At 39.8% G+C, this 144,179-nt stretch overlaps 3 protein-coding genes across 5 annotated transcripts; 2 read left to right on the top strand and 1 right to left on the bottom strand.

Annotated features, from left to right (window-relative positions):
• Nucleotides 1-6,194: 6,194 nt before the first annotated feature.
• On the top strand, nucleotides 6,195-75,227 carry LOC131248648 (uncharacterized). Of its 3 annotated transcripts, XM_058249022.1 has the most exons (19): nucleotides 6,197-7,809; nucleotides 13,844-14,155; nucleotides 14,269-14,520; nucleotides 14,645-14,765; nucleotides 14,833-14,990; nucleotides 15,188-15,818; nucleotides 31,083-31,147; nucleotides 31,240-31,341; nucleotides 31,493-31,635; nucleotides 32,843-32,898; nucleotides 35,658-36,331; nucleotides 36,966-37,156; nucleotides 37,319-37,625; nucleotides 50,885-51,172; nucleotides 51,465-51,574; nucleotides 58,005-58,338; nucleotides 73,542-73,955; nucleotides 74,379-74,622; nucleotides 74,916-75,227. In XM_058249022.1, exons 1-19 carry the CDS (start codon nucleotides 6,262-6,264, stop codon nucleotides 74,936-74,938), a joined length of 5,973 nt encoding a protein of 1,990 aa, XP_058105005.1. In that variant the 5' UTR covers nucleotides 6,197-6,261; the 3' UTR covers nucleotides 74,939-75,227. The 3 variants fall into 3 exon arrangements, with proteins under 3 accessions (XP_058105006.1, XP_058105007.1, XP_058105005.1); XM_058249023.1 differs by lacking the exons at nucleotides 58,005-58,338; nucleotides 74,379-74,622; nucleotides 74,916-75,227 and having other exon boundaries at nucleotides 6,195-7,809; nucleotides 73,542-73,697; XM_058249024.1 differs by lacking the exons at nucleotides 58,005-58,338; nucleotides 73,542-73,955; nucleotides 74,379-74,622; nucleotides 74,916-75,227 and having other exon boundaries at nucleotides 6,195-7,809; nucleotides 51,443-51,576.
• An 18,287-nt stretch (nucleotides 75,228-93,514) lies between these two features.
• On the top strand, nucleotides 93,515-101,099 carry LOC131248649 (pyruvate dehydrogenase E1 component subunit alpha-3, chloroplastic-like). The gene is made up of 3 exons (XM_058249025.1): nucleotides 93,515-93,821; nucleotides 93,922-94,702; nucleotides 100,575-101,099. Exons 1-3 carry the CDS (start codon nucleotides 93,585-93,587, stop codon nucleotides 100,850-100,852), a joined length of 1,296 nt encoding a protein of 431 aa, XP_058105008.1. The 5' UTR covers nucleotides 93,515-93,584; the 3' UTR covers nucleotides 100,853-101,099.
• Nucleotides 101,100-108,113: 7,014 nt separating this feature from the next.
• Nucleotides 108,114-118,817, bottom strand: LOC131248650 (uncharacterized). The gene is made up of 6 exons (XM_058249026.1): nucleotides 117,902-118,817; nucleotides 117,628-117,787; nucleotides 117,321-117,497; nucleotides 117,144-117,227; nucleotides 109,491-109,572; nucleotides 108,114-108,833 (listed from the first exon to the last, which is right to left on the bottom strand). The coding sequence occupies exons 1-6, from the start codon at nucleotides 118,258-118,260 to the stop codon at nucleotides 108,394-108,396; spliced, it is 1,302 nt and encodes a 433-aa protein (XP_058105009.1). The 5' UTR covers nucleotides 118,261-118,817; the 3' UTR covers nucleotides 108,114-108,393.
• Nucleotides 118,818-144,179: the final 25,362 nt, after the last annotated feature.

Here is a 144,179-nt window from a genome sequence, read left to right on the forward strand (position 1 = left end):
GAGAGAGAGAGGAGTCTATTGAGGAGGAGCCCTACCAAGACGTGGTTGAGCTCAATAGCTTCTTAGTATTTTCCTTTCAGCAATTCTTTTATGACATTTTGATACTTTGGGTTTGTAATGAGTCCTGAGCTGAGTGGACTCGTATTTCCAAGTGTTTCGCATGAACTATGGTACTTGATGTTTTATCGTGGTTAGTTTTCTCTCCCTTACCTTTAATGCCCACTGATACGAATTATATGCATGTTATATTTGCCTAAGTTAATGCTCGGGTTTTCGTTGGTAGAGTTCTATACTTGAGTTACAAAAATTGGGGGTATTACAATACCAATAAGAACAGAATATGGAAAACTCTATAATTCAGAAATATACCTATAAGTACATACTAACAAGCGAATGTAGGGTGCATATAACATTAAAACATGAAGCATGCATATTATAGTAATTAAAAAAGATATACCATTTGAAATAACAAGGACCAATGATAGTCTAGTAATAAACATGTGATACTTAAAATTAAGCAACTTTAAAGCTAAAGTATCAAAATGAAAATGAGGCTATAATCCTCAAATTTAACTAAAAAGCACAAAAAGAGGCTAAAAATTCCCTGATTTTCCTATATGCTCACGAAAAGAGACCCAATTCCTCAAATGTAGCAAATAAGCCCATATAGATCTTTAGGAATCACCTATCCCTCTTCACCACCCACATGAGTATGAATTTTCTAAGACCTGGATCAATTTCGGAAGAGCTGTTTCTTTTCCTACATTCTACTCTCATAGGTTTGTCTATAATCAGAGATCTATATTCGGTAGGGAATTTTCTTCTTTGTTTCCTATCCTTATGGTTATTGTTCTAACTAAAGGATTTTCTTAGTATATTCAATTAATAAAACAACCTATTTCATCATCTCCCTCAAAAAGTTGTTCATTTTTTGAGGGGATGTGAATTTTTTTTTTCGATAATTGTCTAAGAGAACTCTTCTTAGAGTACGCCATTTTCTCAGTCCAAATAAATTTACCTATACGGTTCGAGATTGAGATGAATTGCTAATTTTCATTGATTTGGATTTCAAACCTCATGCTATTTTTATTGATGCTCTAATAAGTGACCAAGTTGATGAGAGGCTGGTTGAATCTTCTACAACTCATGGGAATGTTGTAATATTAGGGGATTCACCTAGATGAGTAATCTAGAGAGTTTAGACAAAGATTTGACTATAAGCATAGTATCTAATCCTAGAAATGTGAGAATTCATTTAATACTTCAAATATGAGCATGGAATGCTCATTAGAGTGAATAATCACAAGAAGATTGACATGAAACTTATTAAAATATGGTCTAGGATGCGTGATTTGAGTGGCGAAACACCTAAGCTCTATATGCACCAAAAACCCATCAAAATGCCCAATAGCTGAATACCATATATAAAGGAATCAAGTCCTAATGGTCATAAAATGGGCATAAACAACTACCCTCAATCGATCAACCGAGTGTTGTCGATCGATCAAGCTAGGTTGAAAACATGTGCAGTTAATTGGCTACTCTATTAACTGAGCTTTATCACATTGATTGGTTAGTGAATGTTCGACATGTTTTAGTACACATTCGTGCTGGATATGATGTGGGCCTCACCATGTACGTGTCTATTCCACATCAGCCATTCACTTCTCTAGCTCATTTTGTGGTGTGAGGTATAAAACAATGTAGATCTAATAATCAAGTAGACCTCACTACATGAATCTTTGGGCTAGATTGTTAAGTGTACCACACGATTAAAAAATCTATAAGTCCCAGACGTCTCTGATAACTTCATGAATAGAAAACAAGCATATCATCTTGATCCGCTAGTTCTTAACACTCATTCACTTTCAAAATTAGGCAAATATGATGATCAATATCATAAGCTTTTGTGGCCCACCTATGATATTTCAAGAACCATGTGTGTGTGTGTGTGTGTGTGTGTTCATAACCTTAAAAAACAATGGAAAAATGGATGGACGGTGTGGATAAGACACGTACATCCTGTGGTGTGCCCATATATCAGATACATACATCATGTGATGTGGCAGATTAGTGAATATTTAAAATCTTTCATGTGCGATATGGATCATTACCCTTTTTCCAATGGAGCATAGTATAGGAATTACATTTCCCCACTCCAAATATGTTACTTGGAGATGCCGTTTGGGCTACTAGAATGTTAACCCTGCAGATTGTGTTGGGAGCTATCAAACATGGTAGCTATCAACTTCATGCCTGCATAATTCAATCAAACAATTAGCTGCATGTGTTAACGAGGGCTTGTATTCAGTTAACGTGTGCGATTATGATAGTGTGAGCATGCCAGAGTCATACTCAACTCAAGTTTGATTGAGTAATGGTGACCCTACCTTGAGATAGATTGATTAAGACTGAACTCATGTGATCGACTACCCTCTCAACCACCGATGGTTACAACAATCATGCAATTTTAGAAGGATAAGGGTTAGTCATTCTGAATGGATTCTTTTTGCCTTACGTTAAGGACTTTTCTATTACTAATGATAGTAGACTTCACATTTCTCAACAGAACAAAGATAGAAAGTTTTAAAATTAAAGACAAAATGTCAATTTTATTAATCTGGATTTGAAGGTTAGTATAATCAATAGATAAATAATTAAGTGGAGAAATAAATAAAAGATAAATACCTGTAATTGCCTGTGTGGACAAACAATCAAGGAAATTTGGTTAATAGGATGTGACTAGGGTGGGATCTTCCAAGTAAAGACTCAGTTGATCAAGATCCAACAACGATGGATCACAGATATTTAAACTACTTCTAAGCGTATTGCATCGATGACATTAGCGATTTAGGACATGTTTGGTTAAAAAGATTTATAGATAATTGCTGTGAAATTCACATTTTTTTTTCATGTTAATAATATACTTTTTTTTTTTACATTGGGAAATAGGTGTGTATGAGGTGTTTACACCCATTTTGGTGCATTCGCACGGACTAATATGATGCCATCACGTGTCAACACTATATGCTTAACAATGGACACAATCCTACCCTCACGCCGATGATATCTTTTTTCCATATCCTTTGGTGGCACGTCACCTACCAAAAGTAGAATGACACATACTCGTACGCACATTTGCAGATAAGACGCAACAACAAATGACACATAGCTTTAACACATGTGGCACGTGTGATCAAGGCAGTATGCTCAACAAGACTATAAAAACCCATTGAGATAGGAATCTTATCACAAATTCAGATATACTTAGCAAGACCATCTCACACGGTCCTTCCAAAATGGGAGATCTGCTAAAGATGATTGATGCTCTCGCAGTGATTGCGAAGGTTCGAAAAGATAGATTCTCATCATAGTGGATGGGAACCAAAGATACCGTGATGGATCCAGGTTCAATGAGACTGATCTTGTAAAATCCATAGATCTCTACAACCACGCTGGCAAGAGATCTGTAGACAGTTTTTAATCTGCGAAGATCTCTTTGGGCATGCTGGGATGATCAAAGAATAACTGAGGGTCATAGCTGCCAAGGATTTTGGACCACAAGGAAATAGAGGGAGGGTTTTGCCACCTCCCAAAGCTATAAAAGGAGCATATGATGAAGAGCTCTAGGCCACGCCACACAAAATCAACCTACACAATGCAATTCTGTTTTATCTTAGTTTCTAATTTCTCCACTTTTGTCTAGCCATGTTGTATAACGTCCAAAATTTATGTTAGCTTAAAAGTTCCGTTTGAATGAGAGTAAAGAAAATGCATTTGACATCCAAATATTCTATTCGGATGAGAGTAAATGGGAGGAATTAAATTGCATTTGATTTTTATTTTTATTTTTCACTATGTTCACAAGTACATATGTGATATTCTAAATATGCTTTAATATGCCAAATTAACATATATTTGTGATATTTAATAGAATGATTGCAATAAATCCATTGTGATATACTTTTACCAAAAGTAAGGAAATTTAGAGCCTTAGGTGGGCCACAAATGTAAGGTTCACACAAAAGGAACTTGCCAACATTTTTAATTGTCCATTTAGATGGCCAACTATTGGATGGGTTGGATCATTCTATTGGCGTGATTTCAACGACGTAGCTAATAATTGGATTATTTCGAAGTATCATTACTGTGCCATGTATATGGCAGACATGTGCGGTAGCATTACCTTTGTTTACTTGTGCAACTCTCCAAGTGAGCTAAAAAAGTCATCCCCCCCAATTTACTTCAAAATCCTCTCTAACAAGCCATTTACTCACAATTCATTTACTTTACTTCAATTTCCCATTTACCTCCACCACATTGATGATTTTTCATATATCCCCATTTTTTCAGCCCATTTTAAGACGGTCCAAAAAATTAAGCAGATCGAAATCTTACGTGGACCACACTACAAAAACAGTGGTGATAAAACACCTATCATTGAAACCTTCCCGGGCACTATAATGTTTATTTACCACCCAACCCATTAGTAAGGTTAATCAGATCTGGATGCAGGTAAAATAAGATTATATTGATCCGTAATTCTTGTGGCTCACGAAAAGTTTTTAATATTTATTCACCACTATTTCCTGTGGGGTGGTCCCCGCATATTTTTATTGCTTAAATTTAGGGATTACGTCCTAAAACGATCCGAAAAAATCGATGGACAGCGTTGATATATAACACATTCATCAATAAGGCACCATACGGTTAGGGTAACACCTAATCCCAAGCACCCGTAGCTAGGGGTGTACACGGACCGAGCTAGATCAGTTAGCTCGCTCGACTCGACTCGAAAAAGCTCGATTCAACTTGGTTCGAAGCTGAGTTCTAGCCGAGTCGAGCTGATTTTTTGAGCTCGAAAATGAGTTCAAGTTGAGTTTGAGCAGGCCCCAGCTCGACTCGACTTGGATCGAATCCAGCTCGAATCAAACTCGGATCGAACCAGTTTGGTGACTTGGTTACTTTGCCATTGATGTTGTTCACCAACTATTTGATAAAATGACTCAACGAAATGTGGTTGTCAACCATTGCCTCTGTTTTTATCTACACGGAACAAGAAGCTTCTAAAACCCGGGTTGTCACTGCTTTTCCACAATGTAAAGGTTTGGTTCGCGCCAATCTTCATGCTCGAGAGGACTGTATGAGTTGGATAGTCGAAGCTCTGCCAAACATCTCTACTCCCATCTCTCAAGATGAGATTTCCAGATTTTGTGAGCTCTGCAACAGGAAGACTACTCATTGAAATGGTCGTTTGCCAGAGGGTCATCCTGCTTCCATTTAAAATTGCAAGGTTTCCATCGTTGTTGAGAGTGAAATTTCCAAGGAGTTTGTGAGCCTTTTATTTTTTTTATTTTTTTTTATTTTTTATGTTACTTAGAAGGTGTTTGATAAAACAGTTGTAAAACTATTTCCTCTGTTTTACAAACATTGGAATTTTTAAGTTGGTTCATGTGTTTGTGGAAATGCCTCAATGGCCAACTCAGCTCGATCTTGGCTCGAACTCAGCCCGAGCTGCCCCAAGCTGCTGACCGAACGGAGCTGAGCGTAGCTGGCCAGTCAGGCAAGTTTGAACTGAGGCCAGCTCGACATGGTTCGACCGGATGTACACCCCTGCCCGTCGTGACTCCTACCCCTCTAAGGGACGTGGATGAGCAACTGCCAGGTTGAGTAGCAAGGCTCCTACTGAAGTGACATCATCAAGTTATGTGGGCCCACTATGATGTATGGTTTGTATCCACACCGTCCATCCATTTGGAAAGACCATATTAGGGTATGATCCAAAGAATGAGTCCGATCCCAATCTCTAATCGACCGACCACAGAAAACAGTACAGTGGGGAGAGTGATGCCCACCCTTAAAAAGTTTTAAGGACCACAAAAGTTTTCGACGAAGCTTATGTTCGCGTCTTCCCTTCTTCCATGTATGTGTTAACGCATAAACAGGTTGGATCTCAAATAAACATCGTAGCGGACCGTCGGAAAGCTTCAACAGTGGCCATCACTCACACCACTGTTTTCTATGGTGGGGTCCACTCTAGAATTGGATCAGCCTCATTCTTTGGATCATGCCCTAAAATGATCTCTCCAAGTGTATGGACGGTGTGGATACAACACATACATCATAGTGGGGCCCACAGAACTTGGTGACGTCACTACAGTAGCGAGTCTCGCTACTCAACGTATCAGTAGCTAATCCGCGTCCCTCTCTACCCGCGCGGAACATGCAGACTGTAGTCTGTGAAAAGAAGACCCCCAAAAAATGACAAAGAAGCTCTCAAAATCTCCGATGGAGTTCGATCTCGATTCCTTCCTCCAATTCCACACCACCACAACCGACTCCGACTCCGACGACGCACCTAACTCCATCCATCGCCGTACGGTCGACGAAATTCTCAACGACTCCTCCTCATCCTCCTCTTCCTCTCCATCCAGCAGTCCCGTCCGTCAGCACCTCCCCGTCCTCTCTCCAAACCCTCTCCCCCAAGAAAAGATCCAAATTCCCGAAACGCCCCTTCCCATCCCTCCAATCCCAGCCGTTGATCAAACCCTCAAACCGCCCCACCCCGACGAAGCACCATCTGAGCCGAAGATCACCTCCTCCTTCAGCCGCAGGAAATCAGGCGAATTCTCCAGCACTTCTTTCTCCTTAGGACGGAACAATTCCCTTCCTCTGCCCCTGCTGTTCGGAGGCATTAAGCCGAACCCTAAGCCCGGGGCAGCACTTGCTGCAGCGGCCGCAGCTTCCCGTTCCGTTCCCACCCCTCATGCCACCGCTATCAAGTTCAGAAGAGCAAAGATAGCCCTGCTTCGTCAGGGATCTGCTGATTCGGTCGGCGACTCGGAGACAGGATTGGATGACAGTGGAGGTTTTGAGCGGTTGGAATTAGCTCCTTCTGATGATGTTCTGGCCGCAGATGGATCTGAAAGCACTCGGTTAGATGGGAAATCAGGAGAGGAAGATGATCATGCCGAAAATTCTGTCTCTTCAAAAACCGAATCGAATTTGGCAGAGGCAGTGGAGATTTTGCACAGTGACGATGAACTTCAAGCTGTTCAAGAGGCAGAGATCGAACAAAGAGAAGATCTTCGAGCAGATGAAGATTCATTGGATTCCAATCCTTCCCCTGAGAATGAGATTCATACGGTTTCAAATTCGACTGAAGTTGTTGGTGAAATGCGTGTCCCTACTTCGCCTCGAAGCAACAATGCTGCTGGTGTGGATGAGAATTCTACATTTTTTTATTCTACTGAGGTCATCGAAGAGCATGTCCTGTCTTCCCCTCAAGATGAGAAAGCTTCGCAGACTGAAGAAGATTCTACATTTCCAAGATCTGAAAAACATGCTATTGATACAAACACGTCATCTGATCACAAAGATGAAGAAGATACCAATTTGAGAAGCGACGTGACTGAGCTTGTTGAGGACATTTCAGTTCAATTGGAGAGTAAGAGAGCGAGTAAAAAGAGTAGCAAGAAATTGAGATCGTCTATGAAGCCGTTGGAATTGGCCGAAGAGCTCGAGAAGAAACATGCCTCTTTCGGTTTGCACTGGGAGGAAGGTGCTGCAGCCCAGCCGATGAGGCTTGAGGGCATTCGAAGGGGTCCGCCTGCAGTTGGGTATTTACAGATTGATCCCTACAATGCAATCACTCGCATGATTTCATCTCAAGCGTTCAAGCGCGATCATGGGTCCCCACAAGTCCTGGCGGTTCATATGAACTTCATTGCTGTGGGAATGTCGAAAGGAGTTGTTCTTATTGTGCCTAGTAAATATTCCGCTCATTATGCTGACAATATGGATGCAAAGGTTCCTTCTCGTATCTTGCCTTTATCTTGTTTAGTGTGTATTTCCACTTCAATGAATGATTCCTCCATTTCTTTGCTTAAGACTTGTATTTAAACTCTGAATATTAGGGCCTGTTTGATTTTCCAAATCCTTCGTAAATGCATTCCAAATGGGTAATAATTATTTCCTTTGGTACTGCATTATTGCTGGGGTTGATTTGATGCCTACTTTTTTCAAAGCTAAATTTGAGGATGCTGCCAAATATATGTGGGGCCCACCATGTTGTATGTGTCTTATCCACAGTCTATACGTTATTCCAACTGAATTTAGGGCATAAGCCAAAAAATGAAGCAGATCCCAAGTTCAAGTGGACCACACCACATCAAAAAGGGAATCAAACACCCACTGTTAAAAACATTTTGGGGCTACGGTTTACTTTGGTGTGGACCACTTGAATGTTGGATCTGCCCCATTTTTCGGTTCATGCCTCAAAATGTTTTGGTAAAACAGATGGATGACACCGATATGCCATATACATCACGGTGGGGCCCACAAATTTAAACCTGTACTTTTAGACTGTTTTTTGAATCAGAAATACCTGCCAATTTTCAAACAGAGTGAAAATGTAATAATCGATTATTTACGGGGCATTTAGGTTGAATTTGGAAAATCAAATAGGCCATTAGTGTTCAACAGATTTGTGGTATGAGTTCTTTATCTTGGGTGGTGATTTCCTAGCCTTGGCATCACTTGGATGCACCATTAATTGAATTATTGCGGAGTGTTATGAAGTCCTTGAGGAAACTATCATGTGGAACATCATCCTTTGCCAGGATCTCAAGTATGAGGAAGTTGTGAGCTTTGAAGAACTTATGGGAATCACAAGAATGAGGTGGATTAAAAATTTCGAAGTGGAACATGAATGGTGCTTTTTCGGTTGAGTCTTCTTCTCTGAGTTCTCTGTCTTGTGTTAAGGGGATCTTCATTTATGTGGAAGTTCGGGGGACTCCCATCCCTCCAAGAGTGGAGGTGACTACTTACATGACCATGGAAAATAAAATTTTGGCTCTATATAATTTATGTGAATGAAATCAAGATTTCCCAAGCATTTGTTTCTTATGTTCGGCGGAGGACAGTGGACCAAATTTTTATGCATTGCAGGTTGGCTGGGAAGTTTGGAATAATTTCTTGCTGAAAAATGCATGAGCGCACTAGTGCGTTTTACTAATAAGCTTTCAAGCTAGCAAACAATGGCCTCAAAGCTGTTGCACTCTAGTGTGCTCATATGTTTTGAAGTTGAAAAACAACTATATATTAGGTGCTACTGCATTTATATATAGAATAATTTGAAAGATTTGTTTGAAGGTGATTATAAAAATCTTACTAGATTCTTGTGGAATTTTGAAATGCAAATTTTTTGGAAAAAAAAAAAAAAAGATTTGTAGAATGATCTTTAGGGATAGGTTGGGTTCTTAATGGATCTTTGGGGAAGGAAATAAAAATTGGTCTTTGGAGCCGTTTGCTTGTATAGCAATATTTGCTCTTCGGTTTGGACCATGGAAACTGTCTTTTGTATTATAGGAGATTAGAGCCATTAATGCTCGGTTGAGAATCTTTCCCTAATGCTTTGGTGGTTGTGAGGGAGGTGAACGAGGCTGCTAATTCTCTTGTGAAAGAGGGAGCAATGAGAGGGCCTTTTGGGATTGACATATCATTTTATCTTTTCTTTATTTTGTACTCTGTTTCTCTTTAATAAAATTTGATTATCTAAATAAATAAAAGAGTTCCGCCAAGATGAAGTGTCCAATTTGTAGCTCATCATTATCTAAGCCTTATTGCAATTAATTGGGGCATATTGTTTGGATTCATGATGAAAGTTATGGCATAAGTTTGACACCGGCTGCCAACCAGATGCAAGCCTCCTCCTTTATCTAGGTTGGAGACCGGCACTGAGAGCACAAAACTCCCACAGGCATAATGTTTATTGCATAGGTTGATTACTATCAAGTGTTATCTAATAATCTATTACATAGGTTGGTTACAATCAATGAGCAATCAACAAGTTACCAATTTGTAGTTGCCTATGTGCAATTCATAACAGTGTTTTAAATTGCAGAAGTGTGTTGCGTTACTTGCGTGGTGTTCGACCCTCTGTAGCGTGTGGCGTAAGCTACATGATACTTCTATTTTTAAAATTAAAAATATAAAAAATATGATAAATAGTAAGGGAAAAAATTAAAATGCCGAAAAGATTATTCATTTTTTCAAGATAAGCATGTTCAAACAAGTTTTTAATCATCATTTATCATAAACCAATTCACATACATAAACCAAATCAAATTATTATTGCATCAGTAACTTTGTAAGCAAACTATAATTAATCATGTCTAGTTGAAACCACAACTACGACAAGAAATTATAATTCCACAGGTTGAGAGTATTAAGTACAAAATACAAAATATAATTTCCTTTAAAATAATAAAATATAATTACCATTTATTTAGAATAAGGTGTAGAGTACGCTACATATGCTACGCATGCTACGACGCTACTTACGCTACTCTTTGCTATATACGCTACGCATACATGATGACCCTTGTAGTGTATGCTACAGGGGATTTATACTATTTGCTAACTGATGAGAACATTCGAATACCAACCAGAGTATACCAGAGGAGGAGAGCTCCTGTTTTTTATTTTTATTTTATTTTTTATTTTTTTATGGCTAGGTGATGCATACATGGGGCCCCGTGGGCCCAATTCAAGTGCCTAACTCATAGAAGACTCCACATGCATAATTATGTAGCTTTTAAAGCCCCACACTAGGAAGATGCATGTGGGCTATTTAGTTGGACCATTCCGACTGTCATTGGACATCTTGATCGTGTGCCACGAATAATGTTGTCAACTGCGATCACATATGCGCATATACGATTGCATATTCGCATATTATGGAAGAAATGACACATGCAACAATGGCAAGTGTGCCATGGCATACTTTTATATACAACTAATATGTGACTGCATACTGCATATGCGATCGTGTACTACATACGCGATCGCATAATGGCCCAATGGTTAGAAATATGACCATTAATTAAGACTTTACTTTACACACACACACATGTATATGTATGTATGTATGTATGTATTTATGTATGTATGTATGTATATTGCAATTTCAGCCACTTTTGCGTACAAATAGGCACTCAAATCCCTCACATTTTTCACTATTGATCTCCACTCTAAAGCTTACAGTCTCTCACTCTCTCTTTTACTCCTCTATCTCTCATAATCTAATCTCTCTACAAGACTATATTAACTTGTAAGTTGTCTCAACTTATCAAGTTATCCATTTATCAATAAAATTTCAATATTTGAAGTTTTTAATAATTATTTCTCTTAATGTAGCTTGTTGATTGTTTTGTTAAAATTTATGTAAATAATATAAGTAATTAAATATATAACGTCATAAAACATTCAAAATACAATGAAATAAGTAAAATAAGTTATCCAATCACTTAGGCAAGTTTTCCCTAATTTTTGGAATTTTTCTTTTTCTTTTTATTGTTTTTTATTAAAAAAAAATATATGCGATTATGCGATCGCATATGCGAGCAACATATGTTGATCCCATGTGATCACATTTGCGATTTGACAACATTGCAATCACATACGCGATTTGACAACATTGTGATCACATATGCGATTTGACAACATTGGCCATGAAATAATTTAGTTTATTTTGTTGTTTATATGTTTGTTATTTTTTGGTTTAGCTTATATTTTTGCTGAGTTTAGGGATTTAAGAACCAATTTTATTTTATTGAGCATCTTTATGTGAAACTTTTTATCCGAGTGTCTTTTTGTAAAATGTTTTTTTAGACTATATAAGGGTTGGACGTCTCCACCCTAGGGCATGATTGAGTATATGAAATAAAGTTTTCTTTCTCTTTGCTTTGTGAAGAAGCAAAATCTCGTGTTGGAGTAATTTGGTGTGATGTCATAAAGTGAATCCAAGTTATCCTTCTCTTTCATTCTCTTCCATCAAAATGTATTTCTTTTTTTTCCTCTCTCTTTCTTTCCAGTTCTCTGTTCTTCTTTCTCCATCAACAACCATCTCCATCCTTGTTCTTCCTTCTAATCCGTACACCCGCAACCTGACCTGTCCCAAACTCTCACCCAACCACTCCCCCTAACCATACACCCAACGTGCGACCATACTTGGCCGTACCCAGTGTTTTAAATATCGACGATATCGGCCGATATATCCCACGATATATCTTGTATCCCACTTGTGCGATATGAAACTCACAAGTAGTGCGATGTATCTCACATGTTCGATCTGGTGAGCATTTTCGATCCTTTTATATATATATATATATATATATATATATATATATATATATAAATATAAAATCATGTTAAATCAATGTCAAATTGTTGCAAATCCATGGTTTTTCATGTTTTGCGTGAAAAATCATGGATTGGGAGCTTCAATTTCGAGATTTGGAGGAGATGAGTCGAGTTGCGGAAAATTTATAAAAAAAAAATTTTAAAAAAAGAATCAAAATTTCCCACTTTCTTGCAAATCGGTTGCAATCCTTGTGTCCAAACGTAAAATCAAACGTGTTTATAATCTAGTGATTCTTCTTTTGCTTGTGAATGTATTGTTTGTGTTTCCACATGTCTTCTTATATTTATAAACTATATGAATAGACTTTGAATATACTTGCATCAATTCAGTTAGACAATGCATGGATTAGGACTCCATGCAAAGAAAACCTATTATGTGCACTTATTTTTTGTAATGTTTTGATTTATAAATGTGTGTTGATGTCTCTTTTAACAATTATTGAAGTTTCATTGAAAAATTTGACCAATTTCCCCATGTTTCCAACAATAGCGATACATTACGCGATACAACCGATATATCCCATGCGATAACTGATATGTATCTGTTTCCCAAGGGTACGATACGTAACACGATACCGATATTTCGAACACTGGCCATACCCACCTCACCCTAAGCCCTAAATCCCTAAACCCTCAAACCCTAATTCCCAAATCCAAATTCCCTAAATTCCCGGACGTTATTTTCCCCCAAATCTGAAAATCTGAACTTCTTTCCCAATTTCTTAAACCTTGAAATCAATACTCAAGCCTACCAATCCTAACAAAATCAAGTACTTCTCTTGCATGTTGATTAGTGCCTATGCTTAGACGGAAGTTCTACCTTCCATAGATCCTATTTTATTGATATTTTATTGGATCTACATTGCGGGACTGTCGGATAGCTTGAACTTGAACATATTACTTAACTGACTTTTTAAAAATAAAAATAAAAATTGTGATGGATCAGCTTTACTTTGTGTTTTTATTGCTTTAATTAATATGGTATTTGATTTCTTTATATCATTCTAGGTTAGATAATCCGTCCTGCATGACTAACGCTACATAGCGTCGTAGCTACACTATGCTACGGGCGCTATTCAAAACACTGATTCATAGCAAAAAAGTAGCCCTTGGACTCTGTAGTTCCATTCTTTTCAAGTCCAACTTGAAAGTTATATAGTTGTAATCTGGAGTGTATAAACTCAATATGAACGGTAGGGTAATTTCAGTTTGGTCGTTTCCACCATTTTTTTAAATCTAACCGATGCAATCTCAACTCAACAGTGTATCCACGTGCAGCCATATGTTTCAAGTCTAACTTAAATGACTGCAATCACAAGTTGGGACTAGTAATTCACTCTAGATTAGTGTGGAACTAACCAAACTTCGGACTCTGTACATTTTTACTTCCCTGAAACTGAACTACTGAAATCTAAGTCAATGGCATGTTGTTTTTGTTGTTGATGTGTTTATTCCGGAACTTGAGATGCCCAACCCTGACTTTGAAGCTTCATTTTGGCTGCACAATGACCTTATTCTATTTGGAAAATAACAATGTCTGAGTTTGATATTTGTGTTAATGTCGGTTCTGTCACTGAATTGCAAATTTGTAGCTTCACGTGTTTATTCCATGCTAAAAAAATGCTTTGGTATATTTCAGATGTCAGTGCTTGGGTCCCAGGGTGAAAAATCTCATTCGGCAGTGACTTCCATGTGCTTCAATCAGCAGGGGGACCTGCTTTTAGTAGGATATGGTGATGGTCATCTGACGGTTTGGGATGTTCATAGAGCTGCAGCTGTTAAAACAATTACTGGGGAACATTCTGCACCGGTAGTACATACATTATTTTTAGGGCAAGATTCCCAAGTTACACGTCAGTTTAAAGCAGTGACTGGTGATTCTAAAGGGCTCGTTTTATTACATGCTTTTTCAGTGGTGCCCTTGCTCAATCGTGTTTCCATCAAAACACAGGTTTGATTATTGTCATCTTGAGTGATTATTGTAACCTTATTTTTTCTTACTTGGCAATTTTCAGTTGCATCTGTCTGTATCATATGAAGAGTTTCTGTTTATGGTTTCTGCAGTGTCTTCTTGATGGTCAAAGAACTGGAATTGTATTATCGGCATCTGCTCTTCTGTTTGATGACTCCCATGGGGGTGGTTTTACATCTGCCCAAGGCAATCCTACAGCCTCCCCCAGTGGTCTTGGGAGCATGGTGGGGGGTGTTGTTGGAGGTGTAGTTGGGGGAGAGGCAGGATGGAAGCTCTTCAGTGAAGGTGCTTCATTGGTTGAAGAAGGTGTGGTCATATTTGTCACCCAGCAAACTGCTCTGGTGGTACGGAGCCTTCAGATGATTATGCAAAATCCAAGTACCGTTTTGTCTTGTTAATTGATGCTTGCCCTCATTAGAAGTCTCCATGGTTGCAATATGTAGAACCACACTTTTTTTTTTTCTTCAGGTAAGGCTTGCTCCCAGTTTGGAAGTCTATGCGCAGCTTTCTAAGCCAGATGGGATCCGGGAGGGTTCCATGCCTTACACTGCATGGAAATTTGTGACACACTCACGAGGTTCCTCTACTGGTAAGATTAACGCATATGACTGCATTTCAAGTAATGCATTTCTGAGGTTGTGATGATCTTGTTGCAGAAAATATGCCTACAGAGGCATCAGAGAGAGCTTCATTGCTTGCGATCGCATGGGACAGAAAAGTTCAAGTAGCAAAGTTGGTTAAATCAGAGCTGAAAGTATATAAAGAATGGTCCCTAGATAGTGCAGCAATAGGCGTGGCATGGTTGGATGATCGGGTAGTTAAATGCATTCATTTCTTTCCATTCCAATATGTTGCAGCTTGTAAATTTGCTTCTCTACTGTTTGCTTTTATGTCTTCTTGTGTGTCTGGATGAGTTCTTTCTTCTGAGCTAAGAAATAAAACAAGAAAAAGAGAAAGATGATGAAGATATTATACATGATATTTTCTTTTTTCTTTTTATATTTTTTCCAGATGTTGGTGGTTCTCACAGTGCGAGGACAACTCTTTTTGTTTGCAAAGGAAGGAACTGAGCTTCACCGGACAAGTTTTGTCATAGATAGTTCTGGAGGAGATGATATCATCACGTACCATACTCACTTCACTAATAGCTTTGGGAATCCCGAAAAGGCTTATCACAATTCTGTAGCTGTAAGGGGAGCCACTATATATATACTAGGGCCTATGCATCTTGTAGTTTCTCGTCTTCTCCCATGGAAGGAACGGATTCAGGTTTTGCAGAAGGCAGGTGACTGGATGGGTGCTCTCGACATGGCAATGAGGCTCTATGATGGTCATGCTCATGGTGTTATCGATCTACCGAGAACTGTTGATGCTATACGCGAGGCCATAATGCCATATTTGGTGGAGTTGCTTTTATCGTATGTAGATGAAGTATTTTCTTATATTTCAGTGGCATTCTGCAACCAAGTTGGAAAAGTTGAACAAGCAGATGAGCCGAAAGTCAGCAGTTCTGTGCAAGTCCAGATTCAAGAGCAATATGCCCGCGTTGGTGGTGTTGCAGTAGAATTTTGTGTCCATATTAAAAGGACTGACATCCTGTTTGATGAAATTTTCTCCAAATTTGTTGCTGTTCAACAAGGAGGTATTTTTACTTTCTACATTGTGCTCATGTATTGCATTCATAGCACTATTTATAAATTTGATTGGATTTCTAAGTTTTTGGTGGAAACTTTAGAAGCTCATGGAATAATTTTTAACTTTGATTTATGTTGATTTCATTTGAAAATGTTTTGATGTGGATACTCTTGGAGTTTGCACTGCTGATTTTTCTTTAAGAGGAGACCAATTTGAAGCAAAGCCTGCACCGATCATGGGTAGAATATGACATTCAATTTGATATTTGGGTGGTTTCTGTGTTTATCGTTCTTAGGAAAACCTGTTGTAGCACCTGATATAAAAAAAAGAAGGAAAAAAAAAAAGTAAAAGAAAAGAGAAAAAGAAAACTGTTGTAGTGCCAACTTTGTTTGCACAACATGCTTGCGTCTCATTTGCTCCACCAGATCTTGAAAAGTTTGCATTATTAATGGACATTGTGTCACGAACCAGTGAATTGGTGTTGCCAAAATGTTTGTATTTTTGTTGATTAATCATTTTGGTGTTATCTTTCTTGTGCATGATCTTTTTGTTTTTTTGTTTGACAGAGAACAACAAATTCGCCAAATCAACACAAAAACAACTAAAAAGGAAAAATACAATCCCACCCATTTATATAAGAAGCCCACTCAGCAACTAAATCCATAGCCCTACCCTACACTTAATCCACACTATTGCTTACACTACCAAAAAATCGCCCATTTCTTTCAGCCCATAAAGCCCAAAAAACTACAAGCAAACTTAACCTTCACAGAGCCTTGTCCCGCTTCCAAAGACCCACCCCATTCCAAGCCAAAAGGAGATCACCCGTAGAATTTGGCATTGCCCAAAGAACATGAAAATGTCTTAGGAAAGCTGACCAAATCTGAGATGCAAACTGGCAATGAATGAAAAGATGATTCACCTACTCAACATCCGCCATGCACATGAGACATGTTTGGATTTATCATTGCACGCTTTTGGAGGTTGTCCACTGTCAACCCCTTCTCTCATCTATGATCTAACTAACCAAATGCCGTAACCTTCGAAGGAGCTCTGTACCTCCAAACATATTGAGTTTGCGCTTCACCACTTGATCCACGAGGATCAAACATATCATAAAAAGAGTGGACCGAGAACCCACCAGACTCATACCCCTCCAAACCAATTTATCTCATTCCTCGATCGCTTGGTGAGAAAGACGAACAAAATTTAAAAATGCCACCAACTCCACCTCGACATTGGAGAGATCTATAGTATGGAGGAGACCAAACCACATTGCCGTCAGGGAAATAATAGCATTGAGAAACCAAAATATGAATATTAGGGTTTGCAGACAACCGAGCTAGCTTTGGTGTAGATTGGTATAGAGATTGAAAAAGAGGAGAAAGAAACAAAAAAGAAAAGAGGAGAGAAGAAAAGATGAAGGAAGAAAGGAATGGGTTTTGGGTTTCACGTCCCCACTCCCTTTTCTCTTTCATTGAAGTAATAAAAAGCAAATATGACAAAAATACTCTCGTACAATAAACTTTATGTCCAACATATTCGGAGACTAAAAACACTAAGAAACTTGTGGACTATAGCCCATACCTGACCGTTAACACTCCCCCTCAAGCTGGAGCATTGATATGCTACATGTCCAACTTGAAAACAAGTTTGTCGAACTGAGATTTTCGAAGAGCTGTGGTGAATAAATCAATGATTTGATCATGATGAAATATAAGGTGTGTGGATCTATCCATGAGATATCTTGTCTCAAATGAGATGGCAATCAACTTCTATATGCTTCATTCTTTCATGAAAAACGGCGTTATTGGCAATATGTATCGCATCTTGATTGTCGTGATGTAAAGACATTGGAACCTAGACTTTGAAACCCAATTCTTTGAGAAGAGATTTCAACCACATAAATTCACAAGTCGCACATGCCATTGACCTATATTTACCTTCAACACTCGATGTGGCAACCACGTTTTGTTTCTTACTCTTCCAAGTAACCACATTACCATTGAGGAAGGTGCAACAACCCATAGTTGACATTCTATCATGTCTCAACCCTGCATAATTTGCATCTGAATAACCAGTTACCAAAAGATGACCATGAACTCTCTATAGAATACCCTTCCTAGGAGAACATTTCAAATACTTGAGGATCCTCATAATTGTTGTTGGGTATGATGTTCGTGGACTTTGCATGAACTGACTTATTAGTTACTACACTAATTGAAAAAGGCAATACCAGGCGTGGTGATGGTCAAACAGATGAGTTTGTCAACAAGTCTCTTGTACAATACCAGGGTCTTGTAACAATTCTCCTTCTTCAGATTCTGGTTCGAGATAAGGTTCCATTGGAGTGTCAATTGGTTTGACTCTCAACATCGCTATCTCTTTTAACAGGTCACAGGTATATTTTCTCTGACATAGATTTATTCCAACTTTTGATCTTACCACTTCAATACCTAGAAAATATCGAAGAAGACCAAGATCTTTGATTTGAAACTGAGTTTGAAGATATGCCTTCAACCTTTTAATACCCTCAAAGTCATCACTAGTCACTATAATATCATCGGCATACACAGCCAGAAGAATGTAGCCAAAGGTTGAGTGCTTTGAGAATACCGAGTGATCTACTTTGTTCCTTTTTAATCCAAACGATACAACTGCACTACTGAACTTCTCTAACGAAGCCCTTGGTGAATGCTTCAACCCATATATTGACTTGTTTAATTGCATACTTTAGATGACTCCCCCTGACTAACATACCCTAGAGGTTGCTCCATATAAACTTCTTCATGTAGGTATCCATGTAAGAATGCGTTCTTCACATCCAACTGAAAGAGATGCCAATCATGATTCACAACAAGTGATATAACAACCCGATTTTAATTAAGCTTAGCCACTAGGGAAAATGTATCCACATAATCTACCCCATAAATTTTAGTTTATCCCTTAGCAACCAACCTGGCTTTATAATGATCAATTGAACCATTTGGTAGGAGCTTAACCATGTACACCCATCTACACTTGACTGAAGTCTCACCTGAAGGAAGATCAGTCAACTTCCAAGTATTATCGGAGTACATGGCTTTTATCTCTTCATCCATAGTTCATTTCCAATTTTCATTGGACAATGCCTCCTGAACTGACTTATGAATGGATATAACAAACAAGGTAAGGGCAAACTTACGATAACTTGTGCGCAGATGGGTAAAAGTGATAAAGTTGGAAATAAGATGAGTAATGTAAGAATGTTTACCTTTTCAGACTGCAATAGGAAAGTCATTTGTAGCATCAGGAGACTCAGAAGAACTAAGAACCTTAGTAAGAGCAGTAGCCAACTGTGTGGATTGAAGAATAATAGTCTGTAATGGTTGGTCTTTTCTTCTTTTTCTGTAATAAGTTTGTGTGAAATCCTTTTGAGGTGACGAAGGTATCTCTACATCAAATTCTGAAGTAAATACCTCTGGCAAGGGAGCTTCCATTGATATGGTGTTGACCATGTGATTATCTTTAATGTAGAACAGAACATTTTCAAGGAAGGTTACATCAGCAGTCACAAAATGCTTCTTAAGAGTTGGGGAATAGCCCCGATAACCCTTTTGAGTATGTGAATATCTTAGAAAACTACACTAAGTTGAACGAGGCAAGAGTTTACCTTAACTTGACACAAATATATGAGCAAAGCAAGTACAACCAAACACTTTGGGAGGAATAGGAAAAGTTGATTGATCAGGAAACAACATAGAGAAAGGTGTTTTGCCATTTAAAACTGATGAATACATCCTATTGATCAAATGACATGCAATAAGAACTGCATCACCCCAGAAAATTTGTGAAACATTTATTCTTAGTAACAAGGATAATGCGGGGGCATTTTCACACCTGGCTCGAGTGGGGTGGTCTGTGGGATGCAAGGGCACACTCGGGGTAGGTGGCTCACAAAACCCATGGATTTGGGGGCCGTGTGAGGCAACTGGCTCGTGTGAGGTGGAACCCATGGATTTGGGGCCCACGAGGAGGGTTCGGCCGAGGACCTAACCCATGGATTTGGGGTCTGTGATATGAGATAAATGGATTAATTCACCATGCTCTATCAGTTTGATCTTTTAGAGCAAGTGGTTGATTATCCTGCATCAAATTGGTATTAAAGCGAGAGGTCTCATGTTCGAAACTCACTCGAAACTCACCGCGGGCAATTAATGCGGGGGCATTTTCACATTGAGCTCGAGTGGGGTGGCCTGTGGGATGTATGGGCACACTCGGGATGGGTGGCCTGCATAACCCATGGATTTGGGGCCCGTGTGAGGCGGAACCCATGGATTTGGGGCCCACGAGGAGGGTTCGGCCGAGGACCTAACCTATGGATTTAGGGCCTGGGATATGAGATAAAGGGATTAATTCACCATGCTCTATCAGTTCGAGCTTTTAGAGCAAATGATTAATTGTCTTGCATCAAAGGATCGAGTCACTTCCACCAGATGTCTATTCTTGTGTTCAGCCGCCCCATTTTGTTGGGGTGTATAAGCACAAGAGGTCTGGTGGATAATGCCATGACTTTGTGAAAGGATGAGCTATAGATGTCTTAGAGGGGGGTGAATATGACAATACAAAATATTTCGATATAATGCAGAATAATAAAATAAATATACTCAATTGCTTAGAGTATTGAATTCTTCATATTAAATAGTTCGTAGGACAACTTTCGCCTAAAAGATTTAGGTAGGACAACTTTATTTCATGACGTCTTTGAGATTAAAATATCAAACTTAGCAAGAGACAATCAATCACAAAGAAAATATATAAAGAATAAATCAATCACCACAATGTGCAAGGAGTTATAGTAGTTCGGTGCTTAACTCCACACCTACTCCTCTCAAAATTACTACTCTCGTAATTTTGGCTTTCGTTATTCAAGGTTTTTACAAGTTTACCTTAACAAACTTATATAGTCTGTGTGATTTTCCCGTGCTCACCACAACAAAATCCAATCTGTGATTTTCACAGAGTCACCACAACAAAACGCACTTTGTGATTTTCACGGGCTCACCACAAAACAACCCTTCTGAGCTTTCTGGGCCATGTCAGAAAAACCCAAATAGAAATGAAAGTAAAACAGTACTCATCTTCACTTGGCGGGTCGAAGACGTAACTGTAGCTTTGAATGCAGCGATCTTCTTTCTTGGGATATAGATGAAGCCGTATATGTGTTCAACCCAAAAAGAATGTAGGGATCTAATATTATTTTCAATGAAATGGACAATACCTTAATGCTGTAAATTCGATTCTCTAAATCTCAAGTAGAGTATGGATTACTCTATTAAAATAGTTTAAACAAACTTATGAAAGAGAATAGAATTAGCTAAATCAAATATAAGATTACTGCTCAAATAGCTTAAGGAGGCTTTGACTTTTACTCTTTTCTTGAGAAGATAGATTTGTATTTTTTCATTTTTTGAAAGAGTGAGAGAAAGCCTCTATTTATAGCCAAAGGCATTGGAAATTCGGCCTGCCAAATTCCAACAATTGCGTTCCAACAGATCTTCGAATTTTGCGGGATGAAATCTTTCAAAACTTCGGCTGGCCCAAGCCAAAATTCGGATAGCTGAACCACCAATTTGGCTGGCCGAACCCAAGGTTGGGCTCGCCGAACTTACTCTGGAAAATTTCTGTCTTGCTGTATACTTGCCCGAATAATGTTGGGTTGGTCAAAGGTAGTTAGGCTTGCCGAACTTGAGGTCGAGCTGGCTTAACGCTAGTGTATTTTACTTAGAATAATATGTTATAGTGATATTATGTGAAATACACCTAATCTAGGGTCAATCTAAGGTAATACCACCTGATGGTTGACACATACAAAGTGTTCTGATCTTTGAACGAAGAAAAGCTTTAAAGGCTTGAGATGTTGAGTCTTCCTTGAGATGTTGATCGAGTCTTTATGAGGTCTTCATGAGTTGTCGAAGTGTATCTTCATGAGTGCTTGTGCTCCTTTCAAGACTACGAATTTTAACAATCTTAATTGTGCTTTAGTATAAGCACTTACACTTTGAAAATATGTTTGAAAATCCTTAGAAACAAATTCCAGGCATTATCTGAGCTAAACATGCACAGTTTTGCACTAAATTGATTCTTTATTTCATTATAAAAATTTTGAAACACATGATGGACTTCCGACCTATGCTTTATTAGATATAACAACATCATCCCAGAGTAACCATTAATAAAGAGAACAAAGTATCTAAAACCTAACAAACTTGGGACATGAGCCAGTCCCCGACACTATGAACTAATTTAAATGGAACATCACTTCTTGAATCAATTCTCGACATAAAATGAACTCTATGATGTGATGGGGACATCACGCGCACACGCGCATGCACGCCGCCCCTTATGCACATACGCCAGAAGGAGGGCCCCACCGTCGATCTGGATCGATGACGACGTCCAGGGAGGGCCTCCTAGTTAGAAGACGGAGTTTGGTTCATTGAAGTGGCCCCTGATAGTCAAATAAAGCCCACCATAGGATCTCATGATCGGGGCCCGCTAGTCGGATTAAGTTCATATTTTAGGTTTTGCTTATTTATTTTATTTAAAACATCATGAACACTTTAAATTTTTTTGATTAGTTTTTATTTTGATTTACTTCATCGCCAAGTAATAGGTTGTGCACATGGCGCGAGTTTTAGGGTATAGGGTTTTTCTATAAATAAGCACCCCCTGTAGTTCTTTTGATTCATTGAAGTTTAATAAAAATTCCCGCAAGTTTTTTTCTACTCTCCGAGTTTCTGAGTTGTGGAAAAATTCAAGTGGGTGCGAAGCCCTCCCTTTTCGAAGGGCTAACTACCGTGGTGCGAAGCCACATCTATCCCCATCTGCTCCTACCCTCTTCAATCCATATCTCTCACCTTCTACAACCATCTTTGCTTCAAATTCATCAGTTTTTGCAGCAGATCTTCTTTCTACAGCTAATTTCTAGAATCTGACCTTGCAGGAGGGCTGGAACTTCGGCGGAGCACCACGCCCAGGCCGTTCGTCGGATCGATGTGAGATTTTGGGATTCTGAAGCCCAGGTCTGACTGACCAGACCCAAGAGAGCCCTTTTTGGGTTCGTGGGCCCCACACACGTGCGGCCAGCCATCAGTGCACGTGCGTCAGGCCCCCCTTACTATCCACGCACACGAATTGGTTCCAGGTTCTTCTCCTCTCTTTCATTCCTCTCTCATCTGATTTCCCTAACCCTAACCCTAGATTGTTCTAAATCCCCCAATTTCTACCCCTCCTCTCACCCTAGGGTTCCTCGATATGAAATTGGTGAATTCCTTGGATTAGGGATTGATTGTCATGCATGTGTGGATGATTTCTATTTTCCTTTGAGTATTGTTTGGTTCATAATTTTTATTGATCCAGCCCTAACATGTGTAGGCCTGGACCCACATAGATTCCCCTTAATTGAATGTTTGGACTTTTGTGTGGGATATGGACTTTGTGTAATTGTTTCTAAACTAACGTGATCATAAGCCTGAAATCTTGCACATCATATCTGAATTTCATGTCCTGCATCAAATTTGGTATCAGAGCTTAGGGTTCTTATAGGGGAATACATTATATGTTCAGGATTAATTTGTTTAAGTCCTTCATGCATCCAGTTTCATCACATCTAGCTGTTTAGAAGCCCATGGTCCCTGATATTAGTTGCTGAAATTTCTGGTAGCAGGGAGTTAGCAATTCACATTGCTGTAACTTTCTATTATTCCCGTATTTTGCCAACTATGATGCTGGATTTTAGTAACACTTCATAGTTTCCCTCATATAGAGTCTCATAGCATCATTTAGTCCTATCTAGTTGCATATAGTCGTCATAGAAAGTCCTTAGGTGGAGTTAGCAAGTGTATGCCCACACGTACAAGTCATGGTTTTCGTTTGCACCCTACTCTAAACATGGAGCAACTGCTAGAGTCACCAAACAAACTATCCCAGCAGATCGAGTCTGCGGGTAAGCGCTTTGAACAACATATAGACCAACGCTTTGATCAATTTGATATGCGCATTACCTAACTAAAGGTCTCCGCTGGGACAAACCCCCCCCCATTGGGGTAGATGTTCAATCTCAGGTAGGTGGCCAGAAGGATAGACCAATGAATGGAGTTAGCTAAGGAATCAGTTATAGGCGTGCACCCGTGCACCCACCCCACGAGGGACATCAAGACCATTATTTTGAGGAGTACAACATGTGTAGCCTTGTGGCTGGAGAGAGTGCACCAGAGGCCAGTGTAGAGTTACCCACTGAGGTCATTCCGGTAGTGGATGAGTTTTGTGATGTTTGTCCTAATGATCTACCAGATGAGTCTCCCCCTAGGAGGGATATAAAGCACGCCAGAACATTGGACATCGTAATGCCTACAGACGAGTTTGCATCTAATAGTTCTGTCGATAGGTCCATAGCTCTCAGTCCTTATGAAGTCGTTATTAGTTATAAACCTGAGAAACTTATTGATCCTGTCCCTATGTCACTGTCCCATAGGCCGTTAGAGCCTGCAGAGTCTTTTGTGCATCCCATTCATTGATGACATTAAGAAATTAGGCAAAAGATCACTATTAGTAATGAACATTATAAATTTTCTGTAAATCAGCATAAATGTTTCAAGGAATTCAATGTAAGGGACTGTGATGGTCCGCATCAGGCCCGAGCGGTATCCTGCGGGGGCCGTTCGTAAGTTACATGTGCGTAGCGCTGGACCTTTCAAAATTATAAAATGAAACGGTCTCAATGCGTATGTGGCAAATCTTCCACCCTCCATGGGAATTAGTTCCACATTTAATGTGGAGGATCTAGTTGTATTTCAAGGGGCTACTAATGCATTGTCCAGCCTTTCGCCTAACCATCCTTATTCCCCAGACCTTTCCCTTGATCTATAGCCCCCTCTAGACCCATCTTCCCAGCCTCTACCTCCCATACCTACCCTTCCCGACTCATTTTCCTAGCCTCTACCTCCCATACCTACCCTTTCAGACTCATTTTCCTAGCCTTTACGTTTCATACCTACTCGTCCTGGCCCATTTTCTCAGCCTCTACCTCCCATACCTATCATTTCTGACCCATTTTCCCAGCCTCTACGTTCCATACCTACTCGTTCCGATTCATTTTCCCAGCCTCTACCTCCCATACCTAACCTTCACACACTCAGAGAGGAAATAGAGGATATCTTGGACCATCAAATAGTTTCAACGTCAGACGACGGGTTTTAGAAGTACCTGGTTAAATGGAAGTCACGCCCCAGCTTCAGACAGCACGTGGCTCACTGAGGAGGAGCTTCAGAGACTTGATCCTGACATCCTTGAGTGGTTTAGGAGTTTTATTTCGCCGGTGGCGAAATCTTCACATCTGGGGAGAATTGATGGGGACATCATGTGCACGCACTCCCCCCCTATGCACTTACGCCAGAAGGAGGGCCCCACCATCGATCTGAATCGATGACGACGTCCAGGGAGGGCCTCCTAGTTAGAAGACGGAGTTTGGTTCATTGAAGTGGGCCCGATAGTCAAATAAAGCCCATCATGGGATCTCATGATCGGGGCCCGCTAGTCGGATTAAGTTCATATTTTATGTTTTGCTTATTTATGTTATTTAAAACATCATGAACACTTTAGATTTCTTTGATTGGTTTTTATTTTAATTTACTTCATCGCCAAGTAATAGGTTGCGCACATGGCGCGAGTTTTGGGGTATAGGGTTTTCCTATAAATAGGCACCCCTTGCAATTCTTTTGATTCATTGAAGTTTAATAAAAATTCCTGCAAGTTTTTTTCTACTCTCTGAGTTTCTGAGTTGTGGAAAAATTCAAGTGGGTGCGAACCTTCCCTTTTCAAAGGGCTAACGCCGTGGTGCGAAGCCACATCTATCCCCATCTGCCCTTACTCTCTTTAATCCATATCTCTCACCTTCTACAACCATCCTTACTTCAAATTCATCAATTTTTGCAGTAGATCTTCTCCCTATAGCCAGTTTCCAGAATCTGGCCCTGCAGGAGGGCTGAAACTTCGGCGGAGCACCACGCCCAGGCCGTTTGTCGGATCGACGTGAGATTTTGGGGTTTTGAAGCCCAGGTCTGGCCGACCAGACCCAAGAGAGGCCTTTTTGGGTTCATGGGCCCCACGCATGTGTGGTCAGCCATCAGTGCACGTGCATCAGGCCCCCCCTTGCTGTCCACACACGCGAGTTGGTTCAAGGTTCTTTTCTCCTCTCTTTCACTCCTCTATCATCTGATTTCCCTAACCCTAACCCTAAATTGTTCTAAATCCCCCAATTTCTAGCCCTTCTCTCACCCTAGGGTTCCTTGATTTGAAATTGGTGAATTCCTTGGATTAGGGATTGATTGTCATGCATGTGTAGATGATTTCTATTTCCCTTTGAATATTGTTTGGTTCATAATTTTTATTGATCCAGCCCTAACATGTGTAGGCCTGGACCCACCACATAGATTCCCCTTAATTGAATGTTTGGATTTTTGTGTGGGATATAGAATTTGTGTAATTGTTTCTAAACTAACATGATCTTAAGCCTGAAATCTTGCACATCATATCTGTATTTCATGTCTTGCCTCATGATGTTTACTCAACTTGCATGCTTCACGCTCCAACTTTGACATCTTGGGAAGAGATGGGATGAGATTCTGTAGATTCTGGAGAGATGGATGTCCTAAATGACGATGCCACTGAATTGCCGAATATGAAGGAAGCACTGCTACAACTACTGGTTCTCTCTCCAAGTAATATGATTCCTCTCACGACCTCCATCAATCGTCCTACCCATCTTAAGGTCCTAAAACACACAATAAGTAGGAAAGAAGGACACAGAACAATTGAAGGACCTTGTTAGTTTGCTTATAGATAAAAGGCGAAACAAAAACTTGGGTGCATATAGAACTGATGACATAGAGACTGATGCATTAGGCCGAGCAGTACTAACTCCAACAACATTAGACAATGTACCATTAGCTAAAGTAGCCGATGTATTTGACGAAACACAATCAAAATAAGAAAAGAGACTATGATTACCAAAAATATAGTCCGATGCCCCAAAGTCAATAATCCAAGTGGAGGCAGAAGATGACAAAAGGCATGCTTTACCTGATTGAGCCAAAGTAGTTGTAGAGGTGGAGGTAGCATTGTTGTTGGATGTAGCCATTAGAAGATAGAAAACACACATTCCTCTTGTGGTAATGAAACACTGATTTGCTCACCACTATGATCAGACGAAACAATAGTAATGGATTTACCATCGGAAATAACATCCTCTACCATAAGGGCTCGATCAGCCCTTGGGGGTTTTCCATGAAAACCCCAGCAAAAGTCCACAATATGATTTGCCAGGCCACAATGAGTACACGTATGGTCTTCTCGACCATCATGTCTACCTCTCCCAGGAATCTACCACCTGTTCCACCACGGAAAGCATTACGCCTAATACATCCACCATGGCCTCCACGTGAATTAAAATAATCGGAAGAAGGGGCTAATGTAGTTTTATCATATTCATATGCGTTAATATTAACATTATCAAATTCGCTTGCCAAGGAGACTCTCCGAAGCCTTGCATAAACCTCTGCCACTGAAGGAATAAAGCTCTTCCCAAAATCTGATCCTTTGCCGATTGGTATTCTTTTGGCAGTGCAGATAGAAGTTTCACTACTTTCATATCCTCTACTTCTTCATAAGGGTTGTGTCAAACATAATAGGATGATATGTGGAAAGCTCTTCCCACATTCCAGTCAATTTTGCGAAGTATTTGCCAAGGGGTTTGTCTCCCTTTTGAAAAGAGGATCTCCTCACGTAATTGATGCACACGAGAAATATTTTGTTTTGCTGTGTTTAAGAACACCAAATTAGAGCTCACTTCAGACTTCATGCTATTTCATAACCAAGATCGAATCTGGGCATCCTCACGCATCCATTGTCTATATTTAGGGTCAGATTCCTTTGGTTTAGGATCTGTAAGATATTGATCCTTTTCTCGGGTTAAGAGAAAAACCTCGACAGACTTGGCCCATAAAAGATAATTCTTCCCGTTCAACTTGACAAAGGTTATTGAGGCATTGAAGGAGGGACCGTGCATTTCCTTAGGAGACGAGGAACCACCAACTAAACTTTCGGGCTTCATATAGATTCCACAATAAACTTACTTCAAGACCAGTGAAGAACCCTAATTTTAAATGCCAGGTCCACACAACTATATGTCCAAAAGCACATAACATAAAATTTTTTGGCCCAAAATAACTCTAATTCATGTCAAAACGGTTCCCACATCGCATACGACTTTTCGGTAGGAATATTCAATAAAAACCTGTATGTACACAATGAAACTGACATTAAAAAAAAACAACTTTAAACATCACCTCATGAAAAATCAGCAAGCCTTCAGTATTTGTCCAGGTGTCTGACCTCATTTTTTAGGATGTTTTTCTTATATTTGAAGAAAGATGCAGAAAACATGTTTTCTGTACAGAAAAAAAAGCAATTTGCTTTCCCTTGTCGATCAGTCCCCTGCGTTTTTAAAGGATCCTCAAAGTTAAATCCAACAACTTGGGGATGGATTGGAAAAGATTGTGGGTCTCGAACCACTCCTAATCGGGCTCTGATACCATGTAGGTTGGTATAGATATTGAAAAAGAGAAGAAGGAAAAGAAGAGGAGAGAAAAAAAGGTGAAGGAATAAAGGAATGGGTTTTGGGTTTCACGTCCCCACCCCCTTTCCTCTTTTATTAAATTAATAAAAAGGAAATATGACAAAAATACCCTTGTACAATAAACTTTCTGTCCAGCATGTCCCAAGACTAAAAACACTAAGAAACTTGTGGACCATGGTCCATAACCAAAATCAAGAGGGCCATGGGCCCATACCCAACCGTTACCACTTGCAAACAAAACTTTTAGAGGAGATTCACTTAGCCACATGTCCTCCAGAAACCTATTTTTTCCCCCAAGACTAAAAACACTAAGAAATTTGTGGACCATGGCCCATAACCAAAATCAAGAGGGCCATGGGCCCAAACCCAACCGTTAACACTTGCAAACAAAACTTTTAGAGGAGATTCACTTAGCCACATGTCCTCCCGAAACCTGTTTTTTTCCCCATTCCCAATAGAAAATCCAACCCCCTTAGCAAACTTTTCTATCACAGACATTACCCCTTTCCCAAGATTCGACGTTTTGTAAAGAGAAGAAATTTTGGTATCCCACCTGCCCTCATTACTACCATATTATGAAGCAATAGATTCCTTCCAAAGCGCATCCTCAATAAATCTCTACAACCACTTCCCTAAGAGGCAAATTCATTTGCTCTAGATCCTTAATGCCCATACCTCCTTAATGTAGAGACATTTTCGCACTGGGCTCGAGTGGGGTAGCCTATGGGATGTAGGGGCACACTCGGGGTGGGCGTCCCGTGTGAGGCGGTACCCACATGAAGTGGGGCCCACGCGATGTCCTAACCCATGGGATGTGGGCTTGAACTATAAGATAAAGGGATTAATTCGCCATGCTCTATCAGTTCGAGCTTTTAGAGTAAGTGGTTAATTGTCCTGCATCACCTCCCCTATTGAATGGCTTGCACACCTTAGCCTAAGATAGAAGGTAAAACTTTTTCTTCTCCTCCCCACCCTGCCACAAAAAATCCCGCCTTAACCTCCAACCTATCCAACACCACCTTCGGGATTTAAATAGAGACAAAATAAACTGGAAGATTGGAGAGGGCAGCTTTTATGAGAGTGATTCAGCCACCTAAAGAGAGATGCTGACTTTTCCACTTAGCAAGTTGGCAAGCTTCTGATCAAACCTTTCCACTGCTATGCCTCACAAATGCCTAGCCGGCTTTCTCACACAAAAAGGGTAAACCAAGATAGGTGGAGGAGAATGAGTCTGCCCTGCACCCAAAAATCCCAGCCAATTGATTGCCCTTCTCTTCAACCATGCCCACCCCCAACATGATGCTTTTTGTAACATTAACTTTTAACCCCGATATAGCACATTGGCTCGCAAAAGAGAATCATTTCATCTGCATATTGAAGATGAGAGATTAGCTGACTCAACCTAAAAACATTGAACCCATGGTATAACCCAATTGCTTGCCCACTTTCCAACATTCTGCATAGAGCATCTACTACTACCACAAATAAATGAGGAGAGTGGATCCACTTGCCTCAAACCCCTTGAACTCTTAAAATAACTTTTTGGAGACCCATTGGTCAACACTGAGAATGTAGCTGAACTAATACACTCCTTAATCCATCCCCTCCATTTGCTAGCGCACCCAAATTGATCAAGCATGTAGTCCAAAATCTTCTAATCAATAAGCCTTTTCAATTTCCAACATGCAAGCTAGACCTTTAGCCTCTCCTTGAGTGTTGAATCAATACATTCGTGAGCTAGTGATGCACCATCCAAAATCTGGCGACCTTGGACAAAAGCACCTTGGTTTTTGGAGATGACCCCTGAAAGAACCATCCAGAATCTTGAAGCTAGGACTTTAGCAAGGATCTTGTACAGACTGCCAGTCAAACTAATGGGGCAGAAAACTGTTAAATTCTCAGCACCTGACACCTTAGGGATTATGGCAATAAAGGATGCCCCTAATTCCGTTTTTTTTTTTTTGTGCATGATTATTCTATAAACAATACTATGGATATGAGTTTAATAGTTGTTGTAACATATATTATTAGTTTTTGATTGTTCAGTCATTACATATATGATTATCATGCGTTTTCATTCTTTTCCACTGCATTAATGAGCCATTTTTGGTGCAACAGCCTGCACATGCTCTACCCTCCCAATTTCTTTGTACTGTTTGCTTTAGAAGTCCTCAGTTTGTTCACACGGTATTACAGCTAAACACAGTGCTCCAGAATCTCCAATATTCATGCAAGTGTGATGAATCAAATTTGTTGAGCTGATGTTTCTGATAACAGCTCTTGCCTGTGCTTGTGCATTTATACATTGTGTATCTTTTGTTCTTGTAAACCTGATATCATCTCAACGGTTAGAGACTTGGTCCATAATTCTTTTAGTTTTTTGTGGGCACACTTGGTCCCAAAATTTCCTTGTATGTTTGTTTCAAGTATGTACTTTATTCTCTAATGGCTGCTATTGAGTTTCATAATCATTAATTGGAAGCTTGGAATGCTTCCTGCTGTAAGCCTTTTTTGCCCTTTGTTGGCAAATGCATGAATAGTGAGGATTGCACGATCTTCTTAGATTACTCGTTTCTTTTCATATGATATTACCAGGCACATTCTTGGAGCTTTTGGAGCCATATATTTTAAAGGACATGCTTGGATGTCTACCTCCTGAGGTATTTCCTATCACTCAATGTTCATCACCATCTCAACAGTTTATTTGGGAATGGAATTATTAGCTAATGTGCTAGTTTTCATGAACTTCTAGATTATGCAAGCACTGGTAGAGCATTATAGTAGCAAGGGATGGTTGCAGCGAGTTGAACAGTGTGTTCTTCACATGGACATTTCTTCCTTGGATTTCAATCAGGTCAACTCAGTCGATCAGGATTTACTAGAGCTGATTAATCTTAATTATGCACTAGGAATTGGAAGTTGACTTACATTTCATTACCTGAGCCTGCTCTCTCTCTCTCTCTCTCTCTCACATGTAAAACAGTTCATTGCTCTAATTCATGTAGGTGGTCAGGCTATGCCAAGAGCACGGATTGTACGGCGCCCTGATATATCTTTTTAATAGAGGTTTGGATGATTTCAAAGCACCTTTGGAGGAGCTTTTGATGGTGGTACAGAATAACCAAAGGACGAATGCCACTGCTATTGGGTATGTCGCTCCAACTTCTATTTTATCTCCTTTTACCATTGTATCCTGAACTGCTCACCATTTATTCTTTTTTGGGCTGATTTTTGGTCCATCAGTCCTGCTGTGATAATTTTCTTTTCCTATCCTATACTTGATGCATATCTTCATTAAATTCAAAAGAGTTGATGGGATTGATTGCCCAACAAATTTTCTAGGGTGATGAGAACTCCTGGACTTTTATTGAATGAAGAGCTAGAACATGTGGCATTTATAAGATTGTTGAATTCAAAAAATGTTACTGGATTGCCCAAGAAATTCAGGCAAGGAGAATTATTGCTTTCAGTTGAATGAAGTGCTAGAACATATGTAATTGATAAATATCTAGCCTTCTGATGCTCCATTTCATGGTTACTTGCACTGGTGTATTGGACAAAGTAAAGGAGTGTGCTGCTGATGGCCTCATATTAACCTTATGTATTCATCTGGTTGTTTATTGTTGGGGTAATTGTAAACACTTTCCCTCTGTTTTAATGGCAATTGTAAACACCTCCCCTCCTCTGTCTTCACTTTTTATGGACAAGTCCTGTTTTACATATTCGTTGCAGATTCACCTACAGTCTATTAGCACTGTTATCTTTGAGCAAATAACTGTTTTACCCCTATCTCTTTGGCAACTAGCTGTAGATATCTAGGACCACCGTAATGTGTATGTCATCCACCCCATTCAGCATGATCACTCCACTATTAAAATGGGGCACCTAAAAATCAGGTGATCCAATCATCAGGTGGCTCACCACCGTTTTTGGGTGGTTGTCCATTGCTTTCTATGGTGGGGCCCACATGATGGGAGGATCAGCCTGGCTTTTTGGGCATCCAATACTTATGGTGGAGAGACTCTGCTGGATGGGTTGGATACCATTCATACATGACGGTGGGCCCCACACAGGCAAAAACAAACTCACTGTGTGGGTATTGTTATCATTTGGCAGTTTCCTCTAACCTCTGTAACAGAGGGGAGGCGCTTGCAGTAATCCAAGACAGCAGGGAGGTGTTTACAATTGTCATGAAACAGATGGGAGGTGTTTACAATTCCGATGAAATAGAGATGAGCCGTTTATAATTATCCTTTTTTTCACATATCAGAAATATGTTCTGTTGATGCAGATTGTTTTATGCTTTTCTCTAACTGTACCCTTCTGATTATTTTTTGAGCTGTTTTTTGGAACAGATACAGGATGCTTGTTTATCTGAAGTATTGCTTTCTAGGGCTTGCGTTTCCTCCAGGTACGAAATTTAGGTTATGAATTCAGAACTTCATGCCAGGTTGACATGTAATCTGCAATATGGACATTAACTTTTGAGTAGCCTGCAATATGAAATGTGGGGGAGTTGTTGTTTCCACTGTGCTTGACTTTGTTAGATACTTGAAGTCAGTGTTGAATGTAGGAATCCTTTTTTCTATTGCCTACTTTTGTACCATTCGCAAATTTCATCTTCTTGGCTTCTTGATGCTATATAGAATATATTGACATCATATGCTCCAACTGGATCCTTTTTTACCATTTCTTCTTCTTCTTTTTCTTTTGGTATCAAGTGGTGTACTCTTTATTGTTTTTCTGATAGTTGTGGTTCTTTCCTGGCTTGGATGTGTGTTCTTTCATTCACACATTTGGGTAAGAAAAAAGATATAAAATATTTTGAAACAATTTATATCCATTTTGTTCATATTATGTTTTTGTTGGGTTGCTCTTACATTAGTGGAGCATTCTTTGTTTTTGAACTTGTGCATAACATTTGTTATCATCTGTGCACATGTGATCGAGACAAACCCCAAATGCAGGGCTGCGATGTAGTAATAACTTGGTGAGACCAAGGTCGTACCCACAAGGACTTATGATTGTGCGATTTTTGGAACACTTTAGAATTAGAACTAGAACTGAAACTACTTCTAAAATCTAATTAAAGAGTAATGATGTAGTTGAGAAGCAATTTAATAGAGATAAAGTACTAGAGTGCCAATGATCCACTTATAGTCTTTCTTAATATTTAATACACTTGATTCAATCATATAATTCAGCTGGAATCAAAGTCTTATCCTATCTAGCCGGATAATAGGGCAGTTAAATCATCATTCATATATCAAAATAGATTTGAACTTCAATTGAATTGGTTCCCACATAAAGCATCAAAGTATTAATCGCAGGAAATTTAAAGCATCTATCGTGCCCTTAGTTTATGATAGATCAATGGATTTTACAGATCAATCCATTGCAAAATAGGTATGCAATTACTCTTAACTTTCCTAAGCATCAAATATGCCCGGAGTTAACAAAGGATCAAAGTGAACAAAAAAAAAAATCTTCATTCAAACCAAATATCAAGGAATTGTTCAATATTCAAACTAATAACATGAATCAAAGTAAACTGAGACATTAAAAATAACTACAAGCTTCACCTCTTAGCTCTAGTTAAGAGATTAGTCAACTATATACATGATTGAACTAAAACTCAAAAGAAAAACATAAAAACCGAAGGATTGGAGGACTCTGTAGAAGCTCCACAACTTCTTACTCTGTCTCTTCTACCCTAATTTGTCTTTAGAAAAGCTAGAATCACCCGTTTAAATAGGAAAAATCTGCACCAACTTAAAACTAACTTCAAATTTATGCACTTATGTTACGCATCGGTCACACCGATTGTACGCTTCGGTCGCACCAAATTAGTCTCTTAGTTGCAACTGAATTTCTTCAATATTCATCTGAAGTCTCTGTCTCCTTCAGGTTGCACTGAGCCTCCAACATGGCTTTAGTTGCACCTAAGTGTTAAACTGAATTATCTCCGAAAATCACAATTTCTTGCCGGACTGTTCCGTGCACATTCAGTCGGACCGGTGAGACCAAACAGTCTGTTATTTCTGTTATCAGACTTTGTGATTTTTTAGTCTTTTTTCTCTCTTTTGCACTTGGTTTCTTTAGATCTTTGGCACTTAAAATCTTCATTAATCGTCTGTAAATCTCCAAATCTTTATTTAGTCATTCTTTGAGCATTAAATCTTTTATTTAATTATTCTTTTCATTTTTGCTCTCCAAATCACCTCGCATAGGAAATCATACGTAATTAGATCAATTAAGCTCATCTATGCTTATAAAACCAATGCATAATAAGCGGGAAATATACAATATTTCACACTCAACAACATGCAGCTATATTTTGACCAAATCAACATGTGGAACTAAATCCTTGTATGCAAATAGGAGTCGTTTCACTTTCAACAAATAAATGAGGTGGTGCTGCTCGCTGTATGGTTACATCAAATGACATAAAACAGACATAACTCAGGGCCTTTTGGAATGTCTGCCAAATATGGATGGGAGTCTCTCTGCCTCGAATGTGAATGTGATGATAACGGGTCCGATCCATTATCCTCACGTGCTCATTCTGGGGAAGATTTTGTGGATGGGAGCATTTAGTGTATCCCACCAATTGCAGTTTCCAGGATCCCCACATGCCCTGTCTTGGGGAAATATGCCCGGGCTGGGTCATCTTCCATCTCATTCTGGTTATGGGGTACATCCAACATAGGTGAAACTGTTGAGATTGTATTCTCAGCCATAGGTACTGACAATGATGAGCTTTGACCATTTATTGTTAGAATGCTTCACAAAGAGTTCACCTATGTCATTGATACTAATGAATATATTCAATTTATATTTAGTTATCTTGAAGTTCACGGTCCTTCATGATAAAATCATTTTGTTACCATTCTGTGTTGCCTCAATTTCAAAGTCTATTACACTTTAGGATAACAAGAAAAGCTCGTTGTTGATCCATTAAAAAAGCTTATTAGTGGTTGTCATGTCTGCAGCTATGCAGTATCATAGTCAAATGGTTGGAAAAACTGCTTCTCCTCCAAAGTTATCTGCTTTTCCTTGTAATACTTTCCAGATGGTCTTACTTATGTAACTGATTATTCAAATATTTGGCATGAAATTGAAAATCCTAACTAAAAGCAGATCTGAAGCCTTGAGACATCTACTTTGTAGGACATGGTTCTATTCATCCTTCTCGCTTGCCATTACTTAGAACTGAACTGCTGCAGTTTCTGCTGGAGAATAGTAATGCTCAAGGTTCGCAAGCTGTAACCAGGTTCAAGTCATCTGCTGGAGCCTGCCCGAACATATGTTATCTATTGTGGTTGGATACAGAAGCAACTCTTGATGTTTTGAGATGTGCTTTCCTTGATGTGGAACCTTTAAAATCAGGCCACCCTGCGGATGATTCAGTTGATGCAAATATAAAGGAAAACAATGAACCTGATTTAAGTAATGCAGAAAATCAAAATTTGATGGTGCAAAATACAGTAAACACCCTAATTCATATTCTTGAAATGGAGATCCCTGAAGTTGACAAATTCACTGGCATGGATGATAATGGATCTCAAGAAGCATGGCCTTCAAAAAAAGACATTGGTCATCTGCTTGAGTTCATTGCTTGCTTCGTTGCATGTAAAGGTGCTACTATTTCGAAAACTGTATTGAATCATATTCTGGTGTACTTGACATCAGAAATTGATCTCTCATCAACTGTTTCCAGTCCAAAAACTGAAACTGCTCAGAGAAAAGAGAAACAGGTGCTTGCCCTATTGAAAGTGGTGCCTGAAACAGACTGGGATTCTTCGTATCTGTTAGATCTCTGCGAAAAGGTCCAATTTTATCAAGTAAGTTCTTGCTGGTAAATTCTCTGTTTGCTTCTTCTTTTTTTTCTTTTTTTTTTCTTTTCTTTTTTTAAAATTTTAAATTTAGTTTTTATTTATTTGCATGGTAATTGTTTATTTATCCAGTATCACGAGGGTCACAGGCTTGTAAAACACTCGCCTTGAACCCTTGCAGCATTCAGCCCATCTACACTACCCCGAGTCAGCCTTCCTCCAAGTGAACACCTGCATACAAGCACATAAAAGGATATGCAAAATTAACACTTAATGGCATTTCAAAAGAGAGATTACCACACTTATGATCTCAGAGCTGTATTCTTATCCTGCTTGTGGTACAAAATGTTTGTCCAGTCTTTCTTGTCGTACTATATTAATATCAAGCATCCTAAATTCCTAATCAAATTTCAGTGCATAGAGGGCACTCATGAGAGAGCTGACTTCAAGTGGCATTGGGTTTTTGCATGAATGCCACATGGACTAGAGGCAAAGGATTTGCAAGTCTGTGATTGGTTGCTCAGGAATTGCATCTTTATTCTTTCTTCTTTAGGTTTTGATGCCCTCCTAATTTTTATGTTGTTGTATGAGAAGTGTTCTACTACCATTATAAAAAGTGTATGCTCTATGTGCCAATGTACAGGTTTGTGGCTTCATACATACAATCAGAGGCCAGTATCTTGCTGCTTTGGATAGCTATGTGAAAGATGTGGATGAGCCCGTCCATGCTTTTGTTTTTATCAATAGCATGTTGCTACAGTTGAGAGAGAATGAGTTTTCTGCTTTTCAGTCAGCAGTTATTTCTCGAATTCCTGACCTGGTCGTCTTAAGCAGGTGAAGCTGCAGATATCCTCTTGAAAGCTTGTTTCTTATTTCCTTCAAATTCTGATAGCTGGATCCTAAGAAATATAAATTACATTCGCTCCTCTTATTTCTATTAGAACATGTTATTCTTCATCTAATAGTTTTAATCCTTTCTGGGTTTGCATGCTGCAGAGAGGGTGCGGTCTTTTTGGTCATTGACCATTTCAGTAAGGAAAGTCATCATATTCTATCTGAACTTCATTTTCATCCAAAAAGTCTTTTTCTTTTTCTAAAGGCGGTTATTGAGGTTCACTTGTCTGGGACTCTCAACTTTTCTTCTTTGGAAAGAGCTCGTGTGTTGGATTTTCCTTGTGGAAGGAAGAATAAGGATCAGTCAAATGAACTTGAGGCTTACATGGAAAGGGTCTCCAATTTTCCGAAGCTTCTGCGTCATAATTCTATTCATGTCACTGATGAAATGGCAGAACTTTATCTTGAGGTGAGTGAATCAGTTTGCTGTTGTGCTCGATCTTGAGTATGCCATTAGAAATTGGAAAATTGAGCATTTACCCCTTTTAAACTCAAGTATTTATGCATACATGATCGTCTCCATGCAGTATTAAGTTTGCTATTTGATCATTCTTAATTTTCATAATAGCATCCCATTTAATGTGATTTTGGTCGTTGTTGCTTAGGCTTCATGTGGATGCTATATGGGAATAATTCCTCTCAGGGGACAGCTAGGTCCAGGCGCTACATCAGGATTTTGCTTCTTCTTCTTCTTCTTCTTCTTCTTCTTTTTGTTTTGGTAGGAGGCTTCCCACAGAACAATAAGGTGCCAAGGGGAGAGCCAATATTTCCCATTCTTTTTGTTTGTGGGTATGTCTCCCATAAAGCGGCAAACAAAATGCCAAACATGGTGTCTGTGGACCCGAGCTGCGAGCTACTCCAATGAGGAATTATTCCTTGACTAGCATCCAATCAATGCTAGTTTTTCATGCAGCAATGTTTTCTTCCTTTCCACTATGCTAAAACTTCTAATATGGCTTTCACATGATTGTTCTATTATACATTATGATTAATCTTTACACAATAAAATGACTTTTGCACTTTCTAACTATTGTTGGGAGCATGGCATTTAAAATCGGTTATGTAACGGTTGTAACGGCCATTACGTAATGCTAATGGTCATAACCGTTACATGTTATAGGGCCGAAATGGCTGGTACGGAAAAAAAGAGCCATAACGGCCTATATCGTAACAGCTACGGCGGTGGCCATTACGGCCACCATTATTGGAACAGCTTGGTTGGGAATGTCCAATGGTTGACCTCATTATAACTTACATAAATCCTAGATGATGAACTAAACGTGTTATTTCTGAAATGGAGAGTTATGACAACAAGAGTTAGTGAGTTCGCTGCTTTTAATTGATGATTTTACTAATAGTAAGATACCCAAAGTAGTGTGACAGCATGGTGCATTTTACAATGCAAGCTTCATTTGAAATGGAGACTTATGACCTTGAATCTATTTAATATTCCTATGAAGTGAAAGTTTTCAGCTTTGTACCCAGTGTTCGAGTTGTCATTAGTGCTACAAGTTTCGCTGGCCGGAGATAAAGAAATAATATCGTTATCGCCGATAATATCGCTGATAACTGGAAATCAGGAGAAAACATGGAAAAAAGATGAAAATTTTCAATGAAATTTTAGGATATGCCTAAATACACATATTTACATATTTAAGGATAAAAAATTGTAAATAGAATACATGGCATCAAGGTAGGCCCCACGATTAGGGACCCACATCGTTCGATCAATGGTTAAATACTGGCAAAGTTTTTGTGAGTGTGTGTGACGCAGGACAGCCCTAATTATGATGCATGCTCATGGACACAATTAAACAGCGGAAATAAAAGGAATAACTGATCTAAAATTCTAACAGTAATCATCATACTTGAGAAAATCATAAAGGAAACATGCAATGGAGCGAGCCATCACTACAACCACGGGTTATGGAATTCAATTACTACTTGGGTTGGATCCGGCGAGGGATGAGACCTCCCGATCTTGCATGGTCACACCCAATCGATCAATGAAGATCACTAGTCCGAAGAACCAAGAAGTTTCTCGAATTAGGGATTTGAGAATTTGGGGATTTAGGGTTTAGATCGGTTCTCAAGATTTTGATCGAAGAAGGATTAGCCAAAACTGGAAAATAGAATGAAGAAAATTATTACCTTGAAGAAGTTGGAGGGGCACAAGAAGAAATTAGAAGAAGAAGAAGATCAAGGGGAGAGAAGCACCATGAGAGAGAAGAGAGGAAGGAGGCAACCAAAGGGTTTGCTTTTCATGAATTAATAGTTGAAAATTCGTGTTTAGGGCTTTACCCCACTTAAATAAGCAAATAAAGACATGAAATTACTAAAATACCCCTAGGATAAGTAAATAAAGATATAAGATTACTAAAAGACCCCTAACTAAGTCAAAAAACGTGCAAATAACATAAGTATGGGAAAGTTTGAGCGCTCGGTCTTCTTTCTCCAATCTTCCTTCACATGTGTCTTCCCTAAGTGGGGTCTTCTATATGTCCAATCACATGTGAAAGGTCTTCAGCTCCTCAATATTCGCCTATCCACAAGGACGGCACTTGTGGTTGGCGCTTTCTTCGTTGGTACCCCTTGAATGCACCTATGTCCGCATCAATTCTCCTCGGGTGAGAAAAACTCGACCCCGACGAGTTGAAACTTTTGTAGCACTCAAGTGGATCTGGATCAATACCCTGCAATGAGTAGCCCGACAGCCACGTAGATTCAGACGATGGTTTGTTTTTTCACCTGACAAGATACCTTTGGAAACCCCCATCTCTCGTGGATACTATCTCGTCATCTAAGATTTCCTCAATTGCTTCTTTATGGGTAATGGGTGGAGGAGGGGGTGGTAGGGGTTGGGTAGCAAACTCAGAAAAAGGCCATGAAAGGGACGATGTATCAACAATGGGAGTATGGGCACGGACTAGATCTTCCACATTAAAAGTTGGATTAATGCTCATTTCAGATGGAAGGTCAACCCGATACGCGTTGGACCCAGCCTTTTGTAATATCTTGAATGGTCCAGCACTACGCGCTTGTAATTTCTTTGCTGATCCTTGAGAGAATCGCTCTGGCCTTATTCGCACCATTACATAGTCTCCTTCTTGAAATTCTTGCACTCTACGATGAGAATCAGTTGAAACTTTATAATCATCATTGCTCTTATTTAACCGCTGTCTAATATGTGTATGCAAATCATGAATATGGCGTGCGAATGCATCGGCTGACTCAGAAGACCTTTGGGTAACAGACATAGGTAAGAGATCTATGGGCATTCTAGGTTTATAACTACTTACAATTTCAAAAGGACTCAACCCTGTAGATCTATTAACTGACCCATTATAAGCAAGTTCAGCAGTTGGTAAAATTACATCCCAAGTCTTAACATGTTCACCCACTAGACAACGTAGAAGATTTCCAAGGCTACGGTTTACCACTTCAGTTTGACCATCTGTTTGTGGGTGGTAAGCAGTAGAAAATTGCAAACGAGTTCCCATAATGTGCCACAGTGGCTTCCAAAAATAGCTAGTAAATCGAACATTACGATCAGACACTATGGTTTTAGGTAACCCATGGAGACGCACCACACCATCAAAAAAGATACGAGCAACATGAGACGCATCTGATGTCTTCGAACATGGGAGGAAATGCGCCATTTTAGAAAAACGGTCCACAACGACAAAAACGGAATCGTGCTTTTTTATAGTCTTGGAAAGCCCGAGCACGAAGTCCATACTAATGTCCTGCCACGGAGCATGTGGCACTGGCAATGGCGTGTACAGCCCGGTATTTTGCTTTCTTTGCTTTGCCAGCTGACATGTTCGACACTGCCCTAAAACTTTGGCTACGTCTCGCTTGAGGCTTGGCCAATAGAAACGATCTTCCACGAGGGCAATGGTCTTATCACGACCAAAATGGCCAGCTATCCCTCCTGAATGAAGCTCCCAGATGAGGAATTCACGAAGGGACATACGGGGAATACAAAGTCTGTCTCCCTTTGAAAGAAAGTCATCTTTAAGAACATATTCACCCATAATATGCTGGTCACTAGAGAGCGACGCGTAAGTACCCCCAAAATTAGGACATATGGGGTATTCATCTTTCAGTTGCTCAAATCCGACTACCTCTACACTCAAGGAGTTGAGCAACGCCACTCTCCTACTAAGGGCATCCGCTGGTTTGTTTTCAACCCCGGCCTTGTGTTTCAAAACAAACGAATATTCCTGAAGAAACGCTACCCACTTGGCATGCCTTGGGTTGAGTTTCTTCTGAGAATGCAAATATCTCAAAGCCTCATGGTCAGAAAACAAAACGAATTCTTGCGGTAGGAGGTAGTGTCGCCAATGTCTCAGGGATTGCACTACCGCATAAAATTCTTTGTCGTAAGTGGAGTATTTTTGTTTTGCCTCATTCAGTTTCTCACTGAAATAGGCCACTGGGTGTCCTTCTTGACTCAACACTCCACCTATACCGACACCAGACGCATCGCACGCTACTACAAAGACTTTAGAAAAGTCAGGTAGACGCATGACAGGAGCTTCCACCATCTTGCCCTTAATTTCTTTAAAAGCCTTGACGGCGGCTTTAGACCACACGAACTCCCTTTTTCATGCACTCGGTAATGGGAGCCATGATCGTGCTAAAACCCCTAATGAACCGACGATAAAAAGTTGCTAGGCCGTGAAAACTTCGCACCTCATGAATGTTCCTTGGTTCTGGCCACTCAACTATGGCCCTGACTTTTTCAGGGTCTGCCCGCATCCCTTCAGATGACACTATAAATCCTAAGAACACAACTTGGTTAGACATGAATGCACATTTCTTAAGATTAACGTACAACTTTTCCTTCCTAAGGACACTACAGACCTTCTTTAAATGTTCAAGGTGTGATTCCTTAGTGGTACTATAAATAAGAATATCGTCAAAGTACACCACTAGGAATTTTTCCATGAACGGCCTCAAAGTTTGTGTCATCACCCGCATGAAAGTACTGGGTGCGTTAGTCAAGCCGAATGGCATGACCAACCACTCATATAGCCCATCTTTCGTCTTAAACGCCGTCTTCCACTCATCTCCTGGGCGTATACGAATTTGGTGATATCCACTCTTGAGGTCTATCTTAGAGAATATAGTAGACCTGGCCATCATGTCAAGCATATCATCAAGTCTAGGTATAGGGAACCTATACTTGACAGTAATTTTGTTTATGGCACGGCTGTCCACACACATGCGCCACGTGCCGTCTTTCTTTGGCGTCAACAATGCAGGCACGGCACACGGGCTCATACTCTCTTGGATGAAACCCTTTTGCAGAAGCTCATCAATTTGCTTCTTCAACTCTGCATGCGCTGCAGGGTTCATCCTGTAGTGAGGAAGGTTCGGTAAAGTAGACCCTGGGACAAGATCAATGGCATGCTGTATGTCCCTCATAGGTGGCAACTCATTCGGTAAGTCTTCAGGAAATACATCACTGTATTCCTTCAGGACCGAGGTCACCTCACAGGGCAACTCTGATGGAACCTCAGGTGTAATTTCTCTAGCTACAAGGGCATACACCATAGAATCCTCCTAAGCCTCTTTTTCAAACTCTCTTGCGCTGATTATATGTAAAGACTTAGGTTTGGATTTTCCCATTTCTCTAGGCTCACTTGCCTTCTCATCTTTCTTCTTCCCTAGTGTATTCTCAGGTGGCATGGGATTAAGTTTGATCTTTTTACCATTATACATAAAAGTACACGCATTCGAACGGCCAAAGATCGTGACATCATTATCGAATAGCCACGGTCTACCTAGGATAACATGTCCCACATTCATAGGTAAAACATCATACCACAGGGACTCTTTGTATGACCCAAACTCGATGGGGACTAGACATTGCTGGGTGACAGGTAGGGATGTCTTGTCAACCTAAGAAACTTTATACGGGTCTGGATGAGGTATGGATTTCAGTTTTAAGCGATCTAAGGTGCTAGTGGAAATCACATTCTGACAACTTCCACTGTCCACTATCACCTTACAATTCTTTTCACCACACTTGGCAATAGTGTAGAAGATAGTGCTTCGACGCCAGTCAGCACTACTTCTAGACTGAGCTAACACACGCCTGACTACTGCGAGCGTTGCTTCTCCATCCACTTCTTCATCAGTAAGTCCTCCTTCAGGGTGATACTCTTCAACTTCATAATCACCCTGGTCATCTCCACCCTTGTGGGACTCGCCTATAACTAAGGCTCTCCCACGGCTCTTCGTAGGACACTGATTAGACGTGTGGCCAAGGTTGCCACACTCATAGCACCTCACTTGGCTCATGTTAATAGGACCGGCACCAAGAACCCCTTTGCCCTTGTCCTCCCTAGGCCTAGGCGGAATGTTCGCCTGTGCCCTAGGTTGATTAGCAATATTAGGTCTAGTTCCTTGGGAACTAGATCTAGCATTGGAGTCTCGGGACTCAAAACGACGAAAGACAAGAGCCTTCAGATACTGCTCTAACTCCTGCACGACTTGATATGCTTCATCTAAGTCCGTTAAGGGCCGAGTAATAAGCTCGCGCTGAAGATCCGCACAAAGGCCCGTCTTAAAACGCGAGAGCGTTACTAGAGGGTCTTCTCGGATATCACATCGCATCACATACTCTTCAAATTTAGCGATGTAGTCAGCGGCAGGCATTGACCCTTAGCGTAAGGATTGCCATTGGTCAAGGAGCTTCTGACGGTATGAGAGAGGAAGGTACTTCTCCTTCAACTTCTCTTTCATCTCATACCAATGTGTGATAGGGGCTCTACCAACTCTATCCTACGCTCGGTGTTGGTCCAGAAGAGCTTGGCTTGACCCACAAGCTTCATCTTAGCAAACCGCATTTGACGGTTTTCTGACATGCCATACCACTCAAAGTAGTGGTTCATGTCAGCAACCCAGTCAAGGAATGCCTTGGGATCCAAGCGTCTATCAAAACTCGGTGCCTCAACTCTCACACTTTTCATCGCACGCTCATCTGGATCATAACGGTCTTGATGACCACATGTGGCTCGTGCCTCTCGCACCACACCACGACCGTTACCACGATCTCTATCCTCACTACCACCACGTGTGGCAGCACGTTCTTCAATGATTCCTTCCACTTGGGAGTGCGCATCTTCCCCTACAGCGGGGTTTTCCTTTTGGGACGCCTCTAGTTGCTCCACCTTAGTCATGGTAGTGGTAATTTGGTTCTCAAAGCGGGCAAACTCACGCCTTTGACCTGCTTCTAGGGCGGTTATCTTTTGTATCAATTGAGCAAGTTGCTCAGATAACTGCTCGTTATTCATGGTAGGTTGAAGTCCGAAACCTCTACCTCTTCTCGTGGGCATACAATGAAGACTTGAACCAAACTCTACCTAACTAGACTACTATGAGTTATGACTTTCAAGATGAATGCGATGAATGCAAAACTACTATGAACTGACACAATTAAGTTGAAACAGGAAACAACTCAAATCTGAAAATTTTCCAAATTAGGAACTTTCTAAAATTGGAAAGTTTCTAAAATTGAAAACTTTCTAAACCTGGAACTTTCCTAAGTTAAACCTAAAAATCAAAACCCTAATTTGATAACTCGATCTAGACAAAAACCATGCAAGCCTAGGCTTTGATACCAAATTTGACGCAGGACAGCCCTAATTATGATGCATGCTCATGGACACAATTAAACAGCGGCAATAAAAGGAATAAATGATCTAAAATTCTAACAGTAATCATCATAATTGAGAAAATCATAAAGGAAACATGCAATGGAGCGGGCCATCACTACAACCACGGGTTATGGAATTCAATTACTACTTAGGTTGGATCCGGCGAGGGATGAGACCTCCCGATCTTGCATGGTCACACCCAATCGATCAATGAAGATCACTAGTCCGAAGAACCAAGAAGTTTCTCGGATTAGGGATTTGAGAATTTGGGGATTTAGGGTTTAGATCGGTTCTCAAGATTTTGATCGAAGAAGGATTAGCCAAAACTGGAAAATAGAATGAAGAAAATTATTACCTTGAAGAAGTTGGAGGGGCACAAGAAGAAATTAGAAGAAGAAGATCAAGGGGAGAGAAGCACCATGAGAGAGAAGAGAGGAAGGAGGCAACCAAAGGGTTTGCTTTTCATGAATCAATAGTTGAAAATTCGTGTTTAGGGCTTTACCCCACTTAAATAAGCAAATAAAGACATGAAATTACTAAAATACCCCTAGGATAAGCAAATAAAGATATAAGATTACTAAAAGACCCCTAACTAAGTCAAAAAACATGCAAATAACATAAGTATGGGAAAGTTTGGGCGCTCGGTCTTCTTTCTCCAATCTTCCTTTACATGTGTCTTCCCTAAGTGGGGTCTTCTATATGTCCAATCACATGTGAAAGGTCTTCAGCTCCTCAATATTCGCCTATCCACAAGGACGGCACTTGTGGTTGGCGCTTTCTTCGTTGGTACACCTTGAATGCACCTGTGTCCGCATCAATGTGACACGGACAAAACACGTGCACTGAGAAGTTGCACACGTGGCATACAATGAGTCAAATTAAACCGTCCAATTTATAGTACTAAGTATAGTTATCTGAGTAGACCCAAACTTTATCATATCTTATTATCTCAGTATGAGATTGGTGGATATTTATTGGACGGTTAAAATGAATAAATCTAATGGTTGTATTATTATAAACAAGCAGTCGTGCAATGGGATGGTTTTAACAGCTCATTCCAGTCAATTTCTTTTTTAATAAATATATGTCACGTGTACAATTTTGAGTGCCTGTTCGTGAAGGGTTAATTGCAGGTGGATTATACTAAAACTCCTATTTTAAATTTTTTGGTTTGTAAATAGGTCTTCTTACCCTCACATCCTGTCAGTGGGGCCCACCATGAAGTTTGTGAGAAATCGACTTTGTCTATCTGTTTATCCTGACCATGTTAGGCCTGAGCCTAAAAACAGGCATATTCAAAACTCAAGTGGACCACATGACAAGGAAAAGTGTGCAAGAAAATGCCTACCATTGAAACCTCCCTAGTCCACCATGATGTTTATATCACATCCATACCGTTCATAGTCCCATTCCTGCTAGGATGATTTGAAAAATTAAAAAATAATAATAATAATAATAATAATAATAGCCCCAGCAAAAGGACCAAACTTTTGTGGCCCCAAGAATATTTCAATGGTGGACGTTTAATCCTCACCGTTTCATGTTGTGTGGCCCACTTGAGCTTTGGATCTACCTGATTTTGGGGCTCATGTCCTCACATTCTTTGGAAAAATGGATGGACCTAGTGGATTTCTCACAAACATCACAGTGGGCCCCATCGAACAGATGGACGTAAAGTCTGTCCCCCACAAAAGCGCAACTCGGCTGCCACACGGAACCAACAATTTGGGTGGGACCTTGACTGTATGGCCCTGTATGCATTGTATATTTGTGCCATCCATATGTTTTGCCACCTTATCTCAGGTGATGGCCTAAAAAATGAAGCACAGGTGGCCGTGGACCACTTCACACGAAACGGTGGTTGTTGACCATTAAAAACCTTTTGGGGGCCACAAAATTTTTGGATCAAGCTGATATTTGTTTTTTTTCCCTTTCATCCTGGTTTGTATGAACTTATCAATATGTTGGATGGTCAATAAACATTACGGTGGACCCTAAAGAGTTTTTAATGGTGGTCGCCAATGACCATGGTTTCTTTTAGTGCGGTCCACTTGAGATCTTTATTTGATTCATTTTTAGTACCATGTCTTTAAATAAGCTGTAAAAACAGATGGATGGTGTGGATTTGTAGTGCATACATCGAGGTGGACCCTACTGACTCCCACCCACTTAGTGGTTTCGGTGGTGAAGGGGGGTAGAGTGGATTAGGTGTAGCCCTGGTCTGACCCAAGACAGTGTGACACTTATGGTAGGGCCCACCTTGATAATATTTATTGTATATCCACGCTGTCCATCTATTTTTAAAAAATCAATTTAGGGTATGATCTCAAAATTGAAGCAAATTCAAAACTTAGGTAGACCATAACATAAGAAATAGTGGTGATTGACCATTAAAACCTTCTCATGGGTTACAAAAGTTTTGGACCAACCTGATATTTGTTCTTTTCCCTTCATCTAGGTTTACGTGACCTTATCAACAGGTTGGATGACAAATAAACATTAAAAAAACATTTCTATGGGCCCGAAGAAGTTTTTAATGGTGGAGGTTCAACCACTACTCTTTCTTAGAATATGGTCCACCTTAGATTTTGATTTGCTTCATTTTTGGGCTAGTGTCCTATAATGATCTGGAAAAACTCATGGACGACATGGATATAAAAAAAACATCAAGGTGGGCCCCAGAGTGAGGGCCGCACAATCTTTTGTAAAGCCGAGGTCGCACCGAGTTCGCTCTCTCAAAAGAGAGAGAGAGAGAGAGAGCTTTCGTATCATCTTCCTTGGAAATCCTCAAATGACGATTTCAATCGTTTTTTCTATATATATAAAAAAAAAATCCCGAATATTTCTCTTTTTTTTCAAATCCCAACCCAAATCTCCTTCAACCTCGCCAAAATTGGGTTTCTTTCAAATCCATTCTTTTCAAAGAAAAAAAAAAAGGGGATTTCTTACCTCTAAAAATCTAGTGCCATCGACTGTGATTGGCCCACCAAATCCATCCGAAAGCCTCTCCCATGGGCAGATTTTGAGAAAAAAAAAAGGTAAGAGATTTTTTTTTAATATTTATTTTGATTTTTTGAAATAGTAGCGAGAGTTGTTGCTGGTAACTATTTTTTTCTGATAAAATTGAAAATATTGCTGTTATTTCGTTGACATTAGGAAGAGAAATGAATTTTTGGTGTTTTAGTATCGCCGATCCAGCGACACCAATAATATCAGCGATATTATCGATTTTTTGTCGACAATGGAAACACTGTTTGTACCCAACATTTTGGAGAAACCAATTGCTTTGCATTTTAGGATTCAAGTCCTTTTGGATGAAAAAATCCGAAATGGTCAGTCTTGTTTCCCAAAGAAGCCCTTGTGCTCATTGTCATATTGAACAATATATCCTCCTCTTAAGTTATTTACTATAGGCCTGTTTGGATTTGTGGAGTTCTTTTTTTTTTTTTTTTTTTAAATTTTGAGGAAAATGGTGTTTTTTGGGAAATGCTATTTCTAGAACATGATGGGAAAATGAAAAGCCATTTCCCTTTATTGTTTTTCAAAAAGATTTTTTTTTATCTTTATTTCCAAATCTGTTGTTTGGGGAAAAAGGAATTTTTCATAAAAATGTTACTCAAAGACGGAAGATGACACATGCATGCGTTGAATATAGATTGTGGCACATGCATCACATTGTCACACGTGACACATTTGCATGTGGGATATTGGCACGTGTGCTTGAAGATGGATGAGGGCACACCGCACATGTTGCACATATGGCATGTTGACATATGTGGCGCATGTGGAACGCTTAAAGATGGATGGTGGCACATGTGGCACAATAGCACATGTGGGGTGCTTGAAGATGAGGCTGGCACATGTTGCACGTGGCACATTGGGGCATGTGGCATGTTGACACACCTGATGATGGTTGGTTGTACATGTCACACATGTGGCACATTGGCATGTGTATGGTGTTTTAAGATGGATTGTGGCACATTTGAGGCACTAAATGGACATTGCACGTGTGGGGTACCTTATAACCTCTTTGATTTTTCAGCTCAACCGTAATTACCATGTTAATGGGTAATAATTATTTACCTAGGTAATTACCACTTCTTTCCCAATGCGTGTATGACAACTTACTTTTTTAACACTTAAATCGAGAAATTTACAAAATCAATGTGGGGCTCGTCTTGCTGTATGTGACTTATCCACATTGCTCATTTATTATGCCAGCTGAATTTAGGACATGAGCAAAAAAATGAGGAAGATCCAAAGCTCAAGTGGACCACACCACAAGAAACAACGGGAATCGAACGCCTACCATTAAAAACTTCTTCAGGCCCTTAAAAGTTTTGGATCAAGCTGATATTGTGTTTTCTCCTTATCCATGTCTGTGTGACCCTATGAACGGGTTAGATGATGAAAAAACCTCAATGTGGGCCCATTGAAGGAAACAACTATCAATGGTGGACAAATTAAGGCCATTGTTTCCTTTACTATAGGCCATTTGAGTGTTGGATTTGCCTCATTTATCGGCTCATGCCCCAAAATGTTCTAATAAAATAAATGAATGGTGCGGATATATCATATACATTACGGTGGGGTCCACAGATTTAAATATTTTTGTACCAATTTTCGAGGTGGAATTACTCTCACATTTTCAAACCAAGTGAAAAAGTAATAATTACTTATTTACCATGATTTACATGTATCATGGAAAATCAAATAGACCCTTAAGGTGGTTGGTGGCATGTTGTATCTGTCGCACATTAGCACGTCGCACATGTGAAGCACTTAAAAATGGATAGTTGCCATATGACATATGTAGGGTTTGAAGACAAAGGTGGCACATGTTGCACATGACATATTGGGGTGTGTGGTACATTGAAATGTGGGTCGCTAAAAGATGGGCGGTGGCACGTTGCATGTGGTCCAATGGCACGTGTGGCATTTTAAGATGGATGGTGGTACATGTTGCATATGTGGCACATTGGCACATGTGAAGCAGTTGAAGATGATGGTTGCACATGTGGCACCATGGTATCCAAAAACGGTTATGTAACGGCCATTACCTAGTGTTAATAGTGGGTACCATTGCCTGTTAATGGGCCATAAAGGCCATTATGGAAAAATTGGCCCATAATGGCCATTACGGACCCATAACAGTCTATTACTGCCTATGGGGCCATAACAGTCATTAGAACCCTATAATGGACAGTTATGGACCCGTTACATCGGCAAAAAAAAAAAAAAGAGGTCGTAATGGCCGTTACAGCCTATACCATAATGATAATGACAGTTTACCGTTATTGAATACCTTGTGTGGCACTTAGAAGATGGCGGGGTGGCACATGTGAGTTGTGACTGCCATGTGGGCTACTTTATAAAAAGAGTTCATTCAAAAAAGAGGCATTCTTCAGGAAACGAGAGGGAAATGGAAATGGTGATTCCAAGAAATTTACAAAAACAAACAAAGCAAACACTATTTTCATGGAAATGATGGTTCCTCAATTTATACTTCAATGAATCTAAACACATGACCTAAGAGAAAACCTCCAAATCATAGAAATTGTTTTGACTCACATGTCAGAATAGCAGGCATTGTACTATTCTTGTTTCTATGTGCATGTGCACATGTAAGGGCATGTATGTGCTTCATTGTGTGTGCTGGTGCGGTGCTTGCAATTTTCTTCAGCAATTGGTAGATGATTTTTTCTTTGGAGCAGAAGCTGAATGTCATTAAGGGTTTTTCTGTAAGCAAATGGCCAACCTTGAGTTCATAGGAGGAATGTTGTACATGTATGTCTCATTTGGCTGCATTAAATTTGCTGAAGAAATATCTGTTGCTCTGACTTTTCAAATAAAATGAAATAAATATCTATTGCTCTGCACTTCTGTCTGTCTTTTAGTTAATTTTGTAATCCTGCAAAGATTGCATGTATGATGCTAGCCCTAGGTACATCCACAGTTATGATGTCTCAAATAATGCCATTGCATCTACGTTGTGCAGCTATTGTGTCAGTATGAACGTTGTTCGGTTCTCAAGTTCTTGGAGACGTTTGAAAATTATAGGCTGGAGCACTGTTTACGTCTGTGCCAGGAGTATGGGGTCACAGATGCAGCTGCATTTTTGCTAGAACGAGTTGGTGATGTCGGCAGTGCTCTATTACTTATCATGTCTGATCTTAGTGAAAAACTACACCTGCTTGATACTGCTCTGGAAGCCAAAGTTCCTGAAATAACTTCAGGTAGCTTAACTGAGATGGAGCAGCTTAACGCTATTTTAAGGATGAAGGAGGTTCGTTGAATAAATGTTTTTATAGCGGACAGTATTGGTAGATATCTCCAAGGGCCCGTTGGATAGTGGGAAAAGAAAAGAAAAATGATGCACTTTTCCTTCTTTTCTTTTTTTTTTCCAGACTCAATATTCATGTTTCAAAGGTGCTCACGGAATCCATGGGACATCATTGGATAATCATTGCAGTTTTTTTTTTTATATATTTATTTTAAATAACTTTCCCCACTATCTAAACAGGCCCTAAATGTTGGTTCAATGATTTTTCTTTAGGATTAAGCTCTTCGTCATGCAGGTTGACACTGTACGTGATATATTACATGCTTCTATTGGGTTATGCCAGCGAAATACCCCACGTTTAGATCTGCAGGAGTATGAGTCTCTCTGGTTCCGGTTACTTGATTCGTAAGTAAAATATCCATCCATCACTTGCTCTTTCAAGCATGTTTTATATGCTTTATGAATCATAGCATCATTTAGCAGATCAAATCCATGGTTTTCAGGATATGATATGTTTTCCCATCAAAATCACTTCCCACCGGTTACATGCAATTGGCTATATATGCTAATGATTATTCATAATGTGGAACAATTCTTTCCTTCATTCATTCTTATTATTGGGCTAGTCAATTTCTCATTTTGAGGTTTTACTTTCAACTGCTAAACTTCATGTTGTTTCTAAGAATCTTATTCTCAGATTTTCTTTTTATTTATAAAAATTTCCAAGATATTTCTGATTGTCCATTTGCTATTTTCCTGGAATGTCATGTATGTAATAATCACGAAACAAATGCTGGTTTTCTTAAACCATCAATTGCAATATGATGCTCTCCTCTAGTTCTTTTGCTTTATTCTTTTTCTGCACTCTCCACTCCTAAGCAGTGTTCGAAATATCGGTATCGCACTATGTATCGCACCCTTGGGATACAGATACGTATCGGTTATCGCACGGGATATATCGTTTGTATCGCATAATTTATCGTACTTTTTGGGAAACATTGAGAAAATGGTTGAATTTTTTAATGAAACTTTGGGGATTGTTAAAAAAACCTTTAATACACACTTTTAAATCATAACATCTCAAAAAAATATGCACATAATAAGTTTCCTTTGTATAGGGTCCTAAGCTATGCGATGTTTAACTGAACTAATGCAACTATATTTAAATTGGATGCATGATATTTATAAATATATTATAGTCATGTATGAAAACACAACCAATTCATTGAAAAGCAAAAGAAGAACTGAAGAAGTAAAATTTGAAAAATATACATATCAATGATGGGGACTAGTTGTGATCTAGACCCACATAGAGTTGTGTGGTGGCTCGTAATCATCATCTCCATCTCGACGAGGCTGGGTATAGTACTGTTGCTCCACAAATCGACAATATTGTGCTCAGGTCATAGTAGAGTGGTACCAGTTAAGATACTCCCTGACATAACGCTGGTACTCATCCTCTCTGAACTGAATCAATGTGCCCATCCGTGGGTACTGCGTAATCATCACAGTCTGTAACTGATATGGATCTGGGAAGGGCACATATGAAGCTCCTTGGTATTCATATTGTAGGCCATATCCATGCTACTGCTCATATCCTTGCCCATATGCAGAAGTGAACTCTTTGCCAGGGTTGAAAAATGATGTGCTGTAACTGCTGGAGTTACTCGTCGCATATCCATGCCCATACTTTGGCACAGAACTGCGCATCTGTAATCAGGATCATCATCGCCATCGAGATCCACTACATCCTCCTCACCTACATGCTAAATGCTCCTTTAAGCAGGTTACCCCACCACTCCTCGATACATGGCCACATAAATTATAAATACTCCCGAATCGATTATCGGGAATGGGTTGACCGTACGTCCACCCTATATTAGGTTGTCTCCCTCCTCTTCCTCCTGACATATTTTATCTGTAAAATAATATTTTATCTATCCATTGAGATTAGATATAGCCAAAATCAGATAGATCCACCACTCAGATGGGCTACACCACATGGAACAATGAGATTTGATGCCAACAATAGGTTAGTAATTAGGGGCCACCATGATGTGGACCTTCAATGAAAGCCGTTAATCGGGTGTAACTCATTAAAATAAAGAGAAGGTACAAAATTCATCCTAATAAAAGAAACTCAGGTGGGCCTCACAACATGAATTTATCAATTTGGAAGAAGTTTTACATCGTTCCCATTGGTGTGGCCCACAATAGTTTTTTAATCAGGCTTATATTTTGTACGTACGGATCATCGGATGAACAGTAGATTTTACATTTACAGCATGTTTTACCCTATAGAGCTGTGACTGTTTTATTCCCAGCATGTTTTCACTTCATACAGGTGTGTATATGAACATATCAACAAGTCGGATGGAAAGTAAATGACATGGTGGACCCTAAAGCGACGCACCAAGTTCTGTGGGGCCCACCATGATGTATGTGTTGTATCCACACCATCCATCCATTTAGAGATATCATTTTAGGCCATGAGAAAAAGAATGAGTCAGATCCAAAGCTCAAGTGGACCCCACCACAGAAAACAGTGGAGAGAGTGACGCCCACCATTAAAAATTTGTAAGGGCCACGAAAGTTTTCGATCAAGCTGAAATTTGTTTTTTCCTTTCTTTCATGTCTGTCTAAACTTATTAACAAGTTGGATCTTAGATAAACATCATAGTGGACCTTAGGAAGGTTTCAACGGTGGGCATCCCTCTCCCCACTGTTTTCTGTGGTGTGGTCCACTCCAGATTTGGATCTGACTCATTCTTTGTCTCATGCCTTAAAATGATATAGCCAAATGTATGGACGGTGTAGATACAACACATACATCATGGTGGCCCCACAAAACTTGGTGCGTCACTTCAGTAGCCAGTCTAGCTACGCAACCTGTCAGTATCTTCCGTGCTCGGGGAGACAGATTGGCTACTCCCCCTGACACCAGCCTCATGGCTGGTGGTCAGTGCTCTGTGGGCACCACCATAATGCACTTGTTTCATCCATTCCGTTCATCCATTTCTATGGATCATTTAGGGATTGATACAAAAAATTATAGGGATATAAATCGCAGGTGGACCACACCAAAGGAAAACACTAATGATTGGATATCCACATTTAAAATCCTCCAAAGGCCCATTGTACTGTTTATTTGACATCCGATCTATTGATTGGGTCCTAAAGGCCCAGATGAAGGGAAAAAATAAATATCGGGTTGATCCAAAGCTTTTATGGCTCCTAAAATGTTTTTAATGGTCAACGTTCATTCAACACTGTTTCCTGTAATGTGGTCCACTTGAGTTATGGATATGGTTCAATTTTGGGCTCAACACCTAAAATGATCAGTAAAAACGGATGGACAACGTGGATAAACCATGTGTAATCACGGTGGGCCCAACAGAGTTTACTCAGTAAGATAAGAGCGTAACTCAGTACGTAATCCCATATGAACGCCCGTCACTGACGGGGCACAAGACGTCACCAAGTTATGTGGGTCCCACCATGATGTATTTTTTGTATCTACACCGTCCATACATTTGAAGAGATCATTTTATAGCATGAGCCAAAAAATGGGTCAGATCCAGAGCTCGAGTGGACCCCACCATAGAAAACAATGAAGAGAGCGACGCCCACCATTGCAAACTTATAAAGGGCCACAAGAGTTTTTTTTATCAAGATGATATTTGCCTAAATATTTGTGTCATGCCCTAAGATAATATTTCCAAATGAATGGACGGTGTGGATACGACACATACATTACCGTGGGACCCACAGAACTTGGTGACATCACTTAAGTAAATTAGTAAGTATTAAGTAACTCACCTATACTTATTAAGCTCTGTGAGGTCCACCATGATTTATGTATTTTATCCAATCCGTCCATCCATTTTACCCGATAATTTCAGGGCTTTAGCCCAAAAATAAAGCATATACAATGTTCAAATGGGCCACACCGTAGAAAACAGTTGAATTGAACATCTACCATTGAAAATTTCTTGAGGGCCACAGAAGTCTTGGATGAATGGATCAAGCTTATATTTATATTTTCCCTTCATCTACCATGTCTGTATGATCTTATTAACGGTTTGGATGACCAATAAACATCACTGCAGGGCTGAGAAAGGTTTTAACTAGTGGAAATCAGTATCACCATTGTTTCCTGTGGTATGATATTAAATTTTTCTAAAATTTGGGATCAACCTCTTAAATTAGATGGGAAAACGGATGGACGGCGTGGATGGACCACATACATTAAAGGCGGGCCAAAGTGACTTTACGAAGTACGATAAGAGTGTACTGAGCATCGCACCACGCAAGCTGATCCATGGTTTTTACCCCATCCGCGAAAGCGGATTGCGTACTGAGTAACTCAATATGCTAATTGTACTGAGTAAACTCTGTGGGGCCCACTATCATTCATGCATTTCATCAAATCCGTCCATCTATTTTATCATATAATTTCAGGGCTTTAAACAAAAAATTAATCATATCCAAAGCTCAAGTGGACCACACCACCTGAAACAGTGTAAATTGAAGTCTACCGTTGAAAAGTTCTTGGGGGCCCACAGAAGTTTTAGATCAAGATAATATTTGTTTTTTCCATTCATCCATGTCTTTGTGATATTATGAACAGTTTGGATGACAAATAAACATCATTGGGGGCCTTATAAATATTTCAAAGGTGGAAATCAATACTTCCATTGTTTTTTTTGGTATGGTCTACTTGAGATTTTGATATACTTTATTTTTGGGCTCAACCCCTAAATGATTTGGAAAAATGGATGGACGGCGTGGATGAACTATATGGGTTCACAATGGGCCCCACAGAGTTTACTCAGTACGATAAGAGCGTACTGAGTAACTCAGTACGCAATCCGATTTCCCCATCCGCGCCCCTCTTTCACTTTCCCTCTCCTTTTTTACCCCCCATCCACGCAATCCGATCCGTCTTTCACGCACACAAGGGTTCCGTCCCCTCAAATCTCGTTCCGAAAGGAAGGGTTTGTCGATCCGGCCTGATTCCTCGCCGGTATCTCCGAGAAAGAGGAAAGTTGAAGAAAATGGCAAGAAAATCGTACTTACCTGTCCAATGCCCCACCTCCGATCACCGCTACAGCTAGGTACTCTCCGATTTCTTTCTTTCTTTTTTCTAATTCAATTTTTTTTTGATTCTCCACAACCCGGATCCGATTTTTATGGTCTTTATGGGTGGTTAGATACTGTGGGACTTGTGAGTCCCCTGCAATCCATATGTGACTGTCCGTGCATTTGTCGATGTCCGACAATAATGGAGAGGAAATCGCGCGATATCGACGATATATCGTGCAATATCGACGATATATCGGCCCATATCTGGATTTTGGATTTTTTTGGTATCTTCCGGGGGTTATCACGAGTGTATTGTCTCGTAGGGGTGCGATAACGATAATATCAGCCGATAGTATCGACATTTCAAACACTGCTCCTAAGTACTCTTCATTTGAGAATTGGATATCATGTCTATTATTTTGGTGATTAGTACAACATACTTTGACAGATTTATCATCATTATCATCATAGCCTTCTATCATCTGTTTGGTATCTGCTTCTTATGATTTCTCGGCAAAAGTTTGACGACCAGCCGCCTTGCTGACATTGACCCTCTGCTCAGGCTTGAGCCAGCTGGTGGATTGTCACTAGACAGTTTAATTTCTTTGATACACCTATAAGAAGAAAATTCTAGGTTTTCAGGTTCTTAAAGGGGTTTTTTTTTTTTGGTAAATACATGTAAATATGCAGTCATTTGGAAAAAAAGGAAAAGTTACACATCGAAAGATGGAATTCACTGCAATGAATTCGGACAGCGCATGCCGTCATCAAGCCGTGAGTAAAATATGTGGGTCCCATGTGATGTTTGTGACTTATCCACGCCATCCATCTGTTCCACCGGCTCAATTTAGGGTATGAGCCCAAAAATGAGGCATATCCAAAGTTCAAGTGGACCTCACCACAAGAGTAAGTGGTCCCCATGACGTCGACCATTGAAAGCCGAATCGTTCGTAGGGCCTACAATGATGTTTATTTCACATTCAATCTGTTCATAAGGTCACACACAGATAAATGGAAAACAAAAATATCAGCTTGATCCAAAATTTCTGTGGCCCCCAAAAGTTTTCAACGGTAGAATTTTAATCTCCACTGTTTCCTATGGTGTCGTCCTCCTGAGCTTTGGATCTGCCTCATTTATGGGGGGAAGCCCTAAAATGAGCTGGCGGAATGGATCGATGGCTTGGATAAGACTCATACATTATGGTGGGCCCCACAGTTTTTACATGCCAAAATCACACGAATGTAAACGAAGCTTTGCAAACACGCTACCTGTCACCATCCACATCAGGGGAGCTGCCAGAAATTCATCCGTAAATAATCATGATTTATTTCCGACTAATTACAATAGTAAACAAAAAAACAAACACCCCCTAAACCATTCAAACCTGCGCCAGAATTGCTTGCGAACAAGTTTTGATGCTTCTGTTTATGTGGTTGGAGAATATACATTTTTCACCAAGTACTGTTGTTTCACCTAGAAACCCGAGAAAAAATTGGACAGCGAAAGGAAGAATGGGCATCTTATAGAAACTAGTCCAGCTTTAATGAACAAAAGCATCCTTCCGGTTCCCTCCATCCCTCCCTCAGCACTACGTTTACATATTTTCTGAGAGATCTGTATAATGGCTATATATATATATATATATATATATATATATATATATATATATATATATATATCAATCAGGCAATTACTTCAGGTTTTGCAACTTGTTTATCTGTACGTAATCTTGTAATAATTTTAATACAGGTTTTGTGAGCCTCTTAGGGATCTATATAAAGATAAAAAAATCTCTAAAGGAAGAAATTATGCTGGTGCACTACCTGCAGCAGTTGGTATTCAGGAGGACACAGAAGCATCTATGTATAGATGGAAGATCTCAAAATTTGACAAAGGTGCTCATATTTTACAAAGGGTGTTTTCTCAGTTCATCAAAGAAATTGTGGAAGGAATGGTTGGATATGTATCACTTCCAACAATCATGGCTAAGCTTCTGTCTGATAATGGGAGCCAGGAGTTTGGTGATTTTAAACTCACAATATTGGGAATGCTAGGAACATATGGCTATGAGAGGAGAATCCTGGTATTTCTACTTCATTCAAGCTTCAATACTATTCTTTACTTAGTAGTCCAATCAAGCCATGGAGATATCATTGTTCCTACTGATTTAAAAAGAAAAATGTAAATAAATTTGAGAAATGATCCATTGCTCTCAGAGCACCATTGTTCACTTCAACAGTCCAATCCATTGATCTAGACTGTTCGTTACAACGCACATTTGAAGGACTACCACGCAAACATCACACTGATTTGACTGATATTTACTATTGGATCAATGGCCTTCAATATGGACAGTGAAGTTCATTTGCACAAAAAAAGGTCCAATCAGCAACTTGATCCATCTATTTTTTTAGGGCCCATCATGGATTATTTATGATTCTAAAGAATCACTTTTGTTAGGCAATCGTAACCATGCATTCATGGCTTGGGAAAAGGACGGCTATAAGAAAAAAATGCCAAATCAAGGATGGGTTGGATCATCTTATCAGTGCAATTTTTGCGCGAGTGCAGTTCAAATAAAATGTTTTCTGGACTTGATGGACAGTTCAGGTTGGTCAATTGGACTGTCCAAATGATCCGATGCAACTAGGAGCACCATAGCTTACAGTGCTCTAAGAGCATTTGGAGCATTTCTCATTAAATATATGTACCTTTTGGCTGATAATTACATCAACCTGTTGATATTTCTTTATAAGCAATATGTGACTCGTAACAATTGTTGTAACAGTGATTGAACATCAAACATGCTTGGTCTCTAAACTCAATGTACAATCCTCGCTAAAATTTAGTTTCTTATTAACAGCATGAACTCTGTAATCTGTATTGGCAAACTAAGCTCTAGTATATGGTGCCAAAAATGAAAAGAGAGAAAAACAAAAAAAAAACAGGCTGGAATGATTTTGTTAGCTGAATAAGTGATGGGGACATCTCACGCACATGCCTGCCCCCCCTAAGCCGTACGCACGGAGGAGTACTCCACCATCGATCTGGATCGATGACGACGTCCAAGGAGGACCTTCTGATTAGAAGATAGTTTTGGTTCAAGAGAGTGGGCCCGATAATCAAGTAAAGGCCATTATCGGATCTCATGATCGTGGCCCACTAGTCGGATTATGTTCATACTTTAGGTTTTGCTTATTTATATTATTTAGAACATCATGAATGCTTTAGATTTCTTTGATTGATTTTTATTTTAGTTTACTTCATCGACAAGTAATAGGTTGTGCACATGGCGTGAGTTTTGGGGTATAGGATTTTCGCTATAAATAGGCACCCCTTGTAGTTCTTTTGATTCAATGAAAATGAATAAAAATTGTTGCGTTTTCATGCTCCTTTCTGAGTTATGAAAACCTAATTGGGTGTGAAGCCCTCCCTTCTTTGAAGGACTAACTACTATGGTGCAAAGCCACATCTATCCCGATTCGCCCCCTTCTTTCATCCATATTTCTCTTCTTCTACACGCATTCCATCCGCAAATCCATCAATAGTTGCAACCATTTTTCTCTCTACAACAGATTTTCTGAAGCTGGCCCTGCAAGAGGGCTGAAACTTCGGCTGAGCACTACGCACAAACCGTGCATCGGATCGAGTTGAGATTTGGGGGTTTTGGAGTCCATCCCTGGCCGACCAGGGCCAAGGTGGCCTTTTTCTGAATAGTGGGCCCCACACGTGCGGCCATGATCACACGCACGTGCGTCTGGGCCATTGTTGCTGTCCGCGTGCAGGAACTGTCTTCTGGTCTAGGTTTTCTTCTTATTTTACCATCTCATACTAGTTTTTCATAAACCCTAACCCTAGATTGCATTATCCTTAATTTATTTACCCCTTTTCTCACCCTAGGGTTCCTTGAATTGAAATTAGTGAATCCCTTGGATTAGGGGCTGATTGCTATGCATGTGTGGATAATTACTACTTATCTTTGAGCATCGTTTGGTTTATAATTTTAAAAGATCCAGCCCCAACATGTGTAGGCCTGGACCCGCATAGATTCCCCTTAATTGAATGGTTTGGACTTTCATGTGGGATATGAAATTTGTGTAATTGTTTCTGAACTAACATGATCTTAAGCCTGAAATCTCGCACATCATATTTGAATTTCATGTCCTGCATCAAATTTGGTATCAAAGCTTAGGGTCTTATAGGGGAATGCATTACGTGTTTAGGGTTTAGTTGTTTATGTCCATTACGCACCAATTCTCATCATATATGGCTGTTTAGAGGTCCATAAACCCTGACGCAAGCTGCTAAAATTTTCTGTTATCCCCTTGTTTTAATTATTTTAGAAATTAACTTAGCTTTCTATTTCTAGGTTTAGAAATATTTTTTTTTAGAAACTTTCTTAATCTGTTTTTAGAAACTAATTTCTTTTTCTTTTTCTTTTTTTAGAAACTTACTTTCTATTTTTTAGAAACTTTCCTTTTTTTTTTTTTAGAAACTAGGTTGTTTTTTTTTTTAGAAACTTTCCTTATTTGTTTTTTTAGAAACTTTCCTAATTTGTTTTTAGAAACTTTCCTTTTTCGTTTTTAGAAACTAAGTTGCTTTTTTTAAAAGAAACTTTCCTAATTTGTTTTTTGTTAGAAACTTTCCTAATTTGTTTTTTTTAGAAACTTTCTTTTTTTGTTTTTAGAAACTAGGTTGTTTCTTTAAATAATAATTAAAAAAAAAAATCTTATATTTTGACAACTATATCGCTGAATTTTAGTAAAACTGCATAGTTCCACTCATATATAGTCTTATAGGATCATTTAGTCCCATTTAATTACATATAGTTGTCATAGAAAGTCCTTAAGTGGAGTTAACAGTCGTTTGCCCCCACGTACGGGTCGTGGTTTCGGTTTGCACCCTATGCTAAACATAGAACAACTGCTAGAGTCACTATACAAGCTGTCCCAACAGATCGAGTCTTTGGATAAGCGCTTGGAAATGGACCAATGCTTTGAACAACTTAATGAGCGCATTACCCGACCAAAGACCATCGCCAGGACAAACCCCACCATTGGGCGGATGTCCAATCTCCAGTAGGTGGCCTGGAGGATAGACCAATGAATAGAGTTGGTCAAGGAATCAGTCATGGGGGTGCACCCGTGCACCTATCCCATGAGGGACATCAAGATTATTATTTTAAGGGGTACAACATGTGCGGCCTCGTGGGTAGAGAGAGTGCACCAAAGGCTAGTGTAGAGTTACCCAATGAGGCAATTCCGGTAGAGGATGAGTTTTGTGATGTCTTTCCTAATGATCTATCAAATGAGTCTTCCCCTAGGAGGGATATAGAGCACACCAGAACATGGGACACCGTACTACCTATAGCCGAATTTGCGTTTAATAGTTCTATCGATAGGTCCACAGGTCTAAGTCCTAATGAAGCCGTTACTGGTTATAAACCTAGAAAACCTATTGATCTTGTCCCTGTGTCACTGTCCCATAACCGTCCGAGTCTACAGAGTCTTTTGCGCATCACATTTATTCATGACATCAAGAAATCAGGCAGAAGACCATAACTAGTAAAGAACATTACTCACTTTCTGCAGACCAACATAAACATTTTAAGAAATTCAATGTAAGGGACTGTGATGGTCTGCATCAGGCCCGAGCGATATCCTCCGGAAGCCGTTCGTAAGTTACACGCGCGTAGCGCTGGACCCTTCAAAATTATAAAACGAAACAGTCTCAATGTGTATGAGGTAGATCTTCCACCTTCCATGGGAATTACTTCCCCATTCGATGTGGAGGATCTAGTTACTTTTCAAGGGACCACTGATACTTTGTCCGGTCCTTCGCCTACCCATCCTGATTCTCCAGATTTATCCCTTGATTCATGGCCCCCTCCCGACCCATTTTCCCAGCCTCTACTTCCCATACCTACCATTCCTGACCCATTTTTTCAGCCTCTACGTTCTATACCTACCCGTCCCGACCCCTTTTCCCAGCCTCCACCTCCTATACCTATTTTTCCTGATCTTTCTTCCCAGCCTCTACCATAGAGGATATCCTGGACCATCAGATAGTTTCAACGTCAGACGGTAGATTTCAAAAGTACCTGGTAAAATGGAAGTCATGCCCAGCTTCAGACGGTACGTGGCTCATTGAGGAGCTTCAGAGACTTGATCCTTACATATCGGAGCGGTTCAGGAGTTTTGTTTCTCCAGTGGCGAAACGTTCCCAGCCGAGGAGAATTGATGGGGACATCTCACACACATGCTCACCCTCCTACGCCGTACGCACGGAGGACCCCACCATCGATCTGGATTGATGACGACGTCCAAGGAGGACCTTCTGATTAGAAGACGGAGTTTTGGTTTAAGAGAGTTGGTTCGATAATCAAGTAAAGGACATCATGGAATCTCATGATCATGGCCCACTTGTCGGATTAAGTTCATACTTTAAGTTTTGCTTATTTATATTATTTAGAACATCATGAATGCTTTAGATTTCTTTGATTGGTTTTTATTTTAGTTTACTTCATCGCCAAGTAATAGGTTGCGCACATGACATAATTTTTGGGGTAAAGGGTTTTCCCTATAAATAGGCACCCTTTGTAGTTCTTTTGATTCAATGAAGATGAATAAAAATTGTTGTGTTTTCTTGCTCCTTTCCGAGTTATGAAGACCTAATTGGGTGCGAAGCCCTCCCTTCTTCGAAGGGCTAACTATCGTGGTGCGAAGCCACATTTATCCCGATTCGCCCCCACCTTCTTCCATCTATATTTCTCCTCCTTCAAGCATTCCATGTGCAAATCTATCAATAGTTGCAGCTGTTTTACTCTCTACAGCAAATTTTCAAAATTTAGCCCTACAGGAGGGTTGAAACTTGGACGGGGCACTACGTACAAACTATGCATCAGATCGAGTTGAGATTTGGGGGTTTTGGAGTCCATCCCTGGCCGACTAGGGCCAAGGTGACATTTTTCTGAATAGTGGGCCCCACACACGTGCGGCCGTGATCACATGCACATGCGTCTGGGCCATTGTTGTTGTTCGCGTGCGGGCATTGTCTTCCAGTTTAGGTTTTCTTCTTATTTTACCCTCTCATACTAGTTTTTCATAAACCCTAACCTAGATTGCATTATCCTTAATTTATTTGCCCCTTTTCTCACCATAGGGTTCCTTGAATTGAAATTGGTGAATCCCTTGGATTAGGGACTGATTGCTGTACATGTGTGGATGATTACTGCTTATCTTTGAGCATCGTTTGGTTTATAATTTTACCAGATCGTGCCCTAACATGTGTAGGCCTGGACCCGCATAGATTCCCCTTAATTGAATGGTTTGGACTTTCATGCGGGATATGGAATTTGTGTAATTGTTTCTGAATTAACGTGATCTTAAGCCTGAAATCTCGCACATCATATTTGAATTTCATGTCCTGCATTAATAAGGCAATCCATCTCCTTTATTTTATAATGAAAAGGGTAGCTTCAATTTACCTATGAGGTGTCCATTTTTGCATTCTTGGACTTGAGTTGCCTTTTGCAATAATTTTTGCAGCTTGCCATCCGGAACTGTTTTTATCCTTCCACAACAAGCAATGAACATTTCCTTGACACTATATACATTGTACCAAGGGACTCTATATTTTTTTGAAAGATAACTGAAACTTTCGTTGAAAAACCGCTGAGATAGCGCTAACATGAGAACAAAAGGAACAAGAAAAAAACAAAAAGAACATAAAATAAAAATTGCATCTTTCCCAACCAACCCTTGCCCACCTCCCATTTCGAAACAATGTTCCACATATTATAGGAAACCCAATTGACACCACAGGAGACATTACGAAAACATCCATCATTCCTCTCACCCTAAATGGCCCACAATCTGGCAAGGAGGCAAAGCCTCCAAACCAGCCGCACTGTCTTGCGGAAAGCCACCCCATACCAAGCTAAGAGAAGGTCTCGTATATTGAAAGGCATTGTCCATGCCATATTGAATCTAGCGATAAGAGACGTCCAAACACAGCTAGCAAAATTGCAATAGATAACGAGGTGGTTGGCCGTTTTAACATTGGACAATCAATGAGTGTTTTTGGAGATTGTTGATAGTCGGAATTTTCTTTTTTCCCGCAAGCCAACCAAAAGCCCCAATCTTGGAAGGAGCACCGTAGTGCCACACGCGGGCTGTCTTCCCAAAGCTTTCCTCATTTTTCCAAAGCATGAAGTAGAATGATTTAACCGTGAAGCTAGTTGATTTGTCGACAGTCCAAACCAAACAATCGCTTTCCTCTAACCTCAGCTTACAAGGGAGCAACCATTCCAACAAAGCTACATACTCTTCCACCTCATCCTAAAGGGATCAACGGCAAGGCAGACACCACACAACCGATTCACTACACATCTCATAGCACTTGTCGATCATGATTCGACAATCCGGGGCCAGATTAGCAACAAGAGGGAACCGGTCCTGATGAGGTAAATCACCTATCCACGTCTTCCCAAGAACGAATGCTCGCCCCATTCCCTAATGAGAGAGTTGTGCCTTTCAAAAATTTATGTTTCATTTTTAAGATGCCCTTACAAATTGAGGCTCTATAGATAAAAGAATTCTTGGTCTACCATCCCACTTACGAACATCCATATTTGCTAGCGCGACCACGTCTGTCTAAAGAGCTCCTTTTTTGGAGCCAAATCTTCATCACCTCTAGTCCATTAGGACGTCATTAATCGGCTCCAAGGATCGAATTTTAGCACCACCTTCATTATATGGCTGCCACACTTCACTCCACCTTAGAACGTGAAAGCTTTTCTTCTCGGTCGAGTCTCCCCAAAGAAAGTCCCACCTTTGGGCATTTTAATAGAGGCATGGAGTATATTGGGAGATTGGATAAAGTTGCTTTAATAAGGGTAATCCGCCCGCCAAGAGAAAGATACCGCCCCCTCTAACCTGCTATCTTTCTTTCAAATCTCTCCACCATCTTGCTCCATAAGTGCTTGGTTGGCTTTCCAATACACAAGGGAAGGCCTAGATGGGATGAGAGAAACGACCCTACCTTGTAACCCAAAAGAACAGCTAGGAAACCAAATTCTTCCTTTTTCCGAATGGATTCCAAGAACCCATTTGGCTAAAGTTACCTTTTGACCAGACACCTCTTCAAAGCATCGGATAATCATACTTAGATTATTAACCTTGACTTCATCTGCCTCGCAAAATAGGATTGTGTCATCTACGAATTGAATATGAGAAATTGGGGAAATTTCACGGCTTACATGGAACCCAGAAAGCAACCCCACCTCTCGCCCTTTTAGAAAGCATTCTACCCAAAGTTTTGGCAATGACGACGAACAAAAAGGGGGAGAGTGGATGTCCTTGCCTAATTCCTGTAGAACTTTTGAAAAAACCTTTGGGTGATCCATTCAGCAAAATTGAAAATCTAGCCAAACTTACACATTCCTGATGTAGGACAATTAACCACTTGCTTTAAAAGCTCAAACTGTTAGAGCATGGCGATTTAATCCCTTTATCTCATAGCCCAGGCTTCCCATCTCAAGGGTTAGGACCTCGGCCAAACCCCCCTCATGGGCCCCAAATCACATGGGTATCGCCTCACACGAACCACCTAAATCACATGGGTGGGGCCTGCCTCTCACAAGCCACCTGCCTCACACGGACCGCCCACCCCGAGTGTCCCCGCATCCCACAGGCTACCCCACTCAAGCCTGGTGTGAAAATGCCCCTGCATTAATTCCTCAATCCATCTCCTCCTTATGGCCCCGCAACCAATTCTGCTGAGCATATAATCTAAAAACGCCCAATCTACATGATCATGAGCTTTCTCAATATCCAACTTCCACACCACCTTTTTAGCCCCTCCTTGTGTCTTGAATCAATACACTCATGAGCAGTGAGGGCACTATCTAAAATTTGTCTCCCTTCAACAAACGCACATTGATGTGAGGACATTGCCAAGAACACGATGAGATATTGAAGCAAGGACTTTAGCGAGTATCTTATAGGGACCTCCAATTAATCTAATCGGGCGAAAGTCCCTTAATCTTTCAGCACTTGAAATCTTTGGAATAATCACTGTAAAAGAAGTGCCCATATCTGAAGAAAGGCGACCTCTCGAAAAAAAACTCACGTATGAAGCTCAACAAATCGCCTTTGATAATGTCCCAAAATACTTAAAAAAGAGCTAGTGGGAAACCGTCAGGGCCTGGAGCCTTTATCCCTCCCTAAAGAGAAGACCACTTCATAACTTCTTCCTCCAAAAAAGAGCCCTCGAGCATGGAAGACTTGTCACTTGAGATTTGGTCAAAAGCAAGGATGTCTAAAGAAGGCCTTTTCCACTCTTCCTTTATCAAAAGCTCTTGATAGAATTTAACCACCTTCTTGCACACCCCCTCTTTATTATCTATTCTCTCGTCACTTGAGATTCGGTCAAAAGACCGCTTCTTTAACTTCTTCTTCCGAAAAAGGGCCCTCGAGCAAGGAAGACTCGTCACTTGAAATTCAGTCAAAAGAAAGGTTGTCCAAAATGGGCATTTTCTACTTGTCCACCTCATTGCACACCCTATCCTTATCATTTGTTCTCTTGTTGTCCACCACGATACTACTTATCTTATTATTTCTTGCTCGCGCACTAGCCATTTTATGGAAAAAGCTGTGTTTTTGTCCTCCTCTTTAAGCCAAGTAGCCCATGACCTTTATCTTTATTTGATCTCTTCTTTTAGCCTATTAGCATATTCAATCACTAGCTTGGCTCTCAACGACTTTTCCTCCTCCGACAACACTTCTTTTTCTTCTTTCAAATCAAGTGCTTGAATCTTGCTAAGCATATCATCCATTTCTTCTTGCCGCTTCCCTAAGACTTCCCTTTTCCATTCCAAAATTTTCTTTTTTAGAATCTTCAACTTGTGACAGAGTATGAAACCAGCAAAGCCGTGCACTTGGAAAGAGCCCCACCACTCCCTTACTAAAGCCGGGAAACCTTCCACTTCAAGCCAACATAACTCGAACCTGAAAAGTTTAGGACCCCAATTCTCCTCATCATCTAGAAGAATAGCGCATTGATCCGAAACAAGTCTTGGAAGCGGTCGTTGAGACACCAACGGCATCCTTTCTATCCACTCAGGAGAAAGGAGGAATCTGTCCAATCTATAGAGAATCGCATTTCTTTGACCATTCAACCATGTAAACCTCCCTCCCAACAAAGGCAAATCTACCATCTGATGTTGATTCACCCAATAGGAAAATGCCTTCATACTACTAGTTAAATTTCCCCTATTAGATTTTTTTGAGACGAACTTGGTAACATTGAAGTCTCCACATACGAACCAAGGACCATTGAACTTTTAATGCACATCCGATAGCTCCTCCTAAAAGGCAGTCCACTCAGTTGGCACGTTCGGACTATAGACTGCAGATATCATCCAACGAGAATCATTAGAACAACTTATCAGAATCATAGAAACGTTGAAAACACCAATGAACACCATTTCCTTAGACCACAACGAGGAATCCCACGCTAACAGGATCTCTCTCGCACTACCAGAGGCATTTAAGCAACACCAATCCTTATTCTTCACCACCCAAATAGAATCCAAGATCCTATGGTCCTTTGCTTGAAGCTTAGTCTTTTGCAGGGAGATACTCTACGCACATGATCTACAGTAGATCTCCCTAACTTGATTCCTCTTTTCACTACACCCCAAACCCCTAATATTCCAAGAGAAACTTCATTTGGGAACTGAACAACCTTTGTGAGCCTTCTTGACGCAGGGATGAACGTGATGAGGTCGATCACCGTCTTTTTCAAGGATAACTACTCCGAATCCACAGAGCTCCCCTAGACTCCTCACAGAAATTTCTCGAATCCATGAGGAAAAGAAATAGAAATAATTCTAAAATATTTGAAGTAAATTTTATTGATGATTGATATAAACGAGTCTACAACCCTTTAAATAGGAATACCAAGCCTTGGAATAAGTTTCGGAATTAAAGTACAACTAAAACTCTCTAAAATTCGTAACTTACTATAAATAGTAATTTACTATTTATAGTAAGTGTCCTATGTGGCTTAACCACTTTATTCTCCTAATTTTACTAAACACTTTTCATGTTGGAAACAACTCCTAAAGCCCAATGTATGAAGAGTTACAATCAAACCAAAACTTACTAAAAATAGTAACAACAGAAATAAACATGAAATTCGACTGTCGATCTAATGGAATCTCGCAAATTCGGTGTGGGTAACCCGGCGTAGCCGGGTCAGTTGGCTAAAGTAGCTTGTCCTACCCCAAAATCATATATGGTACGCCGAATAACTCATTCCAGTTTGCGAGATATGCCTGTTTTAAGGTTTGGACGGTCTTGATGACTTCTGCCTCCGATCAGGCTTCTCTGGTTCATCTTGGACATGAAAGTGTCCGCAACTAGCTCTACTTCAATCCCCTCCACTTCCAAAGAACTCGTCCTCGAGTTCTCGCCCTGCTTCAGTTCTTAATACTCAGTTAGGTGTGCTATAACGATACCCGGATCAAAAGTTATGATCAATTTACGGTCCACCTTCTTTTGGTCCAACCATGCTAGGAATATATTTGTGACACGTTCTACATCAGACCCCTCCACTTGAAAAAAACTCGTCCTCGAGTTAATCAAGGGACTTACCTCATGATTCTTAAATAACTTTTGACGCCGATGTTTATTAGCCCTTTTCTTGTGCTTGCCATTATGCTCTTGAGCTGACACAATACATATACTCATGCTCTCCTTGACTTGGCTAGTATGGATCAGTTCCTTTACTTGGGCGCGCAAAATCTCACATTCTTCCTAATAATGTGGGCAATTAGGCAAACTTGCCCCTGAGACAAGATCAATGTGGTTTTGTATATCTCGTATGGGAAGCAATTTATTAGGAAGTTCATTGAGCATAATCGTTTTGAACTCCTGCAACGCTGATTTCAAATCCTCTAGGATGTTCATAGGGTCCATAATTTTTTTTCTTTTTAACTAATGCATCTACATTTCCTGTTTTCTCATATTGTTTAATGAAATCATGTTTGGGTATGAGAGATTGTTCCTCAACTTTAGAAGTCTTGGGTTGGTTCTCTGTTCCCATAGGGACGAGGCCAATCTTTCTATTGTCTTTAATAAATATAAATACATTATCCTAACCTCTATGTGTAGCATCAATATTATTTTGCCAAGGTTGACCAAGTAACATGTGACAAGCTTTCATGTCGACCACATCATACATTACTTTATCCTTATAATATTTACCAATGGAAAAGGATATACAAGATCGTTCGATTACCTTTATTTTGTTGACCTCCTTAATTCATCCAATCGTGTAAGGAGATGGGTGTCTTTCTGTTTTCAGTTGTAGTTTTTCTACCATTGTTTTCGATACGAGATTCTCACTGCTCTTGACAACGATGATCACATTTTAGACTTTTTGGCTTACAGTGCACCTTGTTCAAAAGATGTTGTGCCATTGTTAATTTATCTCTACCTTTGGCATGTATAACAGCTTCCTCATGATCAAAGTGATGGCATGCTATTCAGTTTCTGACAGATCATTCCATGTTGCCAACCGCTGTAATTCTTCGGTGTAATTTGTAATTGTACGATTTCCCTGTCAATAATTTTGGTATTGTTGGAACAATACTTGCTCATAATCACTAGGGAGGAATCATGATTTTTATATATATATAAAAAAATGCGTCTCATCTGTGGCCATAATGAGATGGGCGCCTTGTTCTGTCGGGCATGTGAGAGTTGTAATTCCTCCCACCATGTAGAAGCACCAGATTTTAATTTGAAGGCTACTAACTTCACCTTTTTATGCTCTGGCACATCCATGTAATTGAAATATCGTTCTACTTCAGCAAGCTAGTCGAGGAAATCTTATATACATAATAATCCATTAAAATTAAGAAGTTCAGCCTTACCTTGATAGTCTCTTTCAACACGATCTAGACGATCACCTCCATGGACTGGTCGTCGGGCAAAGCTATCATCAATGTCCTCGTCAGTAGAGCTCGCATCATATGGTGTAGCCCTACAATTCAGCACTGGTCGTGCTCTACGAAAATAGGGGTTGTGTCGTACAACAACCACGAGCAGTTGAGCATCACCTAGGGCTCGGGGCAGAATTAGCGCATTTGCAAGACGTTCGAGGGTTGTTTACAACCCTTGCATAGTCAACTAATTCTCCTGGTGGAAAGCTTCCATTCTTTCCGAAAGATAACGAATCCCTGGATCACCATCCACAGGATTTGGTTTATGCCTTCGTTGTTTGTCATCAGCCCAAAGGGAGTCCTCGCTCTATTACCAATTGACGCATGGATAAACGTGATGAGGTCGATCACCGTCTTCCTCAAGGATAACTACTCCAAATCCACGGAGCTTCTCTCGACTCCTCATAGAGACTTCTCGAATCCACGAGGAAAAGAATTAGAAATAATTCTAAAATATTTGAAATAAATTTTATTGATGATTGATATAAATGAGTTTACAACCCTTTAAATAGGAATACCAAGCCTTGGATTAAGTTTCGGAATTAAACTACAACAAAAACTCCCTAAAATTTGCAACTTACTATAATAGTAAATTTACTATGTATAGTAAGTGTCCTATGTGGCGTAACCACTTTATTCTCTTAATTTTACCAAACGCTTTTCATTTTGGACACACTCCTAAAGCCCAATGTATGAATAGTTACAATCAAACCAAAACTTACTAAAAATAGTAAAAACGGAAATAAACATGAAATTCGATTGTCAATCTGATGGAATCTCGCAAATTTGGTGTGGGTAACCCGGCATAGCTGGGTTGGTTGGCTAAAGTAGCTCGTCCTACCCCAAAATCATATATGGTACGTCAAGTAACTCATTCCGATTTGCGAGATATGCCTGTTTTAAGGTTCTGATGGTCTTGCTAACTTCCGCCTCCGATCGGGCTTCTCCGGTTCATCTTGGACATGAAAGTGTCCGCTGTTGGGGCCGCAAGAATGCATGGACAAATGTATCATTCAAATAATCATCTCCCAAAGTTACCGTCAGTGTTCGAAATATCGGTATCGCGTTACGTTTTGCACCCTTAGGATACGGATATGTATCGGTTATCGCATGGGATATATCAGTTATATCACGTAATATATTGTCGTTGTTGGAAACATGGGGAAACATTGAAAATTGGTCGAATTTTTCAATGAAATTTCAGTGATTGTTAAAAAAAACATCTATACACACTTATACATCAAAACATTACAAAAAAAAAAAAAAAAAAAACCACAAGTGCACATAATAGGTTTTCTTTGTATGGGGTCCTAATCCATGCGTTGTCTAATTGAATTGATGCAAGTATATTCATATAATTTATAAATGTAAAAAGACATGTGGAAACACAAGAAATACATTCAAAAGTAAAAAAAGAATCACTAGATTAGGTTACATACATGTTTGATTTTATATTTGGACACAGATTGCAACCAATTTGCGAGAAATTGGGAATTTTTATTTTTTTTCTCTCAATTTTCCGCAACTCGGTCCTTCTCCTCCAAATCTCGAAATCGAAGCTTCCCAATCCATTATTTTTCATGCAAAATATGAAAAATCATGGATTTGTAACAATTTGAGACTGATTTAACATGATTTACAGATTATTTTTTTTTTAATGATCGAAAATAAAAAATGCTCACCGGATCGAACATGTGGGATATATCCCACTACTTATGTGTTTCGTATGGCATAGGTGGGATACAAGATATATCGTGGTATATATCAGCCAATATTGTCGATATTTAAAACACTGGTTACCGTACAGCTGATCTTCATCTCCTCTTGTTGTAACTGTTCTGAGGTTCTTTTTCAGGAGAAATCCATGAAGTTCTATTTTTCTCTTGATTTATAGTGTCATTCAATTCCCTTTTTTCCTAAGGGACATTTATGATCAGTGGGTTTTGGCTGTTGAATCTTGAATGTGGATTCTTGCCCACGCTAAATAGCTGTGGTGAGGCTATTATGGTGATGGTGATGAATGTGCATCATTGCCCTTTTTATGTTTAGTTCCCCATTTGTTTGTCACTAGTTGTAATCATCCACTGGGTGGTGCTTTTCTGGTGGATCCTAGGGAGTGTTTGCAACATGTACATTTGGATTGTTTGAACCCACTATGTTATGGTGATTAGAGACCACTGCCCTGTCCCCCTTATTTCACTCTAGATGAGTTAACAAATTCAACCGTTCCAACTGGATCTCTTTTTATAGAAAGGGATCCCATAGATGGGAGTTCCATCTGCACAGTGTCTATTAAGAAGACAAACAGGCAACGTCACTCTTAAGGCAAACAACTGGCTTCTCTCTACCTATATCCTAGTCCCGATGCCTGTACAGACTGACAAACACTCCAAGATATGTAACACTCTGATTCAGCAAATTGAGAAGGAATGGACGGAATAGATAAGTACCAATTATGAGATCAGCTTTTCCTTCAAGATGTCTCACGACTGATAAATTGGCCCAACAAGAGATTGTTAGATGGAACTAGAAATACCCCATTCTGAAACCTCAATAAACTTTTATTCAATCAATTTATTCAATGTCTCTTCATAAGCATGGCCCCAGGAGGCCTTATATAGGCTATGAGTTACCCTTGAGATTTCTAGATAGAACCCTCTCAAGTACTCCCTTTACTTTCACCTCATTGATTCACACAATCCTGGTAGTCTCTACTCATAAATTGCTTCAAAAGAGTATTTAAATAAAGAACTCTAGCCCGGCTATATCAGCTGTATCGAGCCATGTATGAAACTGTATTGGACTATACTTGCTGTACGGTCAGTAAACAGGGCCATAAATGGTGATCGAACTGATATATGTGCATATAATCATCACTCAATTGGACATGCGGACCCAACAGGTCCAATCAGCTGGCCTATAGAGCTATCTGACTGGATTTGTCGGACCCAAAGTCCAATCAGATCCTATAGAAAGGACTTTGTCCTGTGTATGCTTAAGTGGGGTCCACTTTGGCCCTCCTTTGATACACGTGGTCATTTGTGGCCCAGATCATCACGCTATTACCATAGTCCCACCTCAATTTATTCATCAAAAAGAGATATTTCTATTTTTATTTTCTAACTGTATGTTTATAACAGTTCTTGCAGACCAGTTAAACTGTTTTCTTTTTTTCTTTTTAATAATTTTGGTTCCTGTGATTGCTGCACTTTTGCATTATATGAGCTCGATTGATGGTTGTCTGTGATATCGAGCTGCGTTCTTTCTTGTGCCAGGACACAGCTAAATCTTTAATCGAGGATGATACATATTATACAATGAGCTTGCTCAAGAAGGGGGCGTCTCATGCGTACGCCCCACAGAATTTTACATGCTGTATATGCAGTGGCTCCCTTACCAAAGAGTCTTCAACCTCGAGCATTCGAGTATTCAATTGCGGTCATGCAACCCATCTTCATTGTGAATATCAGGAAAATGAAGCGTCTAACCGGGATAACCCAGCTGGCTGCCCTATTTGTATGCCTAAGAAGAAGAAGTCACGTGCTAGGAACAAATCGGTCCTTGTGGAGAATGGATTGGTAAACAATTATTTGTCAAGACCTCAATCAGCACAAGGAAAGACTACCGCTCAGCACATACATGAATCCGATGCAGTAGAGAAGCCATATGGGCTCCAGCAGATGTCACGGGTAAAATGGATTTCTATTTCAACATTGATTCTTGTGCTGGTTTGCTAAGCCCACATCCTGGGACACATGTGAATCTGATGGGACATCTGACCATTTTATCGGTTGCATCCCATAATATAGATGACCTGGCCCAAACCTTAGGCTGGTCCATTCATCAGGTGGGCTACATGCTTATTTTGAATGTGGACCGTTGGTTATATTTTTTTTAACCATCCATCGTTTTCATACATATTTTGCACCTAGTGAGTTGATGGGCCTGATTATCTGCACAGTGGGTCCACTTGAAGCATGATTCGAATGTGTGATAATGCACAGATGTGCATGCGGAGAGGTGTTTGTGGGCTTTGCAGCACTTGAATCTTCTGTCTGTAATGTTCTATTTTGAATCCATTAGATGCTAAAGCTTTGGATTATGTGCTGCAGTTTGAAATCTTGAGTAATCTTGGGAAACCCCAGGGATCCCTTCAGATAGAAACCTTGCCTCCATTGAGGCTCACACCACCGGCAATTTACCATGAAAAGGTTAAGAAGGGATCTGATTTATCAACAGGAGAAAGTAGCAAGATGCCAGTGAAAAGCGAAAAAACAAGTAAAATCAGGCAGCTGAAGGAGCTGAAAACAAAGGGTTCATCCTCAATTCGGTTCCCTTTAAAGTCGAGCATATTTAGTGAGTACTCTTATGGCCTGTTTGGGTGCCACTCAGAAATAAGTTCACCTCGTTTTAGTTAATCATAATCATAGATTAAAGATCATGATAGTTGGTATTCAAGATAATATTTAATCCTTACCAAAGAGAAATATGATCTCTAATACATAATCGCAATTAAGCAAAATGAGATGAACTCATTAAATGGCACCCAAAGCCCTTGGCTCTCCTTTTATGAAAACTCAAATGTGAAATTCTGTTTTTTTTTCTAAATCATGAATTTATTTCCAATATATCCAAAATTTTATTTGTAGGTACTGAAAACAGAAGACGGTGATAAGATTCTTGTGCGAAGCCGCTGATAGATTGACATACAATGGCGGTGCTTCATCTGAACCGTTTGAAGGTTGAGCGGTTGTGCTTCTGTCCAAAGGCATTGTTGTACATTTGAGTTGTAGAAAATTAGCTTTGTTTTTGTTCTGTATATATGGATCGGATGCATACTCATCAGGAGGAAAGGAAAAGGATGAATCATCATGAAAGAGAAAGCAAGGAGCTGGTTATAGATTTCTGTAAATCCAGGATGAGAGATGAAATATGGATGGTCACATCCGTAAATTAATGGATGTCCAAATGGGCCCTCGATCATTTTACAGGCAGCAGCTACCAAAATACGAGTAGAAAGGAAAAATACTGCCGAAGTTTCATCCCAGGTTCCCTGCTGCAGGGAAACATGGTAGAGCCAGTGTAACATGAGTGGGCCATCTCTCCATAGCACGCATAGCCCAGTGACATATCATTCAGGACTGTCCATCTAGTTTCCCATATTCTGGAATAAACATCCAGCAGTTAATTTCTAGCCATTTAATTAGTGGCCTTCAAAGCAATGGTAGTGAAATAAAATAGTTAACGGTGTACATTCAGTGTTTGAATGCAAATAAAAAGCCATGAATGGGAATGTTCGATATGTGGTTTTTTTTTTTTCTGAAAAAAAAAAATGCTGTCTATGATCAGTATCGCTGTAGTCATCCCTCAAGAAATGATGGGTATCACTAGGTCGATGGCTTCCACTGATTAATCCCCAACCACTTGCAATGTGGAGAGGGATTGGAATCTCGTCTCCAAAAACACTTGGCCTAAAGCACCCATACTCCGTGAGGTTTCACCTGCAGGTGTTTTGCTCTGAAAATCTAATCCTAATGTTAAAGACCATGCTTTCATCTGTTGTTCTCGGTGTATCATTATCCTTACATGTATTGATAATGAAGGATATGGAAACATGTATTGATATCACTGATGCCTGAAAAAATTACTTTGATTAAGGTTTCTTCGTACGATTCAGGTTTCTCAGAAACCCTGCTGGTTCAAATTGAACGGGTAGGTTTCCCCATCTCGGATGGGTTGTCTACATATGCATGCATCCATCCATCCATCCATTAAAAAAATGCAAGCACTTGCACTTACATATATCATGCAGTAATTTTTAGTTTTTATGATTTTCAAATCAATGAAAAAGTAATATTTTTCTCAAAAAATTGAAGATATCATTCATCAACATCCATCCATAAATAAAAAGCAAGATAAGTATTTCTTGATGAAACAACATTTTTTTACAAATAAAATAAAATTTTAATTCATTTTCATAATTTTAAAAAATCAACAAATAAACAAAAAACAAAAAGTTTGGAGGAATCGATTAATCTTGTGTGAGTGGACAGATAATAAGTTGGGATTGGATGTCGCCACCATTAGGCACAACAATAAGTTAATATGCCACTATCCTTCCCACTTGGGAGCACAAGTGTGCCATTGACATAGGCTTCTGGAGATGTACCTATTGGTAGTTACATTGGTAGATCAGCTCAAGTCATAAAGAGATCCATCATGCCGGATTAAAATAACATATAAATGCATTGGCATTGATAAATCTAATTCTTAGACCTTAGGACATATGGGGAGTTTTGAAGTCCTAGTTAAACATGCTTTTGACTTACTTTATGGGTTACATTGGTGGCTGACATGTGGGTAATGTTGGGTTCCTGTATTAAGGTCTAGTTAAGGTTGACACGATTCAACAAGAGATTTACTTGTTTAACCGAGACATTTGTGAGCTAATCTTATTATGTGGGCCATCTATGAATTTCTACTCTATCTAGCTATCTAATGTTTTCTAATGATCAACTGATGTTCTATCAATTATTGAAATTCAATTTTAACCATTGATTTGCTTTAAATAAATCTTAATGGACATCCAATGGTTAAAATCTATTGATCCATCCTTTGGACGTCAATGTGACATTAACTAGAGATGCTGTCTACGAGAGTTAAAGGATTAGGTCAATATGAGTATATGAATAGGTATGATCACTTACTTTGGAAGAAGTAAGCATACCTATTGGATTTTATCATGAAAGCACAATGGAATAAACTTTTCACCTCGTATTACTTACTCTTAAGGATCATTGTCACGATCATGCCATATTTCACCCAAAAAAAATAAAATAAAATGCAAAAGTGGACAAAAAAAACCACTTAATGTACTTGTTATTGATCTTTTCTTCTTCTTTTTTTTGAAGACATGGGGTGTCCCCACCTCTTTTTTGAAGTGAGACTAATCCCTATAGATACACGCAATCACCCACAACCACGTGTATCGGGTAAAGCTAAGGAGGGGAATCGAACCCTCACCTATAGACTTGTTGTCAAAATTGCCTGGATTGTCTACCACGGCACGTGGAAGCTTAACAAAACTTAAGATTACGGCTAAGTCTTAGAGTGGGAGTGAATAGAACTACTTAAAAATTATTTGCCTAATTAAGAAATCTACCAATTCAAATCAATAAAACAAATAACACTTAGTCTTTCAAGTCAAGTGGGTTCAATCACATAGACTACAAAAGAGGTAATAATAAGCAACTAGTATATAAGAAAGATAGTGATCTTATGTGTGTGTGAGATCAATTAGATGTCTCGTACTCAATCCATTCAAGTATTCATATAATTCAATCAATCAAACTCATAAGCATGAATAGAAATGTGCTCAAATGATAATCACAAACACAAACATATACAATGGTTAGACTACTTGCCTACCCCACTCCTAATGGACGCACTCTCCTTGAGTGTACTGAAATTTTACTATTGGAGGTTTTAAATCAGGTTCACTCATAACCTTTACAATAGTTTCTCATAGGCTAACGACTAACGTACGCATACACTCCTGTGTCAGTGGCTCCCGTGGAGACTTAGTTTTCCATTGGCTAACCAACAACCACTAGCAGTCATAATTCATGGCCCTACGTGCACTCCCCTTGGAGGCACTCTATAGAGACTAATATGTACACACCTGTGTTTGGTGAATGCGATCCTAATCTAAAGCCCTACGTACACTCCAGTCGTAGGTTCCCGATGGAGATTAACACGTACACACCCGCGTCTAATAATTTTGGCCTTATACAAGAGCTTGAGTCCTATATAAGAACCTATTCGAGTTTAGGTCATTAACTCTACACTCAATCCTACACAATGAAAGAGTGCGTGAACTCTACAATTCACAGCTTGTCGAATTTAGCCCTTTTGTAGCACTTTTCTTGAGATGCTTCTTCAATGCCCTCCCATGCTTGACTAAGCTTTTCAATTGCTCTCATGTTTGTTGATGTCAATAGTTCAGCTTTACAATCAAACACCTCATATGTGATGTTCCACTAAGGTGACCAAGGTGATGGGAGTTGGGTTGAATCTCCTACAACTAAAGATTATAATTGGTTCCTGGTAGGGATTCACCTAGATTGGTGTTCTAGAGGATTTAGACAAGGATATGCCTATAAGTTTGTGTCTAATCTCTAGAACAAGGTGCAGATCAAGTTCATCTTCCTAATGGAGATTGGAATCCTCATTAAAGTGGTAAAGCTCAAGAAGATAACTTGAATCTCATAGGTTTATATGCTTAGGATAAGATATATGGGTAAGGAATCACCTAAGCTCTAATTACACAAAAAATCCATTAAAATGCCCAATGCCCGAATGCCCTTTATAAAGATTTCGGTTTGTAATGGCTATATAATGGGCATAATAATAACATCCTCGATTGATTAACTAAGAGTCATCAATCAATCGAAGACTTTGGCCAGAGAACTTGTTGGACAATTTTGACCATTTTCGATCGATTGAGCTCGACCGTCAATCGATCAAGCTTCACTCAAGAGACTGTTGGTGATTTCCAACAGCTCAGAATCTCTATAGTCTATCTAAGTATGTTCAAATAGAGTTGATAATCAATTGAAGATTTACCTATTAAGGTTAGGATCATCTAAATGTTATGTTGTTTCGGGTCTAGGGTTAGGGTCATCAAGGCACCTCATGATTTACCTATTTTTCACTCCTTGATGCTTCTTGTTCTCTCATGTCTTCAGTCTTCAGCTTCTAAGGGCTCAACTGACTCACTGACACGGGACTCATATGATTGACAAATAGGTGCACAAATAAGTACACTAATAGGAATCTCTCCTTGATCTATCATAGATGGAGGAGGGAGAGAACCAACATCATAATCTCTTATAGGGGGTAAAATTTGACTTGAGCCATCTAAGGAGTGGACCACACACTTAATTAGGGTCATGCCCACGTGTGGATGAGAAGATGGGAAGGGGGTCCACCTTGTCCACTCTTCTCCACTCTCTCTAACTCTCTCACAAGGGCAGACGCCCAAGGGAGGCTTGGACATGCAAGGGCTCTACCTACCCTCCTCTTGGATATGATTTATATATAAGGAGGATTAAAGTTTCATGAGGTGCACCTTATCTGGTGCTTCATCACCCTATAGGCTTCGGTGTACCATAATATGAAATGAAATCTATTTACCTTTTGCATCTATACACTCCAACCATCCAATCCCTCCACTCTCCGTAATCATCATTCTTAGATAATTTCATGGCATCCCAAAGAGTAGTTGATTAGATCTTGGCCATTAAATGCTCATTAAATGAGGTTTGAAACAAATCAATGATTAGAACTCAAAGGTAACAATTTTAAACCTACAATTATATAATAGAAAACCATAAAAATGCTAGCTAGCTTTTAAAATACTTGATAGATGGTCCGAATCCCAAGATCATCCCATATACTTAATGTTTCAAGCGAACCAAATAGATTTCATGTTAGGTCATGTAGATTTTGATGACCTCACAACCATACCCACTTTCAGTGGCTTCCACACACCCTCAAGTTAAGGGATTTGACGGAGTTAGTGTAATAGTAAGTATCCGCTAGTTTAAACATGATGGAGCCCCCTCAGTAGTACTTACAAGCAATCCTGCTAATGTGAATGTTCAAGGGCCCTAAGTTAGAGAATCATTTATGATGCATATACTCACTCATGTGGGGTAGGGCAAAGGCACATGAACATCAAGTCGAGCTCTGATTATAATGAGTGTCCATCTTAGCACCAAGTTAGTCTCCTTACATAAGATAATCAATCTAAAGATACAAGTATGTCCAAGTACCTATAAAGTCATGGCTAAGGCGTTGAGATCCATGGATCACATCTCTCTCTGGTCACAAGATGATGAGTCCAATCTTAAGGATACCTAAGGATAACAAACCCATAATGATAAGCATGTTCCATAAAAATTAACTAGGCCAATGAATAATTAATCCAAAGTAATAAGCCAATGAGTAATTAAATATTAGTTTTTGAGGGCACTACCCCCAACAATCTCTCACTTACCCTAAAACTAATCGACCTCCACACGCAAACTATACTGAGTACATGGGCATTAAACAATAAACAGGCAAAACCTTAGTTTGAGGTCCGCTACATAATCTGTAAATGCTACCTATAGAACCTCTACTGTCTTGTCCTCCATATAATCTCGAACGATGTGGTGTTTCTTATCAACGTGTTTAGCTTTCATGATGTCGAGGCTCCCTGCATTGCATGCTTATCATGGTTATATCACAGGCAACGACTTGTCAACCCCTGGGAAACCCGTATCTGAGGCATACTACTTAGGCCATATGGCTTCCTTGGTTGCATCATTCATGACCACATACTGTGCTTCAATGGTTGAATAAGCAATACACTTTTATTTGGTATTATGCCAACTAACAACACAACTTGTCATTGAGAAGATATACATACTCGTCAATCGTCTAATATTTAGATGTGCCTAAAATACGCCTAGGTATATCCGATTACAAATAAATCCTTGTGCCCATACACCAACACAAGTTCTTTCATTTTTTTTTCCACATATTTCATGATGGTTTTTACCACTGTCTAATAGTTTATGCATGTCTTGTATCTGAAATTGCGTGGAATTAGATACCATGATTATATGCAAAAGCTTGATAGAGTTAAGTAATGATGGTTGTCCTGGAAGGGGTGATTAGGACCAAATAAAATTTATATCATTCAACTCAAATACTTACTTAAACTAATAAGCCAATTTAAAATAAGTCAATTAACTCTAAGTCTTCCAAGCCAATATATGGTCCAATCAGATAGACTATAAATAATGTCATTCAAGTAACTAGTCTATAAACGATAGTGTACATATGTGTATATGATATGTTACCTATCAACTCATAATATTCATGTAATCATGTATACATATAATTAAATATTTATCATATAAGCATAATTAAACAAGTGCTCAAAGACAATTTGAAACACAAGCATGTATAGTGGTTCGATTTTCTACTCTACTCCTTGCGGACGCACTCAACTAATGAGTGTATCGGATTTCACTATTAGATATTTTAAATCAGGTTCACCTCTAACCTTTACAATCTTATATAAGGACTGGGTCCCACAAGAGACTCTACGTGGTTTTCTAAAAGCTCACCACGAATCTTAGTCCTACATAAAAACCTACCGACGTACACTCCCTCTAAAGGCTCCTCCAAGAGACTTTATTTGATTTTTTATAAGCTAACCAACAACCTCGGTCCTAATTACTCCCTCTCGAGGCTAACATGGAGACTAACACATACACACTTGTGTCCGATGAATTCAGCCCTACACAAGAACTTATTCGAGTTTATGTCACAAACTCTCACCTTTAATCTTATAGAAGGAAAGAAAGTAGGACTCACTCAATAACACTGGTCGAATTGAGACCCGTTGATGTGTCATTCTTTAGTCGCTTTTTCAAAGTTCACTCGTGCTTAAATCCGCTCCTTAATTGCTCCCCCGATCATGATGATGATGGGTTGTCAATGCTTCAACTCCAAGATCAACCACCTTGCATGTGATGCTCCGACGCGATGACCAAGGTGATGGGAGGTTGAGTAAAATCTCCTACGATTGATGAAAATTTGTAAAGCCTATGGGATTTACCTAGAAGGGTCTTCTAAAGGATTTAGACAAATGTTATACCAATACGATTAGGCTTAATCTCTAGAAAATTGTAGAGATTGAGTTCATCTTCAACATTGAGGTTAGAATCCTCATTATAGTGGCAAAGCTCAAGAAGACGAATCAAATCTCATGGAATATGAGGCTTAGGATGTGGGATATGATTGGGGATTTATCTAAGCTTCATTTGTACCAAAAGCTCAATAAAATGCCCAAAGACTGGATCTCATATATAAAGAAATCGAGTTCCAATAGTAAATAAATGGGCCGAAATGGCTAGTCTTCAATTGCACTGAATTTAGATTCGGTCATACCGAATTAGATAGGAAAGTCGTTGGACATACTTGGTCACTTTTAGTCACACCAAAGGTGGTCTTCAATTGCACCAAAGCCAACCAAAGAATTCTTCGGCTGGAGCTGAATTATACGAAATTTTGTCACAAACCGCCATCCTGTTTTAGTTGTTTTCGGTAAGACTAAAGGTGAGTTCGATGAGAATGAAGGTTACTACAATTGTGTAGTTTTTCCAGCAACACGGAACCTCCAAAGCCAATCTAAGCATGGTCAATTTAGGCTCTTATAGCTTAAGGGATGATCAATAAAAGATTTACTTATTAGGTTTAAGATTATCTAAAGGTTTAGATTGTTTTAGGTAAAGGGTTATAGTCACCAAGACACCGCATTTACCTGTTTTTTGCTTCTTGATACTCCACCTTCACTTGTATATTCGGTCTTCATTTTCCAAGGGCTCGACCAACTGCATGACACAAGGATTCACGTGATTGACAAATAGGATACATAAATTAGTGCACTAACAATATTGGTTAAACACTCCCATTGCATAAGCAATGTCTAGCCTAGTACACAACATAACATGCATCAGGCTCACTATAGTGTATTTGTTAGGAATATTCTTTATGTCTTGCGGCTCATTTGAAGTTTAGAGACAGTTTATTCCCAAGTCAATAATATTACACTTAAAAGGCATATCTGTAATCATGGCGTCAACCATGGAGAATTTTTTCAATACCTAGCCTATGCATGATGTTTGAGAGGCCATATATTGATCTATGTAGCTTATACAAATTTATTTTTTTTACTTTTGTCCAAGTTGGCTATATCCTTCTACTTGCTCCATATGTATTTCTTCATTTAGACAATTATTGAGTAAAGTTATCATCACATCCATCTACCAAATTTTATAGTCCAACTTGGCAAAATTAGTTAGTAGAATGCGGATACCTTTTACTGCGAATACTAGAGTGAATAACTCCTCACAATCCATACATTTACTCTAGGTGAATAACCATAGTCTCGTATGTTTCCACCTTTCCTTTCACTTTTTGGTTTTCTCTTATAGATCCACGAGTCCACATGTTTTTGGAATATATAAACTCATGTTCACATTCATGGCTATCACCCAATGGCTAGCATCTACATATTCTATGCTTCCTAGTAAGAAGAAAGTTCAGCCTGAAGAGTGTTAGATACCACTAATAAAGCCTCTCAAAGATAGACGAATTCATCAGGTTCTGACAGTCTTTGGTTCTAACAATGAGTGTAGGTACCAACAGAAGATAAGGGCCGAGCTTCTTTAGACTAGATATCACAAGAGCATTCATGGGTGTCTCTTCTTATGTCATATAAAGATATAGTATCTAACCAGCCTTAATTCTCTTGCATAAAGTCTTCTTTCAAAAAGACAACATTTATGATGACAAGGCCTTCTATTCCATAAGATCATAAAATTCATATCTTATAATTCCTCAGCGTAATCAATAAAGCGATGGTTAATAACTTATTTTTCTCCTCACACTCTCTTGAAGCATTTATACCCACGTGGTATAGGAATGGAATGCCCACCATTAAAATTTTACTGGATGCACAAAAGTTTTAGATCAAGCTGATATTTGTGTTTTCCCTTTACCGTTCTCCATGTGACCTTATCAACAAGTTGGATGGCAAATACATATTATGGTGGCCCATGAATTTTTTAACAGTGGGCGTTCAATCACCACTGTTTCCCATGGTGTGGTCAACTTGAGATTTAGATTTGCTTCATTTATGGAAACATGTCTTAAAATGAACTAGAAAAATTGTTGGATGACGTGGTTAAATAATATGTACATCAAGGTAGGCCCCACGGTGAGGTCCTCACCCACTAACCTGTTGCCCGGGACTCACTAATCCCTGGGAGGTTTGGGTGGTGACTCCAACACTAGCCAACTAGCTATGTCAAAGCTCTGGCCCCACCACGATGCATGTGTTTCATCCACACCATCCATCCATTTTCCGGCTTATTTCAGGGCATGAGCCCATGAGGTAAATCAAAAGCTCAAGTAGACCGCACCATTGGAAACAATGAGAAAAATTATATTTACTATTGAAACCTTTCTCGGACCTGCAGTGATGTTTATTGGACATCCAACCTGCTTATAAGCTCACACTAGCTGGAAAAAGGAAAAACACAAATATAAGCTTGAACTTAAACTTTTGTGGTCTCCAAGAAATTTTGGATGATGTATGTTAAATTCCTATTGTTTGTTGTGGTATAGCCTACTTGAGCTTTGGATCTATTTTAATTTTGGATTCATGCTGTAAAATGATACCAAAAAATGGATGGGCGGTGCAGGTATAAATCATGGTGAGGCTCACGTATCTTTGACACCAGCTAGCTGGCTAGCGTGGGTCACCAGCAAATGTATTAGCTACGATTACAATCCTTAGGGCATCCAAAGATGGCTCATCCCATTGTGTAAAAATAAATAAATATATATATATCCCATAATTTAAAGGGGACCTCACAGGAGGGAAAAGGCACTATGCGCTCGACCTCACAGGAGGGAAGTCCCATGAGGTCGAGCTGTGCGGGCCCCACCGTGATGCATTTCAAACATCTACCCCATCAGTCAGATGAACCATTCCATCGTGGGCCTAGGTCTCAAAAAACAAGTTAATCCATGACTTGTATGAGCCACACCACATACAGAAGTGGAGAGGGGCCGTGCACCATTAAAACATTCATAACCATTGTTTGGGCCCATCGAGATGTGTTTTGCAAATCCAGCCCATCCATTATGTGTGTCCCACTTGGATGAGGGTTCAAACCAATTTTCAGACGCATGCAAATTTCAGGTGGGCCCCACCAAGTAATTTTATATGTTTTAACGGTGTCTTCACATGATTTTAGATGGTATGGCCCACTTGAGTTCCGTATACGGATGATTTTTGGGATATCCCATAATTTAAAGGGGACCCATCAAATGCACGGTGTTGATGGCTTACATACATCACGGTGGGGCCCACCCAGCTCGACCTCACGGGAGCATATTGTGAGGTCGAGCGCATAGTACCTTTACCCATATATATATATATATATATATATATATATATATATATATATATATATATATATATATATATAAAGGTGGCCCTGGACGTACTTCAACTAATAAAAAGGATGAAAAAGAAACCCATGTGCAATAACTTGGATAATGCATCAAAAGCGACGTTCATCTGACCTGTCACGCTAAGATCGTCTATATCCAGATTTTCACAAGTCGCCGAGAATAAAAAATGAAATAGTTGATGAATGGTTTAGATCTCTGACACGTGCTCCGTCCTCTGGATCCCTTACACCTGTTCCCCCAATGAGGTCTCATAACGGATTAAAAAGAGAGCCGACTCGCGTTCCTATCGCAACGGACGCGGCTCAGGTGGATCGCGGATCCACCAAGGTCGGTGGATCCCTGACTGTCAGGCCCACCTTGATGTATGTTACATAAATCCACGCTGTCTATCAGTTTTGAAAGATCATTTGAGGGGATGATTAAAAAAAATGAAGCGGATCTAAATCTCAAGAGACCATAACACAGGAAACAGCAGCAATTGAATACCCATCATTAAAAATTTCTTGAGGGCTCCTGGGATATTTATTTTCCATCCAACCTGTTGATAAGATGAAAAAAAAGGCCTGAATGAAGGGACCACACAAATGTCAACTTGATTCAAAAATTTTGTGGTCCATAACAAGTTTTTAATAGTCAATCACCACTGTTTCTTATGATGTGCTTCAATTGAGATTTGGATCTGCTTCATTTTTGAGTTCATGTCCTAAAATGATCTATTAAAACTGATGGACGGTGTAGATGTAGTACACATACATGGAAAGCCTCACAGACAGGAGATTCAGGGGATCCACCGAAGCCGAGTCCTGTCGCAATGTGAATTTGTGTCCTGAGAGCTCCGTCCATGCAAATTCCGAGTGGCTCCCGAGAGGACGCGGATTGCGTCCCTGTCTCCAGCGGGGAAGGGGAAGGAGTTTTGAGGGTTTTTTTTTTTTAAATTATTATTAAATCATTTTAGAGTCTAAGCCTAAAAATGAGACAGTTTCAACGCTCAAGTGGACTACATAATGAGATATTTTTCGTATTATTTTAGGGTATATGCCCAAAATGAGGCAGACTCACCTTAGCCTTGAATCTGCCTCATTTTTTAGCTTATACCCTAAAATAATAAGAAAAAAAATGGATGGACGGTGTTGATAAGACCCATAGGTGGCTACTCCAAGCTCCTGCCGGTTCCCAGCTAGAGACGAGCAGGGGTAGGACGCAGTCCATATGCGTCCCTCCCGAAAGATAGGGCAGGTACCACACAATTAATTTACAGGGGAAGATGCAAGCCCACGGGTAACAGTGAGAAGAAGCAATCACCGGACCTAGCTAGATACGGACGCTCCTGACGTTGGATCCGTGGGCCAACTATGATGTATATGTTTTATCCAAGCCGTTTATCTATTTTGACAGGAATGGGCTTAAAAAGAAGGTAGATTAAAGGCTCAAGTAGACCATATCATGAGAGGCAGTGGGGATTGAAATCATACCATTGAAAACTTTTGTGCGGCACATAAATTTTAGCTCAAGCTGATATTTATATTTTCCAATACATGTCTATGCAACCTTAGGGTGTGTTTGGATTCACGTTTGGGACGATACAACATCGTATTAGGGACCATGATGGGACGTGTCCTTTGTTTGTTTTGAAACACCCGGGCGACGCATTCCACGCACATGAATACGGCGTGGAACCAGTTTTTGTAACCGAGTGTATACTACCTGCTGACACATCTAAACTCGGCTTACTAGTTTTGTAGTTTGTTCGGTAGAGCGGATTTGGTGAGGCCGTGATTGTGGGGCCCACCTTGGTTTATGTGTTGTATATTCATGCCATCCATCATTTTTTTAAGATCATTTTAGCACATGAGCCAAAAAATAAAGCAGATATAAATATTAGGTGGACCACACCACAAGAAACACTGGTCATTAAATGCCTACCATTAAAAAAATTCTTGTGGGCCACAAAAGTTTTGGATAAAGCTGATATTTGTTTTTTCCCTTCATCCAGGTATTTTTGACTTCATCAACAGCTTGAATGCAAATTAAACATTATGGTGGGCCGTATGAAGTTTTAATGGTGAGCGTTCAATCACCACTGTTTCCCTGGTGTGGTCCACTTGAGACTTGAATGTACTTAATTTTTCGACACATGCCCTATTATTAGCTGAAAAAACGAATGGACGGAGTGGATATACAATACATATATCAAGGTTGGCCCACCGTCACGGCCTTGTCGAAGTCAGTGTATCCTCTGCCTATGCCGCGTGTACCATGACTGAGTGCATGTGTGTACCATGACTGAGTGCATGTCTAACTCTCGCAGTCCGCCCACGTAGCTTTAAATATACGCTGATGGAGTAATACATCCATGCACATGCACTCGTCAACTGTCCACTCATCATGTTCATCACTCAAACTAAACCATCCAAATCGTTGTAAACAATGTAGATACTGTATCAATCATAGCTGATGATCAATGGACATCTGTCCGTGGAATTCTCACCGCTGACTTGTTCTCGACAACCGTCCATTAGATATCCGATAGTAGACCAGTTGAAAGATCGTCTCGATTCATCTTTTGGGTTATGATTCATCTAAAGTGGGCCCCATGGTTTGGACGGTTTAACTTGAGTTACAAGAAATCCACGTGTCAATCATTTGAGTTGATGCGTATGAATCTTCACACTATGGATATCAAGCAACTACCATATCTATATATATATATATATAAAATGTGTGCCCCTTATACGTGGTATCCAAACATTGATCAGTACTACAAATTGTATACATGGAACGACAATACGTCCTATCCAAACATTGGTTAGTGGATATATATGTATGTACAACGTGTGCTCCTTATACGTCATTTCCAAACATTGATCTGTACTACAAATTGTATACATGGAATGACAATACATCCTATTCAAACATTGGTTAGTGGTACGTTTCTGCTGGATGTATTCTGAATATCGCCCAACGTATATGTGAACAGTACCGAAATACAATACAATACAACCAAAACGTGAATCCAAACACGCCCTTATAAAAAGGTTGGATGGCAAATAAACATCAAGGTGCACTCTTAGAAGTTTTCAATGGTAGTATATTGCTTCCCATTTTGTGGTTCAGTTGACCCCTTAATATGCCTCCTTTTTAGGGCCATGCTCAAAATGATATGTCAAAATGTATGGACATCATGGATGAAACATATACATCATGGTGGGCCCCACATATCCCCTCACAAGATCATTCGTCTTTAGTTAGGTTCCGATAGGGGTAGTACCCAATCCGCACCCGTAATTGAGTACATGCATTATTGGGTGAGCACCAGCGCACCTTCTTACGTGAGCACCCATGCGCACCTTTACACACATGTCATGCGCATAAAATCTGAACGGTCCACATAATGCAGCACCCTTGAAATTCTATGGGCTCAATTTTCACCTGGTCCAAAACTGTAGTGGGCCATAGCAAAGAGAAATGCAAATCAAGGGATGAAATTATTTCCTTTTGCCATGGCCCACTAGAGTTTTGTATCGGGCTGAAAGTTGGGCTCGTGAGGTTTCAAGAAGTGCCGCATCACGTGGATCGTTCAAATTTTGTACCCATGACAAGTGTGCAAAGGTGCGCATAGGTGCTCACGTAAGAAGGTGCGCAGGTGAGCAATTTCCTATAAATATATATATATATATATATATATCTATATATATATATATATATATATATATATATATATATATATATATATATAATATTTAAAAAAAAAATCCTACCTTACCTGTCCATTTCTAACATTTTCATTTTTTACCTGACCCGTTGCACCCGAGCTCCTCTTTCTCTCTCCTCCTCTCCCCATTCGACCACTCGCCTAAGCTCGACTCAACGTATGCCCAATTCGTCTCAGCTGTATGGCCCGCACTCACCCACTCGTCCGAGCTTCCTCCATCATAAAAGCTTCTTCTTTAACACCCTTGAACTACAGCCTTGAAGTGTATGTGCCTTTCTAGTGCTGAGGTAAGGGAGAAGGGTATGAGAACCCAACTCTAGATGATGGATCTTTAAGAGTACAAATTAAGATTGCTAAGGACTAGCATTCAATGACCTTTAACACAAGATTTGCCATTAAAGATGAGTGTTAGGGCATTAATAAATTTTGAAGTTCATGTTTCAATCTGAGCTTTGAATGCTCAATGAATGTACTTAATCACAAGGATTGAATGATGAACTTCATGAGGGAAACAGCTTGGGAGGAGAGATTTTAGCTAGAGAATAACACTCTTTCAAGGCTCTATGAACTTCTCACCCACGGGCTTAGATGCTCAAGGATTGGATTTATAGAATGATTGAAACATGTGAAAAATGATAAAAACGGCTAGTTGTCAGTCAACCCGAATCTTCTTTCGGTTGCACCAAATTAGGCGTGAAAAACCTTCACTGGCTACTGGACAGTTTTTAGAACCTTCAATCGAACCGAAGTTGTCCTTCAATCAGACCAAATTTGTACTTTGGTCGGACCAAATCCACATTCGGTTGAAGCCAAATTTGTCAGTTTGTTTACTATCCCTTTTTCGTAAAGTTAGGTGGGACCGAACACTACCTTCAGTCGGACTGAAGACACATTCAGTCGGATCGAATTTGTCCATCGGTTGCATCCGAATTAGCATGTTTACTTGTTATCCCTTTTTCGCAAAGTTGGGTGGGACCGAGCATCACCTTTGGTCAAACCAAAGATGCATTCGGTCAGAACGAACATGTTAATTGGTTGCAACTAAATTAGTAAGTTTGATTGCTGTCTTGTTGTGGTTTATTTCGGTCGGATCGAAGGTGGATTCGGTGAGACCAAACATGCATGAAGTTCAGTTTTTTCAAATCATTCTATATTAGGCTTTGGAAGATGGGTTACAAAGGTTTTCATATGGAATTGGAACACCTTCATTTTGAGTTTTTGGGTCAAGAAAAGAGCCCAGGGTATTAGGTTTTGAGGTATTGTACCATGGCACAACCATTTTACCTTTCTTTGCACTTTGATTTCTGCAAGTCTTCTTGAGTTTTTGACTATCCATGGGGCTCACCTAGACTTGACGACGCATAACACGTATAATTGATAAATCTTTACACTTACACCCATGTCCTAACGTGATCCAAAAGAATGGATGGAATGGGTGGATTTCTCACAAACATCATAGTGGCCCCACCTAACTACTTGTGGTAGAAAGTCCCTGCTAAAGGCTTTTGCTGGCAATATGCATCAGATTAGAGGTTATTAGGGGTGCACACGGTTCGGTTCGGTCCGATCTTGGGATGAAACTGGAACCGAACCATTCCTTACGGTTCTAGGATTTTCGGAACCGGAACTGAATCGTAAGCACCTTAGAACTGAACCGGAACCGGACTGTGAAAACCGGTTTGGTTCCAGATCGGTTCCACAGTTTTGGGCTTTTTATAATTCAGCCTAATTGCATGTTCTATTTTATAATTTAGCCTATGTCCATTGAAGTTGTGATCCATTTGATGAATGGTTTAGATATTGTATATAGTGTGGAAAAAAACATTTATGAAAACAATCAAAGGGTGCATTGTAAACCATAAATCATGAGTCAAATATACAACTAAAATGTATTGTAAACTCATGGTTCCAAGTTCAGTTCCACGGTTCGGTTCCAGGTTTGGTTCCAAAGTTTGGTTCCAAGGTTCGGATTCACGGTTCGGATCCACGGTTCGGTTCGATTCGGTTCTACATACCCCCAAACCGAAACCGAACCGAACTGAACTAAACGGTTCTTTAATTTTTGGAACCGGAACTGGTGCACTTTAGAACCGGACCAAACCGGACCGTTTGGTCGGTTCGGTCCAGTTCCACGGTTCTACCGGTTCGATGTGCACCCCTAGAGGTTATTGGTAACACATTAGTAGGTGTTGGCTTGACCGGACGACCCATTTTGATGTAAGTGTTGCACATCCACGCCATCCATTCATTTTTACAGCTCATTTTTTGCCATCGTCCCAAGAATGAAGTAGATCCAAATCTCAAGTAGACTAAACAACAAGGATTGAATGTGCACCACGAAAAACATTTTGTGGGCCACAAAAGTTTTGGATCAAGCTGATATTATTTTTTTTGTCCCACTATCTTGGTCTATGCGACCTTATAAAAAATTGGGTGTTAAATAAACATTGCGAGGTGTGCCCCACACCACTGACCTAAGTGGTGTGTTGATGTCCCATGATGTATGTGTTATATCCACAACACTGTCTATCCATATGGAGAGACCCTCTTTAGTCCTGAGCCCACAAATGAGTAAGATAAAAAGCTGAAGTAGACCACACCACAAAAAGCAACGAGGATAACGATTCCTACCATTGAAACCTTCTAAGAGCCCATCTTGATGCTTATTTGTCATCCAACGTTTTCAAGATGTTACACAATACAAAACTTCCACGGCCTCCGAGTAGTTTTCAATGGTAGACTTTTAACCCCTACTGCTTTATGTGGTCCACTTGAGCTCCGTATCTACCTCATTTTTGAGTCCATGCCATAAAATGGTCTTGTAAACTGGATAAACGGTGTATATATGACATTATGGTGAGGCCACATAATTTGGTGATGTCAACATAATGGTGTGTGGCACACCACATAATCAATTTCCATAATAGAGCTTACAATAGAACACGAGGTTGGTATGATATTAACTTGTCAAAGTTCTATACGCGCCGCCATGACGTATGTCTTAGGTCTACATTGTTCATTCATTTTTTCAGATTTTATTAGGTCATGATCCAAAAATGAGGTAGATCCAAAGCTCAAGTGGACCACACCACAAAATAATAATAATAATAATAAATAAAAACAAAAGGAGGGGATTAAATGCCTACAATTGAAAATTTCTTAGGGCCACGGAAGTTTTGGATCAAGTTGATATTTGTTTTTTCCCTTCATCTCATTCAATGTGACCTTATGAAAAGATTGAATGGCAAATAAACATGGTGGTGGGCCCAAGGTTTCAACGGTGGGTGTCATTGCCCACACAGCTTTAGGTACGTGGTCCACTTGAATTTTGGACATGCCTCATTATCCATGTCATGTCCTGCTATGATATTGGATGGATGGTGTGCGTGGATATAACAAATACGTCGTAATTGAGCCTGCAAGACTTTGCCAATTCAAAATGTAGATGTATAAAAGGGGTTAAGTTGTCAGTCAAAATGGAGCCTACAAGACTTTGCCCATCCAAACACATCACTTACCGCTTCGGGGATGGACCACCTTAAAAATAATTTCTATTAACGATTTATTTTAAGTGTATTAAACAAACACTCAAAATAGCATGTTAATCTGATTTTCAGATTTCAGGCCGCTTTTTTATTATTTATTTATTTATTTACACACGCGTACACATACATTTTTTTTTTTTGGTTTGCTTGTTAGTATAACTACCGTCAGTTCACAGTTCAGTGTTTAGCCACCCCGTAGGGAATCGATGCCAAGACCTAAGTGTTCAAACGTCGTCTCTTTCACTTAGTCTACAACTTGAGTGTGCCGAGACCACAGATTTCAAGGTATTAAGTGCTAAACAAATATCACCTAAGTAAGAGTAAATTCGTGGGGCCACCTATATATTGTGACTTATCCACGCCGTCCATCCGTTTTTCAAGATAATTTCAAATCATTCTTCGGAAATTAAAGTACATCCAAAGCTCAAGTGTACACACACCACAGGAGAGGGTGTGATGCTGGCGTCCACCGTTGAAACCTTTCTAAGGTCCACGTTGATCTTTATTTGTCATCCAACCTTATCACACGGACATGGATGAAGTGAAATAAATAAATAAATATCAGCTTGATCTAAAATTTCTGTGTCCTCCGGTGAGTTTTCAACGGTAGGTAGGCGTTCAATTCCAACTGTTCCTGTAGTGTGGTTGAAGTAAGCTTTGTTTATGATTCAATTTTTTTTATATACACTAAAATGAGATGAAAAAAACGGATAGACGGCGTGGATAACGCACATACAACACAGTGGGCCCCACAGAGCTTACAATAACGTACAGATTATCCAAGTACGCACCTTCCACGCTCTCGTCTTCGTTTTCCCCGCCCTTCTTCTCTCCTACAGGTTCTTCTTCTTCTTCATCGTCATCCTCTCTCTCTCTCTCTCTCTCTCTCTCTACATACGAAGCCAGAGAGACTCCTCCCATTTCTTTAAAAGAAGAAGAAGAAGAAGAAGAAGAAGAAAATGTCTGCCTTCACATCCATGGCTCATCCCCTTCCATTTTCCACCGTCCGATCTCCTCCTGGAAAACCATCAATCCCCTTCTCTTCATTCCTCACATCACCTATCTCCAAAATCTTCAAATCCTCTCTTTCCAAGCCCTCAATTTCCACTCCTTCCACCTCCCGCTGCGCCTCCACCACAATCGTCGCCGTCTCCTCCGACGTCGTCAAAGAAAATAAGCTCAATTCCAAATCCCTGGTAATTCTCTATCCCCAAAGTAGAGAGAATGACCCATCTATCAATATCTATCTGTACAAAATCTCAATTTTTTCCTTCTTCCTTTCTTTTTATCTTGCAGCTGGTGACGAAGGAAGAAGCCCTAGATCTGTATGAGGATATGGTGCTCGGCCGTACCTTTGAAGACATGTGCGCGCAGATGTATTATCGGGGCAAAATGTTCGGATTCGTCCATCTCTACAACGGTCAGGAAGCCGTGTCCACCGGCTTCATCCGGCTACTCAAGAAAGAAGACCATGTCTGCAGCACCTACCGTGATCACGTCCATGCACTCAGCAAGGGGGTCCCAGCCCGCTCTGTTATGGCCGAGCTCTTCGGCAAGGCCACCGGCTGCTGCCGCGGCCAGGGTGGCTCCATGCATATGTTCTCCAAGGAGCACAACCTCCTCGGCGGCTTTGCCTTCATTGGTGAGGGCATCCCTGTTGCCACCGGTGCTGCATTCACCTCTAAGTACCGGCGGGAGGTCCTCAAGGAGGCAGATTGCGATCATGTGACTGTGGCGTTCTTCGGGGATGGGACTTGCAACAATGGGCAGTTCTTTGAGTGCTTGAATATGGCGGCACTGTGGAAGCTGCCGATCATTTTCGTGGTGGAGAACAATTTGTGGGCAATTGGGATGTCGCACCTGAGGGCGACGTCTGATCCGGAGATTTGGAAGAAGGGGCCTGCATTCGGGATGCCTGGGGTGCATGTTGATGGGATGGATGTGTTGAAGGTGAGGGAGGTGGCAAAGGAGGCAGTCGCACGGGCGAGGAGTGGGGATGGGCCCACCCTGGTCGAGTGCGAGACGTATAGATTTAGGGGGCATTCGTTGGCCGATCCGGATGAGCTCCGTGACCCTGGTGAGCATTTGGACTATAGAGTATTTTTTATTTTCTTCTTAATTTGCCTTTGCTTATGCATTCTTTTACTGTCTTTTAGAGATTCTTCTGATTTGTGTTTCTTCTGTTAGTTCTTGGTTGAAAGTATTGTTGGGAAAAATATATTGGAAAACTGAAAATAAATTTATTTAAAATTTAACACCAGGCTGAATCACGTATAAATATGCTGTCCTTAAAGCTTGATTCGCCCCCTTATCGATTGTTGATGGGTTAAAGGCGAATTGCTTCCAGGATAAGACAAGCCTTCTCTCTTAGATCCTACTTGCAACAATCACGAAGGGATCTACTTAGGAACTCGATAAACGCAGCTGGTCGTCCGGCAGACTTGATGAGTAGTCGTCCGGCAATTTATTAGAAGGAGAATGTTTTTGGAGAGATCAAATTGAATTCTGATGGGATCAGTTAGAGTTGATGATTCTATACTAGGATGGTCTAATTCATATAGTACCCTAGTAGTAGACCGTTGCTAGGTGGTCATCAATGGTCATGGTATCCCGTATCGGTATCGGTTGGCATAACGGTGCCTTTCGAAACCTATACGGATACGGGGGCGTAACGGCGATACGGGAGCGTAACGGTATAAAAAAAAAAAAATTTGCCAAAAAAATATGAAAAAATATAGATTAAATCCAGAATATTCTAAGCATTCCAAATATGCATTCATTTATAAATTGGAACATGTTTATGGTGGTGTAACAGTCCACTCTTTGGTGAGAAGTTGTATCAGACTGTCTGATTAATTTTTGAACTAGGTAACCTGAATTTGACTACAAAATTCATATATCTAATTTTCTAAATATCTAATTTATATACTTAACAATTTGATATCATTTCTCCCAATAGTTCTTTAAAAAAATGAAATTAAATTCAGGTAGATGGCGTTGCCAATTTGGGGCTAACTTGGAGGACTAATCTATGCCCCAAATTAGCCTCAAATTCATGCAATTTATTGCCATTATCCCACTTATGAATTGGTAAACATTTATTGGATAGTGAATCATGAAAAAAAATAAAAAGGCCCTGTTTTAAAAAATAAAAGTCCACAAATTAACAATTAAAACTATTCAAATAATTTGATTTTGGCATTGTGAGTTAGCAATTGCAGTCCATAATTTAATTGGTAAATTTTAAGTTAATATATGTCTCATGTACAATTTTTTAAGGGCCCGAATTAGGCGGGACTCGGATTGTGAAGTGTAGCACACATGTCAAAGTTTTTTGGGCCCCACTCGTGATGAATGTATTATATCCACACCGTCCATCCATTTTGCCAAATAATTTTAGGGCATGAGCCCAAAAATGAGGCACATCCAAAGCTCAAGTGGACTGCACCATAAGAAACAACAATAATTAAAAGTTCACCATTAAAAATTTAATGGGGGCTACAAAAGTTTTAGATCAAGCTGACATGTGTTATATCTAAACTGTCCATTCATTTGACCAGCTCGTCTTAAGGCTTGAACAGATTGGATGGAAAATAAACGTTACGGTGGGCCCTACGAATTGTTTAACTGTGAAAATCATTATCTCCATTGCTATTTTTGACGTGGTCCAGACAATCTTTGGATATAATTCATTGTTTTGGTGGTGCTCTAAAATGATCTCTGAAAATAGATGAATGGTGTAGATATAATAAATAGATCACTGTGGAGCCCACATAACTTTGATCTCCTTTGAACCGTTCGTACAACTCGGAGCTCGAGGACTGTCAGCGCTCGTCTTAGCATGACACGTACCTCCAGCTGGTGCGCGGTACACCTTTGAAAAAAAAAAAAAAAGAAGAAGAAGAAGGGAGAGAGGGAAACCGAAAAGAAAACAAGAGGGAAAGAAGAGAGAAGAAAAAAGAGGGAAAGGAGAGAGAGAGAGAGAGAGAGAGAGAGAGAGAGAGAGAGAGAAGAAGTAGTAGCAGCAGCAGCAGGCCACCGCGGCCGCAGCAGAGCCGCTAGCCACGGCCGCAGCCCCAGCAGGGCCGTAGCCACAGCTTCCCAAGAAGAAGAAGAAGGAGAAGAAGAAGAAAAGAAAGAAAAAAAAAAGGTAAGTATTTTGTTTTTCTTTTTTTTTTTTCTATTTTTTAAGGCCTGTAACAGCTGTTACGGGTCAGTAACGGCCGTTTCGCCCGTAACGGGCCCGTAACGGCCGTTACGGTAGCAAAATCGGGGCATTGCCCGTTACACCCCCGTATCGCGTAATGGACCCCACCATTACCGTTACGTATCAGCCGTCACAGCCGATACGTAACTGATATGGGACACCCTGTCAATGGTTCAGAATGTTTGCAAAATGTTTCTGACCATTGGTAATAAATTCTGAGCGTTTCATATCGTTGGATCATTAAGGCCTGTCCGTTTTTAGACTGTTTTGGCCATTAAGGCTACTAGTTGTTCTCAAAACGGCTAACGGTTTTGGATCCATAGATCTGATTGTTTCCAGCAGCCTATGCACGTGTGAAGTGCAGAGTGCGCCATATAGTGTCACTACATCCACACTGCCCATGCTAAGCACTGGAACACGCAAACCGAGCATTTCATCCTCCATTTCTCCATGTAAGAATACTACCCACTCAACCACTTATAAACCACAACTTTTTTCCCATTTTTTCTGATGCGGGACTAAGGAAAACACAACTTTTCATTTGAAAATTTTAAAATCGTTTTTAGAGGGAAAATGAAATTTTCAAAAACATTTTATTTTTAAAACCAAAATTTAAACATGTATGCGTACAGGGTTCTAATTCTTGGATTCAACTGCGAGAATGAATCTGATCTATTCTTCACTTTCTTGCATGGCATGATGCATTTTGTAAGCTGTTTGTTCTTGGGAGGGAAACTTGTAATTCTTGTGGAAGTTTAGATTTTTATACACTGGGTAGCGGGCTAGTTTGGGCTGCTCTAGGTCTTGATTTCCTTTGAGAATAAGATAGGTTGCTGATTTAGGATACTTTTTATTGTAAGCGAGATAGCCACTATCAGTAGACAGTAATCAAAGTCAGAATCTGATTGGTTTGATCTCCTTGTTTTTCAAGCTGATTACATTCCTGCCTTGTTGTTTTTGATGATGATGATGTGACAATGATGATGATAACGATGCAAATTACAGGTCTTCCATTTCTCACCTTGGCTCTGTTTCTCCTGTTTTTGGAATTCTCCCTTTTTTTAAATTCTGCTGTTTTTGGAACTTTCTCCAAATCTTGCACACACAGACGGAACATTAGACAATTTCTCATGGAAGATCCTATTGTTTCTCTCTAACCAGATGGCCCACATAGCTGCACACGGCACCATTCTTCGTAATATGCACCCAAAAAAGCCTCAAGACAAAGCTGTCCACCCCAATAGAACATCCAACACCTGATCTGAGTGGACCCAAAACATACCAAATTTATCCAAGATCATCCCCCAAATTTCTGTAGCAAAGTTACAGTGGATAAGAAGATTATTTGACTGTTTCTTCAGCACACAGGCACATAGGTCATTGTTTGGGAAGCACGATACCCCTATGCTGAAGGTGTTGAACGGTGAAAGTTTTATCCAAAGACACCAGCCATACAATCACTGTGCATTTCATTGGAACTGGAGCCCTCCAGATACTGAGGAAATGGGGGAATTGGCCCCCCTGCCTACTGAAAGAACCTGTGATCTCGAGCTGGTAGAGAATAAACCATCCACTTGAGGAATTTCCTCCATCATTTGAAGATGTTATGCTTTTATCTTTGCCATATGGGGTGGGGTAGTGGCCACAGTCAACACTTTGAAACACCTTGCATGTGGTTAGACATGATAGTTTTGCACACTTTTTTTTAAAAAAAAAAATCTTCTCTCTTCTTGTGTGCCCTTTCTGTTTAGTTCTTTAACTGCATTACTGCTATAAAGCACCATTCTGCACTCCTCTCAAGAGTTCACTAGCAACTTCGATCAGTTTTGATGCCTTTTGACACTAGATTTTTTATGACTTTGGCACAACTGATCTTTTTTACCTATGCAATTTATGATTCACATGTCCTGCCTAATATTTGTATCCAGGCCATATGATTTATTTATTTATTTATTTTTTTTTGAAAGATAAGCCTTATGGTCCAAATAAGCATGAATTATATTGTGAATTTACGTGACACAAACAAGCATTGTAAGACTTTGTCCATTTTTCCTCTTTTCCTTTTTAAAGACTTAAATGAGGGGAATCATAATCTTGTCAGACTTTGCTCATGGGTTGAGTGCGAGTTTTGGTTTTTTTGTTTTTGTTTTTGTTTTTTCTTTTCTTTTCTTTTGGATCTTCTGAATTTATGATGAAGTCCTTGAATTGAGATTTTAATGCAGAACGAAAGGTTGTGTTCAATGTTTACTCAAACTTTGACTAACCCATATTTAAATCGTCATGATTTGGGATGTTGTGGTCCAACCAAAGTATTGGGTAATGGTAATGGCAGGCCGTATGACCATTACAATACGGGCCATTACAGCCTTTATGAACCCATAACGGCTGTTACGGCACTGTAACGATCAAACTTTTCTTTGAGTAAAAATGTGTGTGTGTGTGTGTGTGTGTGTGAGTAAAAATGTGTGTGTGTGTGTGTGTGTGTGAGATAGGCTATGCTTTAATAAGAATGTTGTGTCAGGCTACCTAACTATTAACCTAAGGCCATAGTTCTAAATATCGGTATCAGCGGGTGTATCAGCCTGGCAAAAAACCAATATGATGCAACCCTGTATCAGACAAAATTTTCTTTTCAGGCAAAAAAATAACAGAAATTATTAGAAAAAATGGGGGGAAACAAGGTATCTAAGAATCAGTCTCTTTTTCTTTTGTTTTTTTGTTGGTATTTTGAACATGTATATCGGACCATTCTTTGTTGAGAGTGCTATATGTCAGGTTAACTTCTAAATATCTAATATCAATACATAATTAAGTTTTTAAGTTTGCATGTGTAGTGATGAGTTGATGACATAATTGTAGGCTATTATGTAATAATGACTATATTTAAGCTTTGGGCACAAGCATGATTTGGTGGATTAGGGCCTGATATATATAAGTACAACAAAATGAAGATGAAAAAAAAGGGAAAAAAGAAAAAGAAAAAGAAAAAGAAAAAGAAAGGAAAAGAAAGTGATGGTTTACCTCTTCTGATATTTCACAACATGGTCCACTCCACCTTGATTTATCAAATCCCACTCAATTTTGTGTTTTTGACCTTCAAAATAGTCTTGCATCTAGTTGAAAATTAATTTCTAAGCTCCCTTAAAGGTTGAAATGAGTAAAATAGTGGACAATTAAAAGATATATATATATAAATGGGGCCTTTATGGTTGTATCGTCCTGTAACAGTGTATCGGCCCTGTGACAGTGCCAATATGGGGCGTAAATGGACTGATTCACCCCCATATTGCATAACGGGGGTGACCTTTTCCTTAACATAACGGCCTTTACGACCATAACGTAACCATTTTTTAATACTATGGGTCCAACGGTTCTAAGTAACTTCAGATACATGCTCATTGTTCTTCAGCTTGCCTCAACTTGAGATAATCAAATCAGGGATGAACTTTGTACAACAATAGTGGGATACATATGAATCAGATTTATCTTATTCCTCTTTGTTTTTTTTTTTTTTTTTCCTTATTTCTATTTCGCAAGTCTCATAGTTTAAATATCTATCCTAATTTTGTGAGGCATGACGTGATTATTTGACATAGTAGCTTCATATCCTTGAGAGTTGAAGACTATTGCAGCTCTAACAGTGTTGCTCAGAAGCTTAATGTCGCAAGAGTTCCACATTTAAATGTCTTGACTTTGAATTAACTGTCGATGACATCTCTTCACGTCTGCTTTTATTTGGCAGCTGAGAAGGCTCACTATGCTGCAAGAGATCCCATCGTGGCCTTGAAGAAGTACATCACCGAGAACAATCTTGCCAAGGAATCTGAATTAAAGGCCATTGAGAAAAAGATTGATGAGATTATTGAAGATGCCGTGGAATTTGCTGATTCAAGCCCTCTTCCCCAAAGAAGCCAGCTACTAGAGAATGTATTTGCAGATCCTAAAGGATTTGGAATTGGCCCAGATGGGAGGTACAGATGTGAAGATCCCGGATTCACAGAAGGTACTGCTCAGGTCTAGGGATTCCAATGTTTCTTCATCAGGCATGCTTTCACAAGGTTGGTTGCACTAGAAGTGGTAGTGAAGTTGCTAGATCTTAGAATTTTAGATTTATTAAGAATTTAGGCTGTATTTTTATCTGCCCTGGCCTGCCATTCTGTTTAGGAATCTGCCGTTAACTGTATATTTTCTCAAAGGAAGGATTCCGTGCAAAAACACATTCATCAAAGTTTGTTTTCAATGAGTCGGATCTCTGGACATTTGGACACATGGTCAGGATCTGGATTATGGACCATTCATCTGTAAGGCCCTTACCTGGATAGGCCATTCCCCAAGAATCACAATTGTTCCTAGCCATCATTGGAACATTTTTTCCTGATGAATGTCAAATAGTTTGGATTTCTTTTTTTTCCATCCAACCAATTATTGAAAGTTTAATTATTGGCTAGGATCATCCAACTGCATGATTTTGGGTAATGGCCCATCTACTGTGGGGCACAATAGATGAGTGGTTCGGATGTTATGCATTTGTTTCACATACATGATAGTTACCAGCTTAGGTAACGGATCCATTCATGTCCCATGCTTGTGCATCTTGCATGTTCTCGCTTGTGATATAGTTATGAAACATTGTTTTTTAACATCTCTGTTGAACGTTTGTAACTTAATATTTTTGAGCTTCTCACCGAGAAAAACATTGATCTGGCAAAGCATGACGGTTCATATACATGCACTCCAAGATTGTATATGTGGCATACCAATTAGGATGCATTTGGTAGCAGCAGCTTCTCTTTCAAAATAGAAGCCATTCTAAACTTTAGGATAGCTTCTATTTTGTAAGAGAAGCGCCAGAAGTAGCTTCTAGTGGTGTTTGGTAACCAAACACACCGTAAAGTGTTTACATTGTGTGGCCCACTCTAAATAGGTTAGAAACCAACACTTCAGGGACTTTTGTGTTCAAACCAAGTTGTATCCGGACAAGCTATGTTAAGACAGATAGCTTGTCCATGGTTTGTCGAACTCATTTATGCATGGGAACCTAATGAAAAAGAGGACAATGTGTCCTCAATATATGATCATTGGCAGGGATCTCTTTTCTTTGCAAAAGAGATGGCATAACTTGTCACTAGTTCAGTGCAGATGAGGAATACAAATCTTGTATAACCGACCAAGTACAAGTGCCCCACGTGCACATGCGCCGCCATCAACGTAACATGTGGCAGCTGTGTCAATGTACATACGCTATAGATACTACATATGCCACCATCCACCTTAAGCTTCCCACATGTGCTACTGTCTATCCTTGCCCCCTTTTCTGGGATATTTGACAAACAAGTTACTGAATAACAAATGTCCATTAACCAGAGTTTAGGTTTGTCATTTTAAGGCTTTGACCTATCTTCAATGGGACGCATGATTTAGAGGTTTAATTATATTCCATGTGTTCAATTTCTGAATACAGGCCCATGCTCTCCCTTCTCATTTTATTAACCAAGTGATTTCCCCATATTGAATCACAAGAGTTGTTTAGGAACATAATATTGACCTTGTAATCGGTTGTTTCTAACCAAAGCCTACACCGTCCTCTCTAAGGAATTGCATATTTGCATCATTGGCATGGGTTTTCATTTAGATGGCCCATGGCTATATAATCCAGGCCATTTGACTGTTGTACCCCATAGTGACGGACTACACTTTGAAATCTTTTCTATAAGGTGTTCGTGACATATTCCAAGTTCAGGGGTATGCAAAACCGACCGCCCAAGGCAGTCTGGATCGAGGGCCCATGACTTCTTGTTTTATCAGCTGAGATGGTTCAGCATCTGAGGCCACTCAGTTCCCCTACGAGGCAAATGCAGTAAAGCCTCTAATGATCTCTGGGATCTGACTGCATGCTAAATTAGTGCAAGCAGCGTGGCAACATAGACTAGTTATTGCCGATGGCAAAGCAACATAGACAGATTAATGCAGGCAGCAGTAGACAATAGGCACATTTGAATTGGTCCTATAAAACCATCCAAACTTGGCTAATATGCACCCTTTCATTCTGTATGGAAAGACTCCTTTCATTAATTACATACTGTATTAAGGACTTGGGCATTTTTACTAGGTTGGAGCTCTCTCGTATACAAGGTGCTATATTGCTTACACAAACTTCTTATTCAGACTTGATGATTGGAGTCTATAGATAGGAGTCATAATACACATTCCCACAACTTATCTAATGTGGGACTAAACTCACAAGATAGTAGAAATAAGATACTACAGAGTAAAGCTTGTATTCTCAACACAGCTCAACATGGGGGGTTCAAAATTTTCAATTGCAACTTATCTTTAGATTGAGCTTTTGATGTCCACTGAATCTTCTCTTTATATAGTAGCCATAGTAAAAATTGATAACCATCTAGCAACTAAACCATTATTTATGTGGAAAATCTTCTCGAAGACACAAGTGCAATATTGAACATCAGGTGAGTGAAGTATATCATAATGTTTGAGAGGGTGGCTACACCCATAACAATATGTGAAGACACAAGTGCAATACTCACTACAGGTGAGTGAATTACACTAATAAATAACAATAGCCTAGTCTCTACAATAGATGATGTGAGTAGCATGTGGCCAATTTTACCCCTGCAATTAATCGCAAGGAGGGAGTGTAAACTTTTTATTTTATGAGGAAAGTAGGATGTGTCTAGCCTTCAATGGAGGGCAGTTTTGTCATTTTAATTCTTTTGTGCAAGTAGCACACTTCCACTCTCCTCTTTGTACAAAGCCCACATGGATCATATCACATTAGGGAGCCCATGCAACAAAGGCTTTGTGGCGGTTAGATGATTTTGTACATCCACTCTTTGCATCTATTAAGCTGGCCCGTGTTAGGACACCATGCAAAAATTGAGGTAGATCTAAAACTCATGTGGGCCACATCTTTGAAGAAGTGATGGATCAGCCAAGGTTGGAACCATTCCATGTGTCTAGACATGGAAAAGGAGATCGAATCCTCTATGTTAGGTTAGGTTGAGCATTACATTGGACATATCATGGGCATCAAGGGGGGAAAGAAAGAAGAAAAAGAAAGGTCAGAACTCGTGTTTTTTGGATGCTAAGGTGCACATAGGAAGGTAACCGACGGCGTAATTCGCCATTCCTCCAACCCCAAAACAGCACCTTGATCACATGTACATCAATCCTCACAATTTCCAAAGGAACCTCATTAAGCTCCATTATACCAGCAAAGGGTGACACTGAACAAGCAGGATACAATGAAAAGCAATGAAAATAGTGTTAAAAAAATGATGGTGGACACCAGCTCCCAATTGACCATGATCCATTGCTAAGATGGTCTTCTCTGATGATGATGACAGCCATGTTTACAACTACAATGGGCTTCTCACCTGTGTTAGCGACTTCAGAGCCTATCTAGATAGGAATGGATGAAGATGAGAATGAAGGGCATGTCAAAGGTGAATTCGATGGTGCAAAATGAGTAGTTACTTGAGAATATATCTTATGGTGGCTGTGTGGATCAATTGGTTGTATGAGGATGAAGATGGTTGAGTTGTATTCTCAATGCCTCCATTCAGTACCTCAAGCATAATCACCATATTTCAAGTTGAGTGAGAGGACTATTCGCTTCCCCTTCTATGCATTTTTGCCCAAGAGGTCCAGTACCTCAAGCATATTTACTAGAGCTGAGTAGAGAGAGAGAGAGAGAGGACTGCTCATGGGTTCCGCTGCAATGCGCTTTTCAGTACTTGTAATCTTGTTTCATAGTCATTCAGTCGATGAGCCCTTCCTAGCATGCGTGCTTGCATGTGGCCGATCACTGCACTCTCACCTCTTCTTCTACTGCCCACCCCCAAACCTTATGGTAGGAACACCCACGCTCTTCTTGTACTGCTCACCCCAAAACCTTACCAGTACCAACACCCGCACAGTGGTGTAGTGCACCCTCCGCTGGTAACTTCTCTTCTCGGTAATGTACGGCCACGATGCCAGGACTGACTGCAACTCCAGTATATTCCAGTTGTACAACTGTGTCAGGAACAGGTTCTCATACAGCCGTTCATGTCTACCGGGGCCTCATGTTGGCGTAGTTCTCAACAAGGGTCCTCCAACTTGTTGTGAAATATGTTGGAAACACCAAAAAACAAAAAAAAAAAACCATTGAAGTAAAATTATTTCTTTTGCTTCACTGCTGAATAACGAAAAAAATTATGTTGTCCTTAAAGCGTGATTCCCTCCCTTGTCAATTGTTGATGGGTTACACTCAAATTGCTTACCTGCGTACAACAATCACAAATGGTCCACGTAGGAACTTTTCAATGCAATTGATCTTCTGACAGACTCTGTTAGCGGACCTATTTGCAATATTCTTAGAAGGAGATTTGTTTTCTGTGAGATCTGTTGGAGATTATGATTTTTGGATCGGAATGGCCATTAATGGTTCAAAACATGACCGTTGATCATTAATTTGGGCTGTTTCTGATCATTGAATCGAAAGATCTAACCGTTGGATTATCAAAGCCCGTCCGTTTTTGGACCATTGTGGCTTTTAAGGTCGTTAGCCTTTCTCAAAAGGGCCAATTAGCGCCACTACAACTACATTGCCCATGCCCATACGCACACATGTGTTTCAGTGCATATCAAGCATCTCAACCTCCAAGACTCCAAGTATGAATACTACACACCTCCACATATAAATTTCAAAACTTGTTTTCTTATTTCCGATATGTGATTAAAGAAAAACCGCATTTTTTCATTTGAAAATTTCAACGTCATTTGGGCAGCAAAACAAATTTTCTGAAATTTTTTTATTTTTTTGAAACCATAATTTCAACACAATTTCATTAAATTTTTCCTCCCCAAGCACCCTCTATGTCCAGTTCCTTACACAGGCTTCAAAACAAACTCTCGCACCATCACCCTCCCCTTGCCCATTGATATTTGGAAGGGTCACAGCATCAAAGTTCCCTTATTCATGGATCCACTCTACTCTTCGTTAAAGCTGCTTATTCAGAGATGCGCTAAACTCTCACAATGTGAAAGATGGAACGGTTTATATTCATTTAAAGGTGAATAGAGATGGTTATAGTTCAGGCTCACTATATTATTTACATTTTATACCATCTACTAATAAAATTACAAATAAACGTTTCTATTAAATTAAATTTTTGGAAGGAAACCGCATTCAACCTGAGAATATTAGTTGAAACATGGCATTAGTGATAGTGGAGAAGGGCAGCATGAATGTCAGTAGCCACATTCCCATTTATGCTTATACATGGAGAGAAGGGGTATTGGCATGCATGCCACAATTTGCAACATGTGTTGAAATCTCATCCTATAATCAGGTGGGCCTGTTGTGAATGTCCCTTCATTAAATAAAAAATAAAAAATCAAGCTAGTCCACTCATAAGTGGGCCAAACATGTGAGTCGAGTATCAACTGCTGGTCACATATTTCGTCAGTCTGTTTTTCCTTGTATGCAGGGCTCTAGTAAGAAATAATGAGAATTAGCACTTTCTTTTTCTTCTAGGTAAAATGATTTTTATTATTTTGAAATAAGTGGAACACAAAAGAAAGGGCCGAAGATGAAGAGACCACATATCAAATGGCCCTGCAACAAAATGAACCAATTACAAGAGGCACCAAAATCCCACAATAGCCACAAGGGACACATATGGTCTGAGATATGCCGGCTAAGATGTCAGAAACTTGTAAGGATTATGTATTACGGCCTTACTAGCCCCATGCACTATATAAAGATGGTTAAAAGATTGGGGCTACTTGGATTGATTCGTCGGTGGCTATTATCAAACGAAATCGAGTCCCACTTGAATAGGATGAGTCATCTATACGATTCTTCAAACCATGCTGTTAAAAATTAAAACGAATGTATGGATCCTTGGAATCTTAAAGAGGGTTTGTGAATTTATTTTTTGGAAACAGATATACTAATGAAAAAGATTATTTTGTTGTTAGGTCTTTCGTGGGATAGGAAACCATTGTCCAAAACACAAATTCAGCAATTCACTATAGAAACCATTGCCCAGTGGCCAAATGAACAATTAAGGAGCTGACGGAAGCTTTAAAAAGGGCACCAAAGACAACACTTATGAGATCGGCAAATAGAAATATAGCAATAATGAGGGAATCATTAAAATCTGCACCCAGTGCTCCATGCACTAAGGACCTTCAAGACTATACTGCTGAGCACTTGTTGAAATTGAAACCCCAGTAGCATGGTTTTTTTACTCTGCGACTCATATTGACTCATTCGGCTTTTGAGTCGAGCGATGTAACTCGTGCGAGTCATCAACATGCATCCTGAAACTGTGACCAGAGGCCGTACAACTATGCCACATGTATGGTTTTAGTATCAATGCCTTCAAAAAAAAACCAAAAAACCTAAACGGTGGTGAACCATCGCAGCAGGGCAGCAGATCCACAAAAAAAACACGATGCCTCGTTTTATGTTTTTTTTTTCACTTCTTTCACCTCTCCTCCCACTATTCTCACATCGTTTCCACATTCGTTGAATGCAGCAGCACTAGTGATATTAAGTTGGTTCGAGATACAATCCAATCCAATCCATCCATCCATCAGAAAGGAACGACTAAATTGACGCCCTCTTCCCAAGAAATCAGGTTGATCCACTGGTCAGGTGGGCTATAGTTTCTAAAACAAATGTATGGCTGTGAAAATTTTGGCTGAAGTTTTATAACCCATCCACCATTTTCCAATATTAGGACCAGATTTATTCTTGGGAAAACCTAATATCAGACTAAATGGACAAATGTATTGGATCTCGCACGCATGTGCCATGCTTGCAAAAGTGTGACTTGTACATTAGCTTTATTGCACATGCCTCTTCACTTATCAGTGCTAATTTAGGAATATTCAATGATACAGCTGGTAACTACACCCTCCCCGATGGATTGAGATAGTACAAAGTCTACCCTTATTGTATTTACCACAAGTCAATCAGGGTAGACACTACTAGTGGTGCCCGTAAGAAAAATAAAAAATAAAAATCCCCCCATGTCCCCTGGCCATGCACTGTGATTGGATGATCTTAACCATGGATTTCGCGGCCTGTAGAGAAATCATCAGGACCATCCATCCTCATACAGCATAGTTTAAGCTTGCCACCTTTTGGTCTATGGTTCACAGAGTCACACCTGCGCCAAGTGGCCCACTGAAACAGAGGCCTAAAAATGGGGTATTGAAAATGATGGTGGACCACACTTGAGTCAATCGTACCATCTGGGCCACGAAGAGAATGGAGACTCGTACATTTTACTAATACCAACTTACAATTGGAATACTGAAAGAAGAATGGGAAGTATCGGCAATACAAGTATGCTGCAAATAATCCTTCATATCAGATCTCTTTTCAATGACTATAGAGACAGCCATACTATCTCTCCTTCCCTCTGCCGTTGCTTCCATAATTCAAGAGAGAAATCATCTCCCTTAGAAACCAGGGAAGCCAATGAAACTGCTGCCGGATCATTTTTGAATTTTCCCAAGTGATATAATTGCTACTCCCAAAATCATAACCTCCTCCCAACCTTTGCGAACCTTCTGGCCACTCCGAATATGACTGCCTTAGTTAGGAGCCCCCGATCAAGACTACAGGCAAGGGCCACGGCCCCACCAAAGATGAGGAACTTGGGTATGTTCCTCCCCCATGGCTTCTCCTTCGAGTTCAAAGTCTCAAGCTCTGATGAATCACCAGCCGTTTCTAAAGATCTCAGATATTCTGTATTGACTTTGGTGTTGATCTGGGCCATGAAGGCGGACCGAGATAGTGGTGCCCCTGACCTTCTGGCTGTCTGGTAAGCCCGTAGGCCGGGCTCGATCTTCTTGACGGTGCCCCACATGCCTTGACGGACGCCCAGCTTTGCTATCTCCCATGGAATGCCCATGTCTTCGTAATGGAAGAGGAGAACCTCGCACGAAGTCAGCTCGCCGTCCCCTCTTTTTGACTCCACTGGTCAATAGACACATGAATTTGTGAGCCATGGGTTTAAGAGTTGAAACAGGTGAAGACACTTACGATAGTTAGCCATGATATCGATGGATTCTTTTCTATCCTTTCAGAAGAAAATCAGTCTCCGCACGGGAAAAGATCCCCTATGCTTCCAGGAAACAAAGGGTGAAATTGAAAATAGACCTCTAATGAGCAGAAATATGCACTTGATCCAAAGGATAAACAGAGAATCCTATGGCTTTCATTTTTTAAAATGGGCCCATGGTTCAGAAATCCAGGCAGTTGATCCTAAAGACCCCATGGATGGACCACGCCCCAAGTTGGTAGCCCACAAACAGATAATTAAGAAATATAACAATCACCTTTTTTTTTTTTTTTATCCTTATCCTTATCCTTTTCCTTTTTATTTTTATTTTTTTCCGAAAGGTATAGCAATGAACTAAATTCAACTCAACAAGGGCCAAGTCCAATGTGGGAGGTTTTCAGGGCGTGGTCTATCCATGGTGGTCCTCACAATAACGATGGTCCAGATCACTGAATCATGGGCCCACTAGTCCAGATCGAACTCAAGGATGCTATGCATATCCTCAAGTCAAGGGTCATATAATCCCTACTCAAAACACTCATGTAAATACAAGAATGAAAGACCTTGCTTACCTGCCCGAATGCACCAACTTGAATAATACAAGTCGACGCGTCGCGGCTTCTTGCGCCTTGGAACAGAGGGGCGCGGAACTCCCTGAAACATGACGAACGCAATGGTAAGCAACTTCAGGAACTAAAGAACATATATAAATGAAACATCTGACTATCTGAGTGAGAGAATGGGGTCCATCCAATAAAAAGAAAGCATTCAGTTTCGGGTGTCAGATCACATACTAAGTTCGGGTCCTTACTCATGCTTCAGTGGTAGGACTCACAAGAGTTTCAACACAAGGTCATGGGTTCGAGTACCCATTGTGGTGAAAATCCACTGTGGTGTGAATGCGTGTGTGAAAAAAAAGTTCTTTAGACAAGAACAGGTAAGGTACAGGCTTTGATAAAACATGATTTAATCATGGCCAATCTTTTTAAATAAGTCACCAAAGGCTGTCGTAAAAAATCTGAAATAAGTAAGTTCAAATCTTTAAGTTTTGAGTAAAGAATCCATTGAGGTGAGTGCCAATCCCGAAATGCAATTTCCACCTCAAATTTTACTATGGTTTGGTGAGTGGACTTTCAGAAAGTTTTCTTGTAGACTAAATCAAAAGCTGAATTGAAGACTCAGAAGCATAAAATTCACGCTCAGCACTAGCATTTGAGCAAAAGATGAACCAAGTTATCTTATCATGATATATGACAGAGACAACTGAAAGTAATAAGTTGAAAGAGAGTCACGAAACAGTTCGGACAGGGACGGTAACATCCCCTCATTAGCATATGCAGATTAGCAACGGAAGACAAAACAATAAACTGCACCATGTACTAGGGGGGGAAGAAAGCAAACAGTATTCGTGGAATAGTTTAATCGAAGAAGCTATTCGCATTACAACAAATAGAGAAAAGGTTAATTGACTCATCAGTACCCACAGCCATGCCCATCAGACCACAGAAACCAAAATTAACCCAAAACATTGCTGGAAAGCCATCCACTCCATAACCGCCAAAGCTTATGTAACTCATTAAGTACCTTGAGATTCTCTTTACAACCAGATTCAAGTTGGGTGAAAGAAATGGAGATGTGCCTCTAGAGTTTTATGTGATTGTTGTGAAACACTTGAGCTAAAAGGGAAATTTTATAGGATAGCTATAGTACCAGTCACATCACTTTATTTTAAAAAAAAAAAAAAAAAAACACTATAGTACCAGCCATGCTTTACGGGACAGAATGTTGAGCAGTTAAAGATCAACATGTTCATTTTTCCATTATTTTTGTATCCGTAATAGTGGGAAAAGACAGACCAGCTCCAAGTTGTTCAGGAATAGTGGCTTTGAGTTTCTCGACCCTTTGCCTTAAGTTAGATCTAATTCTCAATAGAGGCACAGGCAAGGGATTTTCATATAACCCAATGCGAGTTTTTTCTATTTTGACTTGTTCCATCGCCATGATAGAATGAGAATGGACAAAGGCTCATGGGCTTGACATAAGAGGGTAGGGATGGCTATATTGCTAGGAGAAAACTCCAGGCTAATTTTAAGTGCATGGATACAAGTTATGCCCTGGAATGAAAGACAATATAGGATTAGCATAGCTGAAATGAGGATGTTGGGATGGATGAGTGGCATGATGAGGGAGGATAGAATTAGAAATGAATGCATTCAAGGGAACTTAGTAGTACTATTACAAGATGAGGGAAAGTAGACTTAGATAGTTTGGTCATACGCAATGGAGACCAAGAACTGTGGAGTGAGCTGGTACAAGTTAAAGGCTCTAAAAGGGCTTGGGGAAGGCCCAAAAGGACGTGGATGAAGGTGGTAAGAAAAGACTTGACCTATGGTCTAACTAAAGGTCTGACCCTTGTTAGATGGGAACGGCGGAACAGGATTCATGTAGCAATTAATTGGGATAATGCTTTAGATGATGATGATGATGATGATGATAGATTCTCTTTGCAAGCAATGACTGCTTCCAGTAACGATTCTGAACCAGAACCCAGCATAGTAATGGATTGGGTAACTTGGGAACCCATTCTTGGCAAGGAATCATTCGGATCATCTGGATCAAGCAGCCCAATCTTCAGCATTGGCCTTTTTTTCTGGTCAGACAGGAGGTGTTAACTCCCCAACGGCTTTTCTAATGAATAGAACTTTTAAATGCTTGGGGTGGATCCACAACCTTTTTTTTTTCTGTAATAGGTAAGCTGGTCTCAAACCCAAGACCTCAATGTTGAGAGACCCTGACTACCATTGAGCTATGGGCTTGAACCCAACCCATGACCCCTTGCCTAAGAAGGGGGCATCGTCTCCACTCTACCATATGTACTTGTGAGATATCGGTTAACGTACTATTTATACTATACATACACATCATGGATTGGACCAATCACTTGGCAGTTGGACCAACTTGGACTGAACCACTGACAAAAATAGGTCAGGGTGCAGCCTGGTTTTTGAAACACTGAGTAAACATGACGGATCTGGCCTAATAAAGCAGATACAGTCTGCCTACCTCAAGTAACTCTTCAGCAGGATTAGGAACAAGTACTGAATTGATGGATGCTGAACCAAAATACCACTACATAGACACAGGGGCTGAATTTTGAATAAAATAAAGAGCCATAAAAGAATTCTGTACATTTGAAATTGTGGATGATGTCAAGGTATGTTACCAGATATTATATACTACCAAATTTGAAGTTGTAAACTAAGGACCACTCATAGCTCAGGAGATGGGAGATAAGGCTCTATGCAAGAATAACGTCCATTCAGTAGCTGACTTAAGAAGTTATTCCTGAAACTGTCAGTCATTTATTCTATCATCACCAGATCTTCAATGCTCCTGTCAGTGGTCAATCCAATGGTCGGTGACAAAATACAATCTGACTACGCTTCTCAACTTAATTGGCTGTAAAAGGCTAAAGATACTGTCTACAGAAACATGAAAACAGATTCTAACACCAAGTGGTCAATCAACATCAGATGCATAGGAAATTAAGATATCGTGTACAGAAACATGGAAATGGACTATGATCCCAAGAAAATTTCAGAATAGTGAAGCAGCTGATGTTTGTTATAGTTAACTTCATCTGGAACATCTTCCAGCCAGTGGATCCCAGACACATGGAATACCAGCTTAAGCTAAGGTGAATAGTACTTTTGCTCCTATTTTGTTCCTGATGATAGTCAGACTGTATCCATTTTAACCTGATCAACTAACATTTGCCTCAGATCCATCTGAAGCAACACTACCACATCAAGACCTATTTTACCAATTACAGTAAGGATCAGGTACAATAAATCCTGTAACACCCAAATTCTCATAATATGGTTACTGCAGGGATGGCCAGACCTCAAAAGTATAATTATTTGAGAGGTCTTATACACAACTAAGTAGGATGATATCCCTCCGATTAGTGCATAGGTGTCAACGTGTCAAATACGAACAGCATCCAACCTGTCAAAATGGTTGACTCTAACACAGTGCAAAAATCAGGTTTATCCACTTATCATGTGGGCCACATCACAGTAAACAATGGACAGCTCCTAATTTGATACAAATTATAAGAGTGGCCCATCTGGCCAATGTGTTGGACAGGCTGGATGTTATGCATGCATTGGATCAGGTTGGCTGTCATGCACGCATGACAAAAACAATTATGCAGTGGTTGGATGATAGCCTTATTGTCCAACTTGCTGCATTTGAGGCCTCATTTATCTAAAATGATTCCCCATAAATATTTAGTAGTTACTAGTTAGCTTGAAGTCCAGTTGATATGGTTCTTGAAGTCTAGATAACTAGCAGGTCTAGGGTTCGAACCCAGAAAATTTAGAAAAGGGGAATAACTTATTGTTACCCAGGTACTCAAGTGTCAGACTTTGGCATGCTATTTTTTTGAAGGATACATACAATACACCAAGACCTACATAACTTGGAAACAATCATGCATGTCTATCTCATCCCTGGATATGGGATGTTGGAGATGTCACCACAGGACACTGGATATGGCAGCATATCCACAGAAACAGTAGAAAATATAAAACATATGAATACTTAAACATAAGTACACCTACACCTCCCCCCTTGAGAAAAGACAATAATAATAATAATAATCACAACAAATAAATAAATAACTACTGCACAATGGAGAAGGATCAGGATCAGGATCCAGCCTCCAAACATCTATAATTATAGTAGTGATACAGACACAGGGCCTATAAACGTTTGCATATTCTGGTTACCTAGATCAAACCATTAAGCAAATTATCAACAGGCTAATTACAAAAGATCATCTACACCAAGCAATAGATGGGAACAACATGGTAAATGTGATCATCAGAAAGCATAAATGGGATGCATTAATGTCTTCATGTCTGTATTACATAGCTCAAGACTATCATCAATCACATCTTAACAGACCTACAAAAAATTGAAAATCCAGTGATAGAAATGAAAAGAATCACAAAGTAAGCATAGGACCCAAGCCACCACATACTAGGGGTCACATCTGGTATTTTCTAGAGAAACTAAAATCTAGAGAAATATATTCTAAATCTTTGAAGAGGTGTCAACATGCTAGACAACCAAACAATAAGAAAACAAATAATATAGCATCAGAGAAATCATGATCAGTAAGTCATCCAAATCAAAGATATAGAAATGATGGAACTGTCAACATTGAACTCTTGAGAAAATGAGATGCCATTGGTGAGATCATCTTATTCCATACTCCATTTAGATTTTGTTCTGTGGCGCTCTATGGTTTGTCAAGTGTTGGGGCGGAGGGCTTGATGTGAGAGGGTCACTCACAACCCTTGGCTGTTTTGTATTCCTCTTGTTTTTTTTAATAAGATTCATGTCATTTTCCAACGAAAAAGAATATTGAACTCTAATGGCCTGTTTGATTTTCTAAGGTAAATGTAATTTTATTGTAAATAGGTAATAATTATTTCCATAGGTAATTACCGCATGGTTTTCGAGGATTGATTTGACTCTTACTTTCTTCAACGCCAAAATCAAGGATGTTGCCAAATGTTTGCGGGGCCCACCGTGATGTATGTCGATTATCCACACCGTCCATTCGTTATGCCGACTGAATTTAGGGCATGACCCAAAAAATGAGCCAGATTTAAATTTCAAGTGGACCACACCACAGGAAAAAGAGAATTGAACACCCACCATTAAAAACTTCTTGGGGCCACTATTTACTTTGGTGTGGGCCACTTCAATGTTGGATTTGCCTCATTTTTCGGCTCATGCCTCAAAATGTCATGGTAAAGTAGATGGACGACGCAGATATGTCATGTACATCATGGTGGGGCCCACAAATTTAAGTTAATCCTTTTAGACCGTTTTCCCAAGTAGAAGTACCTTCCTATTTCCAAACAGGGTGAAATTGTAATAAGTTGGTATTTACAGGGCATTTACAATGAATTTGAAAAATCAAACAGGCCCTAAAGGAAAGTTCATTCCTGATTTCTATCCAGATTACCATATTCAGCCTAAACTTCATTATGGTACAACCTTCTAACAAGATAGTTGTCATTTTGCATACACAATTTGTTTTTAATAAATTAATAAGTGGAACAAGGAAAGAAAGGATCAAGAAGGATAGGTAGAAAAAAGAAAGGTTTACATCCCAGAGGGGCTAAACAAGACATGGCTAGACACCAACACTAGCGTTCATGGCATACTTGAGGATTTCAACTAAGCGGAGACCAGAAAACTTGGTTCGGTCATTTTGGAACAACTATTGGCTCTTCCTCCCTCACACAACCATTGATGCATGGCTTAAGAATTTCATGAGGTGGGGCAGATCTACTTTTCCACTTCGTGATCCCAAAAGGGCCAACTAAAGGTCAACGAGGTTGACTGGACTTCTCCAAGCACTTTTTATAATGAAATTAAGCAACAGGATAGCATACCAAATGTCTACCATTCTTAAAATGGCAGGAAATTGTGATCATGGCCCTTGCAACAAATCCTGTACTAGTCATGGTGACAGCTTTACCTAAGGGGCCTTTTGCATGGGAGTAAATGGGGGTAAATGGGGGAAACTAGGAGTAAATGGAGGTGAATGCCATTTGAGGCATGCTTGGATGGGAGTAAATACATGGAAATGAAAAGAATTGGGCATGGAAATCAAATCCTCTCTTTAATAGAGGATTTGGAAGTAAATGGGGGTGAAATGCCTTTTTCAGCTCCCTTGGAGAGTCGTACGAGTAAACAAAGATGCCACTAAGCACATCCGCCATACATGTGGCATGTTGATGATACTCCAAAATAATCCAATTATCATCTACATCACTAAAATCATACCAATAGAATAATCCAACCGTCCAAAGGTTGGCCATCTAAATGGATGGTTAAAAAACTATGGCAAGGTGGTTGTTTGTAATCCTTACATTTGTAGCCCACCTGAGGCTCAAAATTTCTTCATTTTTGGCCAGCATATATATATTTTAATGGATTTATTACAATCATTATGTTAAATATCACATATGTACAATAATTTGGGATGTTAAAGCTGATTTGGGACATTGCATATGTTGATGTGAATATATTAAAAAGTTCCAATGCATTCCAATTCCTCCCATTTACTCCCATTCAAATAGAATATTTAAATTTTAAATGCATTTCATTTACTCCCATCCAAACACAACTGAGTAAGCCATGTACTCTCAATTCATTTACCTCCCATTCCATTTCCCATTTATCTCCATTTACAAGCTCCCAAATAAGCCCTAAAGAAAAGAAAAGAATAATAAATTTGTTTTGTAATGTGTTCATCCATTATGCTTGATGTTACACCAGGACAGTCCAGGAAGCAGGACAGGGAGTGATCAATGGCTAAGGAGAAGTATTGCTGATACACACACACACACACACACACTTTAATCCATTATAGCTCTGTCTTCATTAGTTTTTTTTTTTTTTTTTAGTTGTTGTTGTTGTTGCAACGTTCAAAGTCCTCAAGGTAGCAAGCCCATGGCTCAATGCTTGGCAGTCTTGAGGTCTCAGGTTCAAGCCCAGCTTGCCTTTAAGGAAAAAAAAAAAAGAACAAGAAAAGAACTATCAAGTTTCTTGCTACTCGATGTAATCTTACTTTGGAATCTAAATGTTAAATCTATTGTTAGCAATCTCTTTTCAGCCTCTCTTTGGAATCTAATTGTTAAACCTATTGTTAGGGATCTCTTCTTTTTCTTTTTCTTTTTCTATTCCTTTTTTCCCTTTATATATATATATATATATATATATATATATATGAAAAATCCAGTGATGTGCCAACAGGATTTTTTTTTTTTTTTTTTTTTGACACATGATGTGCCAACAGGAATAAAGTAAGCACCAGTGGAATAAAGAATATGTCATCTTACGGCGTGAACCATAAACAAATTGAATAAGCATATCAAGGGGCAGAGGAATCAATTCAAAGGGCTAATTGAGGGTGCCAAAATGAATGGTTCACAAACAACATAATGAAAGATTTAAAAACTATAAGAGCTTGCTGCAACAAATATTTCTTGATAAATGGCATCAGCCACTATCGGTTTCATTAACTGTATATGCCTACTAAGCATTAGTATACCTATTACCAATATAAAGATACGAAAAGAATTGGAGACTGATACTCTCGATCATATGCAATTTAAAATCCATATGCCCTATCTTACCTTCGTCACACAATAATAAGTTCTTCCTGACTCCCAAATCCGGCGACCTATCACGTATTCCCTGTCGCTACAGAAGAACGGAAACTGCCACAGTAACACAAAATTTGTACATAAGCAAATGAAACCAAGACAATGATTAAAGAGATGAACAGCAATCTCAAACATGACAATTCACACCTTTCGAACCCACTGAACTACCATAGTTCCTGTGGTGGGGCACTCCTCTAAGGTTGTGGTATGTATCAGCATATCGTCCCACACCGATCGGAATTCGTCATCCCAGAAGAAGTCTCTAACTAACTCAGGCGTTGCATCCTCAAAGACAGTTCTGCTACGGTACTGAGGCGGGCCAGTCTATGACAAAACAATCAAGCCATAATAATAGCTCAATTACACAAATGGATACTTTCAAAGCCACAACTTCCAATTCCAAACTCCATTAGTGTTATCCTAACAAGTCAGATAAATGACCACCCAAACGCACCTCGGAATCCCTCCGCCATGCTTGACAGTTCATAGTCGGTGTGGAACGATCCATCATCTGTATCCATGTGGGACCCCCATCAGTAACCTCAACAAGCTGGAACAAATACTCTAAATCCTCCGAAGTCACTGCCAATTTTTCATTTTCTAGCTGCGAGCCACTGGAAAATTGGATTGATGCAATGAGAAAACAGAATTCTAAGCACCCACCACATTACAGTATTCAAAACGAAGAAGAAAAAGAAAGAATAGCAAAACCTCAGAAACCAAAGTACCCGGACTCATCTGCCGTGCTCTTCTCAAATGCCTTACTTGCCGCCTCCCTATCATCCGAAATCCAACCGATGCAATTTGGCAGCTGCACCTTTAATGAATTCAAGCTCGGCATCAAACTAAAACCAGACGATGACGGTGGCGCCTGCAAACTCAAATCCTCAGAGACCGGAGACTTCTCCCCACAATCCGATTTCTCTCTCCCCAAATATGCCCATTTTGGCTTCCAAGCCCACCCGACCACGAGCCCTATGAGCACCGCAATCCACAACGGGCCCAGATATAAAACCAGCTCGGCCACAACATCTCCGACCGTTGGTTTCCGCAAGATCTCAAACAGAGACGTCCAAACCAATGCCATAAAAACAACAAAGAGAGAGAGAGAGAGAGAGAGAGAGAGAGAGAGAGAGGAGAAGAAACCCTCGATTCGATTAAAATTAGCGGCAGTAATGAAACGCGATCGAGGGTTTCGAGAGACGAAACGAGAAGAAAATGAAACCCTAGCAGAAGAAATCCGCTATCTTTAGAGACGAGAAAAAGGAAAAAGAAAAAAGAAACAGAATGAAAGAGAGTGAGAGAGAAGAAATGAAAAGATTTAGATAAGAGAGAAAGAAAGAAAGAGGGAAGAAGACAAACAGGGAATTCGAAGGGTTCGGATAAGGATCTGAAGATAGAGGTAGAGAGGCGTCTGAATGAGATTACCGTAGCGATATGTAACCACGTCACTCTTATTTTTGGCAGAAGTGAAAACAGAAAAACCCCTATATTTAGGGAAAATAGTAGAAATAACGGAATAAATGTTACACGTGGATCGCTTCGCTATATCTGAATATCTGTATAGCAGCGACGAGAAGAGGGGTAGCTGAGAAAGATAAGGACGAAAAAAAATATAAAAGATAGAGAAGGAGTGTTTGGTGTCTCTCTTGCAAAGCAGCAGATGAGAGGGAGAGATATGGTATTGTAATTGCCACATGCGAGTATTTATGCGTGTGATTTCGGTTTGGTCGCCGCAATCTCGATTTTCACGTTCGCTGACTTGGATCTCTTGGCCGATTTTTCTGGGAGGTGGATGAGTTGTTTATATTCGGCTGGACTGTGATGGTTGATAGGCACCCGGGAATTGTAGACGTGGAAGAAGGTAAACCGTCCAAATGATGGGGATTATTGTGGATTGGTCATTAATTCAATATAAACGGATCAGTTGAAAGATCGTACACTCTGGTTTTATTTTTTCACTATAACCGTCCAATGGATGTACTTTTGAGATTGTGCATCTGAATCAGGTGCGCAGTTTGGACGGTTTAAGTTGCTTACCACGTGTGGGATATCGCATTTTCAGCTGATTGCACGTGAAGCATCTCCTTTTCCTGATTATAAGTTTTTCTCTGTTTGGCACGTTGTAATTGGAATGGAACGGGATCATATTTACTATTACATTAGAATTTGTGTGAATTGGAATTATTAATTATGTTTGGTAATTTGCAGTTAAAATATAATTTAATTGAAGAAAAAAATGTTTGGATGCCTCTGTTGGAATATTTGGTTGAATTAAATAGACTATTAAAAATTGAGAACCAAAAAAAGAAAACAAATTTTGAGAAAGAAGAACTTATTGAATAAGTCGAGGCATGATTGAGTCACTCGGCTTGAAATCGAATTTGCTCCCCTTGAACAGCGTCCCAAGTGCAACAGGTTTCTAGAGCAATCGACCTCCAAGATAGAACGACTATGACCCGGTCCCAGCGGTGCACTCACTGTACACGGGCTCGAACCACTTGCAGTTTAATCCGAAAGTGCTGAGTTGACTCAGCGATGAACTCAGTAGAAAAATGCTTAAAACCGAATATCAGAGAGCGTTTTATAAGAGAAGAATTTTTCGTATATATGAAAGTGGAATCGGTTGTCTTTATATAGACTCCGAAGTGGTGCATAAGCACCCTTTATAAAAGATTAGGTCCGTTGGGTTTAAACCAAACAGGTGCGACCAACCGGAAGGGACGCATATCTCTGGTTTAAAACGAAAAGGCGCAAGTGCGAGTACACTCCCGCACATACAGTCCTGCGAGTACCCATACACATACCCACGCGAGTACACACCGCACCCGCACCCGCACCCGCGCCCACACCCATGCCCAGCCCAGCCCGTCCCGTCCCTTCCCGTCGCGTCGCGCACGCGCACACGGATACGGACTCGGACTCGGACTCGGCTCGGCTCGGCTCGGCTCGGCTCGGCTCGGCGCGCGCGCGCGTGTGTGTGGTTAATGGCATAGATTAGAGCTATTGGCATAGCCCCCCCACAGGACCAAATTCACATGCCCCCTGAAAGGGGCTCAAGCCCTAGGTAAAAAGACTATTTTATATACAAGATAGTTTACTATGTCAAATCCGATGTGGGATAAAACCCACAAATCAAAAGTACTGCAACTTTTCAAAATTGGAGAGAAATTATCGAAAATTTAAAAATTCAAATTTTAATGTTATTTTAAAACAAAATACAACAATCCCCCATATGTTTTAAAATAAACCCTTTCGGATTAAAGCGTAATAGTTGTGCAATGGTGCCGGTGTCACCATAGACTTGAACCGACATTAGAGTAAGCAAGACAGGTCTATAGGAATCAGGTGACACCATAGTCTTGAACCTGAATCCTTTTAATGTAGATCGCAAGTACATGCCACTCACACAACTCTTCCTCTGCAAGTGATTCTGCGGTTCGGTGCGTTTCGGCCATACACCATTACTTGAATTTCATGAGTGCTCTAGAGAATTCGCCTAGATTCTCATAGGAAGCGGCCTCCACCTCCACACCCATATAGGTGAATTCCATCAAGTGTATGCAGCAACTGTATACACCACCAAATATATGGATATGGATTCATTAAGAGTTCTAACAACTCATCCTTCTGCGTTGCTGCTCGCACTGTACACCATAGAAGGGGCTCATATAACTCAGTGCAATCGTCTACCTCGTGTCTTGTTGTTTACCCATTGAACCTATCTCATGGGATCTCCACTTGTATAGGTTGGGTTGCCGACACTGGCAGCTCATATATTAGGCTCAACCCCATTCCCTTCGATGTATCATTGACTAACCTTTTAGATAGTCCTTTAGTCAGAGGATCTGCTAGATTCTTTTCTGACCTCACAAAGTCAATAAATATGACTCCATCACGCAACATATGTTTCACTATGTTGTGTCTGAGTCTAATATGTCTGCTCTTTCCATTATATATTTTACTATTTGCTTTCGCTATAGTTGTTTGACAGTTACAATGAATAGATACGGCCGATACAGGCTTTGGCCACAATAGTATATCAGCTAAGAGATTTCTAAGCCACTCGGCTTCTGTTCCAGCCTTTTCTAAGGCAATAAACTCGAATTCTATAGTAGACCGAGCGATACATGTCTGCTTGGTAGACTTCCAAGAGACTGCTCCTCCACCTAATGTGAAGACATATCCACTCGTGGATTTTGTCTCATCTGAATCACTAATCCAGTTAGCATCACTGTATCCTTCTAATACAGCAGGAAAACCATTATAATGTAAACCATATGCTATATTGCCTTTTAGGTATCTCAAAATCTTAGACAAAGCATTCCAATGCTCTTTTCCAAGGTTATGTGTATATCTACTTAGCCTACCTACTGCAAAAGCAATGTCTGGTCTAGTGCAGTTTGTTAGATACATAAGGCTACCAATTATTCTGGAATACTCCAATTGAGACACACTATTTTCTGTATTCTTCATGAGAGTCACACTATAATTATAAGGAGTACTGACAGATAAACAGTCAAAATGGTTCAACTTTCCCAATATCTTCTCAATGTAATGAGATTGAGATAATATAATAACACCATTTTTTCTGGTTACTTCAATACTCAAGATTACACTAGCCTCTCCTAAGTCTTTCATGTCAAACTTAGATGACAAGAATTTCTTAGTTGTATTAACTAATTTAATATTAGTTCCAAAAATAAGCATGTCATCAATATAAAGGCATATAATAACATAATCATTTCCAGAAATTTTACTATATACATATCTATTTACATCATTTATATGATAACCATTTGATTTTAAAACACCATCAAATTTTTCATGCCATTGTTTAGGAGCCTGTTTTAAACCATATAATGATTTAATTAGTCTACATACTTTATTTTCTTTTCCTAATATCTTATAACCCTCAGGTTGTTCCATATATATTTCTTCTTCTAAGTCTCCATTTAGAAAAGCTGTCTTAACGTCCATCTGGTGTACCACCAGTTTATATATGAAGGCTATCGCTATTAAGACCCTGATAGTTGTAATTCTGGTTATAAGAGAGTATGTATCAAAGTAATCTATTCATTCTTTTTGTTTAAAACCTTTCGCTACCAACCTAGCCTTAAACTTATCAATAGTCCCATCTGGTTTTAGTTTCTTTCTAAACACCCATTTACAACCTATTGGTTTATTTCCAGGTGGTAGGTCTACAATTTTCCAAGTGTTATTAGATATAATAGATTTTAACTCATCATTTATTGCTTCCTTCCAAAATGTTGCATCTGGAGAGTTAATTGCTTCTATATAGGTTGTAAGATCATCTTCTATTAAGAAAGTGAAAAAACCATCTCCTAGATTAGTTTCTCTTCTAACCCTAGTACTTTTTCTTGGTTGTATCTCTTCTACTACTTTCTCGTAAACATTTTTACTAGTAGACGCAATATTTGATTCTTTGACTTCCTTTATTCCTATAGATTTAGATTTCATAGGGAATACGTTCTCAAAGAACTCTGCATCCCTAGCTTTTATAATTGTATTAGGATCTAAAATATTATCCTTAGTTTTTAAAACTAGAAACCTATAGGCTGCACTATTTTGTGCGTAACCTATAAATACACAGTCGGTCGTTTTAGGACCTAACTTTCTTTTCTTAGTTTCAGGTAATCCTACTTTAGCAAGACACCCCCACACTTTAACATATTTGTAACTAGGAACATGATTCTTTCATATTTCATATGGTGTTTGTTCAGAAGATTTAGAAGGAATCCTATTTAGAATATAATAAGCAGATAGAATTGCTTCTCCCCACATATTTGAGGGTAAGCCTGAACTATTTAACATAGCATTCATCATCTCTTTTAGAGTTCTATTCTTACGTTCTGCTATTCCATTCTGTTCTGGTGTATAGGGAGCTGTAGTTTCGTGAACTATTCTATTCTTTTCACATAATTCTCTAAATTGAGAAGATACATATTCACCTCCTCTATCTGTTCTAAGTCTTTTAATTTTTATATTTAACTGATTTTCAACTTCAATTTTGTATTTAGAAAAAGCATCTAAAGTTTCGTCTTTGTTCCTTAACAGATAGACTCTAGTGAACCTAGAGTAATCATCTACAAAAGTTATGTAATATCTTTTTCTACCTCTTGACATGTAATTTCTAAAATCACCTAAGTCACTGTGTATTAACTCTAATAGAACAGATGATCTTTCTATTTGTTTAAAGGGTTTTTTAATGAATTTTGATTCGACACATGTTTCACATTTGTCAAATTCTTCATTAGATATATTAGGTGTCACGCCCCAAACTCGGAAACCGGGCTCACAAAATTCCCGATCGCCGAATCTGGCGCCGACAGCCTCCGTAGAACCCCATTCTCGGCTCCCAGCGCCCATTCGCCAGGTTCCGATCCTGGGATGCTACAAGGAGGATTTTTTTAACTTCAGTTTGATTCGTAATAAGCATAACCAAAGGCATAACCCACAAACAACGACCAAAAACTCCATCACATTTCCACTATAATCAAAAACTTTACAGGTACAATGAGCATAAGGGAAATACAATGAAGATAGACCAAAACTCCAAAAGAAGATCAGCCACGCGTCCAAGCCTCAGCGCTGCCAACACTACCTGCACGGTCGTGCATAAGCTTATAAAGCTTAGAGGGTGGTGAAAGTGTATGCTCGAGGTGATAATGTAGTTATGCGGTATCGAGTAATGCGGAAAATGCTAATGAATGCTAAGAATCCCATTAGCCGTCAGGCCATGCGGTGCAAAGAATGATGTCGGCCATACCAAGGCCATGCAAAATGCAAGTCCAGCATACAAATCCCCAACTAAGTCCACATGTCAATACGGCTCAAATCGGGGATATCACCGGGGTCTAGTACACTCCAAGCCAGATTGCCGCCCCATCGCGCGCAATAAGGTGAGTGGAAAAGACCTCACTATCCGCCTGCCAATATCGGGCTCAGCTCGTCTATAGCTGACCCTTTCCTCGTGCTGGTCAGACTCTGCCTAGCATTGCCCCCTACTATCGGGCGGGTAAGGCTGCACCACCTTCCTACATAACACGACACAGTGGAAAGCGCAACGGTAATCGGCACCCGGCGCTCATGCACCCACTCGTGCAGACGTTGGAGCAACCTCCTGGTACCATAAGGGTTTAGGGACTTTCACCAGGGGATATCTATCGCACCCCATGTAGAGCAGTATTTCCGGTACCAATCCCGCCAACCACGATGCGTCTGTGGAGGCTATGGCCATGATGTCGCTAGGGCGTAGAGTAACCATATCACACAATGCGAATGCATGAATCACACTATTCAGTCATGCAGCAATCCTGCCCGTATCGTGCACTCATGTAGGGCAACACCCCCTATACGGGAGTCCCTAAACAATCTACCCAAAGACTTATGCTATGATCGGTCATCTCTCATATCAAGCATACATATGATGCATATGATCATGAATTTATGGAATTTAAACATGCTATATAGGATGGATGACATGCATAACGAAGGTGGGCCTAGACGACCTGCACATAACACGCATGGGCCCGCCAATGGGCCCTAGGGAAAGGCATAATGCGGACATTTAACCAACATCGTACTTGCAATGTGGACGTCAAACCAACATTGCTCCCAAGGCACGACTGTCATAAATCATGTCGGGATTGCACATTGCAATGGACCTTTGGTATATCCCATTGGGCCTTCAATACATCAAATGAGCCGTATCATATGGCCTATATTCATTAAGCGGGCCCACCAATGGGCCTTATGTGCATTGCAATGGACTATAAACTGTGGGCTTTAGAACATATCAAATAGGCCTAAGCTTATGGGCCTTACACGTGTCAAATGGGCCTCGACAATTGGGCTCCATATGTACATCAAATGGGTCTACTCACCTGGCCTTATATGAATCAAATGGGCCTCACCAATTGGACCCCATGTGCACATCAAATGGGCCTCAACTCATTGGCCCCATCACATCAAATGAACCTCGACCCATGGGCCCCTAATACATTAACTGGGCCTCGACCCATGGGCTTCTAATACATTAAATGGGCCTCGACCCATGGGCCTTATATATACATCAAAGTGGGCCTCAACCATGGGTCACAAGTACTGAGGTGGGCCTCCCACCATCAATAAATTATATATAATATAATATACACACACACACACACACACACACACACATATATATATAATATTATATTTAATATAACATTATATATATACATATAACATATATTATATATAATATAATATTATATATATATATATATATATAACATATGATATTATATATATAATATAACATTATATATACACATATAACATATATTATATGTAATATAATATTATATATATAAATATATACACACACACACCAGCACACACATGCACCCACACACACACGCGCACATACATGCACACAGTGGGCTCCACCGTCCAGGCGGACGGTGGAGGTAAAACACATACATCGCTGTGGGCTCCATGTGGGGCCCACCATAACGTTTATATTTCATCCAACCCATTGATATTGACCCGCGGGCCCAAAAGAATTGGGAGAACAAATTTCGGCCGGATCCAAAACTTCTGTGGCCCAGAGCAGTAGTTTCAATGGTAGACGCTCAACCTCACTATTTCCTTTCGTGTGGGCCACCTAAGTTTCGGATTGAGCTGATATTTTGAGTGGGCCCTCTTAGGGGAGGGACCCACCTCATGAACGGGTTGGATGACATGCAAACATCAAGGTGGGGCCCACGGCTACAGCCGTGGGAGGCTGTACGTCCGCCCAGCCCGGGCGCTGGGGCGCTGGCAGCGCTGCTGCGCTTCTGACACAGCAGCAGCGGCTGCTGTTATTTTTATTTTTTTATTTTTTTTTATTTCCCTTTTTCTGAGGATTTTACCGGCGGGGTCCACATCCAAGCAATCCACCCCATCCAATGGCCCTCCATGGCTCTAAACAAACAAAACAAGCCCAATATTGGGCCTGTTTCGGCGTATAAAAGCAATAGGGGAGGTTTTAACGGTGAAGACCACCATTTGCTACGGTATGGCCCGCCCGAAGGTCTGATTGGTCCCATATTTCGGCTCAACGCCTAAAAGATGGTTGGGAAGGGAATGGATGGCATGGATTGAAAACATGCATCAAGGTGGGGCCTACATGAGTGGACCATTCCAAGCTTAAGGGAAAAACTTGTATTTGTGTTTCTCCCAACAGACGTCCAGCGTCCCTGGACGCTGGACTTGGCATATAGGTTGGAGGTGGGCCCTGCTTAGGTGGGCCACCAAGTGATGGGTGGCATGGAACCACACATATAAGGTGGGCCCCACTTATAAATGGTTTGGAATAAATACCTACCTCATAGTGGGGTCCATTCAAGTGGGCCACATAATCTCATTATTACAAAAATAAAATAAATAAAATAAATAAGATAAAAGGGAGGGAGATGGAGAGTGAGACCGTGTGATGGAGGGACCCCGGCACTATGGGCCCTCCCTTGCACTAAATCATACATCGAGTGGGTCCCATTTTATGTGGCCCATTAAAATTAAATCCAACGGTGGAGATCCCTTCTCCACCAAATTAAACGGTCTAGATGACCCTAAATATTCAAGAAGATAAACATCATGATGGGGTCCATGGAGGATGGCCCCGTCATGGAATGATCATGATGATCCAAGTGGGCCATCGGCCACACCTTAGGGTCCAAAGCGAGATCCAAACCATTGATCGGTTGGCCTCACTTGGCCCATCTTAAAAACATCAAAAACTATCCTATCCAAACACCCACCACTTGATCTTCTTGCTCCCTTGGCTTCCTTAGCTCCTTGTACTACCCTTTGATGGAGGAAGATGGGAAATGGATGGTTGAGATGAGAGATGAAGGGGTGGGAAAGGTGGACCTCACTTATGAAGTTTTCTCACCATGGGGGACTCATGGTGCTCTCTCTTGGATTTGGATTTTTTGAAAAAAGAATAAGAGAGATAGTTGTAAAGGGAGGGAGAGAGAGAGAAAGAGATGGGTGATGGAGTGATGGGGGATGGTTTGGGTTGAAAATTGTGAAAAGGTGTATGGTTGTTGTTGAAATTTGGAAAAGAGGAGTGGTGAGGTGGAAAGAATGGTGGACTTTTGAAAAAGGTGGGGATGGGTTGATGTACTTGAGGTATGGGATGCTTTAATGGTTGATTGATGGGACTAATTGTAGAGATTCCCTCGAAATTCGCAACGCGCGGTGTTTCTTCGGAATAAACGCTGATCGGCATCTTCTAGCCTGGGTATCGGTTCGGTGCGCAAGTCACGGCGTTGGAACCGCGGCGACGACGCGGTCGCTATGATATAACTTTCAGACCAAGCCGACGTCGGTGCGCGGGACCTGGCTTAGGATCGTGCGCAAATACCGAATACGGTGCGAAGGTTGCCGGAATTTGACCGGAAGGACCGCGGAAGCTAACGGAACAGTACGGATTAGGACACGGGTCTTACATTAGGTAATAAACCTAATCTTTTCATTTTCTTCAAAGATGCTATATTCACATGACCTAATCTACTATGCCATAGATAAAAAGGTTCAACGATATAAACAGAATTGAATGTCTTCTTATTATTATCATTGGATACATTTATAATGAATAAACCATCGCTACAGTACCCTTTACCAACAAAGGTTCCATTCTTAGTCATTACAAGCTTATCTGAATCAAATACTAACTTAATACCAGCTTTATTGAGGAATGAACCAGAGACCAAGTTTCTTCTAATGTCGGGCACATGTAGGACATCATTCAACATCAGAGTCTTTCCAAAAGTGAGTTTCAGAAGTACTTTCCCTTTCTCTACAACTGGAGGCGTTCTAGCATTACCCATGAACACCTGTTCATCATCTCCTGATACTTGATAGGAGTTGAACATGCTACGATCTTTGCACACGTGCCTAGTTGCACCAGTGTCTAGTCCCCACTCTAAGTTGTTTACAAGGAAGACTTCTGACACCACAGCTACTATCATGTCAGACTCATTGCCTGTTTCTGTAAGATTAGCCTGCAGCTTATCTTTGCTTTTCTTAAGCCTGCAGGTTTTGACATGATGCCCAGGCTTTCCACAGTTGTAGCAGTTTTCCTTTTTCTTGAATTGATTGTTTGCATTCTTCTTTTTGAGCCTGCATTCATTTGCATAATGTCCAGGTTTACCACAGTTATGACAGTTGCCATTTTTCTTATTATTTGCCTGACTTGATTCCACAAGATTCGTCTTTGAATCTATCTCATTTTTATTTTCTTTTTGGTCCCTGATTCTATTGGCCTCCTCTATTCGTATATGTACGATAGTGGTTTCCAAAGAAACACCGTTCTTTTTATGTTTCATTCTATTCTTATATTCTTTCCAGGAGGGCGGTAACTTTTCTATTAGTACTCCTGAAAGAAACACTTCATCCAACTTAATTCCTTCTGTCGATAGTTCGTGAACTAGACTTTGAAAATCGTGAATCTGATTTGTGACAGGTATATCGTCTATTATTTCATAATGAAGGAAATTAGCAATTGCATGTTTCTTAGCGCTTGCATCTTCTAATATGTATTTCTTTTCCAAAGCAGTCCATATGTCTTTAGCAGACACGTAAGAAGCATACACGTCATATAGTTCGTTGGATAAAGAGTTTAGAATATAATTTTTACAATTATTTTCATCTGTTACTTCAGTTTGATTTGCTGGATCTATAGTAAATGATTCAGAGATATTATGTATAAAACTTTAAGGGTGGTTAATGTGAACATCAGTTTCTGTTTCCATCATTTAAAGCATTGCCCAACGAACGGTTTGATTTTGACTAACTCAGCAGAAGCATTTACTGTTACCGTAGCCATAGTCTATGTAATTCAACAATTCGATTTCAAGATTGTTTGAATATTTGGTTGAATTAAATAGACTATTAAAAATCGAGAACCAAAAAAGGAAAATAAATTTTGAGAAAGAAAAACTTATTGAATGAGTCGAGGCGTGACTGAGTCACTCGGCTTGAAATCGAATTTGCTCCCCTTGGACAGCGTCCCAAGTGCAACAGGTTTCCAGAGCAATCGACCTCCAGGATATAACGACTATGACCCGGTCCCAGCGGTGCACTCACTGTACACGGGCTCGAACCACTTGTAGTTTAATCCGAAAGTGCTGAGTTGACTCAGCGATGAACTCAGTAGAAAAATGCTTAAAACCGAATATCAGAGAGCGTTTTATAAGAGAAGAATTTTTATCAACCGGAAGGGACGCATCTCTCTGGTTTAAAACGAAAAGGCGCAAGTGCGAGTACACTCCCGCACATACAGTCCTGTGAGTACCCATACACACACACACTCACGCGAGTACACACACACCGCACCCGCACCCGCACCCGCGCCCATGCCCATGCCCAGCCCAGCCCAGCCCGTCCCGTCCCGTCGCATCGCGTCGCGTCGCGCAGGCGCAGGCGCACGCGCACACGGACCCGGCTCGGCACGGTACGGCACGACTCGGCTTGGCTCGGCGCGCGCGCGCGTGTGTGGTTAATAGCATATATTAGAGCTATTGGCATAGCCCCCCCACAGGACCAAATTCACATGCCCCCTGAAAGGGGCTCAAGCCCTAGGCAAAAAGACTATCTTATATACAAGATAGTTTACTATGTCAAATCCGATGTGGGATAAAACCCACAAATCAAAAGTACTGCAACTTTTCAAAATTGGAGGAAAATTACCGAAAATTTGAAAATTCAAATTTTAATGTTATTTTAAAACAAAATACAACAGCCTCTAATTGGAATGTATTAAAATTCTCTAGCATATTTTTAAAAAATTGAATTTGATAAATTAAATTAGTTTAATTTTTTCAATTAGTGTGCACGAATAAGTGTGTGTACTGACATGGGTGTGTACTAACAAGCTAACCCAAAAAAAAATAGTGTGCACAAATAAGCTCTCTTGAGAATATGATTCTAATGGGAATTTTACGAGAACTTTTAACAAATGATATGGGCGGTCCACTAAATGAGTCAACTTATGAAACCCTTTGCCCAAAACTCAGATGGTTTGCCAGGTTATAATCTATTTCTAACCGTTCTTAGAAAAGAGAACCAAGAATGAAAATGTGTCATTGCAGGACAGATACAACATGTGCCATATTTTCATGGAATGCAGCCGAGAGACTTGGAGTGTGGCCAAGACATTCGAAAGCCAATCATGGAACGTGGTACAAGCGGTTGAAAGGCAAGATGTGGCCAAGCGGCTGAAAAACAAAATGTGGTCTAGAAGCCCGAAAGCACGATCATGCACCCAAAAGCGGATTGCGGCTAAGAGGCAAGACGCAGTCGAGAAGCTTAAAAGCAAATGCAGTTGAGAGCAGAAGAGGAACGATTGGATGGACATGTATCAAGATACGAATGAAGGATTTGGACGGCTAACGTGGTGACTCCTCAACTATCTTAACCATTGCAGTAAAAAAGAAAAACACTTGAAGGGAAACTGCAATAGATATATATAAAGAATAGAGGGATTAGCAGGGAAAAAACACAGAATCAAATCAAATCTGTCTTTTATCTCAATTTATCCTAATAGTAGCAATAATCGACTAGTGGTAATTCTTAGTGATAGTTCTTAGTTGTAATTCAGGTCTATGCTCATATGTTAGACTTGGTCCTTATCCAGTATCAAGCAGTTCTTTCAAGACACGCATTTTCATAGTCGCTCTTAGTTAACGATTGTGAGTTCATTTTTTTTGTGAAAAAGGCAGAGCACAACTCACTTTCAGAGGAAGAACCGTACCCTCTCGATTATCACCTGATCATTACAAAATTCTACAAGTGGCTGAGTAGACAACCAATCTTGTCAGATTTTAATCATATATGTTCATATTAGACGTATTTGCTTATTTCAGTGCCTGGAGTCTAAGTTGATTGGTTTGAATCGAGCTGCTATATCAATTTTGGTATACCTGCACACACCACATGTGATAGAAAACAAACCGAGTGTCAACAAACTAAATGACTCACCTCATGAAATCCATTAACTAACTTTTTAGCATGATCTAAAAAATCTAATGGGGCATAGTAAAGTGAGAGTGAGAGATCACTTTATTATGGCCCACTAGATTTTTAAACCATGCTAAAAAGTTAGCTAAGGAGTTTCATGAGGCGACTTGTCTAGCGGATTGTCTAAATTTTATGCCCACTTCACATGTTAAAAAGCTTTCATGAAGTTTGCATGAGAATTGGTTTGCAAGAGAGCAATCCTCTTATACATACATGATATTTGACCGAATAATGGTAATGAGCCTAATAAAATGTATACTTTTACCAAAAAAACAAGGAAGGTTTGAGCATTGGGTGGACCACCAATAAAAGGATCACAAATAAGTGACTCACAAATATTTTTTAATTATTCATTTAGATTACCAATGTTTGGATAGTTAAGGCCATTTTATTGGTGTGGTTTTAGTGATGCATCCTATAATTAAATTATTTTAGGGTAGGATTAACATACATGGTGTATGGCATATAAGTAGCCTAGGGACACCTTTGTTACTCGTATAAGTCTCCTACCTTTTAAAAAGGGGCATGGATTGGGTACCACCCATACTACCCTATGGGATGTAGCTAGAGACGGATGGTCCTATTAGGGCATGTTTGGCCGGACCGATGCCATGGGATTAGGTGGGATGGAATGGTTTTTAAGGTAATGATGGTGGTGTCAGTGTTTGTCTGTTGATCCCATGGGATATCCAGCAGGGTGTTTGGATGGTCACAAATGGATGAGTTTGCATCTCCACTACTTCTCATGGTGTGCCCCACTCACTACTTTATATAGCTATCTCAAAACAACTTCATGGCTGAATGTAGGTAGGTGAAAATGATGGAGGGAGTAGATATCTCATTGATATCTTGGTGGGCCCTAAACAGGGGTAAAAACTTATATCTCGGGATTGGCAGAATCTAGGCGCTGTTTACGAGGGTGCAGTGGAATGATTTTTATACCGCCATCCCAAACAAAAAAGGGGATGGGATGTAAACAATATAACTCTTGTAAAATATCTTTATCCCATATCCAGTGCCTGACCAAACACACCCTTAGGGCGTGTTTGGCCAGGCGCTGGATGTGGGATTAGGTGGGATTAGGAGGGATGGGATCGGCAATATCCTGGGATCGGCATGACGAGCCAAACAGATCCGGTGCACTTGTCCAGGGATATGAGCAATCCCATGGATCTTAAGACAATCCACTGACAATCCACTGACATCACCATCATTACCTTAACAGTGATCCTATCCCTTGGTTGAATGGATTGGACGGTAAAATCCCAGGATAAGCGGGGCGTGCCAAACAGACCCGGTGAACTTCCGAGGGATATAAGCAATCCCATGGATCATGAGACAATCCACTGACACCATCATCATTACCTTAAAATTGATCCCATCCCACCAAATCCCATGGGATCGGTCCGGCCAAACACGCCCTTAAGGGATACATGGGGCCAACATGATGTATATGTTTTATCCATGCCATCAATCCATTTTGACGGATCGTTTTATGACATGAGTCCAAAAAGGAGGTAGATTGAAGGCTTTAGTAGACTACACCACGTGTAGTGGGGATTGAATTTCTATCGTCGAAAGCTTCCTAAGGCCCACCATGATGTTTATTTGCCATCCAACCTATTTATAAGGTCTCATGTACTGGTACGAATGGAAAACATAAATATCAGCTTCATCTAAAACTTTTGTGCCCCTGAGAAGTTTTCAATGATAGGCTTTCTATCCCCACGACTTCCTATGGTGTGATCTACTTGGGCCTTCAATCTGCCTCAGTTTTGGGCTCATGTCCTAAAATGATCCGTCAAAATGGATGAACCACGGACCATCCGTCTCTAGTTTAGTCCTGGTAGGGTTAGTACCCCATCCACGGACCATCCGTCTCTAGTTTAAAAAGGAGGGGGAAAAGCCACTCCACGCCAAGGGGAAGCGGATTAGGTACTAGCCCCTCAGACAGGCTAGGGCTCCTAGGGCCTACCATGTTGTTTATTTGCCATCCAACTTGTTCATAAGGTTATATAAATATGGATGACGGAAACATAAATTTCAGCTTGATCCAAAGCTTCTGCGGTCTACAAGAAATTTTCAACGATAGGCATTTAATCCCCATTATGTGGTCCACTCGAGAGCCTTACATCTGTCTTATTTTTAGGCCCGTAATGTAAAATGATATGGAAAAATGGATGGACAGTGTGAATGAAAGCTACACAGCTCAGTGGCCCATAGGATCCTCCGCCTATTCCCACTTCCAAACAGGTGGGGGTAGTACCTAATCCGCGTACGCACCAATGATCCCACTCCAAAGCAAATGACCGGAGATTCCAAACTTCCGATATTCACCTACGGTGTGAAATGCTCACCTCTTGTTACACCCAATTCCCGGGAGCTAAAAGGGGTGTGAGATGAAACGTCTTCACCCTCACCAAACATGTAGTGAACATTGCATGAGCACATGTTCCTAACCGTTAATAGGACGTGTGGTGGGTGATGCTTCAAAAGCTTTCCATATAGTAAGATGATGATAACCATTCATAAGAAGCGACGGTCTATAGTCAGTGAATATAGTAAAACCTAGAAACCTTAGGATCTTCCAATCTGGGATGGGGGCCATCACATGAACGGTCTGGATCAAGAATTCATGGTCCCCAATGTACTAAATCCTATGTAGTTTTTATTATCCCACTGCATATGCTTGTTGTGCAACTCACCCACAGATGCCAGCTTGCGATATCCGAGCCGCTCATCATGCAGACCAACGGAAATTGGTGGGCTAAACTTAGAATCTGATCTAAGCGGTTCATCATACCTATCAACAATAGATAATATGGTAGAAAAGGCTAGAAAGGTTCGTCCTCATGCTGACCGTAGATTCAAAATATCAAGCTGATCCAAAACTCAAGTTAGCCACACGATGGGGAATCAATGTAAAATCATGCCTAAAACCTCTAAATTCAGGTGGTGTGGCCCGTCTATATTGTTTTTGCTTTACTTGATCCTAGCGAGGCATGTTGATGAATGGCTTGGATGACATACACACAATAGAGTGGGCCACATAAACCTCCCCAAAGGTTTTATTGGTTGGGTCAGGAATTTGGTGAGGCAACATTGTAAGGCTTGACGTGGCAAGATTTGGATAAGCCTGCATGTGTAACGTTGGTTGAGTACTTAACTAAACTACTTCTGTACATGCTTTGCATCGCTAAGAACGTGGTAGATCCAAAGCCTAAGTGAACGTCACCAGAAAAAAATCTAATAAGGGTGATCTTTATTTATTTATTTATTTATTTTTTAACACGCTAGTACATACACCGGTTAAGTGGGATTTCACCCCATATGGATACGCGTAACCTTGACCAGGTGGTGTTCGAACTTTTGAGAGTCTACCACCCGAGCGAGAATAAGGAACCGTGAACAAGTTAGATGTCAAATAAACATCATGGTGGGCTCTTGGAATGTTTCAACACTGAGTGTCATTGTCTCCTCTGATTTCTGTGATGGGTCGAATTGAGCTCATGCCCTATGATGTTATCTCCAAATGGATGGATGATGTGGATACAACACATACATCATAGTGAGGCCCACAAAACTTGGTGACATCACTTTAGTAGTGAAACTTGCTACCCAACCCGTCCCGGGCCAGTATCCAATCCGAGTATATGTTAAGTCTGTAACGGGTTGCGTATTCAATATTAATGAAATGGTCATGCTGAGTAAATGGTTCAATCATCATTAATTTGGCCTTATTATCTATTGTCATCACTTGTCCTTTTCCATGTCATGGATCGGGATTATTATCCAATGGAAGTGATACTTTAGAATCATAAGCAATCCATGATTGGACTTAACAAATAGATGCATCTAATTTTATTAGACTTATTTTGTGTAAATAATCTTGGTTGTCCATATTGAAGGCCATTGAATAAATCAACAATATTAGATAAAATGGTGTGATGATTTCATGGTAGCTTGTGAAATGTGTGTTGGACCTAGTGAACAGCCTAGATCAATGGATGGGAATGTCCAAGTGTCCCGACATAACTAGGAGCAATTGAGGATTGTCGTCTATTTACATATGGCTTTTTTCCTATATACACCCAAATGTTTTTTGGGAGCACGAGATAGCACAACTTATAAAATAATTAATTTTTTTTTACACTTGAAACACATTTTTTAAATTTCTAAGATGAAAATGCACTATACACTTAATTTTTTTTTTTTTTTTATATTGGTACTTTTATTATTATTATTATTATTACTCTTTGATTAAGGTGTCATTTGGTAAACTAAAAAATAAGGTCTGAAAAATAATTTAGGTGCTGAAAGTTAAAAGTATTGAATTTTAATATCTAAAAGTACTAAAAATTTTGTTTGGTAGAGCAAATTAAAAAGTCTGAAAATTAAAAAATGATCATATATACCCCTTTTGTCCTAATTCTACACAAACTAAAATTTGATTCTCAGTGAAGAGAAAACACAATCCACTGCTTTTGTGGCTATTGCTAAGTTTTTAATGGTGGGCTTTCAATCACCACTCTTTTATATCATATGGTTCACTTAAGATTTGGATCCCCACTTGAGATTTGGATCCACTTCATTTTTGGGATGATGCCCTAAAGCGATTGGGAAAAACTGATAGACGGGTTGGATATACAACACATGGAGGTGGGCCTCGGGCAACAGCCACTAATGTGTTAGTAGGTAAAAATCTCTTTTACTCGATTGTGTGCGGATTGCCTGCCGTTGAACATGACACATGGACCGGTATTGGCTGACATGAAAAGTTCTATGCACCCCACCACCAAGATGTATGTGTTATATCCACACCATCCATCTATTTTGATAGGTCATTTTAGGAAACGAACCAAAAAATGAGGTAGATCTAAATCTGAGGTGAACCATACCAAAGGAATTAGTGGTGATTGACACCACCACTAAAAACTCCTGAGGGCCTTGGCATCCAGCCAGTTGATCAAGGCACACAGACCTGGGTGAAGGGAAAACAAAAATACCTGCTTAACACAACTTTTGTGGCCCTTCATAAAATTTTAATAATAAGCTTTCAATCGCAATTGTTTCCTATGGTGTGGTCCACCTGAGATTTAGATACCGTTCATTTTTTTGAACATACCCTAGAATGATCTACAAAAACTGATGGACAGCTTGGATATACAACACATATATAGAGATGGGGCCACCGTCAGGTCAACACCCACTGACATTTTACACGGTAACCGCCCCATCCCTTTTACTCGACTCATGTAATCATGTTGTAGAACAGCACTAGGTAGTACGTTTTGACATGTCAAAGCTATGCGGGTCTCACCATAATTTTTGTTACACCCAGACCATTCATCCATTTTTCAGATAATTTTCTGGCATGAAACAAAATACAAGGCAGATCCAAATCTTAAGTGGACCACACCACAGAAAAGTGGGGATCAAATGCCTACCATTGAAAGCTACTTGGGGCCTACAGAAATTTTGGATCATTCTGATATTTGTGTCTTCCCTTTGTCAAGGTTCATATGATCTTATGAACTTGTTAGATGTAAAAGAAAACATCACAGTGAACCCTTGGTCATTGTCCCCATTGCTTTCTAGTGTGGTCTTCTTAAGCTTTGCATCAGCTTCATTTGTTGGCTCATGCACTAAAACGATCTTGAAAAAATGGATGGATGAAGTGGATATAATACATACATTATGTAAGTCTCACAAAACTTTCACACTTTCACGTGTAAATATGTAATTCGTTTTCAAAGACTATGATAATGTCTTTTCAAAATGTACGCGGGGATATTGTTATCAACAGTTATTGAAAAATTTAAAAGCAAATTAGTTACCGCATTCCACTGAAAGTGATTAGTCAAGAGCTTGTGACCGAAAAAAATCACTAATTTTAAGTGATTTTTAATATTTAGTGCTGAAAGTCTTAGGCCTATTTGTTAGCACTGTAATTTTTTACTGAACAAGGAATTTGGAAAGTGCTCAATGTTTAGTGGTGTTTATTAAGGCTGAACGAGATCCATTATTTTATGTTGAAATTTTTCATAAAGTTACACAGACCATTAAAACCTTCTTGAGGTCCACTGTAAAACTTATTTGCCATCTAATCTTTTCATAGGTTTAGACATGGATGAAGGGAAAATACAAAAATTAGCTTGACCAGGATCTTCTGAGGCTCCAAAAAGTTTTCAATGGTGGACATCTATTTTCCACTATTTCTATAGCCAATTTAAGCCTTATATCTACTTTTGCTTTTATATTATTTTTTCAAATGATATAAAAACTGGATATATGGTGTGGATAAAACATATCACCGTAGGCCCCATGGAGCCCTTGTTTGCCTATTTTTTACTTTGATCCTATTGAGCTAGTTAGCAATCCTCGTATCTGGGGACGTGGATTTTCTTCGCAAGCATTTCGCAGGAGGTTCTTATGCCGGAAACTTAAGTGGGGCCCACCATGATGTTTGTGATAAATCTAATCCGTCCATCTATTTTTTTAGCTTATTTTAAGACTTAGACCAAAAAATGACCAAGATACAGGACTCAAGTGGGACGCACTAAAGGAAAAGGTGGGTAGTGAAATTCCTACCTGTGAAAACTCCCTAGGATTGACGGTGATGTTTACATGCCATCAATACCTTCTCATTTCTACTGAGATGAACTGAAACCATAAATATTAGCTTGATTCAAAACTTTTGTGGCCCCAAGAATATTTCAACTATGGATCTTCAATCCTCACATTTTCGGCCCATTTGAGTATTAGATCCAGCTCATTTATGGTACTATTTCCTAAAATGATCTCACAAAACGGATGGATGGGATGGATTTCTCACAAATATCATGGTGGGCCCCACTTAGGTTTTCAGTGCAGGAATTGTGAAAGCTATGGCTGGAAATCCGCACAAGATCTGGGGAGCGGATTAGGTGCGACTCGGATTCACCAAGGTGGGTGGGACCTCGGCTGTGGGACCCACTATGATGTATCTGACTACATCCACACTGTCTATCCATGTTGAAAGCTCATTTTAGTGCATGATCCAAAAAATAAAGCAGCTCCAAATCCTATATGGACCATAGTATAGAAAATCATGGTGATGGACCATTTAAAACTTATTGTGGGCCACAAAAGCTTTGGATCAAGATGATATATTTGTGTCTCTTTATCTAGTTGTTTGTTACCTTATCAACAGGTTGGATGGAAAATAAACATTTCAGTGATATTCATGAAGTATTTAATGGTGAGGATTAAATCAGACTATTACCTATGGCGTGGTCTGCCTAAATTTTTTGTCAGCTTCATTTTTGAGACAACGGCTAAAAATGAACTTTTAGAATGTTTGGAAGGTGTGGATTTAAGCTACAGACATCATTGTGAGTCTCACAGACAAAGTCCCACCCTCATGGATGGATCCACGGTCTCACCTAATCCACTCCCGAATCCGTAGGAACTTCTTGCACTAGATATCAGGTGGGGTCCACCATGATGTTTGTACTAAATCCACCCTGTTCATACGTTTTGTGAGCTCATTTTTTACCAGGATACCAAAACTCAAGTGGGCCACACAGGACGAAATAGTAGAGAGATTCGAAACATTAGTATGGCCACAAAAATTTTGTATCAGCCCAAGTATTTTATCTTTTCACTTCATCCCAGTGTTCATGACCTTGTACATGGTTTGGATGGCAGATAAACATCAAGGTGGAGCCAAGGAAGGTTTCAACTATACACATTTCTTTCTCCAAATTTCCCTCTCATGTGGCATACTTGAGTTTTGGATCTGCCTCATTTTTTGTCATGTGTCCTAAAATGAGCTCGCAAAATGGATGGATGAGTGGATTTCAAACTAACATCATGGTGAGCCCCACCTAGCATAACAGGTTGGATGTCAAATAAACATTCCAGTGGAATCCGTGAAGTTTTTAATGGTGAGGATTCAATCACAATTGTTGCATATGGGTAAATGTGTCAAATGAACATATTTCAAATATTTCATACGTTAGTTAACAAACCAGTCCGACTTCATATTCAGATTTCAAATTCAGGACTCAGATTTAACAAACGCCTTATCTTTTCCGAACTATTTGAATTTTCAAAATCAATGAAAAGACAAATTTCAGTGATTAGTTTGCAATTAAGTTTTACCAAATAGCATGTAACTCTTCTTCTATCATTGCATTTCGGTGATCTTTCATACTCTCTGATTACTCTTTAGCTATCTTTCATATTTTTTTACAACGGAAACTCCCACCTCCGAAACATTAATTCTTCTTCTTTTTACATGTTATATTGAAGTGGGCTTATTTAGAAAGAAAATGAGAGGAAATGAGATTAAAAAAATATAACAAGTATTCCACCTTTAAAAGATAGGTTATTCGTTTAAAAGATATGCTTTGATGGATCTTTTTGCCGAGAAATAAATAAGTGGAAAGAAAGAGATGGTAAAAACTTCACTTTTGGAAGAAGAGTTTTTAATTTTTGTATAAGATTATGCTTAGATAGGCCTACATGAGAAGAAACTAATAAAAGAAAATGAGAGATATAAAAAATTTCATATTCAAAAGATGAGTTATTCTTCTTTCTTTAAAATATTCTACTTAGATGATTTTTTATACAAACATGACATATGCTTTAGCCCACATTTGAAATGTAACAAGGGAGTTATAACTGTTTTATGGGATTATGCGATGCTAGAAACGAATATGAATATTATTATAGACCTTTGATTCAATTTTGAAATGTCAAATGGTATCTAAATGAGATAATTCTAATCATATTTGAAAGCTTGTTAAATTATCTTTACAAGGAGTCCAAGATCACCTTGATCCGACCTATAATGGGGAGTATTGTTTGTTTTCGTGCGATCACATAATGCTGGAAATGAATATGGGCCATTATAGATTTTGTGCTCATTTTTAAAAATTCAAATGATGTCCAAATGATATGATTCTAGTCCCATTTGAAAGTTTGTCGAATTAACTTTCTCAGATTGCACAATAATGTAATAACATTTATCCATACAATGTTAGAATTACAATTAATGCAGTGTTAGAATTGCGATCACGATCAATGCAATGCAGAACCATGATCAATGCGGTGTTATAACCACTATCCAAGAAGTATTACAGCCACAGCCACAGTCAATCAATATGGTGTTACAACCATTATCCATGCAGTGATACAATTACGGACCATACAATGTTAGAATCCCTATCCAAGTATATCGGACGGCCAACATGGAAGGTGGGATCCACATGATAGATACTCCACATCAAAGGTGGGCTCTACATGATGGGCAATAGATATAGAAGATGGGCCCTACATGATGGGCAATAACATTGATGGTGGACTCCACGTGATGAATGGCCTACATCAAGGTAGGCCCTACATAATAATGGTCCACACAAAGGTCCGCCCCTAATGATTAATGGCTAACATCCAAGGTGGGCCCCATATGATGGATGGCCCACATCGAAGATGGTTCCCGCGTGATGGACACCGCCCATCATGTGTGCCCGCGAACACTTCTGAATTTTATGAAACCGTTGTGCCATTATATGTGGTAGCTGCTGTTGATAGGATCTTATTACGTGTAATGGTAATATGATATGATGCTTTAAGAAAATTTGGCCATTTGAAATGGATCGTACTCTTGATGTTTTAAATAATTGTGGGGACCGGCACTGCATGATATTGAATTTCTGGGACCAAAAAGGCCATCTAACCTACTACTGAATGGGCCCTCATTGATGCTTTAAAAATGGGCCTGGATGGCAAGTTGGTAATTAATGAGCGTGTTTATGTCCAAAATGAGTTCAATCAACAGCTTAAGGGTGTGTTTGGTTGCACCAAACAATATAATATTTTATGATTAATCACTCTAATTTTTTACAAAATATCATGACGCAGCCTAAATGGTTGGTGCCAGGTTATGGGTTTAGACAAGAGGCAGGTTGCCAGCAACCTGTCCTACAGTCAGAGGCTGGGTGGGGCCCACTGTGATATTTATGAGAAATCCACCCGTCCATCCATTTTTCCCGCTCATGTTAGGACATGAGGCCAAAAATGAAGTAGATCAAAAACTCAAGTGGGCCACACGATACAAAAAAGTGAGGAGGGAAACGCCCACTATTGATTTTTTAAAGGGGCCCACTGTGATGTATATATGAAATCAACTCCAATAATTAGATGTGTAAATCCACATTAGGCCAAGGGGGCTAGCCAGTTAGTCAGGTGGGCCACACCAAAGGAAATGGTTCGGAGAAAGAGGTCTAACCTTGATGTTGACACGACTTACCGTGATAATTATATAAAATCTACTCCAATCATTAAATGCCACACCAAAATTTAGGCATGGGACCCAAAAATCGTTTTCAACCGTGATTCAAGTGGGCCACACTAAGGGATACATTTTTGAGGATTAGTGTTGCCCTATACATGGTTTTCAATCTTGTAATAAACTTGAGTCATAAATGGAGCTTATTTTTTGGCATTAGGCCTAACATGGGATGACACACCCGGTGATTCGTAAGAATTTCTTATAAAGCATACCCAGACAACCAACCCTTAGCTCCCACATCATAACCCCAACTTACATTAAAAGATGTAACTAAAGGTACTTAACTGATAATTAAGTATTTGGGTAGCTTATTAAAAACCTTTTCCAAAAAGGTATCCGATGTAAATACCATATTAATGTGCCGCATTTTGTAAAATTCCCTTTTAAAAATGGCACGCCGTTGCAAAATGGGGGATTGTGAGGGTAACACGACTAACTCAACAAAAGAAGTCTGTGTTAGGTTTGGTGGTTTGACAAACAATGAGAGAATCCAATGAGTGGATGTTCGCCTTCAAAAGTAGCTTGACTTGGGAATTATTTACTGAGTTACGTGATACCTTAATGGAGTCTTTGAACCATAACATAGGCTTTCGATTCTAAGTAGTGGGGCCCAGGGTTCAATAATTTACACCATAGTTTGTTGTGTCCACTTTAGATGGACCATCCCCACAATATATCTTAATAATCAATTTTGGAACTTTTGTGAACCTTTTGTATATTTCTCTTCTCAATCATCCATTTACATGACACAAATTGAAATGTTAATACTGTCCTACTACTAATAAGATTTTTGGGGCATGGTACATCCATCGTTGGAAATGAGAGAAAAATTGTCAAGCTTACTGAATTATGGGCCTACTTGTTAGGAATCTATGGAAGTAAATCTTAAATGGGAATCATATGAGATTTTAAGCAAATGTGAATAAAGTAATCACAAGCACACACAATTTTTACGTATAATTGTGGAAAATAACTATGATATAAAACGATAACAAATCACTATAAAAGCAAAAGTGCAAGAGTTGAATTACTTACAAAACTTAAAAAAATCATCGTTTTCACCTCCTCAAACCTTAAAAATGATTAGCCCACTATTAGAATTCCTCCTAATCCTGTTTACACCCATATATATAGTGTCACACTTAGAATATGAAATAATTCGTGCGATTCCACAAAATTGCGCGCCATCGATCGAGCAATCCTCAATCATCAAGGCAGCGTGTTTGAGCAATTAAACATGCCTAAAAATCTTATGAGACTTTAGAGGTAAATTTTAATTTCTGTTAATCGATCGATTTGATAGTGATCTATCAAATTAATTGGGAATGTCCAAAACTGTCCAAATACCAATCTGCATAATTTGGAGTTCACTCAATTGATCGACTATAATCGTCAATCGATCAAACCCTATTGCATATACATATTTAATTAAGACATCTCATAACACTTGTTAGATACGAAAATCCAAATAAACTTTGCGAAGCCACACACCCTGGATCTGGATTCCTGTGATTGTAAGAACGTATAAGGTGGTCTTGTAAACAAAGTGTGTTCAGAAATGGTTATAGTTCAAGCGTCAAAATCAATCTCACCAAATCCACAAGACTACGGACGTTTTCCCACTGCTTCAAGTGGGAATTGAAATAGTGACATAAGAGGAAAATTTTCAATGCCATTATCGAGAATGATTGTTGACATGTAGGCACTAAAAATTATTCAAGGATTGAAGGCGAAATGAAATTTTGCCTCAATCATTCAAATGTTTGACCCCTCCATAGATGGATCATAAAAAAGAATAAGGTTAACCTTAGCCCCACTCATTTACTAAATGGGCCATGAATTTTAGCTGAAACTGGACCCACAATCTCTTCCTATTGCCTTAGACCTGACCCAAACCACTTAAAATTCATCATGCCTGACCCTACCCAGCCCACTGATTTAACTATAAATGGGTTAGACTGGACGGTGCAACACGTGCTTAAGAATGGAATATTCATATAATGACAAGTTTATGCAAAACTTTAATCAGTCCACAAATACATTCATTAAAAAAAAAAATCATCTATACTTTTCTTATTTGTTTTGTTTCAGGTCTTTTTGTGGGGTTGGGTCTTGTGGGCCAACCCATTTAGCCTATATGAGTGGGTTAGGTTTGATAGGGTTCAACCTATGCCGGATCCAGGTCACATTTCTAGCCCGTGCCCTACCTATTATCTATTTAGGTGGACCAAAACTTACATCAAAAACAGGTTGGACCAGTAGACTTCTGAAATTCAAGGTTGAAATTCAACAAATATGTGTCCCTGTCCACTAATTAAAGGTCCAACCAATCTGATTATGGGATGATGACCAATCTACACTGTCTACATTGTGGCCCACTTAGTTTAATTCCCGTTTGCTTACAGGATTTGTAAAGGTTTTGAGTGCACGCATCAACCGTCGCACTCTCACAAAGTATTAAATCACTCACATTAATAGTGCACTTTTGTTAAAGCATAAATAAATGGCTGTCGCTCAGGTGGGCCAACTGGTGAAAACTTCTTGGGGCGTAAGAAGTTTTAGATCAAAGTGATATTTATGTTTTCTCTTTATACAGG

The sequence above is a fragment of the Magnolia sinica genome, chromosome 6, assembly GCF_029962835.1.
Source record: "Magnolia sinica isolate HGM2019 chromosome 6, MsV1, whole genome shotgun sequence".
NCBI classification, from domain to species: domain Eukaryota; kingdom Viridiplantae; phylum Streptophyta; class Magnoliopsida; order Magnoliales; family Magnoliaceae; genus Magnolia; species Magnolia sinica.

Bases quoted from the DNA above. Each gene is read 5' to 3' on its own strand.
- LOC131248650 (XM_058249026.1), bottom strand. From the start codon at position 118,260: ATGGCATTGGTTTGGACGTCTCTGTTTGAGATCTTGCGGAAACCAACG. The intron at 117,498-117,627 runs GTGCGTTTGGGT...GTTTTGTCATAG, and splicing joins CATGGCGGAGGGATTCCGAG to ACTGGCCCGCCTCAGTACCG. The intron at 109,573-117,143 runs GTAAGATAGGGC...GTCATGTTTCAG, and splicing joins CTTATTATTGTGTGACGAAG to GGAGTTCCGCGCCCCTCTGT.
- LOC131248649 (XM_058249025.1), top strand. From the start codon at position 93,585: ATGTCTGCCTTCACATCCATGGCTCATCCCCTTCCATTTTCCACCGTC. The intron at 93,822-93,921 runs GTAATTCTCTAT...TTTATCTTGCAG, and splicing joins AGCTCAATTCCAAATCCCTG to CTGGTGACGAAGGAAGAAGC. The intron at 94,703-100,574 runs GTGAGCATTTGG...TTTATTTGGCAG, and splicing joins GGATGAGCTCCGTGACCCTG to CTGAGAAGGCTCACTATGCT.
- LOC131248648 (XM_058249022.1), top strand. From the start codon at position 6,262: ATGACAAAGAAGCTCTCAAAATCTCCGATGGAGTTCGATCTCGATTCC. The intron at 14,156-14,268 runs GTTTGATTATTG...TGGTTTCTGCAG, and splicing joins GTGTTTCCATCAAAACACAG to TGTCTTCTTGATGGTCAAAG. The intron at 37,157-37,318 runs GTGAAGCTGCAG...TGCATGCTGCAG, and splicing joins GACCTGGTCGTCTTAAGCAG to AGAGGGTGCGGTCTTTTTGG.